The sequence below is a fragment of the Mobula birostris genome, chromosome 9 (genome assembly GCF_030028105.1).
Source record: "Mobula birostris isolate sMobBir1 chromosome 9, sMobBir1.hap1, whole genome shotgun sequence".
Taxonomy (NCBI): Eukaryota; Metazoa; Chordata; class Chondrichthyes; order Myliobatiformes; family Myliobatidae; genus Mobula; species Mobula birostris.
In genome coordinates this window covers 12,890,697-13,034,875 of record NC_092378.1, presented here as the reverse complement: position 1 = coordinate 13,034,875, position 144,179 = coordinate 12,890,697, and the positions used below count along the sequence as shown (strand labels likewise).

Sequence of the window (144,179 nt, the reverse complement as noted above, 5' to 3'; positions counted from 1 at the left end):
GTTAATAACTCATCTCCTTCTACCTTAGGCCACAAACTTATCAATCACCCCTGATGAGGGGAAACTTCTTCACTCAGAGGTTAGTGAGGGTGTGGTATGAGCTGCCAGCTCAAGTGATGCATGAGGGTTTGATTTCAAAGCAAGAAAAGTTTGGATTGGTACATGTATAATAGGGGTATGGAGGACTAAGGTCCCAATGCAGCTCGATGGGAGTAGGCAGTTTAAATGGCTCAGCACAGACTAGATGGGTCAAAGGGCCTGTTTCTGTGCTGTACTTCTCCAAGACTCTATGGCATTGGGTTCCCCAGGTGCTCTTATTTCTTTCCAGATGCCAAAGAAATGCTTGTAGGTTAACTGGTCCAGAACAAAAGTCTTCCTCGAAAACGGCGATTGTCCGTTTCCCTCGGTAGATGCTGCCTGACCTGCTGAGTTCCTCCAGCCTTCGTGTGTTGCTCCAGATTCCAGCATCTATAGGCTCTTGTGTCTCGATTTTGTCACATCTCAATCATTAAGACTAATCATTGGAGGTCTTCAAAAGAGAGCCCCCTCATTAACTTTAAATGACATGTCAACTCCATGACCAGGCAGCTTGTTGTGTGATGCTTTGTTGAGGAGTTTACTTCTTAAGCTAAGCTAGAAGTCTGAATTTCAGAACCCCACTCTGCCATTCTTGGCTGAGTTCTCCTAATTGCTTTCTTTACTGCTGATTCTTAAAGAATTCTGTGGTAAAATTAAAAATTTCTGCAGATTCTGATTCAAACTCAAAAAAGAATTTTAAAAGTACACAAAAACAAGTTTTGCTACATTTACTGTTTGGAAATCAAAATTGGATAGCAGTTAATTGAAAATGCTTTTATGCCTGGGTAACACATTGAAAATCAGTTCCAGAGTTACCTGCACAATCACTGCATGATATATAATGATTACATTGCATAGTCTTAATTACAAAGTTTTGTAGAACCAGTATAAGTATGGAACGAACTTTAAAAATAATATTTTTAAATTTAGCTTTATTTGGCATATGTACATCGAAACGTACAATGAAATGTGTTGCTTTGCATCAACAACAAACACAATATGAGGTTTGTGCTGGGGTCCGCCTGCAATTGTCACTATGCTTCTGGCGGTAACAAAGTATGCCCACTAACCCTTTGGCATTGGAATATGGGAGGAAACCAGAGCACCCGGAGGAAATCCTATGGTCACAGGAAGAACATACAAATGCTTTACAGACAGCAGCAGAATGGAAATTGAACCCCAGTTGGCAATCACTGGCGCTGTAAGGTGATCGTGATAACTGATATACTACAGTACTGCTCTCTGAGCTCTGGCCTGGAGTTAGTGAAGTAGCAACTGCTTCATTCCCCCCAGTATGAATGATTCGATTAAAGAGAAAATATGTCCCTATATGCTGTATGTCAATGCAGAATATGCAAGAGATTAACAATAACTTTCTTCACTTAAATCCTCAAGGAACACCACAAGATTGGTATGTTCATAGTGATCAAAATTTCAATGAGTCCGTCACTGTGCTTTTTTGGCACCTAGCCACACAATCACTTACTGGGGAATTTACAGGCTATTTCTAAACTATCCTTTCATTTGTGAGGCTGCTCGCTCATTTGTAAACAATGTACTTAAACAAATTGGACAAAAAATTAATTTTGCAACTTTAATAAAATGTTCATTCATTACTTTTGCAAGATCAGAACATTTTTCCCCTTGCTGAATCCCAATATTTTGTACCTCCGAAATGGAAGCAGCAGAAACACAAAGCCCAATCCTTCTTTGAGGAAGTGAATCGATTGATGATCGGTACTTAACGATGCTGAGTGGAGATCCTGGGATGGGAATCATAAACCGGACAATTGTCTGACACTGTCCACTGAAACCATAAAATTGTCTGCTGGGACAAAGTTTTGCATATTTTACCATTGAGAGCGTCCTGACAAGCTGCAGCTCCATCTGGTATGACAGCAGCAGACTATCAGACCCAAAGTCCCCACAAAGGACTGTGAGAACAGCTGAGAGGGTCACAGGGGTCTCCCTACCATCCATCAGGGACATTTATCAGGAGCGCTGCCTATGCAGGGCCCTTAGTATTATCAAGGATCCCCCTCCATACATCCAGCATCCTCTTTGACTTTCTACCATCAGGCAAAAGACTCCAATGCATAAAGACAAGAACAGTCACGATGAGAAACAGCTTCTTCCCTTGGGTCTTTTGGCTTTGAACTCCCTGCCACATCACATTCGAAGTGTGACCGGATAATTTCTACTTATTTTGTTTATCTATGCATAATTCACGTGTAGATTTCATTCTTACTTTCCTAAGTTATTGTGTGTTATGTGTACTACTGTGCTTCCCAACCTGGTCTGGAGAAACGTTGTCTCATTTGATGATATGCACGTATATGGTTAAATGACAATCGACTTGATATAAGCAATGCAAAATGCTCTTTTGTGAAGTTACTCATCCAAAACAAATTCCTTATATGAATGAGAGGATCACAGAATTTCCATTCTGTAAGTGTTATGTGTAATAAAAAAATTACAGGATATGAATGAATAAATATACCTGTAAGGCCATTGGTATGGAAACACCAATGCCATTGAACGGAAAGTCCTACAAAAGGTAGTGGATTCAGCCCAGACCATCGAAGGGTTAAGCCCTCCCAATTATTGAGCACATCTACATAACACACCGTCGCAGGAAAGCAGCATCCATCATCGGAGATCCTCATCATCCAGGTCATGTTCTCTTCTTGCTGCTGCCATCAGGTAGAAGGAACACGAGACTCAGGACTCGCACCACCAGGTTCTGCTGGGACAACCATCAGGCTCTTGAACAAAGGGGGATAACTACACTCACTTGCCCCATCATCGAAATGTTCATACAACCAATGACCTCACTTTTATTTCATGTTCTTGTTATTTATTGTTATTTATTTATATTTGTATATGCACAAGTTATTGTCTTCTGCACTCCGTTTGATCTTCTGTTGATCCTGTTACAATTACTATTCTGAGATTTGCTGACTACGCCACAGGAAAATGAATCTCAGGGTTGTATATGCACCTTGACAATAAAATTTACTTCTAATTTTGAAGTAATCAAAAAATAGTAAATAGCAATAGTTACAGGAGGCAAAACAGTAAAATGCTACTCTTGCGTTTGTAATCCATTACCTGGGTACAATAACTATCTCAAAGCGCTCAGTCATTTTCTTAGAAATAGTCTCCTGGGTCTGTTTTTGGACATCGGTCGCATGCTCACTCCAGTTCTGACAGAATGGCACATCATAAGAAGCATGAAGCTAGCTTAGCTCTGGAACAAATTTTCAGAGAGAAATTAACAAGTTCCCTGTGTCAATGCCCATGGACAGTCAGCACATATGTCATTTTGTGTCATATAAAGTGCAACATACTGGTGTTGAATTCCTTTCAAAAAAGTGCACAAATACTTGCAGTAAAATGCCAGAAAAAAAATTACTTTGTTTCCTGCTGTGTCTGGAAATCTGGTTGTAACTTTAACAGAACCTTTTTTTTCTGAGTGTAGTTATAGGAAATTCAACATAAATGTTAGGAGCAGGCTATTATTATGTCTGAACGTTTTATGAAAATTGGAAATCAGTGGTCTTGATCTTTAATTTATGACAATTCTAAAATATCCCGAGTTTTCTGCATTTCTTTAAAGGTCAGGGAAGACTGGAAACAATCAGTCCTGACGAAGGGTTCCGGCCCGAAACGTCGACTGATTGTTTCCACGGATGCTGCCTGACCTGCTGAGTTCCTCCAGCGTGTTGTGAGTGTTGCTTTGGCCCCAGCACCTGCAGATTATTTTGTGTTTACAATGAACGGGAGAGCAGGCAATATACATGTATATTTTGTGTGGTTGCTTTTTTTCTGATTGTCTATGTGGGCTTGTTGTCTTGTATATGAGAGGCCTGTGCCTCAAGCCACGGTGTTGCCTGGTGTATGTGTGTGGGGGTGGGGGCGTGGGGAAGTGTCGGTGCTGGTGTGCTCCACCAGGAGCGTCGTAGTCGACTGAAGTTTTCAATGGGCTGGGGGGATGGTGTCTGAATATATACAAGCATATTTTGTGTGGTTGCATTTTTACTGATATTCTATATGGGCTTATGGACTGGGCCTCAAGCTGCGGTGTTGACTGGGGGGAGGGGCGGTGGGGGCAATGTGGTGCGGCGTCCAGGCTGGAGGAGACCGTCTCTGTTGTGGTCGACTGTGGATTGATGGCATGAGTTTTTGACTCTTGCTAACTTGTGTGTGCTTTGTGCTGTGAGTGACTGTTGGTATTGTGTTTTGCACATTGGCCCCATTGCTCTTTCATTTGGCTGTATTCATGGGTATTCATGTATGGTTGAATGACAATTAACCTGGAATTGAATTGAATTGAATTGAAAGGCCCTTGGCTGCTTCTATTTTTCTATGTTTCATTATAAAATAAAGAATGTTTTTGAATCTGAGGAATGCTGAAGTTTTTAGTACGAGGGTGAAGTGGGAGTGAGATGCTGGTGTGTGGTTGCAACAGGAGGCTGGTGTTAATTTGTGGAATGATAGAAATTAGCAATTCTGGTGTGATGGAGAATCGCTTCTGAAGCAAAGTTATAATGAAACGCCTAGGTTGGTGGTGCTCTGTACATAAATGGAAATTGCTAGTTTTGTTGTTTTAAGAGAAAATCCTGTGGATGATAAGGATTTTGGGGGGTTGGAATCTAGGAACACAAGAAGCATTTTTTTGTGGCTTATGAAAATGGCACAGTTTGGGACCAGCTTTCATGGTTTAAAGGCAATTTGTTTTATTAATGAAGAATATGGCTCTTTTTAAGTGGATTGAACACTTACTGCCCATTATGCTACTGGTGTTTAGGACAGCAATGAAAGTCCTCCATCTTTGGCCATGTTCAGGACTTCCTTCATCGTGTCAGTAGCTTCCTCTCAGCTTTCGCTACTGTCAGTCATGCAAGTCCCGGGTGGAGACTCAGGAATACCGTCACACTCAGATGTAGAAGGATTCTTCATTGCTGTTTCCGTAACAATTTTATTGAACCCCTGACCCTGAAGGGCTGATTGACCACTCTCCGTCTGGCCTCTAGCCTTTGCCCTGTTTGGCATGGAGTGACCCTAATAGGAAGGGGTGGGATCTAGGAACACAAGAAGCAATTTTTTTGTGTGTGTGCGGCTTGTAAAAATGGCAAAGTTTGTGATCAGCTTTCATGGTTTGAAGGCCATTTGCTTTACTAATGAAGAGGATGGCTCTTTTTAAATGGATTTGATGCTTTGGGGAGAAAAGGATTCCTGGGCTCTGGAAACACTAGTGAGAGTTCAGAAAATGTAATGGTGGGACTGATTAAAATACATGGGAGATAGGAATCATGGTTCAGGTTCAAAAGTAGGACAGTTGAACCAAGATCTGGCAGGAGAGAATGGAGAGTGGGCAGCCAGTAATGAGGTTAAACATTAACAGAGGTAACTTTCTCAGATTAAAAGAAGTTGCTTTGTACAGTACAGCACTGGCCATCATGAAAACACATTTATGAACCCTGAAACCACAGACACAAAGCCAACCATCAGGAGGCACTAAAGTCATACTCAATGTATTAAAAGTGAGAGGGCTGAAACTCTATGGGCAGTTTTCCTGCAAAGAAAAGAGCTATCAGGACTGTCGCAGAGGCTGATGAGCGAGCTGTGGATCAGGAGGCATGACCCGTGGACCAGTGCTTCTGGGACACAAACCAACCTTGGCTGGGTCGCCTGTGCGAGGGTGTCTGATGTGGAAAGACCAGAAACATCTGATGGCCCCACGTTACATCGCTGATGATGTGTCACAGCACATCCTAGGATGTATCTCAGCATCAATAAGCCACAATAGCTTTGACTACAGACTTATAGAATAATCGGAGAAGCAGCCAGCAGCTGCTTATGGCCCTTCTCTGGTGTGGCCACAGATATTTCACCAAAGTTATCATGGGCTATAAAAAGATCCCCATGAGAAGTTGTCACTGATAAACATTACTGTACATGGCAAAAGGCAAAACAGACAAATGCCATGAAAAAGTAGCTAAGGAAAATGTTACTGGAAACATGTATTATAAGACAGACAATTTTCTTATCTACTTCATAGATCTTAAGTTCCAAACTTTGGTCGAGGGTGTTTTGCTACAGGACTGTTTAAACAATCCAGCACAAAACTTGCACAATCCAAATAATGAAGGCAATTACCTGTAAAATAATCCATGGTATTATCTTGAAGAAAAGATAAATTAGCCCAAGCCAATATTTATTTCTGTCTCAATGTTAGCTGGTCATTATCAAACTACTGTCATGAGAACGAACTGTGCACAAATTAACTGCCAGCTATTTTTATAACAATGGCTGTAATTCGTAGGTACTTCATCGATTGCAAATCACTTTTGCAGGAGATGTGAAAAGTGCTGCGGAAGTAGCAGAAGGTACATCATACCCATGGTATGCGAACAGTATAAGGTTTGTTCTCTGGTACTGTAAACGGAGAATTCAGTTACCATTCTTCGTCACTTCTAGCCGTTTCTCCAGGTCACTTTTTTGAGCGGACTGGTCTGGCTCCAGGTCTTCTACGGGAAAGGTTTTCAGTTGTGCAGCTAACATATTCGCTATATGTTGCAACTCTCTCTAACAAAAATGATAAAAGATAACACGTTCCAAAAGCAGCACACAAAGCAGTCCACTATCACGTGCACTCAGCTACGTTTTCCATTATTTAATTAAAAGAATCTTAATCTCTTTTTAAAGATGTTAAAGTTTCCACAAACACCAGAATATCTGCAGGTGCTGGAAATCCAAAACCACACACACAAAATCCTGGAGGAACCCAGCAGGTCAGGCAGCATCAATGGAAGAGAGTAAACAGAAGACATTTCAGGCCAAGACCGTTCATCAGGACTGGAAAGGAAGGGGGGAGGAGTCCAGTCCTGAAGAAGGGTCTTGACCTGAAACGTCGACTGTTTACTCTTTTCCAGAAATGCTGCCTGGCCTGCTCAGTTCCTCCAGCATTTTGTGTGTGTTGCTTTAAAAGTTTCCATCTGGCAACCAAATGCATAATCTAGGCATGTGTCTCCGTGTGTTGAGAAACTGTTGAAATTTACAGATTCTATCATATTGATAAAACTAACCCCATGTGTCAGTCATTACAGCTGAGTCTAGCGGTAAAAATTATCCATGGCAATTTTCTAAAATGAGTACGAAATTTTCCCTCTGCCCTGTGCGCAATGTTTAAAATGAGCATTGATTCTTGAATTTCTCCACACGCAAGCAGCACTGCATTTGAAGTGTTTCAAAACACTTTAATACAATTAGAGATTATTTATGTACTTTCTCATTTTTTAAACCTTTCTTAACCTGTATGAAACTTGCTTATTTATTTATCTATCTGTTGAGCTACTGCGTGGAACAGGCCCTTCTGCCTCTTCAAGCCACACCACCCAGCAGTCCCCTGATTTAACCCTAACCTAATCACAGGACTATTTACAATAACCAAAAAACCTACCAACCAGTACATCTTTGGACTGTGGGAGGAAACCAGAGCACCCGGAGGAAAGCCACATGACCATGGGGAGAACACACAAACTCCTTACAAGCAGCAGTGGGAATTGAACCCCAGTTGCCTGTACTGTAAAGCATTGTGCTAACCACGATGCTACCGGGTCACCCTAACCCTTACAGAGTTAAACAACGACAAAGGAAAGCAAGGAAATTTCTGTGGACGAATGTGTTGGGTTGAAAGGAGGAACACGGAATATAGACTCCATTGATGTGCTGTATCTGTCCAGTGTTACTGCTAAAGCGATTACAGGTGACCAGCGGAAGCTCAGAGAAAACTTCCCCCGAATAATTATGATGGGGGAAGTTCAAATCATTATGTCCATTTTGTTATCAAAATAAATAAGTGCCCACAAATTAGAAATTAGAGGAGTGACTTAAAGTGACCAAACTTGTCAGATACACACGGTGTAAAGGCAGCTAACTTGGCTGAACCGGAATTAGTGCTGCTTTACAATGCTAATCAGTATATTACAGTTGCTATAGGAACTTGGACCTTTTGTTTCAGGAGTACCATGTACCTACATTAGGTCTTGGGCAACCTAACTACCAATGCTTAAAGGGGAGAAAGACGTGAGTTTTCTGCTGCCTCCTTAAAAGTGGCAAGCACTGATACAAGTGTTAAAGAACCAAGCCCCGTTGTTCTTGTTTCTCCAGTTCTTCCCCCGCCCACCTCACCCCACACCCTCAGTTTCCTGGGATGTCTTAAAAGGCCATGTGAAGCTGCTGAGCTTATGCTTTAGATCACCTGTGGTTTATATTAGGTAGCAAAGGAATTTGGGATGTGACAATGATATTTTAAAACTGGAGTATATGCTGAAATGATCATTATAAGGCTAAGAAGATTGGTGACCTCATTGAAACCTACGGATGTCGAAAGGCCTCGATAGACAGGATGTTTTCTATGGTGTCTAAGCCCAGAGGACACAGCCTCAGAATAGACGGGTGTCCTTTCAGAACGGAGATGAGGGGGAATTTCTGTAGCCAGCGAGCGGTGAATCTGTGGAATTCATTGCCACAGGTGGTTGTGGAGGCCAAGTCATTGGGTATACTTAAGGCAGAGGTTGATAGATTCTCCATTAGTCGGGGCATGAAGGGATTATGGGGAGAACACAAGAGATTGGGACTGAGAGGGAAAATGGATCAGCCATGGTGAAATGCAGAGCAGACTCGATGGGCTAATTCTGCTCCTATACTTTATGGCCTTATGGTCTAAGAGATGCGATATGTATGCATTGAATATAAATTAAAGAAACACTTTGCACATGATAAACTATTGAACTAGAGACAAGTAATTGCATCCTAATATATCTAGAACATTACAGCTATTTAAAGTGTACAGTGACATTTTAGTTATGGGATTGCTATGATTGTGCGCTTACTATAATGAGGAAAAGCTCTAAAGTGATTCAATCAAGGTTTTAAAAATTTTGAAAAATGTTTGTGGGACAACATTAGAAGTTTGCACTATTTACAGGTGTTATGGTAACATAGTGGTTAGCATAACACTTTTCAATTTCAATTCCCACCGCTGCCTGTAAGGAGTTTATACGTTCTCCCTGTGGCCGCATGGGTTTCCTCCGGGTGCTCCAGTTTCCTCCCACAGTCCAGAGGCTTACCAGTTAGGAGGTTAATTGGTCAATGTAAATGGTCCCGCGATTAGGATAGGATTAAATCAGAGGCTTGCTGAGTGCTGCGGCCCTGTTCTGCGATGCATCTCAATAAATCCATAAATAAACTAGGGCCAGAGATGGTCATTATAGATGGTTGACTGAGAAATTTTCAAGAGATAATCATCATACTTTAGAACTTGGAACACTTTTGTTCTGAGTAGGGAAAGTGTGAATAAAAAAATACAAATAAAACCAAGAAAATTGTGATAGTCTAGTTCTCCCTTCAATTAAACCTACTATGCAATAAATTGAATGAATCCACTCACAATGCTGTTTATAACTGCTATGGACTGCCTGAACTTGTAGCCACACGTAAAGATAACACACATATAGGCACAGAGAGCCTTCGAGTGTGCCTTTAAAAAGAAAAATATTGGAAAGTAATTATAAACATTCATGAAAATACAACAAATCAGAAAGAAATTATATTTGCTTTCACTATTACATTTCATGGTATTACCTCAAGTAGATCACGTTAAGTAAAAGAAGTTGATGTAAATATAATTGCCTCCATTGTTCTTAAAGCAAGATTTGTAGTCCACCTGTAAAATTAATCAAACTTGTGGCAAAAAAAAACATCTTGGACACAGAGAGGTACTACGCCAAACTGTAAATGGTAGTGAAAAGTCTGACCTGTCAGCTGGAAGCAGTTCCATGATGAATGTGCCAGGCATGAAGGAATTCACCAAATAGCACCAGACATGACTATCTGCCAAGCCATTAAAATCTTTCACGTGCAATTTACAGCCTTTAGCTGCAATCTAATGACAGAATAGTGGATGTGAACTTCATTTCTTTTGACCCGACACTATACAATTACCTGCACAAAGGCAGGAGTGTTTCCTGTGCATCCACCTTGGTTCTGGCAAAATAAATATTAATAATGTTTTCCAATTGATCAAGGACAACTTTGTGCCAGTAGTTGACTTGTTTGGATCCGATGACTGCTTAAAATACAGTTGCTTCCACTTGCAGTACTGTGTTCAGTTCTGGTCACCTCACTACAGGAAGGATGTGGATACTACAGGGAGAGTGCAGAGGAGATTTACAAGGATGTTGCCTGGATTGGAGAGCGTGCCCTGTGACAATAGGTTGAGTGAACTTGGCCTTTTCTCCTTGGAGCGATGGAGGATGAGAGGTGACCTTAGAGGTGTATAAGATGATGAGAGGCATTGGTCCTGTGGATAGCTAGAGAAGCTCTTTCCCAGGCCAGGGCTGAAATGGCTAACACGAGGGGGCATAGTTTTAAGGTGCTTGGAAGTAGGTACAAAGGGGATGTCAAAGGTAAGTTTTTCACACAGAGAGTGGTGGGTGCGTGGAATGTACTGCCAATGATGGTGGTAGAAACAGGGTAGGGAAATTCTAGGCAGTTTCTAGAGTAGGTTACATGGTTGGTACAACATTGTGGGCCAAAGGGCCTGTAATGCGCTGCAGATTTTGATGTTCCATGTTCCACTTTCAAAAAAATTGTGTATGTTCAAAAATTCTCACTCATTTACTGTAGTAATTATTATTACTGTGTCAATACAAAACAAATTCTTAGATAGCATTCATCACCATGTAATAAAAGAAACGTATTGATTAGAAAACTACCTGCAAATGGGTATTAATGAGATCCACAATGCATTCAACAGCAGAAGGATAGTAATTCCAGCCTTTATTGGGAATTTTCCTGTTTAAGGCTTTAGCTATCTCTCGACCTTGGATAAATAAATTATATTAATCTACTTACATAATTAATATAAAATCAATATAAAATATCAAGTCCTGCACTCTAAGAGTAAGAGTTATGGCCATTTTTATTAGGTTGATTTCCTGGGGAAAAATCATTACTTTAAAATTAATCATATTAAATAAAAACAGAAAATGCTTGAAATACACAGCTGGTTAGGCAGTGGAAATGGAGGAAGAAACAGAATTAATGTTGGAAGTCAATGATCATTCATCAGAATTGGGAAGGGTTAAACCAATCTGAAAAAAAAGTGGAGGTGGTTTGGGGAGGAGAGGACAAAGGGAAAGATCTGTGATAGAATGAAAAGTGGGAGGGATTAAATGAGGTAAAGGATGGTGGTGCAATGCGCAATGGGGCAAGTAAAAAGAAAACAAAGGGTTGATCTGGAACTGGGTACCCAACCTGGGGTCCATGGATCCCTTGATTAATGGTATTGGTCCATGGTATAAAAAAGATTGGGAGTCCTTAGTATTGAAGAAGAATACATGGGAGAACTAGTATCACTAACTGAAACTACACAAGGAAAGTAGATAGAAAGTAGATAGGCAGGAGGAGAGAGAGCAGTGTGCCGCGCGTGCGCAGCCCTCCGGTGAAAAATGATATCGTATCCATTAAATAGAGGCCGTGGACAATTCTGATTTGATGGAGACGAGCGTGAAAGCACAGAGGAACATCTGGAGAAATTTCTGAAACGCCAGTTCACTGCTGTTGTTACTGCGTGATCGGGAATCTTTCGGAGGGAAGGCCTCAAAATCCCCAGCTTTGCCTGCTGTTGGCGACCGAGATTAAGGTCGAATCGTTCGGATAGAGATGGCGCTCAGTACTCGGGGTCGGAGAGCTGATCGGAGGCTCAAAGTTTTCGGATCACTGAGTCGGACTGTGGTCGGGCATGGCAGCGAGAGTTTTTCTTCCTTCTCCCATTTGCGTGAGATGTGGGACATTTGAGAGACTTTGAACTTTTTACTGTGCTCATGGACTTCTTCATCAAGTTATGGTATTGTTGCACTGTTGTAACTATATGTTATAATTATGTGGTTTTGTTAAGTTTTTTCTGTCTTGGTCTGTCCTGTGTTTTGTGATATCACACCGGAGGAAATATTGTATCATTTCTTAATGCAAGCATTACTAAATGACAATAAAAGAGGACTGCGTGTCTTCATAATCTAAATCTAAATAGTCAAAAACCACGTTGAATTTGGAAGGTAATTAAGGACCTGGTCAAAAGATGAAGTGATATTCTTGGGTTTAGTTGAGCTTCAGTGGAACAGTGATACCAAACAGATCAGGGTGGAAATGGTTTATAGAAATACACATGCGTGAATGTTTGTAATCAAATTGTCCATGGTACTATCAAAGGCGACATAGCAATGACTGACCTCATAAAGTTTAATTGTCACGTACAGTGAAAATAAAAACTAATTGTTGAGCAATCTGATTCACTAATTTAAGGGAAGGTAATCTGATGGCCCTGCTTAATCTGATCTATGTATGACTTCTGACCGAGCGGTGTGATTGTCTCTCAAAAGCAACATATGCAAAATCCTGGGAAACTCAGCAGGACAGGAAGCATCTCTGGAAATGAATAAACAGTCGACCTTTCAGGCCAAGACAAACATAGATGCTGCCTGACCTGCTGAGTTCCTCCAGCACTGTGTGTGCATGTTGCTTTGGATTTCCAGCATCTCCAGACTTCCTTGTGTTTATGGTTGTTTCTCAACTGTCAGTCAATTAAGACTGGAAGATAAATGTCAGCTTTGCAGGTTACAGAACTGTTTTAATAATGAAATATACAAAAAATATTCAAACAAATATCATTACACTTTAATCACACTGCACCCTTTTTTTTCCCTGATACGTTTCTTTCAGAGGCATAAAGAGTTATTGTATCTATTATGTCACATGATCACATGTGTGTCCTTAAAATACTGCAGGTAAAGCGCTGCTAATTTGTAAAAGCTGTCAGGCTGAACTTCTACTCATTAATAAATTATAAGGAACCAAAATTTGCTTCTAGTTATAACATAGACTAGATAGCATAAAAACAAGATTTGGACTGAAGAGAAACAGAACTACAATCAATATATAGATTTCTTTTATCAATATTTACTTTATGATTAATAACAATTTTGTAATGATTATCTATCAGTTCTTGCTCAGCTAATTTGCAATACAACATGCTAACAGGCAGATCCTTACTATTTGACTGATGGCATTGGATAACATTCAAAAATGTTACTCACTTAATACTATAGACAAGAAGTGCATAAAGAAACATGTTTGTTTATTGCCGATGTTCCTAAGATTATTTTATATTTTCTATTTTAACATGAAACACAACAAATTTACTGGAGTTATTACAAACACAAGAAATTCTGCAGATGCTGGAAATCGAAAGCAACACACTCAAAGTGCTGGAGGAACTCAGCAGGTCAGGCAGTATCTGTGGAAAAGAGCAAACAGTCAAAGTTTCAGGCCAAGACCATTCCTCGGGACTGAGAGGGAAGGGGCCAGATGCCTGAATTAATAGGTGGGGGGGGGAGAAAGAGGCTAGCTGGAAGGTGATGGGGAAGTCAGGTGGGTGAGAAAGATCAAGGGCTGGAGAGGAGAGCATCTGATAGGAGAGGAGAGTGGAGAACAGGAGAAAGGGAAGGGGGAGGGGACAGGACGCAGGAGTAAGTGATGGGCAGATGAGAAGAAGTGAAAGGTCAGAGTGGGGAATAAAGGAGATGGTGGGGGGGGGGGGAGTGGAATTTTTATTCACTGGAAGGAGAAATTGATGTTCATGCTGCCAGATGGATTACAAGGTGTTGCTCCTCCACCCTGAGGGTGGCCTCATCTTGGCACAAGAGGAAGGCATGGATCGACATGGCGGAAAGGGAATGGGAATCAGGATTAAAATGCTTGGCCGCTGCGAAGTCCTGCTTGTGGTGGATGGTGTGGAAGTGCTCAACGAAGCGGTCCCCCAACTGTTATGTACTTACCCATTAGATTAATACTTTCCCCTATGTCTGAATTCATTTAATGTGAAATAATCTTCCTAAAGAGAAAAAGAATCAAAAGGCTCACAGAAGTAAAACACTGTGGTAACTATGGAAACTCAGAAATAAAAAGAGGAAACGTTGGAAATACTCAGCAAGTCAGATAACATTTATGGAGCGAGAAACAGAGGTTCAGACTGAATATCCTTTCTGTGTCTAGTTTGTTTACTCCTTTCATCAGAAAAAGGCAGACTGGAGAGAATGGTATTGTGCAAAGGTCTTAGGCACAAATATAAAGCTAGGGTTCCTATGACTTTTGCACAGTACTGTATTGGTCAACGTGGAGAGCGAGTTTGTAAATCTGGCAGGAACAAAGGATGTTGGAAATTGTGAGGGTGGAGCGCCATGGGAGGGTTATGGGACAGGTGGCAGAGAAAGAGTGCCAGGGGCGGGGGTGGCACAGGTGCAGACACACCCAGTCCTGAGACACCAGGCAAGGTAATTTCATTCCAAACAATTGTTTATTGATCATTACAGAATGTCTCTCTGGTGCTTCCCACTCCCTCCCCTCTCACTTCCCCCTTTTCCCAACCATGATTCCCGTCTCCCTTCCTCTTTTCCACTCTCAGTCCACAAGAGAGACCTACAGTGGAATCAGGTTTGTCATCACTCACATATGTCATGAAATTTATTTTCTATTTGCGGCAGCTGTACAGTGCAATACATAAAATTACTACAGTACTGTGCTGAAGTCTTAGGCACCTTATCTATACTGTATATATGTGTTTAAGACTTTTGCACTGTACTGTATGTTCCCAATGGTGGGAGAGCCCAAAACCAGAGGTTACACTCATTGACTGGATGATTTTATTTACAGCTTACCTTATAGAAACCCTGTTCTCACTGTATCAGAGATATTTTTATTGTTACCTCCCCCTCCTATCCTGACACAATCTGCAACTTAAATCCAACTTGTTTTCACTTTCTCCCAGTTCGGTCAAAGGTCCTAACCCTGTATAAAATATTCTTTTTCTTGTTGACTTCAATACCAATGCTAAGACCCTGTACAATGCCACATTTTAACTCATCTTTCTTCAATAACAAAAAAAGATTGGTTAATGTTGATTTGGAAATAGTTGTTGAATCCCCAAAAGATCTGAAGAAACTACCCTAGCCAATGGTCAAAAATTTGGTGAAAATAATTTTTAATTTATAATGTCAGCAACAAGGATATTTACGGAATACTTAATATAGTATATTGTTATTAATTACCTGGAAGTAGTTCAACGTCTTGCAAAGGAAATGATTCAATCGGAGAAGAGACAGAAGATCTTTCTGCTTTGTTTAGTGTAGTTTCAAGACCAGCAAAAAAGGACAAAGGTGTTCTTGTTTGCTTTAGTACTGATTTAACCATTGGTGTTAAATCCAAAAATAAAAAATATTATTAGATGATTCTACATTTACCTTATTAATCAATGGCATAACTTCAGCAACTTGCTTCAAATGATTTTCCTTTTATTTTTTGTGGTTAAATATATGGAGTATGTTTTAAATATTTCTGCAATTGACTTGGTATATTCCGTACATCATTAGCAATGTTATTTCAGTACTGACAAGTATTTCATTCAAGTGAACAGTCATGTCTTTCCATTAAGGAGAAAGTGATGAGTTAGAAATGTTACAACACTATATCCCAAAGGACTTATTTTAAGCAAGAGCAAATCTGCAAATTCTGGAAATCCAAGCAACACACACAAAATGCTGGAGGAACTCAGCAGGCCGGGAAGCATCTACGGAAAAGAGTATAGTCGATGTTTTGGGCCGAGACCCTTCACCAGGACTTACTTTAACCAAGGATCTGCCTGGTAATGGATCCGCTCTCTTCACCCCACTACCTTCAGAATGAGAAGAGGTGGAATTCCCTGTAATCCTGTCTTTCTTACATGACACACAGGGACACAGGAGATATGTCTGATTCTCATTGAAACGTTTTCTCTTCCAGCAGGAAGTAGGAAACAATCACTACAGCAGCAGTGGAGTGTCCTCCAATTCCTCAGCCCACCGGAGAGCGGTGCTCTTTATATAGGAGGTGCTATCTGGTGACCCAGCCAATACCGAGGCTCTGAAAGACGATGGCATGATTGTGACTGACCTACGCTCTGCCTCCTCAACACTACCTTCCAATTTACAAGACATTAAGTATACCACTCTCCCACTCTTTCTCATACCCTAGCCTTGTACTTAAACCGGATCACAAGAATTAACTGTTTTGTCTCAGAGCCAGCTGTGAGTCAAGATTCAAGAGTCGGGATGGTTTAATGTTATTTCCAATGCAGAAGTGTAAAGGAGAGAAAATATCCTTTGAGATTTAAGGGGTAACTTCCTTTTCACATGGTAAGAATGCAATGGATGAACTGCTGTGAGCACTTGTCGAGCTTGCAGACTCTCCCCGTACCTTGAAACAAACAGAGCAGATCAGCCTGTCACTGTTGACCTGCAGTTGGCTTGAGCATTTCCAGGTGAACCGAATGTCATGTACGATCAACTTCCATAGCAGGTCATCTATCTGGTTAACAAATCAAAGTATACTGCTCACAGTTCAAATCATTGTGAAAGTTCAGCATGCATCATCAAAAATCAGTAAGAAATACTCTTTTCAATGATTTATTGAAGAAAGTAACACTATAAATACAATTTACTGGTTTACTAGTGTGGGCATGTGGCCAAGTGGTTAAGGCATTGGACTAGCGACCTGAAGGTCATGAGTTCGAGCCCCAGCCGAGGCAACGTGGTGTGTCCTTGAGCAAGGCACTTAATCACACATATTGCTCTGTGATGACACTGGTGCCAAGCCGTATGGGTCCTAATGCCCTTCCCTTGGACAACATCGGTGTCGTGGAGAGGGGAGACTTGCAGCATGGGCAACCGCTGGTCTTCCATACAACCTTGCCCAGGCCTGCACCTTGGAGAGTGAAGACTTTCCAGGCGCAGATCCATGGTCTCGCAAGACTAACGGATGCCTTTATTTATTTACTAGTTTACTAATTGGACATCAATAAACTAATAGTACTACACTATAACTTCTGAAGGACCATTTAACCTGACCACTCATATTTCCAGAGTTTAAGGACATAAAATCAATAAACTCTGAAATCCATTCATATGTTTCAGGACATATGAGTAATCCAAATCTTATTAAAATTATGACCTGAAGGACACATGTTGACAGTAGTAAAGTCCTTTGATTTTAAAGTGCAACAACATTTTGGAACTATTGTTTTATTTTCTGGAGCACTAATGGGTCAGGGGAGTCCTTGAACTGAACTATGTAAAGAATAACACAAACACGAGAAAGTCTGCAGATGCTGGAAATCCAAAGCGGCAGACACAAAATGCTGGAGGAACTCAGCAGGTCAGGCAGCAACTATGGAAATGAATAAACAGGCCAAGAACATTCATTAGGACTGCTGAAGGGTCTCAGCCGGAAACATTGACTGTTTACTATTTTCCACAGATGCTGCCTGGTCTGCTGAGTTCCTCCAGCATTTTGTGTGTTGTGATATAAAGAACATGTTATTTTGCACATATAATTTTGATTACTCAGTCAGGAAGGAAACTGTGATGTGTAAGTATAAACAATGTATTGTTTATACCAAAAATTCCTAACCTGGTGTCCATAGATCCCTTGGTTAATGGTAGGGGTCCATGGCGTAAAAAAGATTGGGAACCCCTAGCTTATATGCTTTACATGGACCTTTGTTTTAGATTATATTTTGACATTATAGCGGATTTCAAATATAGATTAATGCACATCAGAATTGTTTTAAATAGGAACTATTGTCTTTGCTTCATTATTCCCTTTACTTTTCTGTTTCAAAGGGCAGTCCTGAAAAGGAATAAAAAACAAAAAAAAAGATGAATATGCAAGAGTCAAGATTCTTTGGTTCAGAATTCTTGTAAGAAGGAAATGATTGTGTTCTACACATAGAAAATACCATAGTAATATGAAATGAGAAGATAATGGCTCTAAGCAATTGGAGGATAGTTCCTACAAATGTAAGTTAACATTGGAATGTAGTTTGATGGGAGGAAGTCACCTCCATGCTCGGACACTTGGTGTATCTACAGGAAGCAACTCAACTGGCAGACCATCAACAATAACTACATTTATACTCCACAAATTCACTGAATGACAAGCAAACCAATATCAATGTCCCTGGTACTGAAGCCCTTATTGCTCTTATTTGGCTATGTTGGACAAGTAATTTGTTCATTTGATACTAGCCTTTCAAGACAATTAGTCAATTCCAAGGAGTGACTTGGGAACACGTAACCAGGTGAACAGTGAGAAAGCTTCAATCAAGGACATAATCGAAATTTCCTTGAAGAAGTGCAATATATTCGCTGATTCTTGAGAAATTTTGGCGCATACTCTTTAAAGTCATGTAGGAGCAGTTGGGATGTTATGGAGAATCTCATGGTCATATATCAGGAGCACAGTGAGGCTCTGTATAAACAGAAGGAAATCACTTTACGAAATTCTCAATGACCAGCCCCGACCACTGTCGCCTGCCCCATCTGTGGAAGAGTCTCCGCTTGCCGTATTGCTTTCATTAATGACCGCCTCAAAATCCACAAGAAAGGAATAGAAGGAAGACATCCATAATCTTGAGGAATTGTCCAATAAGATTTGTGGAATATAATATGTAACTGGTGGACAATATAAACCACATTTTGCTCTGACTCACCAATGAGTCTCAAAATAAGATTTTGTGTGCGTGTTTCAATGCAAGTGTCGAATTCTGTTCTTGAGCAATGAATATTTCAAAGGCGGATGAGAACAAAGGAAGGGAAGGGATGAATATTCAGTTTCACTTAATATTAAATATATAAACTGCAAGAACTATCAGGTTCTAATGAAGCATGTTTTTGCATGGGGAGGGGTATAAACATAAAAATGTAGAAAACCTGCAGCACTGAAGGTAGGACCGATTAGAGATAAAGGTGGGAAGATGTGCCTGGAGGCTGTGGAAGTGAGCGAGGTGCTCAATGAATACTTCTCTTCGGTATTCACCAATGAGAGGGAACTTGATGACGGTGAGGACAATATGAGTGAGGTTGATGTTCTGGATCATGTTGATATTAAGGGAGAGGAGGTGTTGGAGTTGTTAAAATACATTAGGATGGATAAGTCCCCGGGGCCTGACGGAATATTCCCCAGGCTGCTCCGCGAGGCGAGGGAAGAGGTTGCTGAGCCTCTGGCTAGGATCTTTATGTCCTTGCTGTCTACGGGAATGGTACTGGAGGATTGGAGGGAGGCGAATGTTGTTCCCTTGTTCAAAAAAGGCAGTAGGGATGGCCCGAGTAATTATAGACCAGTGAGCCTTACGTCTGTGGTGGGAAAGCTGTTGGAAAAGATTCTTAGAGATAGGATCTATGGGCATTTAGAGAATCATGGTCTGATCAGGGACAGTCAGCATGGCTTTGTGAAGGGCAGATCGTGTCTGACAAGCCTGATAGAGTTCTTTGAGGAGGTGACCAGGCATATAGATGAGGGTAGTTCAGTGGATATGATCTATATGGATTTTAGTAAGGCATTTGATAAGGTTCCACACAGTAGGCTTATTCAGGAAGTCAGAAGGAATGGGATCCAGGGAAGTTTGGCCAGGTGGATTCAGAATTGGCTTGCCTGCAGAAGGCAGAGGGTGGTGGTGGAGGGAGTACATTCAGATTGGAGGATTGTGACTAGTGGTGTCCCACAAGGTTCTGGGACCTCTACTTTTTGTGATTTTTATTAACGACCTGGATGTGGGGGTAGGAGGGGGGGTTGGCAAGTTTGCAGACAACACAACGGTTGATGGTGTTGTAGATAGTGTAGAGGATTGTCGAAGATTGCAGAGAGACATTGATAGGATGCAGAAGTGGGCTGAGAAGTGGCAGATGGAGTTCAACCCGGAGAAGTGTGAGGTGGTACACTTTGGAAGGACAAACTCCAAGGCAGAGTATAAAGTAAATGGCAGGATGCTTGGTAGTGTGGAGGAGCAGAGGGATCTGGGGGTACATGTCCACAGATCCCTGAAAGTTGCCTCACAGGTAGATAGGGTAGTTAAGAGAGCTTATGGGGTGTTAGCTGTCATAAGTCGAGGGATAGAGTTTAAGAGTCGCGAGGTAATGATGCAGCTCTATAAAACTCTGGTTAGGCCACACTTGGAGTACTGTGTCCAGTTCTGGTCACCTCACTATAGGAAGGATGTGGAAGCATTGGAAAGGGTACAGAGGAGATCTACCAGGATGCTGCCTGGACAATCCCTTAGTCAAGCCATTGCCCCCAGATGCTTCAAAACCTCCACAATCATCCCTGTAGCAAAGAAATCAGTTGTAGTCTGTCTGAATGATTATCGTCCCGTTGCCCTGACCCCCATAGCGATGAAATGTTTTGAACAGCTTGTCAAGCCTCATACCACAGTCAGCCTCCCCTCATTGCTGGATCCTCTACAGTTTGCTTATCGTCCAAATCGCTCTATGGAGGATGCAATATCTACCACACTGCACACAATTCTCTCTCACTTGGACAACAAAGACACTTATGCCAGAATCCTGTACATTGATTTCAGTTCAGCATTCAATACCATCATCCCACAGAGACTAGTGGAGAAACTGTCGCTGCTTGGCCTTAGCACTGCCATGTGTCGCTGGATTCTGGATTTCTTGACGGAGACCACAGTCAGTCCGTGTTGGCAGGAACATCTCTGACTCCATCACACTGAGCACTGGATCCCCACAAGGCTGTGTGCTTAACCCATTGCTGTTTACACTGCTAACACATGACTGTGCAGCCAGATTCAAGGAGAACCTGATCATTAAATTTGCAGATGATACCACAGTGGTGAGGCTCATCAGCAAAAATGATGAAAGTATGTACAGTGAGGAGGTCAAACACCTAGAGAGCTGGTGCAGGGATAACAACTTGATGCTTAATGTCACCAAAACCAAGGAGATGATCGTCGATTTCAGACGGTCTCAGCCTGAGCACACACCCCTCAGCATCAGCGGCTCCACAGTGGAGAGAGTGCAAAATATCAAGTTCCATGGGGTGCAGATCTCGGACAATCTCACCTGGTCCAGGAACACCACTGGGATTGTGAAACGGGCCCAGCAGAGTCTGCACTTTCTGAGGAAGCTTAAACAAGCATCACTCCCCACTAACATCTTAACTACATTCTACAGAGGTGTGGTTGAGAGTGTGCTGATCTTTAGCATCACAACCTGGTACTCCAGCTGCAGTGCTGTTGACAAAAGAGCCTTGCAGAGGGTGGTTAGGGGAGCAGAGAAGGTTATTGGGGTCTCCCTACCTTCTGTCCAAGACCTCGCTCAGAGTCGATGCCTCCAGAAGACACGGTACATCATTAAAGACCCCTCACACCCTCTCCATGAACTGTTTGTTCTTCTGTCATCAGGCAAACATTACAGGAGCATCAAAACTAAAACCACAAGGCTACTAAACAGCTTCCTCCCACAGGCAGTCAGACTGCTAAATGGCTGCTCTACCTGACTCTGCTTTGGACACTTTTAACTTGCACTGGACACTTATAACTGATTTTAACTGACATGTGGCTGTTGTGTTTTACTATTTATTGTTATGTTTATTATTTAGTGTTGCGTTTGTTATGTTATGATTGCACTGCCCCTGAGAAACGCTGTCTCATTCTGCCCTGCAGAGCTGATGTATGGTTAGAACGACAATAAAGTGTTTTGAATCTTGAATCTTTGAATCTTGGTTTAGAGAGTATGGATTATGATCAGAGATTAAGGGAGCTAGGGCTTTACTCTTTGGAGAGAAGGAGGATGAGAGGAGACATGACAGAGGTGTACAAGATAATAAGAGAAATAGATACGAGTTGATAGCCAGCACCTCTTCCCCAGGGCACCACTGCTCAATACAAGAGGACATGGCTTTAAGGTAAGGGGTGGGAAGTTCAAGGGGGATATTAGAGGAAGGTTTTTCACTCAGAGAGTGGTTGGTGCGTGGAATGCACTGCCTGAGTCAGTGGTGGAGGCAGATACACTCGTGAAGTTTAAGAGACTACTAGACAGGTATATGGAGGAATTTGAGGTGGGGGGTTGTATGGGAGGCAGGGTTTGAGGGTCGGCACAACATTGTGGGCCGAAGGGCCTGTAATGTGCTGTACTGTTCTATGTTCTATGGTTAAAGATTTTCAAGGAGGCGGAGTGAAGTTAAGATGGCGCTAAACGGCAACTCCTTTGCTTGCATCTTCGGAAGCTCTACTTCCATCTTTAATATCTTTATTTTTCCCTTTCTGGGTTCTTTTAAAGACCCTGACCTGGAGTTACACGCTGACTTTGGTTCTTTGCGGGAAAAGAGAAAAGTGGTGCCCTGGGGAAGAGGTGCTGGCTATCCACTCTATCTATTCCTCTTTTTATCTTGTACACCTCTATCATGTCTCCTCTCATCCTCCTTCTCCCCAAAGAGTAAAGCCCTAGCTCCCTTAATCTCTGATCATAATGCATACTCTCTAAACCAGGCAGCATCCTGGTAATTCCAGGACTGGCCGTTGTTTGGCATGCCAAGGATTTGGCCTGAGACTCTGGCTCCTATTTGGAAGCCTAAGATCTCGGGGCTCCGGAGACAGGTGGATTGAGGGTCAGTGACATGGCAGGAGACCCATGTGTCGTCAGGGGAGTCGGGAAATCTACTGCTGTGGGCCCAAAGACCCGGGATCTTTGTGATCTTTGGGTACATTTAATGTAAATGTAAATTTACACCATTTATTATTATATTGTAATTTGTCCTTTACTTGGCCTATTGTCTTCTTTATTAATTATTGTACTGTCTTGCACTCTTTTGTGCACTTTATGTAGTCCCGTGTAGGTCTGAAGTCTAGTGTAGTTTTGTGTTGTTTCACATAGTCTAGTGTAGTTCTGTGTTGTTTCATGTAGTACCAGGGTCCTGGAGAATCGTTGTTTCATTTTTACTGTGTACTGTACCAGCAGTTATGGTTGAAATGACAATAAGAGTGACTTGACTTGACATAGAGCTAAAAAAAAAGTGATGTAACGGACTTTTAACATCATAAACCAGCGAGTTGTTTGTTATGTCTCTCCACTCGCTGGGAAAATGGAGACATCTCTTCCTCCCTTGTTAGGGAGAGAGAGAACCTGCGGTATGTCGAATGCCGGGTGAAGCGCCAAGTCTTTGGGGTAACTGCAAGTCTGTGTCTTTGCTCACGCTCGAGTGCTTGGTGGTGGTGGTGATGATGATTGCTGTTTTCTCACTCGTGGGTGGACGGGGATTGCTGCTCGCTGCCACTTATGGGGGAGTTGGGGAAGGGGACTTTGGGGTCCTTACGTTTAACTGTTGTTCATTCTTTGGGCACTTCTCCGTTTTCATGGATGTTTGCAAAGAAAAAGCATCTCAGGATGTACATTGTATACATTTCTCTGACAGTAAATTGTATCTTTGAACCTTTGAACCCTTTAAGTGAAAAAAAAGTGTAGAAAAAGCTTACGAGGTTGTTGCCAGGACTAGAGTGTCTGAGTTATAGAAATAATAAAGATTAGGTCTTTATTAGGAGAATGAGGGGTGACCTTATAGAAATCTTGCAGATAATGAGAGGCACAGATAAGGTGAATGGTAGCAGTCAGTCCAGGGTAGGGGAGACCAAAACTAAGGCGGCATAGATTTAGTATGAGTGCGGAAGATTTAAAAGGGTCCTGAGGGGTAAATTCTTCAGGCAAATGGTGGTGAGTGTATGGAAGTAGCTGTCAGAGGAACTGCATGAGACAGGTATAATATTACTATTTTAGATGCACTCGGAGAGGTACATGGTGGGACAGGACATCAAGGGATATGGACTGAACACAGGAACTTGGGACTAGCTGGATGGGGATCTTGGTTAGTTCAGACTCGTTGGTTTGAAGGGTCTGTATCCATGCTGGTTTGCTGCATGACTCTATAATGTTGTTAGAAGCAAGTTAGCTGGAGTCCCTGCCTTGATTTGCTGGAAGAAAGGAATTGAAGGATACACGAGAAGAATGCTAAATTATAAGGAGATTGCTGATGTTAATGATGCGGATAGGAAGACTGCAGCCATGAAAGGATTTGAAGACAGTGACAGTTTAAACAATGGGAAGATGTGATTTCCTTCAGGGGCTCTATGCGTCCTGATGTCAGTGCAGTCAAATGTCAGCAACACGTCTTATGTTCTCATATCAGCTTCACGTACAAAATAACAAAGGTATGAGCTATTTTTGTACCACTTCCCAGTCAGGGGAAGAGAAACTGCATGAATTTGAATTGGGAAGTACAGTTCCCATCATTGAATCCATATGCCAATATAATCCATGCTGTCAGATGAGAACCCATGGGGTACCCGACTGTGAAGCCTTATCGCAAGGCATCAAAATTAAATTTTACATTGCAGTGTTTACAATGATACTGCATACTGTGTAAGGACAATGATAAATCTGAAACATTCCTGCACTCTTTCTGAAATCAATTTGCAAAGATTACCAGAATTAAATATGAAATTCTAAATCCAAGTAAGAACAAATTAATGTAAAAAAAGAATCTGCTGGATAATTCTCCTTGAGGAGACCTGCATTCTCACTGTAATAGAACACTGTATCACTATCCTGCTTCCTTGATCCGCAGTCCCTGTAAACTCAGATCCTCACTGGAAATGCATGATGTTTAATGAACCTTCTCAGTTTTACCTTGCACAGTAATCAACTGTACAAATGTGGAAAGTATATCTGAATGCTTATTGAAATTGTCAAAAATAAGCTATTAAGGCAACCTTTCTTAAGTGTTTCCAAAGTAAAAGAGTTAAAGCTGAAAGAGCCCCCTCTACACACAGATCTGGTATTTTTCTTGGAAATCAGGCCACAGTCAACTTTACAATTCTGAGGTATGATGCCAGCTTTCTGCAGTTCTCCTAAAAACAACTTAAATTGTAGAATAAGTGGCCGCATTGTTTGATGTTGAGCCAAACTGCTCATTTTCTGGGGCGACCCTCCAGTAAAACCTAAATCAAAAAAGCACAGTGAAAAAAAAACTGAGTAACTCTCAAATCGGTAGAGAATAGAAAAAAAACAGTTAAAAATGAGCTTTTATTGTAAACAAAATAAACATATATATATATATATATATGTACTATAAATATAATGAAATACAATGCTGGAAAGAGTATGGTTATGCACTTTGGCAGAAGAAATAAATGGGCAGACTATTATTTAAATGGGAAAAGCATACAAAGTTCTGAGATGCAACGGGACTTGGGAGTTCTGGTACAGGATACCCTTAAGGTTAACCTCCAGGTTGAGTCGGTGGTGAAGAAGGCGAATGCAATGTTGGCATTCATTTCTAGAGGAATAGAGTATAGGAGCAGGGATGTGATGTTCAGGCTGTATAAGGCGCTGGTGAGACCTCACTTGGAGTACTGTGGGCAGTTTTGCTCTCCTTATTTAAGAAAGGATGTGTTGACGTTGGAGAGGGTACAGAGAAGATTCACTTGAATGATTCCGGGAATGAGAGGGTTAACATATGAGGAACGTTTGTCCGTTCTTGGATTGTATTCCTTGGAGTTTAGAAGAATGAGGGGAGACCTCATAGAAACATTTCGAATGTTGAAAGGCATGGACAGAGTGGATGTGGCAAAGTTGTTTCCCATGATGGGGGAGTCTAGTACAAGAGGGCATGACTTAAGGATAGAAGGGCGCCCATTCAGAACAGAAATGTGAAGAAATTTTTTTAGTCAGAGGGTGGTGAATCTGTGGAGTTTGTTGCCACGGGCAGCAGTGGAGGCCAAGTCATTGGGTGTATTTAAGGCAGAGATTGACAGGTATCTGAGTAGCCAGGGCATCAAAGGTTATGGTGAGAAGGCGAGGGAGTGGGACTAAATGGGAGAATGGATCAGCTCATGATAAAATGGCCCAGCAGACTTGATGGGCCGAATGGCCGACTTCTGCTCCTTTGTCTTATGGTCTTATATTTCAAAGGTATAAAATTCCTCACTTAATTGTAATAAAGTCCCCAGTTACAACTACAAAATAGTGCAACCATTACATTTCCCATTTACAGTTAAATTGTTATACTGTAAATACAGATTTGATATTTTTCTTGGAAATCAGGTAATTAAAGGACAATTCATTACAGATATTTATAACATTTCTCTACATAAAAATGCACATAATTATATGCATAATATTTTGATAACTATGGGGTTAACAATACATTTAAGTTTATAGGCTACTTTAGGTGATATAGAAATCTGCCATTTTGTTCATGAAAGTCACTTCATTCACTTATTCACAATATTATGATGGTTGCAGAAAAGCAAATTAAAATTAGATTTGATAATATTGTTAGGAAAAGAATTACTGCGTTGTATTAAAGACATTCCACACAAATGTTTGAGCAATGAGAGGGTGATGCCTGGTCAATCATTGAAAACCAAATGATGCGCCTCTACAACAATCACATATTTTAATATAAAAAAAACACGAGCTTACTTTCTAATAAGGATTTCAAATGAATGCCCGTGAACAGATCTGTAAAGACATTGTTAAGCTGATGGCTAAGTGATGAGCATCGTACATTAATTTTAGGCAAAGTGTCTTGAATTACAAATGGTATCTGAAAGTAAAGCAAAATATCTATTTGAAGAAATATGTTCGTATTCCAATTAAGCAAACTATTTGTCATACAAGGCAGTGTGGATGCTGTAAACCTGAAATTTAAACTGAAATCGTTGGTTGCAGCTGAAGCAGCGATTGTGATGAGGGGGAAAAAAAGTTAGTGTTTCAGTCATTCACCTTCTCTTTGTTATTCACTGGGGATAGATAACCCACTCCAGTCACAACACGAAATACTTGCACTTACACTGGCACTACAGTGAGGAGTGAATGGACAGAACAGTACTCAGGGATTCATCTTTGAGTTCCAATGAGTACACCACAGCTGTCACTGACTTCACTAAAACCTCTGCGGATGAGTGTGTGCCTACGAGAACGCACTGCACAGAGCCGTAGATGAACCAGGAGGTTTGTAGTCTGCTGATGGCTAGATCAGCAGCATTCAAGTCTGGCAACCCAGGTCTGTGCAAGGAAACCAGGTACGATTTGTGGAAGGGTCCTCAAGAGCAAAGGGACAATTCTGAGCGAGGTTAGAGGCAAAATCAGATGCATGTCAACTCTGGCAGCGTTTGCAGGCCGTTACTTCCTACAAAGCAAAACCTAACATCATGAATGGCAGTGATGAGCTCAACGACCTTTATGCAGGCTTTAAAAGGGCGAATAAAACTAGAGCTACGAGGATCCTGCAGCACTGGTCCTGGAGGCCAAAATCAGGCTGTCTTTCAGGAGGGCGAACCCTTGCAAGGTGACAGGCCCTGATGGAGGATCTATTAGGGCTCTGAAAACCTGTGCTAACTAACTGGTTCAAAGACATGTTCAGTCTCTCATTGCTGTAGTGAGAAGCTCCCACCTGCTTCAGAAGGGCAACAATTCTATCAGTGCCCAAGAACAGCAGAGTGAGTTATCTTAATGACTATCATCCAGTAGTGCTCACATCTACGGTGCTGAAGTGCTTTGAGAGGTTGGTCATGGCTAGAATTAACTCCTGTCTCAGGAAGGATCTGGACCCTCTGCAACTTGCCTACTGCCATAGTAGGTCTACAGCTCTTAATGCGGCCATAGATCACCTGGACAAGACAAATACTTATGTCAGGATGCTGCTTAATGACTACAGCTCAGCATTTAACACAATCATTCCTACAGTTCTAATCGAAAAGCTCCAGAAACTGGGCCTCTGTATCTCCCTCTGCAACTGGACCTTTGACTTCCTAAATGGAAGACCACAGTCTGTGCAAATTGGAAATAACATCTCCACCTCGCTGACAATCAACACTGGTGTACTTCAGGGATGTGTGCTTAGCCCACTGCTCTGCTCTCTATGCTCAATAAGACCAAAGAACACATAGTGAACTTCAGGATGGGTAAATTGAGGGAACACACACCATTCCTCACAGAGGAGTCAGAAGTGGAAGGAGTGAGCAATTTCAAGTTCCTGAGTGTCAACATCTCTTTGGATCTATCCTGGACTCAACATATCGATGCAGCTACAAAGAAGGCACAACAGCAGCTATATTTCATTAAGAGTTTGAGGAGATTTGGCATTTCACCAAAGGGCACTTGCAAATTTCTACAGATATACCATGGACAGCATTCTAATTGGTTGCATCACTGTCTGGTATGGGGGTTGGCCCTACTGCACAGGATTGAAGTAAGCTGCAGAGGGTTGATCCCATCACCCAGGCCATGCCTTGTTCTCATTGCTACAATCAGGGATGAAGTACAGAAGCCTGAAGGCATACACTCAACGATTCAGGAACAACTTCTTTTCCTCTGCCATCAGATTTCTGAATTGACATTGAACCCATGAACACTACCTCATTACTTTTTAGTTTCTATTTTTGCACAACTTATTTAGTTTAACTATTTTAGTAGACTACTCAGACCTTTTAGTAATAGCAATCATTGAATATTTACAAGACTCTTGGGCTTTGGAGCAGAGACATCTATAACACAGAAACAGGCCCTTCAGCCAACCTAGTCTATGCCTCACTGTTATTCTGCCTAGTCCTATCGGGCCACACCTGGACCATAGCCCTTCATTCTTCTCCTTTCAATGTGCTTATCCAAACTTCTCTTAATGCTGAAATCGAACCCACATCCGCCACTTCCTCTGGCAGTGAAGAAGATCCACCTCAGGTTCCGCTTAAATATTTCACGTTTTACCCTTAATTATGACCTCTAGTTTTAGTCTCAAAATAGTAAGAGCCTGCCTGCATTAACCCTATCTATACCACTCACAATTTATATCTCTCTATAAACTCTCCTCTCATTCTCCTACACACCAGGGAATAAAATCCTTACCTATTCAACTTTTCCCCAGAACACAGAATGTCAACTCCCAACAGCAAAATAAATTCTCTCTGTACTTTTTCCATCTTATTGATATCTTTCCTGTGACCAGAACTGCACATAGTGCTCCAAATTTGGTCTCTCCAAGTCATAGAAGACTGTTGGATTTGGCACTGACATTGACCAGCATAGTCTCAAAATTCAGCTGACACAGACAGCAAAATATGGTATCATATAAACCTCACTTAGACAAATGTATGTATGTATGTACAGTCCGTACAAATCTTAGACATAAATATGCCTAAGACATTTGCATAGTACTGTGGTAATTTTAAGTATTGCACTGCACTGCAAGGGTGGACCACCATGGGAGAGCTGAGAAGGAATGCGGCGGGGGAGGGGGGGGCGGGGATCATGGGTGCAGACACACCTAACCCTGAGAAACCAGGCAAGGTCATTTGATTACAAATAATTGTTTTGTTGACCATTTCAGCATGTCTCTCTGGTGCTTCCCACTCCCTCCCCTCCCCTTTTCCCAACCATGATTCCCCTCTCCCTGCCCCTTTCCCACTCTCAGTCCACAATAGTGACCCATATCAGAATGAGGTTTATCATCACTCACACGTCATGATTTTTTTGGTGCAGTAATAAAGTACAATAAATTACTACAGTACTGTGCAAAAGTCTGAGTGAACCTAGCTATAGACATGTGCCTAAGACTTTTGCACAGCACTGTATATTCCATATCTGTTTCACTTTGTCTTTTTGCAGCTTTTTTTTCACTCTCATAGCTTAGCTTTTTCTTTTAGCTTTGCTTCACCAGCAAAGTGAGATACATTGTACTCATTCCACTTATCTAACATATTAATATACACTCTGTGGCTACTCTATTAGGTATACCTGTACTCTTGCTTGTGAATGCAAAATCTAATCAGCCAATCATGTGGCAGAGCCTCAATGCAGAAAAGCATGCAGACATGATCAAGAGGTTAAGTTGCTGTTCAAACCAAACATCAGAATGGAGAAGAAATATGATCTAAGTGACTTTGATAGTGGAATGATTGTTGGTGCCAGATGGGGTAGTTTGAGTATCTCAGAAACTGCTGACCTGCTGGGATTTCACGCTCAACAGTCTCTGGTGGTTACAGAGGATGGCACGAGAAACAAAAAACATCCAGTGAACAGCATTTCTCTGGGAGAAGTGCCTTGTTGATGAGAGAGGTCAGAGGAGAATGCATTTGGAAGGCATAATTGACAACTAGTGTAAAAAAGAAGAAGGAATGAAGATACCAATGATCGCTAAGTAAGTTACAAATTATCAGATACATTACTTCTCATGGTAATGTAGAGTTACTTGAATTTTAAGAGACTAAAATAACACTGAAGTATGCCCTCCTTTAAAATAGACACTCAGTGGCCACTTTATTAGGTTCCCTTGCTCACTGATGCAAATATCGAATCAGCCAATCATGTGGCAGCAAATCTATGTATAAAAGCATGTAGACGTGGCCAAGAGATTCAGTCGTTGTTCAGACCAAACATCAGAATGGGGACAAAATATGACCTGAGTGATTTTGACTGTGGTGGAATGGTTATTGGTGCCAAATGAGGTGGATTGATTGTCTCAGAAACTCCTGATCTCCTGGGATTTTCATACACAACAGTCTCTGGAATTCACAGAGAATGGTGCGATAACCAAAAGATGTTCAGTGAGTGACAGTTCTGAAGGCGAAACTGCCTTGTTAATAAATTGGCCACTGAGTGTATGTTTGTGATCTTCTGCTGCTGGGGTCCATACAATTCAAGGTTCAACATGTTGTGCATTCCTGATGAAGGCTCTTTGGGCCAAAATGTTGACAGTTAACTCTTTTCCATAGATGCTGCCTGGCCTGCAGATTTCCTCCAGCATTTTGTGTGTGCTACTTTGTTAATGAGAGAGGTCAGAGGAGAATGGCCAGACTGGATCAAGCTGACAGGAACTCAAATAACTATGCATTACAACAGTATTGTGCAGAAGAGCATCTCTGAAGGCCCAACATGTCAAACCTTGAAGTGTATGGGCTACATCAACAGAAGACCACAAACACACACAGTGGCCACTTTATTAGCTATAGGAGGTGTCCAATTAAGTGGGCAGTGAGTGTACATTGCAAGTTGATGTCTGATCACTAATCCTTGAGGTGCCACCCAAAATTGACCCTTTTTATCTGCTCTATTTCCGGTTAATTAACGAATCTTTAATCTTGTAGTAGATTTATATGTGGCAAATACCTCACCTCCTAACACCCTAAGGCATTTCCAGAATCTACAAAGCACAAGATAGGAGCCTAATGAATTACTTCCAGCTTGAACACTAAAAAACTGCAGATGTTGCAAGTCTGAAATAAAAAAAAGTGCTGGAAACACTCAGCAATTCAGGCAGCATATGTGCAACGTTAACATTTTAGGTCAAAGATCCTTTGTCAAAATTGGGGAAAAGAGCAAAAAGTTAGATTCGAGTTGCAGAGGTGGTGGGACAGAGATAGAGAGGGGAAAATAAGGAACATTTGGGCGGGGTGCTTAACATGTGTTGGGGAGGTGGGAGGATAAGAAATTAAGATCACACCGGGAGAATGAATTAAAGTGGATTTATTGGGAAGGATGTATTTCTAAATTACGTGCGATTATTTGAACCGGTGTAATTTATTCGTGATCCATAGGGAGGGGATAGTGGGCTGCGTTTTCAGCGCCTTTCAATAAATTTGAGAATGTCCCATCCCAACTGCTTCTCATTCTGCGTTTCAGTAAAAGAAAACTTCAGTGAATTATCATGACAGTCGTTCTCCTTAACACAGCACTAACCTCAACATCCAACTAAGACAACTGTTACAATTCACGTAAATTCATACGACCTCGAACGAGGATATCTCCGAACACCGGGACCCTCTTGGCCCTTTCCGGAAAATACCAAGCTGCTGGTCTCCCAGCAACCGAGGAGGCTGTCCTTCCAATTTGCCCCATATCTCTATGATATAGCGTCGGAAAGACGGGTCTCGCATTGTTTGCAGTTTCCATGACAAGTACGCTATCTGGTCTGTTCCGGCGCATGTCTTTCCTTCTCCCAGCGTTGGTTGCATGCATCGTTTAATTTCCAGGCTGACGTCAGGGTGACTGACATCCTCTTGAATGAATTTGAGGCTGTATTATTTATAGAGAAGGCAAAAAGGCAAGGAAAAACACACTCAATAGTAGGATATTAGAAAATGTGGCTGAAGAGAGTGATCTTGCTCTGGGGTGTTGTCAGACGATAAGATAGCGTCAGGACTCTCACCACCGGATTCAGACAGTTACTACCCCTCCACCTCCTTGAGCAAAAGCGATAACAACACTCACTTTCCCATCTATTGAGATGCTCCCACAACCAATAAAATCACTTCAAGGACTTTTTATCTTGTATTTCATGTTCTCCTTATTTATTGCTATTTATTTATGTTTGCATTTGCACAGTTTGTTGTCTTCTGGTTGATCTTTAATTGATCCTGTTATAGTTACTAATCTATAAATTTGCTGAGTATGTCCTCAGGAAAATAAATCCCCGAGTTGTATGTGGTGAAATACTGTAAAAGTACTCTGATAATAAAATTTAGTTTGATTTTGACTTTGATCGTACTTATTGAATACTTTGATGGACACTTAATATGCCAGAAGAAACAAAAACTGAGGTTAGGAAGTAAAATTAGTAAGTGAAAATCAAAAATAAACTGCAGATGCTGGAAATCCAGATCTGAAACTTAAAATAAAATTAGCAGGTCAAGCTGCCTCTGCAGGCAGAGAAACTATCAGCTCCATTTTGTTTTCTAAGACGCAGTTGATGTGCAGAGTATTTCCAGTATTTACTGTTTTATTTAGTGTATTTGGTGACAACGCCCAATTTTATAGCTTGTGGGGTCACCATCAACTGAATGACCTCCCATTGTGTACAATAGTTACATTGCTGTTATAGTAGAGACACTATGGAGAATAATGATAACTTAGAAGTAACTGAAAAGAAGATATTTTTGGAGGATTAAGATAATATCACAGCACATCAAAGCCATTGACCTTACAATCATTGCGTTAGGCTCTTGAAAATACAGATCTTTAAAGCATAATGTTTAAGGGTCATGGTGTTACTTTATTCACAGTTTGTTCAATTTTCCTCTAAGAGGACCACAAATTTGTCATGGTTTGGAGGCTTGCGTGCCTCAATGACCCGGAGAGCTATGTTGGCTGGAGTCAGGGCTTTATGCTTTGGCTCTTGGTGGGGTCACCCATGTCAAATAGGTTAAAGGGTAGGGGCCAGACGAAGAGTGGTCCACTGGTCCTCCAGTTTTGGAGATTCAATTCATAGCGAACAACCCCGACTGGTAAAACAATTATTACGGAAGCAGCAATGAAGAATCCCTCTACATCTGAGTGTGATTCCTGATTCTCCATCTGGGACTTGCATGACTGACAGTTGTGAAAACCGAGAGGAAACCACTGGCATGATGAAGGAAGCCCTGAATACTGCCAGAGATGGAGGACTTTCACTGCTGCCCCAAACACCAGTGGCTTAATAGAGCTTCTATTTTCCAGGTCCAGAGCAATTTTCACATTGATGTCCAAATCTACCATTTGTACTTATTGTACTTCAGTGTTTGCAAATGATGAATGCAATCTATTATGCATTGTTTTCCATTTTGTTGACTCCAGGTACAAAGTACTATTGGAAGGTTTAAATTGGATTTTAATTGAGTGAATCGATATAGTTGTGACAAATGAATTTTAACATCAGCAACCGTGTGGTTATCTACTATAGAATAAAGAATAGAGCATAGCATACTCAAAATGATAGGCACTAAGCATACTGCTTAGTATTGAGGCCAAAACTTTCATCCCACCACAGGACATTATGCCACATCTTTACAGCATCCTCTAAGTGACGCTTTGCAAAAGCTTTACAGGCTTGAATATGCTTTTTTTTCTAACAGCATGTTTGCTGTAAATCAGCCAGGTAACACTGTGATGTGTGGTGGTGGTAGCATCATACTGTAGGGATGGTCTTCAACAGCAGAGGCTGGAAATCTGGTCGGAACTTATGGGAAGATGAAGGCTGCTAAATACAGAGAGATCCTGGATGAAAACCTGCTCGCCTCTTCCAGAAAGCTTAAACTGGGGCGAAAGTTAGTATTTCAGCAGGACAACAACCCAAAGCACACTGCCAGAGCAATCATGGAGTGGCTTTAAATGATGCAAGTTGATGTCCTTGAGCGGCCCTGTCAGATCCTGACCTTAGCCCAATTGAACATCACTACAGGAAGGATGTGGAACTATAGAAAGGGTGCAGAGGAGATTTCCAAGGATGTTGCCTGGATTGGGGAGCATGACTTATGAGAATAGGTTGAGTGAACTTGGCCTTTTCTCCTTGGAGCGGCAGACAATGAGAGGTGACCTGATAGAGGTGTATAAGATGATGAGAGGTATTGATCATGTGGATAGTCAGAAGCTTTTTCCCAGTGCTGAAATGGCTAACACAAAAGGGCACGGTTTTAAGGTACTTGGAAGGAGGTACAGAGGAGATGTCAGGGGTAAGTATTTTACACAGAGAGTGGTGAGTGCGTGGAATGGGCAGCCGGCAACAGTGGTGGAGGCAGATACAATAGGGTCTTTTAAGAGATTCTTGGATAGTTACATGGAGCTTAGAAAAATAGAGGGCTATGGATAACCCTAGGTAATTTCTAAGTAAGTACATGTTCGGCACAGCATTGTGGGCTGGAGGACGTGTACTGTGCTGTAGGTTTTCTAGGTTTCTATGGAACATCTCTGGCAGGATCTCAAGACTGCGATCCACCATTGCTCCCCAACTAACCTGGCACTGCTTGAGCAATTTTGCAAGGAAGAATGGGAAAATCTTGCTCCATCACTTTGTGCAAAGCTAAGAGAGACCTACCCAAGAAGATTACTGGCTGTAATAGCTGTGAGAGGTGGTTCAACTAAGAACTGAGCAAAGAGAGATGAATACTTTTGAACTGCTGACATTTCAGTTTTTGAAGTTTTAGTTTATCATGTTTTGTTTTCTACGGTGGGGGAATCTATAACCAGAGGACACAGCCTCAGAATAGAGGGGTGTCCTTTTAGAATGGAGATGAGGAGGAACTTCTTTAGCCAGAGAGTGGGGAATCTGTGGAATTCGTTGCCACAGATGAATATGTGTGGGTGGGGGAGGAGAGGAATGTCTTTATGTATATTTAAGGCAGAGGTTGATAGATTCTTGACTGGTCAGGGCATGAAGGGGTACAGGGAGAATGCGGGAGATTGGGGCTGAGAGGGAAAATGGATCAGCCATGATGAAATGTTGGAGCAGACTCAATGGGCCAAATAGCCTAATTCTACTCCTGTATCTTATGGTCTTTACAATTTTCCCTGGTTTTTGGGCTCTGCTGTATCATGATGGGAGAACGTCAAATTCCTTACAGGCAACAGCAGGAATTGAACCCTGATCTTGCTGACAAGTGATATGCTAACTGCTAGGGCAGGTATGTCAGGGAAAATGCTACCCTTGTCTTTAGAGTGATGCCAGATGAACTTTCCCTATTGGCTCAGAGTGGGCAGGGTCTGCCAAGCATCTCATCTGAGGAATGGCACTTTCAGTGTGGCACCCCTCTCTCAGAATGGTACTAAAGGATTGGTGGGACCTACCTCCTTACCATGGCAGCCAGTACCTCTGGCTGTGTTTATGCAGTCCTCACTAGTTATTAGGGGAGCTTTGGTTTAAAATAGATCAGTGCTAATCTATTTATATAAAGTGATGGCTGTAGTTTGCTGGTGTGGTTGCCTTCATTTGGGTAGATGCAGGGATAAAGAATTAATGACAATTGTTAAACTGTGTGGGACGATGTGATACTGGCCCGACAGGGAACAATGCAGTGTAGTGTTTTAGAGTGTCTTGTTCTTAAACCATAAGGCATTGGGGCAGCATTAGGCCATTCAACCCATTGGGGTTTGCTTCACCATTCCATTATGGCTGATTTATTATCTCTCTCAACCCCATTCTCCTGTCTTCCCCCTGTCACCTTTGATGCCCTGAATAATCAAGAACCTATCAGCCTTCAATTTAAATATACCCAATGACTTGGCCTCCACAGCTGTCTGTGGCAATGGATTCCACAGTTCAGTACCCTCAGGCTTACGAAATTACTCTTCATCTCCGTTCTAAACGGACATCCTTCTGTTCTGAGCCTGTGCCCTCTGGCCCAACTTATCATCACTCATTTTCGGAAACGTTCTCCACATACACTTTGTCTATGCTTTTCAATGTTCTATTGGTTTCAAAGATATCCCCACCCCCCCACCCCATTCTTCTAAACCCCAGCAAGAACAGGCCCAGAGCCATCAAATGCTCCTCACATATAAGCCCATTCATTCCAGGAATTATTCTGGACCCTCTCCAATGGCAGCACATCTTTTCTTAGATAAGAGGCCCAAAATTGCTCACAATACTCCAAGTGCGGTCTGACTAATTCCTTATAAGGGTTCAGCATAAAAAGCCACAACCTCAGCATCTTGCTTTGGGCTTACATGTGGCATTTGTAGAAATATTGGATTTCATGAATGCTCTGCTGCCTGATTACATATAATAAACATGTCAAAGTGGCTCCTTTTGCCTAAAGAGGTGGTCTCCATCAGGAGTGAAATGTTCAATTTTTGATCCTTCACGTCAAATAGGAACATAATCTTCAAAGATCTCAGATGATGAAACAGTGAGAGTTGGACAACGTTTAGGCATGGGGACAAAACGCACTGTAGCTGCTGGAATCTGGAGCTTACTTCCATCCACAGATGCTGCCTGACCCACTGAGTTCCTCCAGCATCTTGCATCTTTGCTCACTGTTCAGGCAGGGACTGATAACTGAGTGCCACTTTGTGGCTGTGGGCCATGCAGTGAAATTCTCTGAGAGATGTCTGACCATCTATGCCTGACATTCAATGCCATTACCATCCTTGGATCCCATCACCAAACATTAGACATAGGATCTATCATTCTAGCATAGCTGATTTATTTTCCCTCTCAGCCCCATAACCTTCAACCCCCTTACTAATCAAGAATCTATCAGCCTCCACTTTAAATATACACAATGAATTGTCCTCCATAACCATCTCTGCTAATGAATTCAATAGATTCATCACCATCTGGAAAGATATTCCTCAATTTTGTTTAAAAGGGACATACTTCTATTCTGAGGTTGTGCCCTCTGGTCCTAGACTCTCTTAATATTGGAAACATCTTCTCCACATCCACTCTATCTAGACCTTTCAAAACGTGGTAGGGCTCAATGAAATCCGCCTCCCCCCCCCATTCTTCTAAACTCCTGTGAGTACAGACTCAAAGGCATCAAAAGCTCCTTACACATTAACCTTTTCATTCCCGAGATCGTTCTCATAAACCTCCTCTGGACCAATGCCAGCACATTCTTTCTTAGATAAAGGCCGCAAAACTGCTCACAATACTCCAAGTGTAGTCTTACCAATGCCTTATAAAGCCTCTGCATTGCATTCTTGTTTTTATATTTTAGTCCTCTGGGAATCAATACTAACATTGCATTTGCCTTCCTTGATATTGACTCAACCTGCGTGTTAACCTTTATGGAATCCTGCATGAGGACTCCCGATATTAGACAGTACATCACAGGAACAGGCCCTTCAGCCCTCAGTGTCTGAGTTGACCGTGACACCAAATTAAACTGAATTTATTCTGCCAATACACCCACTGTGAAGAAGTACTTTGGTGATGAAACATCTCAGCTCCTGCCTGAGGAGCAACTTGGGTCCACTCCAATCAGCCTATCGTCACAACAGGTCGACTACAAATACCATTTCATTGGCTCTTCAGTCAGCTCTGGAACACCTGGACAGTGAAGATGCAGGCATCAGGATGCTCATTGATGACTACATCTCAGCATTCAATACCATCATCCCCTCAAAACTAATCAATAAGCTTCAAGTCCTTGCCTCAATACCTCCTGGTCCAGCTGGATCCTCACTTGCAGATCTCAGTTGGTTTGGACTGGCAACATCTCCTCCATGATCTCCATCAGCACAGGTGCAAAAGGATGCTATTAATAAATTATTTGATTATAATGAGGTATTTCCTACCCACCTTTCTCTATGTGTGAAGGGTTGTGGAGGGTGACTGTCAATTAGGGGACAGGTGTGGGAAGATACTGTGGTTACACAAGGAGGTAAGGGACATTTATAAAGATGAGATGGATGTTTGAGAATGTGTGCCAGGGATGTTTTAGTTTGAAAACACTTAAAGTCACTTGACACATCTATGATGTCATGACACATTACATGTGGGGCCAACCTTTTGATCCCCATCTCATTCAACAGCTTTTCAATGTCACTTTCAGAGAACTTCTTGTGAGCTCTCAGTATCCTCTCCAGCCCCTCTGTCCCAATGATAGCCATAATGTGTGCTGGTGCTTCCTGGCAAGCACACAAAATATACCTTTAAAGCAGGAGTTTCCAACCCTTTTTATGCCATGGATCCCCACCATTAATCGAGGGGTCCGTGGACTTCAGGTTGCGATTCCCTGCTTTAAAGAATCACCCTTCACTGACAACTGCCCAACTAAGTAGCAGCAACTTTGATATATATATATATATATATATATGTATATATATACACACACACACACACATATATATGTATATATATAGTCCTGTCACCTGAAAATGGGCAAATTTTCATTTAACACATCTTTTTGAATGGAGAACCCACTACTTTGATAGGTGAAAGAATCAAGAGGGACAACATCTTCACAGAAAGGGTGGTGTGCATGTGAAATGAGCTGCCACAGAACTACAGTAACAACAATCAAAAGACATTTGGATATGTACATGGATGGGAGGTGTTTAACAGAATATGGGCCAAGTGCAGGCAAATGGGACTAGCTTGGTGGGCACCATAGCTGGCATTTGGTGCCTATTATGGCCAAAGAGCCTGCTTCCATGCTAATCCACTCTATGACTAGACTGCAGTTACACTTTATTGCAGCCAAATGACTTAACTTCCTTAGTGATCCGTTTTGGCACCAGCACTAGAGAATCATTGTTCCAGCACTTCAAAAGACATTAAGTGTCTACGGAAGAATCTGCATATGCTTGATTAATCAGCAGAATAGATGATTGGATATTTCAGGAACAATAGCTCTCCAAGAAAACAGGCATCACTTAACCAATACCACTCAACAAAGGTTATTAATTTTATTGCTGTTTTGTGCTCTTGTATCCAAAGGGGTCTGATGCAAAGAGCAAGTTCCCTTGTTAACCAGGAAAATTACATTGGCGATACCCTTAAGTTTTACCACAAGGCCCATTCTGAACTGAAATCTAACTCAGTCAGATGGAGTTCTTTTTCCTTTAGCAGTTCCAAGCAAATTTAGTTTGGGCATTGAGTATAAAAGCTGCGAAATGATATTGCAGCTATATATAACTTTGGTTTGGTTACATTTGTACAGTCCTGGTTGCTACGTTACAGAAAGGATGTGGAGGCATTAGAAATATGCAGAAGAGGTTCATGAGAATATTGCCTGGATCAGAGAGTATTGGCATCAAGGAGAGGTTGGCCAAAAACCTGGATTTTTTCTGCCGCAGCGACAGAGACTGAGGGGTGACCCAATAGCAGGAAATAAGATTGAGAGGGGCATAGTTAGGGGAGACAGACCTTGTTGAATGGTGAAAATGTCAACTATTGGAGGACATAAATTTAAGGTAAGAGTAAAGTATGAGAGATTTACAAGACAAGTTTATTCTTACACAAAGACCGTAAGGTGCTTGCAACACGCCACTGGTAGAAGCAGACACAAAAGCAATATTTAGGAGGTACTTAGAAAGACACATGAACAAGGGTACAGACTATATGCAAGTAAATGGGATTAGTTTAAAAGGTCAGCAGTACTAATTGAAAGGCCTCTTCTTCTGATGTTAGGTTCCATGCTAAAAAGTGTAGTTGAGTTTCAAAAGGGCAGCCTCCCAGATTTAAGACCTGAATCAGTAGAGGTGAACAAAAGTCAGGCACATGCACTAGCATCAGTGGATCTAATTCACAATTATGGGTGCAGAAAAGAGGAATTGTACTCTGCATCCAGGTTTGTTAACTTTAAAGTGTACAACATTAACATTATGTGCAAATACGTTAGCCAATAGGTGACGTTAGCCAATGAAAATCATTACACAAGACTTTTTTGTGAATGAACCATTCAGTGGACGAGGGTTAATCAATGCACATTTTATTCATTCATTAACTTCTCTAAATACCCTTGAAAATACCATGGTAAGCCAGCTTTTGAACCACTACAGTCCACAAATGTTAGGCAGGTCATTCCTAGATCTTTTCACAGTGGCAACGAAGGGCCAGAGATATATTTTTACTTATCATGTACGAGATAGAAAGCAACATACATGTTTGTGACTGATGAGACAATATCGAGCCACAATGACTTGTATCTGCACTGAAATAGCTTGGCTAGAGCCATGGGCAATTCAGGAACTCATGCCTTCTGAAGTACCAGTGGGTGCTTGTCACTCCAGTGTTTCTTGATGAGGGAATGAATCAAATTGGCTGAAGATAGACTATGAATGTTTAATCCTTTTGCACTCATGCTGGACTACACCATCATTGAGAATAAGAACACTTTTTTTCCCTCTTATTAGCCACTTCACTGTCCATCACCATTTACATCACAGAATATTAGAACGGTAGAGCTTTGATCTAATGTGCTTGATAATGTCAAACTCATCACTACTTCCATTAGCATGCATGTAATCCTATACTGCAGATTCAATATTTGGTATCGAATTTTAGATATAACTACCACTGCTGTTGGCACACTACTGATATTGTCTTCAATATTTTAATATCTGTTAAATGAGGAATGTCACCAGATTCATCAATGTCACATTTTAAAAACAAAATCAGCAATATCTCCATATGGAAGGCCACTGGCCAAGGTATCATAGATCTAGATAAAATATTAAAACAATTAACCCAAATGATCCAAATATAAAAGTTATAAATAAGTCACATTTTGCATTTTTCAAAGTTAAACTGATTAAAGTTAAATCCAACTAATAAGCAGAGCAGAAATATTTTCCTAAGATCACTAAAGGTCCAAGGTACTGTAGTTTTCCAGCAGATTGTTTTTGTCTTTCCCTCGATTTGCTATTGATGCTTACAAATGAGCTATTTGCTCCCAGCATTAAAGATCTGAATGAAAAATTGTAAAACGTTCATCTTCATGGTCCAATGGCAATTGAATCAGAAAATTTTGAATAGGTAATGAGATCCATGAAGGAACAAGTGGTGCCACTTTCAAAGTCAGAAATGGATGATCTTATTTCATGTCCTTTCTTGAATTTTTTTAAGCAAGTATTCCATCTGCAGGTTCAGGTTTGGCTGCCCCGTTCTTGTCTTCTTACAGAGCATTCTATACCTCTCTAGTTTTTGTTCTTTGTATTTCATCTGTGCCTCTTCCTTTTCTTTTTGCCTTTTTTCTGCTGCCTTAAATTAAAAAAGAAAAAGAACTATCCTTAAAATACATAAACTCACAAAAATAATTTACTCAATAATATTAAAAGAAATGAAGAATAATCCTTTGCACCCTTACTCCAAGGTGCACAGTCAGGGTTAAACTAGATTGGCAGGGGGGCAGTCTCTCCACAGGTGCAAGTCATAGAATAAAGCAGTAGTCAGCCAGAACGAATCTGGTAATCACGATAGCCAGGGACACACTGAAGTCAGGGAAAGGAATATTCAAAATGGCATTTATTTCAATGCTCAGGATTTAACAGGCAAGGCAAATGAACTCAGGGTATAGATTTGCACTGAGGACTGGGGATTTATAACCATAATGGAAACATGTTTGAGAAGGGCAAGATTAGCAACTCAATATTCCAAGATGCAGATGTAAAATTGGAGATGATTCATGAAAGAATTCTACAAGAAACCCTGGATACAGACACAAGTGTGACAGAAATACAGGAAAGTGAGGTGATAAGGGAGTATGTAACAGCAACACCTAGAGATGACATTCTCAGGGGAAATTGCCCAGTGTGGCCATAAGGGGTTGAATTTAAAAATAAAAAGGGGAGGAGCACTCTAGTGGGGCTGTAGTTTAAAATCTTAAAGAAATTTCTCATAGTTTGAAGAATAATAACGTTGGAGTGAGAGATCTTAATTTCCCCAGTATCGCCTGAATCATCCACAATGTTAAGCATCTGGATGGGGTGGAATTTGAGAAATGCGTCCAGGAAAGCTTCCTGAGTCAACAGATAAAGGGCCCTGCTTTGTTGCCTCAGGGCCTGGACAGCTTGCAATCGTTGAGTACAATAAATTCAAAATTGTATCATGACATTTTACAGAAGAATGTCAAGGTTGCAGTCTGTCCCCTGAAGCTTAATAGAAGTTGGATGATTCAACAAGAAAATGATCTGAAATACAAGAGTAAATCAACAACATAATAGTTTAAAAAGAAAAGAATTTGTGTTTTGGAATGGCTAAATCAAAGTCCAGACCTTAACCCAATTGAGATGCTGTGGCATGACCTGAAAAGGGCTGTTCATGCAAGGTATCCCAGAAACACTGATGAGCTGAAATAGTTTAGTATGGAGGGATGGTCTAAAATTTCTCTTCGCTGTTGTGCAAGTTTGATCAGCAGCTACAGGAAACGTTTCGTGGAGGTTATTGCTGCTAAAGGAGGTTCTATCAGTTATTAAATACAAGGGTTCACATATTTTCCAGCCTGGACTGTGAATTATTGAACAGTGTGTTCAGTAAACACATGAAAAGTACACCTGTTTATGTGTTATTAGTATAGGCAGATTGTTTTTGTCTATTATTGTGACTTAGATCAAGATGAGACCACATTTATGAGTAATTAATGCAAAAAACCAGGTAATTGCAAAGAGTTCACAAACTTTTTCTTCAAACTCTACAAAATGCAGGAGGAACTCAGCAGGATGGGTAGGATCTACGGAAAGGAATAAACAGTCAATGTTTCAGAACATTGACTGTCTATTCTTGACCATAATTCTACTGGTTTTTAGAATGTGATAGAAAAGGGTAGGACAGGTACCAGGGTTATGGTCCTAGACTGGAGGAGGGCTCATGTTTGAAGGAAAAGGAATAAATGCCAAGTGGGAGGATTTTAAGAGTATCATGTCAAGTGTCCAGCAGCAGGATGTTTGTTAGGATCAACTGTACACCTGCTAAGTCCCAGTAATTATGGTTAACACGATATTGAGGCTCTGGTTAAGAAAAAGCATACTCTAGGTTTAGGAGGTCAGGAGCCAATTCCTTGATGAATATTAAGAGGACAATCAGGAGGATGAAGAGAGGGTATGAGAAGAATCTTTCAGGGAAGGTTAAGGAAAATGCCATGAGGTTCTTTTGCTATATTAAGAGTAAAAAGATGGCTTAAGATTGAGTAGAATCCCCCCCCCCGTCTTTGAGACCAGCAAGGCTGCCTGAACCACAGGAGGTGGGTGGGAATTTTCATGACTATTTCTCCTTGGTGTTTACTGAGAAAATCATGGTCGCTCAAAATATAAAGGAAACAAGTGGAGATGTTTGGAGTACATTTATATTACCAGGGATGAAGTATTTGCAGCCTTGGAGTGGAGCACAAGTTACTCACTCAAGACTTCTTTTGAAGCCCATATGAAATTGCTTCAAAAATGTACAATACCCCATGTGGGACAGAGTTGAACGGGGTGCAGTCCCTGTTGTCATTGCTTCTCCAATCATTACCTGGAGCCATTCCAGTGATCCACTAGTTTGTTGCATTTGACTTAGTAGCAGAGACACAAATAGAATCAAAACGGATATTAGTTTGCAAAATAGGAAGAAATTATTATAGCAACACACATCAAAGTTGCTGGTGAACGCAGCAGGCCAGGCAGCATCTCTAGGAAGAGGTACAGTCGACGTTTCAGGCCGAGACCCTTCATCAGGACTAACTATTATTATAAATTAAATTATTATAAATAGTTCCAACTTACACAGACAAGAAATTTTGAAATACTGAGTAAGTACCAATTTCAGGAGGAATAGATCAGGGAAACTGAGACATATACCAGATGGACCGCAGTGCAGAGAAATGAATTCTTGGGGAAACTAGATAACATCATTTATTAAATAGTGCAGTTCTGAAGATACAGCACAAATATCAATTATATGAAGATGACAGAACAAGTTGATAAGACTAATAAACAAAAATTAAGATCCATGTTTTAATGAGTATGAACACAGTAGTAAAGCAGAAGGGAATGTGAAAACTTTGTATTATACTGTTTTGGCTCTCAACTTAAGTACTGTGTTAACTCTTGGACAAAGTGGCCAGGATGTCAAGGTCTTTAAAGAGATATGGAGAAGATTTGCAAATATTGTAGTACCACAGCTATAAATTAAACAAGTATTCTGTTGGTCACATTAGTTAAGATTTTTTTTTACTTCTGATAGGTATTAACATTTTAATGCATTGTTTATATAAGGAAGTCTTAATGCTTATGTTAAAGAGTGCTTTTTGGAGATTTTACAATTTGAATTGTAAACATGTATTTTTGCACTGTTAAAACCATGGCCTGTACTTGTGAGAAATGGCAGCAGATCTGAGCCAAACTGACAGAATTCACCAGTGTAATGAGCTTCTACACCAGGAGTTTGTAATCTTTTTTAATGCCTTGAACCGATACCATTAAGCAAGGGGTCTGTGGACCCCAGGTTGGGCTCCCCCATCCTACACGGTCATGAGACAGTCTCTTGTTCCAATCTGGAGATCTCTGACCATTCTGATGTTGGGTTCTGCCGGCGATGTTGACCTTGCTCCAAAATCAGAGTCCATTCACTTTCAATCTTACCCCAAGTTCTAAATTTTTAACACTTAATTATTTAAAAAAATTGAAATGGTTCTAAATACAAAATATTTCACGTTTGATGGAAAAAACACACAAGTCTCAATATGCTGGCTATTGAAGAGTTTTCAACTATTTTGTGCACAGGATGTTTGTTCTGTCAACATGACATCACATTGTAAGGTCCTCCCTCATAACTTGGGACAGGGTGGCTGGCCCAAGGTAACAAAATAACAGCAGCTGATCTGGAAAATGTTCAATCTCTACTGACCTATTGGGTGAGCTCTAAGCTTCACTATTGGCATTAAGTTCAGGTGCCTGATTATAACACAATCAGAAACATTTAAAATTGCTAGCTAAAGGCAACACTATTGTGTCCAAAAACAGAAAACATGATACTTACTTCTTTCTTCCTTTTATATTCAGCTTGCCTTTTTTCATATTCCTCTTTAGTTTTTTGATAAGATGTCTTTTTCTTTTTCCTAAAATCAAAAAAGAATGGAAGGAGAGGAATTGCCTTTCTACTCAAGTAAGCCAAACCCCACTACTGAATCATGAGACAATTTGTAGGTTCCACGTTTCCTTAAAATGTAGGCCATTTGGCCCCATTGGGTTAATGATAGCCCACATTTCACCAATTGAATTGACAATAAACAATCCAACTCAATTCTACCATCCATCCACACACCTCAGATAATTTACAATGGCCAAGTAATCAGCCAGCCAGTATATCTATGGGATTTGGAGAAATGTACACATTCCACAAGGTCAAGATTGACCCCAGGTTACTTGATTCAGCAGCTCTACCAGCTTTTCCATAGTACCACATTGTTAAAGAAATGCTGACGGGCTGAATAATTCAGACTAAATCAATAAAACACAGCATTTTACATAAGCTCTGTCTATACGTCTCACTGCCTCAGTAAAGCAGCCAGGATAATCAATAACCCTACCCACCCCATTCTCTTTTCTGCCCTCTGAAAACATGTACCATCAGGCCCAAGGACAACTTCTGCTCCACTGTTATAGGCCTATTAAATGGTTCCCTAATACAATAAGATGAACTATTGACATAATCTACCTCATTATGATCTTGCATCTCGTTCCACCTCAATGCACTGTGAAATGGTATGGCCTAGCTTTTCAGTGTACTTCAGTACATGCAAGCAGCACGGTAGCTTACTGGTTAGCAAAATGCTGGACAGCACCAGCAATTTGGGTTCAACTCCCACTGCTGTCTAAGGAGTTTGTATGTTCTCCACGTGACTGTGTGGGTTTCTTCCACAGTCCAAAGACCTACTAGTTGGTAGTTAATTGGTCCTTGTAGATCGTACAGTGGTTAGGCCAGCTTTATATTGGGGGATCGCTAGGTGGTGTGGTTCGAAGGGCTGGATGGGCCTATTCTGCACTGCATTTCAATATAATAAAACAAAATGATGATTCCAATTCAAAATGGATCCACAATGGCAAACATGCAAATGGAAGTTGACTTCCAAACACAGAATTACCCATGCATCTTTAATTCAAACTTGAAGATATAATAGTTAGACATGAGTATGTTGTTACTTTCACCTGGAAAAGTATTTTAACTATCTTCATACTATTAATAAAGTCTAGATTTGGAGAAGGCAGCAAGTAAGTTAAAGACTGTTTTCCAAATCAAGTTTTCAAAGAGTGCCCAAAATCTCTTACTTTTTTGGTGTCTCTGGTTGATCTGTTACAGATTCCTCATGTTTGACTTTCTTTGATTGTTTCTTAAGTAGCTCTTCTTCAGCCAGATAGAGATGGCGCAAATGATCTGGGTAATTCTCTGCATACTCTACATCTTGAGGATGCTGCACTTGTTTTTCTTTTCTCAGTAATTTCTTGTACTGGTGCTTAATCTTCGCCTTCTGCTGGAAAGCAAATCCTTTCCCTGAAAGTGAACAGAATCAGAATTTTACCAAAGTCTAGGCACTGGATTTTTGTGGCATCAAAATGAATAACCAAATCACATATGTAATAAGCAGAATAGTTCATTTTTTCCCCAAAAGTTATTTTAAAATTTGTGACCACATCAGAAAAACAAGTATTACATAATTCTCAAGACAACAATCTAACAAGGATAACAAGTTAATTTATCACTTCTTAAATAACTATCTTAGTTGCAACCAACAATGACAATCTACATTGAAGGTCCTCGACAGCTCAAACTCTGCAAGTGGTTAGAACGGAGGTGAATTTGAAGGTAAACAAAAAGTAAGATGAGTGAAATGGAAACACAGCTGGTTAAAAGCCATTAAAAAAAAATGATTTATTTATTTAGAGATACAGCACGCTACAGGACCTTCTAGTCCAATGATTCATGCCACCCAGCAACCCACTTAACAATAACCTAATCATAGGACAATTTACAGCGAACCATCTGCTAATGATTATACATTCTTGGACTGTTGGAGGAAACTGAAGCACTTGGGGAAAACCCACATGCTCGCAGGAAAGACATACAAACTCTCTTCGACAACACCAGAAGCGAACTCAGAACTCCAGTGCCCTGAGCTGTAATAACTTTGTGCTAACCGCTGCATGACTGTAGTACCCCAGATACTGTAACATCTCTAAATGTGCACACAATTCAAGAATTCACCTTGACATTCAAATCCTTGCAGCAGCTCTGAGGTAAATACCAACATTACGTGGTGGGAAATTCACCCACTATAGGCAAAACTCCACTATGGCACCTCTTTTTATTTGAATGCAGGAACAGGTGAAAGGGAAGTAATTCATTTCTTTTACTTGGTTGATTTAAATATGTTACATTCTCTTTAAGTGTAGTTGTTTTAATTACAGTTTAAATATTGTGTAAATAAAGTCAAAGTGTTCAGAAAATTTTAAAAATTCTAGAAACAGAAATGATTTTTGTGAGATTTTGACCCACAGAAATTGATTCCACCTACTCTTTCCAGTTGCTGCTGTTCCTTCTTACCAACATGCACAACAGCTCTGTTGCTTCAAAATCGCCAGTCTACTGGTCAGACCCATTCTTCAAATCCTCTACATCTCCAGCCCACGAGAGCGGAGTCTTAGAACAGGTTTGACGAGTGGTTGACCCAACTAGTGTCGCTCCCCCTCCATTTTCACTCATCTGGCTGAACTGAACTCATTCTTTCACTGGATAACATCTCCCATAACTCCACTCACTTTCTCCAAATCAAAGGTGCAGCCAGCTACAGGAACTGGGATGGACAAAAGTTATGTCTCATTGTGGGATATTTGAAACTGCCCTTGTTTCACTTCCGTTGAGGAACTCACTCCTACCTCTTATTCTGTGTCACTGCTGACTATATGCACAATGGGCAGAATTCTGTACTGAACTTAAAAATAATTTTGGTGCTAATCACCTCAAAACTAATCAATAAGCTTCAAGAACTTGCCCTTAATGTCTCCTTACGCAACTAGTAATCGTCTGACTTGCAGACCCCATGCAGTATGGATTTGCAAAGACATCGCCTCCACAACCTCCATCAGCATAGGGCACCCCTGTGATTAGCCCCCGCTCTACTCACTTTATTTTTGTGACTGTGAGGCTAAGCACAGCTCCAATTCCATATTTAAATATGCTGACGATACTAGTCATTGGCCAAGTCAAGGGGGTGACAAATCAGCATATAGGAGGGAGATTGAAAATCTGACTGAGTGATGCCACAACAACAACCTTTCACTCAATGTCAGCAGGACTAAGGAGTTGATTATTGATTTTACAAAGAAGAAACCAGAGGTCCATGAGCACCCAGGCCACGCTTTTCTTGCTGCTGCCATCAAAAAGGAGGAACAGGAACCACAGACTCACGTCGCCAGGTTCAGGATCTGTTATTATGACTGAAACATCAGGTTCTTGAACTAGAGGGAATAACTTCACTGAACCGTTCCCACAACCCATGGACTCACTTTCAAGGACTCTTCATCTCATGTTATCGATATTTATTGCTTATTTATGCATTATGATTTTTTTCTTTTTATACTCAGACAGTTTGTTGTCTATTGCACATTGTTTGTCCACCCTGTTGGGGGTGTCTTTCATTGAATCTATTGCATTTCTTTTATTTACTGCAAATTCCTGCAAGAAAATGCATCTCAGGGTTATATATGGTGACATATTTGTAGTTTGATAATAAATTTACTTCAAACTTTGAATTTCCACTTAGTGTTTACTTTTACATGGTCACATCTGACTCTACCATCCCATTTCTACCTCCAGCTGAGGGACAGGATAGTGACTACTATCTGTGACAAATCCACAGACTTCAAAGCTACCTTGACTAAATCTTCACTCAACACCCACAAAGTGATGGAGGAGCTTAGCAGGTCAGCAGTAAGCGGGTGATGTTTTGGTCAGAGTCCTGATGATGGGCCTTGGCCAAAATGGTAACTGCTTGTTCCTCTCCACGGATGATGCCTGACCTGCTGAGCTCCTCCAGCATTTTGAGTGTCGCCCTGCATTTCCGGCATCTGTATGAAACACTCTGCTTCTGGTGGCTGCGTAGGTATAGGGAAGGAAATCTCTAGGCATTACATGTAGAATCCCTTGTGTTAAACTTCTCACTCTGCTTCCAGTAACAATTTCATTCCATTCTCCAAGGTTCAGATACTTTGATAAGATTTTCCAGGCCACTGCTTCTGGGTATCTTTATTTCTCTTTCAACTGTGACTTCTCTTCTGCTGTAGCTGATTGTTCTCTTAACCACAGCTCCTTTATTTCCCACACTTCTGCTCTGATTCTTTCTTCTCAGCAAGAGTACCGCTTGTTCCCTCATCCGCTCATTTGTCCTCATCTTCCACACCATGAGCCTTTTATTAAGTGTTATTGAATTTGAAATTTATGATGCCTCCAATATATAACAATTTGATCACCAGACAAAATTTTATTCTTTCCCTTTTTGACATCTAAAAAAGGACCAATTTCTTTATGAATCCCACTGTAATTGCTCATGAAATCCAAAAGATCTAATAACATCAGCCAATTCACGCAATTATTTTCCACAATCCAGGGGCTTGAACTTCTTCCATGGTAACACACATCAAAGTTGCTGGTGAACGCAGCAGGCCAGGCAGCATCTCTAGGAAGAGGTACAGTCGACGTTTCGGGCCGAGACCCTTCGTCAGGACTCTTTGCTAAATCCATTCACACAGTATACAAGGTTGACTCTGAGTTTCCAGTTCCCTTTAGTGCTAAACTCCCCCCGGCAGAATTTCTATAGATGCTGCGTGACCTGCTTCAGTTCCTCCAGCACTTTGAATGGCTTACTTTCGATTTACAGCATCTGAATAATCTCTTGTGTTTGTGGTCAGTATGTAGGGTGACAGGTGACACATATTATTCGTAATAGTACCTGTTCTACAGGAATTCACTCGCATCGTTATCGAGTTGTTGTGCTCACTTTAAGAAAATGTGCCTGACGCCATGACGTCAGTGTAAGGCGACTGTTTTTGGTTTGTTCGTAATGGAAGTAAAGGGCTGCGACTTCTGTTACAACACAGAAAATGATTCGCATGTTTTATTCACAAAATCCTGCAAGTGAACACTGCCTCTCTGCCCGGTCATGCGAGCTCTAGGGTGGTCGAAAACCGCGCTCTCGTATTCGAATCGGAAAAGTAGCGAAGTGCTCTCCCACGCCGTATACTCTCTTTCTCCCTTCCAGTGGGCTGAAAATACAGAAGTATGGAAACGCGCACCACCGGGTTCACGGACAGCTTCCGTCCTGCTGTTAAAGACTCTTGAACCAACTTCTCCTACGATCAAGATAACTTTTGCCCTCACAATCTCCCTTGTCGTGGCCCTTACGCCTTCTCGATATAGTTATTACTTTTCACCTCAATGTACTGATGTGATGAATTGATCTGTATAGATGCAAAACAACGTGTTTTCAATCGCCGTTGCACGTGACAATAATAAACCAATTTCAATCCAATCTGTTCAGGCCGGTTCTCACCTTCCTTAATGCTGCCCCAGCCCTTCTTAAAATACCGAGAATTCTTCTTCCCATTCGCCTTTGCAACCATTTCCCCGTCCACTCGACTGGAGCTTCGCTGCGACTTGCCAGCCGGCGCCATTCTCCACTGGACTGTGACGTCATCAGCCGCGCCGAAACTACGGCGGCCGAAAAGAAAAATCTCCGTCCCGGTTGCGCCGATAGTGTCGCGTGGAGTTTATTGGTGCTCCGGTGATGTCCGGAAAGTGGCCCCGACTCGAGATGCGCCTTAGTGGGAACATTCTGTCATTTCAGTGAGACAGGCCTGCTTGGGTTTGGGCTTCTTGGCTGTTGATTGTTGGAATCCGGGTCCGCAGGAGCCCCGAATCTTCACTCGCAATGTCTTTCTCCCGGGATGTGGACTTGGACTTGGACTTGGTGAAGAGTAAAATCAAACTTCTCACCGACTTCCTGGACATTTACATCAAAATAGCAAACGTGCACACAGTTGATTTCTATACCAAAGACATATGGAATGAGTTTGTGGCTGTGTCACCTGAAACCGTCATCTCGAGTCTCTTCTCTCAGCAGGGAGGAAGCACAAGTGGTAAGAACGTTTGGACTTGGAGTTACAGTTCCCAATAATGTTTGCCAAAGAAAGCTCCACAAGAAGCGGACTAAACATCTGGATCTTACAATGACACCATTGATAGGAAGGAGTAAACTTTCCTCTTGAGTAATAACTGAATTATGCATTGAATAAGCAAGAAATAAATTAAACTGCCTGCATTTCTGTAGAACTCTTCATGATCTTAGGAGGCCACACAGAGAATTACAAATAATTACTTTAAAGTTTCACTAGTAATGTAGAGTATACAACTGTTAATATGTATTTTTAAATGTTAAGGAAATGCTGGAAATAGCCAGCAGTTGAAGCAGCACATATATAGGCATAAAGAGACTTAACTTTTCAAATTGTTGACTTGATGAGGGGTTGTTGATTAAGTATGTTTCTCTTTTAGTTTTCCAGCATTTTTTTTTATACACAGTAGCTAATTTGCTCAAAGTAAGGTTCCACAGACAGTAGCGAACCAATGACATTTTATTGAAAGAAATCAGCATCTTTCTTTCCTAATGACCATGGACAATGTTACAGTTTTCACCTACACCAACAAACAGAATAGGCAGTCACTTGTGTGAGTGTTGCACCTTGTTCTACACAGCTTTGATACTGTGTGGTTTAAAATACAAGAACCATCAGAAACTGAATAATGAAGGGCAGAAAATGTGATCTGCTTAACCCTACAGTTTCAAATCAGTTAAGCACTATTGATTGCTTGTGTTTTACCCCTGAACCTTCACATTTCTGAAAAGGCAATAGCTGCCTGACTACCTGACAAAAAAGATTAATGTGAACACTTTCACCATAGTGTTGAATTCAGCATTATCCATCAGTGTGGGGGAAAAAGGCAATAGCAACATGTTGCATTGCAAAATAGCGCAGGAACAGGCCTTTGGTGCCGAACAAGCTAAAAAGTAAATCAAAAAATCCCTAAAACTAATCCCTTCTACCTACATAATGTCCATATCCCTCCATCTTCCTCATATTCATGTGCCTATCTAAATGACTCTTAAAAGCCTGTAATGTATTTGCCTCTCCCAGCATACAAGGCAGCTCATTCCAGGCATCCACCACTCTCTGTGTAAGAAGCTTACCTCTGACATCCCCCTTGAACCTACCCCCTCTCACTTTCAATGCATACATATTAACAAATGTATTAGACATTTGAAATCTGAGATGAACATCCCTGATGTACATCTCAGCCGTTTACCTTTCCCACCCATCTGGCTTTACGTGTCACCTTCAAGCTTTTCATCCTTCCCCTCACCCCACCTTTTTATTCTGGCATCTCGTCCCCTTCCTTTGCTGTCTTGATGCAGGGTCTTGGCCTGAAACGTTGACTGTTTATTCATTTGTATAGATGCTGCCTGATCTGCTGAGTTCTTCCAGTATTGTGTGTGTGTGTGTGTGTGTGTGTGTGTGTGTTGTCTTCAGATTTGGTTATTTTGTCATGCAATGGTTGATAGCCTCTGCCATGACATCACATTCCCAAATATTTCTACCTCCACTGCTTTTCTCCCCCCCCACCCCCTATTAAAGAAGGAAGGTTTGTTGATTGGTGAGTTGATGTTAGCTGCTTAAACTTCCTGAATGGGGCACTGAATAGTGGAAATAGCTCCAAAAAAATCAGTTACATTGAAAATAAAAACACTTTTGTCGTATTGATTTCAATAATTTTTTTAATTGCCAAGAAAATCACTGTCAAATCTAGAGAAATCAAATGTACAGTAGTGATATGTGGCACCACACATCGTAACTGTATCAGCTATTTGCGTAAGTCTGGAAAATATATTGGAGGTAATCTTTGAGGAGTGGCAGAAAATGTAAGAAAACATATAAGTGACATAAATGATCAAGGACATTGGCCTGGAGCCGTTTTTCAGTATGAGACCAATGTAATTCAGTTACATATGAATATATATGTTATCTAATATCACAGATGCATTGAAACCTCTGAGCAAATTCCAAGCTATAATAGGGTTGCCTCTTCCCTTCATGCTGTTTGGTTAAATATACTGTATGTAGTTTTTGCAGAAAGCGTGTATTTGTTTGAATCTTGGAGTACTTAGTAATTGTTTTAGCAAACAACACTTGAATTTTTCTCCATAATAGATTAAAATATCTGGTTGCTCCTTTTTTGTTGCTATTTTGGGCGATTTTGATCACGGCGGCCTGCAAATAACGAACAGTGCCGCACTAGATTTAATTAGAACTGAGCTGAACTGAGTTGCCTGGATTCTTTTGATTTTGTGTTCTATATTCTGTGTTTTTCACTTCTTCTTTACTGTTTGCGTGATTTTTTTTTGCACATAGGTGTTTGATGTTTTCTTTTGAGTGGGCTCCCTGTTTTTCTCTGTTTTGTGGCTGTCTGTGGGAAGACAGTTCTCAGGGTTGTAGACTGTACACATACTTTAATAATAAATATACCTCGAATCTTTGCAAACAGTCAATTATAAACACATTAGTCTTTGAAAAACAGATTAGAACTTCTGTTCACACTCCATTTGTTTTTAATGTTTACAATCTATGTTTGCACTATAATCACATTTTAAAAGTTAATTCCTTTCAAAGAGTGGAGCTGTGAAGTCATTAGAGTCGTTCAAAACAGAAACAGTCCCTTTTCATCCAGTACATCTGTTCCATCCATTATGCCTATCTAGACTAATCAAACTTCCCATATTAATTCCATTCTTGTCTGTGCCTTGCGTATTCAGAATATTAAATGTTGTTACTGTTCTTGCCTCTGCCAGTTCATCTGGCAGTACATTCCTGATGTCACCTACTTTTTGCCTAAAAAGTTTACTCATTAGAGCTCCTTTAAACTGAAGCTCCCTAGCTTTAGACAACACTATCATGAGAAACGGATTCTGACTATATTCCTTCTGTTTGACTCTCATAAGACCGTAAGACCATAAGATATAGGAGCAGAAGTAGGCCATTCGGCCCATCAAATCTGCTCTGCCATTCAATCATGGCTGATCCAATTCTCCCAGTCATCCCCACTCCTCTGCCTTCTCCCCATACCCTTTGATGCCCTGGCTAATCAAGAACCTATCTATGTCTGCCTTAAATGCACCCAATAATTTGGCCTCCACAGCTGCTCGTTGCAACAAATTCCACAGATTTTACCACCCTCTGAGTAAGGTAATTTCTCTGTTCTGAATGGACGCCCTTCAATCCTGAAGTCGTGCCCTTTTGTCCTGGACTCCCTACCATGGGAAATAACTTTGCCAATCGAATCTGTTCAGGCCTTTTAACATTTGGAATGTTTCTATGAGATCCCCGTTCATCTTCCTGAACTCCAGGGAATACGGCCCTGTCAGACGTTCCTCATACGATAACCCTTTCGTTCCTGGTATCATTTTTGTGAATCTTCTCTGAACCCTCTCCAATGTCAATGTATCCTTTCTAAAATAAGGAGCCCTAATAGTTTTATGTACCAGTGCCATTTCACCTCGTAGCCTCCTTTGCTCAAGTGTATCCAATCATTCCTTATAACACAAGCCTTCCAATCCAAGCAACATCCTTATTAATCTCATTTGCACCTTGTCTAGCTTAATGACCTACCTGTAGTGTGGTGATTAGAAAAGCATACAATACTCCTATCTCAGCCTCACCTGTGTTATGTACAGCTGTAATATGACGTTGTAACTTTTGTATACAATGCCTTGGCTAAATCTGGCAAACATGCCTAATATGTCTTCCTTGTAACCCTGTCCACCACTGTTGTCACTCTGAAGGAACTATGTACTTGTACCTCAAGGTTTCTCTGTTTAGCAACACTTTCCAGGACTCTTCACTGTGTCTCTCTTCCCCTGATGTAACTTCCAAAAATGTTTCATTTTGCACAAGTTTTAGTCAAATTCTATCTGCTATTCCCTTGCCCACTTCCACAGTTGAGCTATATCCTACTGTAACCTTAGACAATCTTCTTCAGTGTCCACTGTACCACCAGCTTGGTGTCATTTGCAAACTGTACTGTAATTAGTCCTCCACTGCACGTTGACCATAATAGAGTGCGGTGCAGAAGTCTTAGGCACATATATTTAGCTTGGATGCCCAAGGCTTTCGCACAGTACTCTATCATCAACATGGAGTGGAGAACGAGTTTGTAAATCTGGTGGGCGCAAAGGATATTGCGAGTGGTGAGGGTGGAGGGCCGTGAGAGGGGTGTAGGGCAGGCGGTAGAGAAGGAGTGCTGAGGTTGGCGGGGGGTGGCATGGGTGCAAACACACCCAGCCCTGAGAGACCAGGCAAGGTCATTCGATAACAAACCATTGGTCTATTGATATGGTTCTTCCCTCTCCCTTTCTCTTTTCCCAATCATGATTCCCCTCTCCCTGTCCCCTTTCCCACTCTCAGTCTGCAATAGAGACCCATATCAGGTTTATCATCACTCACGTATGTCGTGAAATCTGTTTTTTTTTTGCGGTAGCGGTACAATGCATTACATAAAATTACCACAGTACTGTGAAAATAGCACCCAGGCTATGTACACTATATGTGCATAAGACTTTTGCACAGTACAGGTCGATCTTCACTAATCTGACTACATATAATCCGGTTCCTTCGATAATCCGGCACTGATTATGCTTAATGTAATTCTGCATTTTCACTAATCTGGCACTCCTCAGGTCCCAATGGTGCCAGATTAGTGAAGGTCGACCTGTGGTATATGTCACCTACATTCTCATCCAGATCATTCAGATATAATAACAAACAGCAGAGGGCGCACCACTGATGCTTTCAGCACTCCACTGGTCAGCGGTCTCCAGTCTGGGAAACAACCCTCCTGCCACTCATAAATTTTCTATCCAGTTGGCAAGGGAGAGAATGTCGACTCAGACCATGGGAGGGGGAGGGCAAGCTCACCCTGAATGTCATATGTTCCACCCTCTTGGACCAGCCTAGCATCTGGTACTTTGTCAAAGGCCTTGCTAAACTCCATATAGACAGTGTCTGTCGCCCTCCCCTCATGAATCCACTTGCTCTGCTCTTCAACACTTTGTCAAATTCATGTATCTTGATTTCCCACACAGAAAACCTTGCTGATTCTCACTTTGGAAAGTACTTGCCTTTTCAAATCCAGACAAATCCTGTCAGACTCCCTCCAGTAATTTCCCCACCCCTTAACGTCAACCTCGCCAGCCTGTCGTTCCCCGGCTCATCCTGGAAAATCATTCAGTGCCACTGCTTCTTGTTGTTTTCCGACATGTTTACTACCTTCATTTCACTATTCATTTGTGTTTTGATTTTAGATAATTTCTAATCATCTTGAGAAATTCATTGCTTAATTCATGCCCCTCTGGTTTTTTTTTACCATTGGCTCAAAGATTGCAATGTGCAGTTAATTACTGACACTCAACACTGACTTCAGTGGGTAGCCCCAACCTGATGGCATGACTATCGATTTCTCCTTCCGGTAAAAAATTCCCACCCCCCCCCCCCACCTCGCTCTTCCTCTATTCCCTACTCTGAGCTTTGCCATCCTCTCGCTTGCCTATCACCTCCCTCTGCATCCTCTCCCCTTTCCCTTACTCCCATGGACCACTCTCCTCTCCGATCAGATTGCTTTTTCACCAGCACTGCACTTTTCCACCCACCTAGCTTCACCTTCTAGCTAGCCTCCTTCCCCTCCCCCCACCATTTTATTTTGGCATTTTCCCCCTTCCTTTTCAATCCTAACGAAGGGTCTGTGCCTGCAGTACTTGCGTAGATGCTGCTTGACCTGCTGAGTTCCTCCAGCATTTTGTGTGTGTTGCTTCAATGAAGCTGCCCACAAAGATCCTGTATAAAGATCTGTGGCGTGGATTTTACCTTTCAGAATGCTACTTACTGGCAGAAATCAACTCCAAGGGAGCCCTGACAACTAAGCAACAGTAACCAAAGCAAGAAGTGAAAACAATGATTTGCAACAGGGAATGAATTAAGACACAACACATGGGATTATGATAGACGCAGAAATATCCACCATTTTTAATAATGAAACAAAAATTGATCCTTGATATTTTATGAAGGCCAGAATCTTGAAACATTTGTCAATGGATGATAGTGCACACATAAAAGGGCAGTAAAATTGTTAAGCATTAAGTTAGACGTCTTACACCATTAAAAGATCAGTTGCACTGTACCTCATGCAGTAAAGCTTAATACTTTGAGGTATCACACACAAAATGCCGGAGGAACTCAGCAGGTCAGGTGGCATTGATGGAAATGAATAAACAAACGATGTTTTGGGCTGAGACCCTTTCTCAGGACTGAGTCTCAGTGCTGACAAAGCCTGAAACGCTGACTGTCCATTCATTTCCAGAGATGATGCCTGACCTGCTGAGTTCCTCCAGTATTTTCTGTTTGCTGCATTGGATTTCCAGCATCTGCAGACTCTCAGGTATGTGACGGTGAGAACAGTTGAAGAATGCTGTGTTCCTGAAACAGCATATAGTTTTCTGCAGACTGTGCTGGGGAAGTTCCCAGCAGGGTACCCTGTCAAAAAGCAGGGGATCACTGTCAGCAAAGTCAGGACTCCTGAGACTTAGTGTGCAGATCTGGAAGTCGATTTGCAGTGCTGTAATGGTGAGTGCTGCTAATGTCAGCATTATTTATTGTCACAGATTCCAGTCCAGTGATTTAGAAGAGGCAATTCACTGAAACTGGTATAATGTTTCCTTTAATAATTCAACATGTTAATCTGAGAACTAAAATTACTTTTTGAATTTCACTGCATATTAAATTTCTATTGATCTTATTTTGTAACATTGGATGGAGAAATAAATTTCATTTGCTGACTTTTATGTACCAGAAATGTGTATCTAATACTTTGAAATACACACTGGATTATTTTTTGTACTCAATTAAGAATCTTCCCTTTAACTACATTTTTTGAAAGCAAGAATTTCATGACACAGGCCACTCAGCTCATTTTGTCCACGAGCGATAAAAAGTGGTGACTCAGGTTAATCACAAACACAAGGAAGTCTGCAGATTCTGAAAATCCAAAGTAACGCACACAAACTGCTAGAGGAACTCAGCATGTCAGGCAGCCTCTATGGAAATGAATAGGCAGTCGATGTTTCGGGCCGAGACCCTCCGTCAGGACTGGAAAGGAAGGGGGAAGATGCCAGAATAAAAAGGTGGGGCGAGGGGAGGTGAAGGAGGACAGCTAGAAGGTGATATATGAAGTCATGGGTGGGAAAGGTAAAGGACTGGAGAGGAAGGAATTTGATAGGAGTGTGGGCCACAGGAGAAAGGGAAGGAGAAGGGGACCCAGGAGGAACTGATAGGTAGGTGAGAACAGGAAGGAAATAGAAGAAGAGGGGATGGGGAGAGAATTTGTTTTACTGGAAGGGGAAATCAATATTAATACCATCAGGTTGGAGGCTACCCAGATGGAATATAAGGTGTTGCTCCGCCACTCTGAGAGTGGCCTCATCTTGACCCATTTCCTAGTCATAGAAACATAGCCTTGTAACATATAAGGTTGAAGTACTTAACTAGGTATTTTTTTAATGAGATTATTGTTTTTGCACCAGCCATTCCCTGAGACCGGGGGTTCACAACCTTTTTTATGCCATGGACCATACCATTAAGGAAGATTTCCGTGGACCCCAGGTAGGGAACCCCTGCCTTAGGCAGTACATTCCAGATCTCACCGTGCTATCTTGTGGTTTTATTTTCTGCAAATGACCTTGAATCTGTATTCCCTGGTTGTTTACATCTCTGCTGAGAGTCCTGTCACCCCGAACAGATTTCTCATGATTCTATGTATCTCAATGAGAAGCATTAACATGAATGCTCTAAGTGACAATGGAAATTAAAGCCCATATTTTGTCCTTATTCCTGACCAGAAGGAAAAGATGGCTCCATATGGGACCAGTCCCAAAGACTTCACAATGTGGCTGCCTACAGGAGAATTACACGGGATCACTCTTTGTCAAACCTTGGCGTTTGCACACCACTGGATGACCTGCGGCAAGAACTGTGGGGAGATAAACAAAAAGGTATTTTTTCAGTGGAATGTGTTGAGGATTACAATTGAAATTGCACATAAAATTGGGAATTTATGTCACTTGGTCCATGTAGTCCTTTTGCTTCACAGAAACCTCTTCCTGTTCTACATCTCATCCCATCAACATTATCATTTGTTTCTTTGTCTCATGTATTCACCCAGCTTCATTCTAGACTTTGATATTCACTTTTGATTACTTCTTATTACAGTAAGTTCCATGTTCAAGCTACCTTTTAGATAAAGGAAGTTCTCCGACATTCAGTGCAGCAGGAAAACCAAACCAAACCAAAAAAAAAACTGCTGCTACTGGTGACCCTACGGATTTGTTAGGCTTGCACGATGCGCCCTCACTCCAATAGTGATTGCTCCAAAAGTCAAGGATATGTATTTGATCCTTTACTAGCAATGAGCAAACATACAATCTTGAAGTGATGAAATTTAAGAGTACCCAAGCATAAGCTAAGTGTAACTGAGCTGTCAGCAAAAGATATGACATCTGCCGGTCCCTGGCTGCTACAAACTGTGATGAACAAAGCATGAAGAAGAAAGGTATTCCCTTTGCTTTTTTATCATGGCCCCACTCATAACAAACATAACAAAAAGCATCATTTTCAACGATGATTTCATAGGACAAAATTACAACAAAAAAAATAGGTATTCTTTAAAACAGACCGAAAGCGTGTAGGCTGAAGCTACAGCTTATTACGCCTACCCATATATAACCATATAACCGTACAACAATTACAGCACGGAAACAGGCCATCTTGGCCCTTCTTGTCCATGCCGAACTCTTACCCTATCCTAGTCCCACCGACCTGCACTCTGCCCATAACCCTCCATTCCTTTCATGTCCATATATCTATCCAATTTAACTTTAAACGACAACATAGAACCTGCCTCAATCACTTCTGCTGGAAGCTCATTCCACGCTGCTACCACTCTCTGAGTAAAGAAGTTCCCCCTCATGTTACCCCTAAACTTTTGTCCTCTAACTCTCAACCCATGTCCTCTTGTTTGAATCTTCCCCACTCTCAACGGAAAAAGTCTAACCGCGTCAACCCTATCAATCCCCCTCATAATTTTAAACACCTTTATCAAGTCCCCCCTCAACCTTCTGCGCTCCAAAGAATAAAGACCTAACTTGTTCAACTTTCTCTGTAAATTAGGAGATGAAACCCAGGTAACATTTTAGTAAACATCCTCTGTACCCCTCTTACTTATGCAACAATATTTAATTTAATAATAACCACCTCATTCTTGTCCGTTGTTTTGATTTCCACCACACGTGATAACATCATTTATGTTCTCATAATTTTAAACACAACCACTAAATTAACCATCTATCACTACCCACCCACCAGCTTTCTAGTTATTTAATTAACACTAAATAACTAGCATCGGTTAAAATAAGTCTTTGCTATGGACTTGTTGTTTAGATTTGTTTCCTGTATGAATCCTGAAAATCCATAGTTCTCACTCTCTTCTATATGTTCAATGTGACCATTATTCTCTTTTGTTTCTAACCAAATTAACCTCTGGCCTAAACTGTCATTTTTCAGATTTGAAACCACTCTTATCTTTCTCAGAGTGTCTGATTTATTCAGTGTGTTGTTTATTTTATAAAATCTGCTTTTTTGGTGTCTTTCAACAGCAGCATATTTATTGTTCTAGTCATCATCCTCCCATTTCACATAACAAATAGGTTTGTGCAGAGGTAAAATGTCTTCTGTGAATCTAGAATGTTAAATTATATATTTTTCTGGATTTATAGAATGATTTCATCTATCTATCTTTGGAGAATAAGAAGCGTGGAATATTAAATGGTATCATAGTGAAGAACCAGTACTGTACATAGCATAGTTCAGGAGATTCAAACCAAATATATATAAAATGAAATATGCATAATACAAATATAACACTTAAAATAGTAATAACTTCATTAGTAAAACACCCTACTTTTATGAGTGCCCTTTCACTTCACTCCTCTATCTCAAGACCATTGCAGCACATTAATATTTTAGACACATCTGGCGAGGATATCTGGATGTAACGGTCAGGAGTTATAGTTGGAATGTTGATCCTATGCAAGGGTAAATTAATTTGCGTCCAGAACTGATACAGAGTGGGTGATTGGGCCAGCTTGGTGCCAGCTTTTACGTATATGAGCTATCTTTTTGTCATGATTTGTTTAATGTGCTGCATGTGGACTAAGGGCACCAGGTATAAGCACCTCATGGGAAGGACTTTTCGGAAAAGAATCACGGAGAAAAGGAGGAGATGAAGTGGTAAAGCAATGCCTTTCAGCCCTATTTAAATGTACTAATAGTAGGCTGAAGAATTTTTTTGTGGGTCCACAAATACAATGGTTCAATGATACAATTTAATATTAGAGAATGTATACAGAATACAACCTGAAATTCTTACTCTTTGCAGACATCCACAAAACAGAAAAAACTCCAAAGGATGAATGACAGAAACATTAGAACCCCAAAGAACCCCTCCCCCTCCCATACACACGCAGCAAAAACATCGACCCCTCACCTTCCCCCACTTGCAGTAGCAAAAGCACCGAACTCTCTTCCCCCAACCATGCAAGCAATAAGAAAGCTAGAGTCCATCAAAAACTACGGTCCATCCCAACACATTGGTATCTCAGACAGGCTCTTTTTCACTAGCGAGGGAGAGAGAGGTCACTTGTGCAACAACTAGAGCGGGAGACCAGCAGCTCACTGTTTTGATGTTACAATCTTCCTCGAGTCCACCGACTTGAGAACTGACAGGTTCTCATTCACGGAGAGGAAGAGGGAGAGAGAAAGAAAATGAATTGCCTATTTCCTTAAGAGACAGTGATTAGTCTGCTCAAGGCATATAACAGCTACACAAAAAGTGTGTGGGAAAAATCCCATGTACACCTGGATATCACACTTAGAGTTTCTCAACTAACATAAGAAACTGATTTTCATATTTAGGAAACCAACCCAAGTGTTGTTTCAAGAAATGCTTTGGATGACTAACTTTCACCTAAAGCTTTATGTTGTCTGTCCAGACAGGCACAACAAGTCACAGTGCATACTTTGGCACCCTATTTTCTATCTTTCTGGAAGATGAAATTGCTCTATTTTTCTATGAGGTTATGTTTGACATTGGTTGTATTTCTTTTTGTAATATTACAGCTTGTTTTTCTAAGAAAGCATTAGTGTTGAATGTCAGCCCTACATGTGTAAACATCAGACACTTCCTCAGCATATTTGTAAAGGAAAAGAGATCTCAACTTTTTTTAATTTTCTTCTTAGAAATGTTTCTGAAAACCAGCACATTTATGAATACAAAGAAGTCCCATGAGGTTGAGGTGATGTCTGAAATCATTGCATGTTTTGCCAAATATTGCAATATCAAACAGGTGAGAGAGAAACTTCCATAATTTAATTGAAAAATCCAAGTACTGTAGTAGCACAATTCCAAGTCTGTTTAAAACACTAATATTTTGTAGTGCAGTTACAAACTTAAATCCTTTTAATTCAGGATATGTTTTTCATGCCAAGAAAATGCTAGCCCTAATTCCTGGATTTATTCACTTTCATGGAGGATCTTTCCATATGTGGAACATGAGATGGTGTGAAAATAGTGCTGGTGGAATGCCAATACTTTCATCTTACGTAGAAATTAATCTGTCATGCATTTTGACAAAGGCAGATTCAGTTTCTTCAATGTTGTACCGCCTCCTTTCTATCTTGTAGGGACTTTTTTCAAAGAATCGCAAAAGGATTGTTCCAAAATCGGGACATTGGGACCATATTCTATTCAAGTAACAATCCAACATCGTCATATTCCACTTATACAGAGTGATTCTGTCATTGCCTCCATTTAATGTGTTCATTTGCAAGGTGAGCTCACCAGAGGAGACTCTATAGTGACAACTACCCAGAATTCTCAATTCTGACCAGAGCTATCAGGGGGCATTACATACCATGATAGCATTAAGTGAAATGAGGTATGGAATCCTCCTGCGGATAGCCACCTGAAACTCATGCACGCCTCATGAATCCATATTGAGCACCATTTAGAAGAAGCACCAAGGAGAGTAACAGAACAGAACAAACTCTGTGCTGCGCACCTCAGTGCCCGTCATCAAGAGTGGCTTAGTAGCTTCAACACTGGCAACTCATGAAGGCGGTAGATACCAGCCAACGTCTGCAGTGTTGTGAGAGAAACAATATGAGAGAGCAACTTACTTGACTACATCCTCACCATTCTACCTTTTGGACATGCATCAGTCCAGGACAGTGTTATATTGGTAGGAGTTAACTAAGTCTTGTAGAGATGATCTCAACCTTATTTTTAAATTAATCATTTAAAGTCCTGACAAGTTAGATCTCCATCTGGTATGGGAGCAACTGAGCATCAGACTGGAAATCCCTACAAAGGACTGTGAGAAAAGCTGAGAGGATCATCGGGGTCTTCCTGCCATCCATCGGGGACATTTATCAGGACCACTGTGTACGCAGGGCCCTTAGTATTATTAAGGATCCCATGCATCCATCTAGCATCCTCTTTAACTTTCGACCATCAAGCAGGAAACTCTGATGCATCAAAACAAGAATGGTTAGGATGGGAAACAGTTTCTTCCCTCAGGCCATTATGTTTCTGATCTTCCTGCCGCATCGCATTCGAAGTGTCGCAGTGTCACCGGTTAAGCTATTTTGTACTTTACAATATTTAATTTGTGCACTTTACTTTGTTTATCTATGTATAATTCATCTGTAGATTTTATTCTTACTTTCCTAAACTATTGTGTGTTACATGTGTGTTAGGTGCACCACTGTGCTTTACACCCTGGTCCGGAGAAACGTTGTTTCATTTGACGGTATATATGTATATAGTTAAATGACAATAAACTTGACTCCATTTGATTAAAGAATCTAGGCAGCACAGCAAAAACTAAATTGTAGCTGAGCACAATCATCAGACAGTTACATCAATGGGCGATGTAAATGTAAGTGAAATCATAGTCATAGTCATAGTCATACTTTATTGATCCCGGGGGAAACTGGTTTTCATTACAGTTGCACCATAAATAATTAAATAGTAATAAAACCGTAAATAGTTAAATAGTAATATGTAAATTATGCCAGGAAATAAGTCCAGGACCAGCTTATTGGCTCAGGGTGTCTGACCCTCCAAGGGAGGAGTTGTAAAGTTTGATGGCCACAGACAGGAATGACTTCCTATGACGCTCTGTGTTGCATCTCAGTGGAATGAGTCTCTGGCTGAATGTACTCCTGTGCCCACCCAGTACATTATGTAGTGGATGGGAGACGTTGTTCAAGATGGCATGGAACTTGGACAGCATCCTCTTTTCAGACACCACCGTCAGAGAGTCCAGTTCCATCCCCACAACATCACTGGCCTTACGAAAATGTTTTATTCCTAATGGCCTTTGAGAAGATAAGAGTGAGCCATCCCTTTGAACTACGGCTGTCCTTCTGTTGGTAGAACCCCCACCATTGGTAAATACTTGTTTTAGATAAATACCAGCCAATCATACTGGATAATGAAACATGAAGTGCAAAATTTAGTGAAAGTGAAGAAATTGGGTAGTATAATGTATATTGTAAACTAGAATTCTCTCATTGGGAGTGCTGTCCGTGTGTCAATGAATTTTATTATATAACTAATGTTTGGGATAAGCTAAATTTTAATTTAAAAAATTATCCAAGGATATCTAGTGGAAATGCCAGTGATGTTTTAAGTGTTTCATTTCAGTCTTTAGTTACGGCACACCTCTAATCAGGCAATATTGAATATCATTCTATCAGTGGGTGGGAAAATTAAAAGAAGTTTCTTTCCATACTGCACCATTAAGCACCATATTATGCTTTGAAAATAAATCATTACCAGAATAACCTGTAAGTCTAAGTTAGCTTTGAGATATATAGTAAAGTTTAATGTTTACAGAATTAAATATGATGCACAACTGTAACTTAAAAAATCAGCCTCAATTAAGTTGGTTTATCATGGCTCCTTTGCTTCCATGTTGGATATTTTTCAGAGCTCTCGGTTTCCAGATGTGACTTCATCAATGATATGACCATTTGCCCATATGCAGGGTGTAACATCTACTTAAGTAGATGATGTCTCTAATTTCATTTGACAGAAAGTCTTACAAGTTTGGCTGCAGCACCACTCATAATATTATTTTGTGTCCCCAAAGGAACTATAAGTGTACTGAGAAGCATTTGGGGATTAAAGTTTGACGTAGTTGTCTAAAGTATATGTCAAGCTTTCTATAAAAATACCGTTAACATATTTGATGTGTTTTTTTAAATCTCTATCCGATTTTTGAAATGATTCAGCACGTGGGTAGACAAAAATGAGTCAGTTTCTACACAGTTTTCTTATCTATAGTTTTAAAGTGACTGTTGATAAATGATGTGTTTTCTAATCTCTATCATATGTTAATCTATTTATTTTGTGTGGATAATGCCTGTTAAAGTAGCAGGGAGGAGCATTTGGTAAGAGCACAACAAACATACATATAATAGTTCGTTGGCTCATTATGTGCTACGTCTTATGATGTGGGTGATCATGGTCTTTCCATGACCCAGATTGTTCTTGGAAAAATTTTCTACAGAAGTGGTTTGCTAATGCCATCTTCTGGGCAGTGTCTCTACAAGAACCAGCCATTATTAATACTCTTCAGAAATGTGTCTAACCAGGACATATAATTTGCAGCAGCTGCTCATACGACCATCCACACCTGCTCCCATGGCTTTACATGCCCTGATCGGGTGGGGTGGGAGGTATTGGTGCTAAGCAGGTGCTGCTAGAGGGTGACCTGCAAGCTAGCAGAGGGAAGGAGCTCCTTACACTTCCTTTGGTAGAGATGTACCTCTATCCCGCCACACTCATATAATGTCAGTGACGATTTTTAATCTTTTACCAAAGATAATGTACATCGCCTACCTATGTCACCCACTTGTGCCACTTTTGTGTAGCTATTTGACGATTCTGCTCAGTTACTATTTAATTTAACTAATCTTTGAGTTGTCCCTGGTATGTCAGTCTCTCCAGTCATTGTTTGTTTACCTTGTATTCATTTCATCTGCATCTCCTGCTCTTTGCTCTTTTCACGAAGCCCACTTTCTTTCATGCCTCAGTCAATGTTATTCATCAAGCTTCAGTCGGTGCTGCTTGGCCTGCTGCGTTCACCAGCATTTTTTGTGTGTGTTGTTAGATGATATTCCTGTTTGCAGGAGCTTGGTGTGCTCTGATTGGTGGTGTTTTATTTGCTGTTCAGTGCTGTGGTATGTCCTGTAGGTATGAAGGATGCTATATTTAAGGAAGAAGGGAGGAGTAAAATGGGTGAACATCTGACTTCACAGTGGGTGTGGTGTATTCGATTTTTGGAAGGTGGTTGATAATTCCTGTACAGGAGGTTGATCCATGAATCTGGAGAACATGGAGTGGGGGAAATATACTGATATGGATATCACCTCCGGTTGGTGCCCTTCCCTCTTCCCTTTCTCCAGTAGTCCTCTCCTCTCCTTTCATCTCCAGCCCTTTGTCTTTTCCACCTATCAGTACCCGGTTTCTTACTTCATCCCTGCTCCTCCACCCACCTGAACTTCTAGCTTGCCTCCTTCCCCTCCCCCTACCTTCTTATTCAGGCATCTTCCCACTTATTTTCCAGACCTGATGAAGGGTCTCAGCCTGAAACATCGACATTTATTTATTTCCACAGATGCTGCCTCACCAGCTGAGCTCCTCCAGCATTTTGTGTGTTGCACTGGGTATTCAGGATATGGTGTCTATTTCCCTTCAATAGTCCAGTTTTCTCCTAAGTGCCAAAGCTGTGCTGAATGGCAGATTAATTGGTTGCTGTGAATTATTGCTAGTATAGGTAGTTGTCAGGAGAAATGGGGAAGGAGGGGAGTTGGTTGGAATACGAGGACAGAAATGGGATTAATAATTATAGATAGGTGCTTGGCAGTTGGTGTGGACATGGTGGCTCTAGGGTTTGTTTTTCTGTAGGATTCTGTATATGAGATGCTACGGGGAAAGACCTTTGGCTATGCTTTCTCAATTAAGCTGACTTCTAGCTTTCTGGCCATATGTGGACAGCAGTGCCCAATCCAGGCTATTTTTCTCAAGTTTTTTGTTTGCTGCAATATAAAATATACCACTCTACTCACGAGGCAGTGATTCAATGTTTTTTTCCACTTCACTGAGAAGTCGGTATCTTGAGCACTGTGATTGCCAGGGTTACTGGCTTTTCCATGACTGCAGGAAGTCAAGAAGTTGAAGAGCAGTCCAAAGGGGTCAAGGTCTCGATCAACATTTATATCTTTCGTGTGTGTTATCGCTCACCACTGAAAATATCTCACAGTATGCACTTGCTCAGGATAAAAGAGTCAGAGTGCTACCTGGCATTTCTCATAAGGGCCAAATTACTTACATGAATCTTCTCAGAGAGTCATAGAGAGCACAGAAACAATCCTTCAGCTCACTGAGTCTGCATTGACCACCAATCACCCACTGACACTAACCCTACATGCTTTCTCTCTACTTTGCCTACATTCTCATCCTTCCCTCAGATTCTACCATTCACCTACACACTAAAGGCAGCTTACTCTGCCAATCCCACATCTTTGGAATGTGGGGGTAGACTGGACCATGCACTCACCGTGAGAATGTGCAAACTCCCCACGGACAGTGCCCTAGGTCAGGTTTGAACCTGAGTCTCTGGCACTGTGTAGCTGCAGATCAACTCACTGTGCTACCCATTAACAAAAACAGTTTCCTCTCCCCAACTTTGATTATCAATGACCTGCGGTATTTCCCGAAAGCATCTATGACTCCTTCATTCTGTTGTTGATATTGCCAGACGTTCTCAGTGACCAACGCTGGCCCAGGAGATGGATCCTCTAACTGCTGTATATATTAAAATTCCCTTGGAGCAACTGCAGTGTGCGTAGGTAGTCTCTGATAACTAAAAAATACATATTGCTAGTAACATATTGTCAAAGAGCTACGCACTCTAGCTTGTAACAAAGACCAGATTTTTAATGCAGAAACATCTGAAATGTGTCATGTAGCGGCCTTCTGTGCCGCGATGACAGCTGTTACTGGGTCTGTTTGATGGGATTGTCACTGAACCCTTGTGAGGATTTGTATTTGGACTTCTGAGTGGAGGTCATGATCTCTTGGCTCTGCATAACCTGTAATCAATTCTGATTTAAGCTGGTATTACAGTATAAGGTTCAGATTCCTTAAGAGGATCAACTAACTCAACACAGAGTTTCAGCATAATTCCCTTTTGTTCCAGTCGCTCAAGTGCAGTCCTACTTTTGTGTAGTTATCAACATATTATATATACAAGTAGACAAAATCTAAATTTCCACACCTCAGATTCCTTCTCCTGTTTCTTTGCTCTTTTGCTTTCACAAACATCCGAAGCAATTTTTTCCCTTTTTCCCAGGGTTGAAATGCCTAATACCAGAAGGCATGTATTTAAGGTGGGGGGGGGGGAATTTTTAAAAGAGATGTGAGGGGCAAGTTTGTTACACAGAGAGTGGGTGCTTGGAATGCGCTGCCTTAGGTGGTAGAGGCAGATAAATTAGGAACTTTTAAGAGATGTTTAGGTGACATATGAGGGAAGTGGAAGAGTATGGATATTGTGTCGGCAGAGGGGATTAGTTTAGTTGGTCATCTGATTACTAATTTTAAGTACAAGAAATTCTGCAGAGGCTGGAAGTCTAAAGCAACACTCTCAAAATGCTGGAGGAACTCAGCAGGTCAGGCAGCATCTATGGAAATGAATAAACTGTCAACGTTTCGGGCTGAGACCCTTCTTCAGTACTGAAGTGGAAGGGGGAAGACACCAGAATAAAAAGATGGGAGGAGGGGAAGGAGGATTCCTAACTTAATTGGTCTGGCATAACACTGTGGGGCAAAGGGCCTATTTCTGTGTTCTACTGTTCTACGTTCTTTGTTTTTCTAGTGCAGAGGTTCCCAACCTGAGGTCCTCAGACCCCTCGGTTAATGGTAAGGCTCCATGGAATAAAAAAATGTTGGGAACCCCTGATCTAGTGAGTCCTCTCTGTCAATGCAATAAAACTGCGTGACTGCAATATCCTATTTTTGTAGTAAATGCTGTCTTAGGTGTGGGTGATGGGCTAACTCGCTCCATATGTGGATGGTGTTTATCAGCTCTTGTATTATTTTCCCATCATTGTTGGAGCTTATCTAGATGTGTATGTAAATCTGCATGTGTTTATTTTAATTGTATGGGAGGTTGGGTCCCAGAGCCAGGAAGGCGGGTGGTGTTATCATGTTACTTACCTGCCTAAGTCATTGATAAATTAATTGATAGATTAGTTTACTATTGTCACATATACAGTGAAAAACTTGTTTTGCATGCCATTCATACAGATCAATTCATTATAATGGTGCACTGAGGTAACACAAGGTAAAACAAAACAGAGAGCCGAATCCCAAGTGTTACAGAGAAAATTGGTTATGCGGGTTGCATTAGTGAGGAGTGAGAAGTGTAGACAGTGGAGTGCAGGAAGTGTGGGCACGTGGCCAAGTGGTTAAGGCATTGGACTAGCGACCTGAAGGTCGTGAGTTCGAGCCCCAGCCGAGGGAACGTGTTGTGTCCTTGAGCAAGGCACTTAATCACACGTTGCTCTGTGACGACTCTGGTGCCAAGCTGTATGAGTCCTAATGCCCTTCCCTGGGACAACATTGGTGTCATGGAGAGGGGAGACTTGCAACACGGGCAACTGCTGGTCTTCCATACAACATTGCCCAGGCCTGCGCCCTGGAGAGTGAAGACTCGCGAGACTAGCGGAGTGCAGGAAATATTCTATTGCCATCGCAAGGAAATATCTCCTTGGTTATTATAATACAAAAGGATCCTTGGTAGGGTTGGTGCTGAAGGGTTTTGCACTTTCTAAAGAGTTGGAAAAAGCATTTTGATCAAGCAAGGCCCTTTCAAAATGGTGGTTGAACAGTCTTTGTGAGGGCGGTGTTCACTGACGCACTAACTGGAAACCTCCTTAACAAGCTTTCTGTGAGGGGATGAAGTTGGACTTCTCCATGCTCCTTGTCTTCCGAAATCAGCCAGGCAGAGCTGACAGCATCTAGCCATCTCGTTCGTTTCTGCACCAGCTTTATGGTGAAATCATCTCAATTGCACTACTCATCCCCTGAGGTAGTATGGAGGCAGCAACTCACTCTCCTACCAACTTTTCCTGCTTCTCTCTTTCTTTATTAAGTTATCGAGATACAGTGCAGTGTGCGACTTTCTGGCCCTTCAAGCTGTGCTGCCAGCAACCCCTGATTTAACCCTAGCCTAACCACAGGGCGGTTTACAATGACCAATTAACCTACTAACTGGTACGTCTTTCCACTGTGTGAGGAAACCAGAGCACCTGGAGGAAACACACACAGTCACGGGGAGAACGTACAAACTCCTTACAGGTAGTGGCGGGAATTGAACTCGGGTCACCTGAACTGTAAAGCATTATGCTGACCACCATGCTGACCCCACTTTCCCATCTCTAGAGAGCCTGGGCACCATATTCTCTAGACTGCATACCAGTGTGCAGCTTTGAAATGACTATCATACCTCTCATCCCTCACAGTGAATATCTCAGGAATGATGTCATAGTCATAGTCATACTTTATTGATCCCGGGGGAAATTGGTTTTCGTTACAGTTGCACCATAAATAATAAATAGTAATAAAACCATAAATAGTTAAATAGTAATAAGTAAATTATGCCAGGAAATAAGTCCAGGACCAGCCTATTGGCTCAGGGTGTCTGACCCTCCAAGGGAGGAGTTGTAAAGTTTGGAATGACTTCCTATGACGCTCTGTGTTGCATCTCGGTGGAATGAGTCTCTGGCTGAATGTACTCCTGTGCCCAACCGGTACATTATGTAGTGGATGGGAGACATTGTCCAAGATGGCATGCAACTTGGACAGCATTCTCTTTTCAGACACCACCGTCAGAGAGTCCAGTTCCATCCCCACAACATCACTGGCCTTACGAATGAGCTTGTTGATTCTGTTGGTGTCTGCTAGCCTCAGCCTGCTGCCCCAGCACACAACAGCAAACATGATAACACTGGCCACCACAGACTCGTAGAACATCCTCAGCATCATCCGGCAGATGTTAAAGGACCTCAGTCTCCTCAGGAAATAGAGACGGCTCTGACCCTTTTTGTAGACAGCCTCATGCTGTAGCATATCAGGCACACTAACACAGTTTGGTCCCTATTATAATAATCAATGCCATCTCCAGTTTTTCTTCTATTCCACCATCACCCCATGCACCTTCTGAGGTATGCCTTGATGTTCTGGCATGGAGCTCCTCACATGCTACCCAAAGACAAAACTGGAGACAGTTGCACTGTCCTGGTCATCCCTGAGACATCTTCATGGTGATGTACCAGCATGCATTTAATGAGTGGTTTTACTGTCAGTCAATTTGTGGGGATGCAGCAATCATAATGAACATTAATAATGACTACACCTGCCAGATTTAGTTTTGTGCTTGTGCTCTGTCCTGCAATGCCTCTGAGATGGACTATCACTTCTGGCAGGTGAGGTGCTGAATACAATACGGCCCATTCCCAAGCAGGTGGCTTCTCTTCTATTTTACGCTGTTTTAACCTAAATTCAAAAAAAAACATGAGAAGAGGTTTTTATATGATGGGATATATATGTTCTCTCTTGAAGCATTGAGGGGATAGAATGACAATGCGGGTGAGGTTGAGGAGGTCAATGAAGGAGCAGTGATAGATGTCTGTGTGCTGTGAGTGGGTGCATATGTATGTGAGCTTGTGTGTGTGTCTGTGTTTGTGTTCTCCACTGAGGTTGGGTGTGACTACAACTAGAGATCATGGGTTAAAGGTGAAATGTGTAAACTTTTAAGGATAACGTGAGGGGAAACTTCTTCACTCAGAGGGTCGTGAGAATGTGGAATGAGCTGTCAGCACAAATGGTGCATACAAGCTCAATTTCAATGTTTAAGAGAAGTTTGGATAGGTACGTGAATGGTAGACGTCTGGAGAGCTATGGTCCCGGTGCAGGTCAATGGGAATAGGCAGTTTAAATGGTTCAGCACAGATTAATGGGCCGAAAGACCTCTATGTTGTACTTTTCTATGACTCTATATCAAAAAAGCGGTATTCTTAGTGGTGTATAGTTCCTCTCTTTATCTTGATTTTTTTTTACAACATTGCTAATTGCTTATGGACCTCATTCCTGGAAGATAACATTTAAGCCATCTGCTACCTGTCTCAATAATCATCAATTTCTTCTTTACAGATTAATTTTGGCTGTAGGAGATGGCGAAACTAGTAAATGGGAAATAGCTACCATTTAAAGAGATAGTACATGATTTACAGCAAATATATATAACTTTAGCATACAAGGAAATGAAAGATGAAGTGGTCAAATGTGAAATTAACAGTAGCATTAAATCTAAGGAAAAGGCTTATAAAGTTGTTGAAATAAAAAAGTGAGCCTGAACATTGGGGATGTTTTAGATTTCACCCAAAATGGCTAAAATATTGATGAGGAAAGGGAAAACAGAATATTGTAACCCAGGGTAATAAGAACCTGTATGAGTAGCCAAAAAGAGAAACATAAAGCTAGTGAGGGAAAATGTTAATCCGTCACAGAATGAAAAGGGATAATTTATATCGAGGAGTTAAGAAGTGGCCAAGCCAAATTCTATGAATGGCACTTCAAGTTTAACAACTTCTAATGAAAGTAGCTAGACTAAGGGGCAACTTTTTCATCCAAAGGTGGCCCATATGTGAAATGAGCTGCCAGAGAAAGTGGTCAAGGAAGTGACATTAACAACATTTAAAGGGCACTTGGACAGGAAAAGTTTACAGAGTTATGGGGAAATTGGGACTAGCTTAGGTGGGAATCTTGAGTCGACATGGACCATTTGGGCTGAAGGTCTGTCTCCGTGTTGTGACCTGAATGAGAATGATGGAATCTGTAATGAAGGGCATGATAAGAAAGCATGGCAGTGCCTCTCCTTCCTTAGGAGCTTGCAGAGATTTGGCGTGACATCTAAAACTGTGACAAACTTCTATAGATGTGTAATGGAGAGTATATTCACTGGTTGCATCACAGCCTGATATGGAAGCACCAATGCCCTTGAACGGAAACTCCTACAAAAAGTAGTGGATTTAGCCCAGTCCATCGGGGGTAAAGCCCTCCAAACCATTGAACACATCCACATGAAACACTGTCATAGGAAAGCAGCATCCATCATCAGAGACCCCCACCACCCAGGCCATGCTTCCTCCTCACTGCTGCCTTCAGGTACAAGGTATAAAAGCCTCAGAACTTGCACCATTAGGTTCAAGAACAGTTACTACCCCTTAACTGTCAAGCTCTTGAATAAAAGGGGATAACTACACTCAACTTCATTTGCCCCATCATTGAAATGTTCCCACAACCGATGATCTCACTAAGGACTCTATCTCATTATCTCATATTCTCATTATTTATTGCTATTTATTTATATTTGCATTTGCACAGTTTGTTGTCTCCTGCACTTTGACTGATCCTGTTATAGTGACTGTTCTGTAGATTTGTCGAGTATGCCTATAAGAAAATGAACCTCGGGATTGTATATGGTGACTTATATGTACTTTGATAATAAAATTTACTTCGAACTTTGATAACAGAAAACCTGGAAAAGAATAATAGGATTAAACAGAGGCAAAGTGGGTTTACGAGAGGGCAACACACACAAAGTGCTGGAGGAACTCAGCAGGCCAGGCAGCATCTGTAGAAAAAAGTACAGTCAATGTTTCAGACCGAGACCATTCAGCAGTCCTGTTTTGCGTGTGTTGCTTGCATTCCCAGCATCTGCAGATTTTCCCTTGTTTATGAAAGGTCAGTCATATTTAATCACTCCATTGGATTTCTTTGAGGATGTGACGAGTGAATATATCTGAAAGTGACAGTGGATATGGTATATTTAGATTATCAGAAGATGTTCACTAATATCACACACAAGTGAATGGTCAAAAAGGTTAGAGCATGTGAAATTGGGGTTAATGGTCATGCGCATATTGAGAATTGCTCAACAGGCAGAAAGTGAGGAGCGGGAATAAATGCTTCATTCTCAGATTGGCTGACTGTGACTAGTGCGATTGGTGCTGAGGCCGCAGATGTCAGTCATTTGGAAGTTTGTTGATGATACAAATTCATGATTGACTAAAGAGGAGGATGTAAAGAGACCTCCAGGGAAAATAGACTAGATCAGCAACATAGCAGATGGAATATTTGTGGAAGTCTTACTTTAGAACAGAAAAGCAGATTCTTTTTAATAATAGTTCTTGTACATATCACCTCAAGGTGATTTGTAGCTGGAGCAGGCAGTTGGGAAGGTAAATGTCACAATGGACTTTATGGCAAGAGGATTTGCATACAAGAGTACAGATGTACCACTGATATTAGATGGTGCTTGGTTTGACCACAGTTGGAGCATTGTATTCAGATAGGATCTCTTTACCTAAATAAAGATAATCTTGACGTAGGGACTACAATGATGATTTTTCAGATTGTCCCTGTGATGGAGGATTGGTTAAGGAGAGATTGAATAGGATAGGCCTGTATTCGTCAAAGCCAAAAACAAACACATGGAGGAACTTCAAAGTTCAAAGTACATTTATTATACAATCTTGAGACTTATCTCTTTACTGGCAGGCACAGAACAAAGAAACCCAAAAGAACCCATAAAAAAAGAAGACTGTCAAACACCCAATGTGCAGAGAGTGAGAGAGAAAAAAACAAATCATACAAACAATAAAAGGAAGAACAAAAGTGAGTCCATAGGCACAGCTGGAGCAGGCCACAGCCTCAGCCTCAGTTCAGTTAGTGGGTAAAGCAGCATCTGTGGAGGTAGGACTCATGTAGTGTCCTGACACAGCCATTTCTTTGCCTCTACAGATGCTGCTTGATCTCTGTAGGTGCCAACAGTGGTTTTTGTTTTGCTCCAGATTCCAGCATCCGTGGTCTCTTGTGTCTCAATTTTCTCTAATATTTATAAGAATGAGAGGTGATCTCATTGAAAGCATACAAAACCCTGAGGTGGCTTGACATGATAGAAGGGGGGAGGTGTTTGCTTTAGCTGAGGTGTACATTCTTAAAGTAAAGGTTAGGCCACTTAGGGCAAACGGAGAAAAACTTTGTCCCTCAGAGGATGATGAATGTTTGGAATTCTCCACCCTGGAGTACTGTGGAGGTTCAGTCATTGATTGTATTCAGAGGTGAGTAAGTTCTTGTGTGTTAGAGGAATCAAGGGATATGGGGATAGGGCAAGGAAATGGTTTTAAGGTGGAAGATCATTGTGATCTTGCTCAGCGGAGGAGTAGACTCAAAGAGCCAAATGACCTACCCCTGCTTACGTTCTTGTAATTATTTCCTCCAACATATACAGTAAACCACAATTGAAGGTACTGTTAATAGAAAAGATAAATCATTTGGCCTGTGTGTAGGGAGTGTGTGATATGAAAAGGATATTGTGTCAAGCATTATTCTTTTAAGGACCTTGTTAATGGTAAGAACTTTGCTTAAAGCCATTTCTTCTTAGCATTGCGCTAACTAGATCTGACCACTAACATAGGTTTGTTCCAAACTGAGTGCAGGAATCACCACAGCAGCAATAGTCTCACCACTAGGTTTAAGAATGGTGCTGAGGAGACGAGGGGAGTGATTGATAGAGGGAAAAGTATAATGAAAACAAAATGAATTAAGGGCAGGGAAAGGAATTATCTGGAACACGCTGCCAGAGAAGCCATAGAGTCGTAGAAAAATACAGCGTATAAGTAGGTCCTTCTAGTCAGTGCTGAACCATTTAATCTGCCTAAACCCATTGACCTGTACTGGGACCATAGCCCTCCATATCCTTATCTAGCATGTTCCTATGCAAAATTCTCTTAAATTTTGAAATTGAGCTTACAGTAGGGTCATAGGAAAGAATAGACTCATAGAAAAGTGGTGGAATCAGATACAGTTGCTATGTTTTACAGTTATTTAGATTGGTATAGGCAAGAAGGCATAGGAACAAACAGTCCTAATGTAGTCCAGTAGATTAGAGTGGATAGGCAAAGGGTTGACATGGACTGGTGGGCTGATGGGCCTGTTTCTGTGTTGTATGTCTCTATAACTTTAATGGAGAAAGAGAAGACATAGTAAAAGAAGTTGAAGAAGTCTGCCAATGTGCAGGTGATTTGTGATTGAACATTAATTTTCTTTTTGAGCACTTGCCTATTATGAATTCGACTGCTGGCCCACTGTCAGGGAAGGATTCCAAACCCCTTGCCAGCGCTGAGAGGCAATGTTTAAATATATTTCACTTCCTTGTCTGTACTATTTCTATTCCCTTCATGCTGCTGTCTGTTTGTGCCTTCATTGAGCCCAGTAAGTTTATATCCGGCTTCGCACAGGGTTCCATGTTATCCAGGGAGAGAGGCATTCCAAGTATGAGGTTGGGACACAATGTAGTACTTCACAATTCTCCGATGATAAAATAATCTGGAAGTCATTTAAGAATGGGGCCTTGGACATTTTGAGGATAATTCCTATTCATTCATTTTATTTTGAGAAAACTGTCTGCATGGCGTGTTGTTCTGCACATTCATTATCCAAAATACTGTACTTCTAAGGTGTTCTGACAGGTGCCTTGATTGAATTATGGTTAGACTGCCCTGACAGGAAAACTCTACTTCCTACTATTTAGTATTTAGCATTAATTTGGGACATTAAATTGGTACATGGAGCTTAGAAAAATAGAGCGCTATGCGGTAGAAAAATTCTAGGCAGTTTCTTGAGTAGGTTACATGGTCTACACAACATTGTGGGCTGAAGGGCCTGTAATGTGCTGTAAATTTCTATGTTTCTATGACAACAAATTGAAATTTATTTATATTTGTAGTCCAAACTTTGGTCTGATCATCCCTTAAGTATGACAGTAATGCTGAATCACTTCTTAATCAAAACTCTGAATCAGCTGAAGGAACTTCCCATTTGTCCAGGAATTAAGAGTCCACAAATTTTTGCTTTGTATGGAAACTGCCAAGTTTGGCAATCTTGATCATATATTTGACCACGTCTTTGTTGAAATTATTAACACTATGCACCCTTTTGATGTGTGTGGAGAAGCCAGGGCATCATTTAATTATGTACATTTTTCAACAGTATGCCATCTCAAAACTTCTGTTTTAAAAACACCTGCAGTTTTAAGAGTGTCAAATATTTTTCTTCTCGGTCTAATTATTTCAGATTCATGAAGATAAAATGCAGAATATACCATGCATGCAGTTTTCTCACAGTAATGGTTGGAAAATTTTCCCTAAAACATCCAAAGCCCCATTTTTAAATGACTTCAATATTGAGTGCTACAAACCTATATCTGAGCAGTCGTTTCCTGTATTACGAACATGAAATTTAGGCATGATAGGCATTTGACCTCTCATACCCACCTTGCCAGTCAGTTAGACCTTTTTTCCTCAGCACTCCCTTCCTCCACTAACACCATATCCCTTGAGTCTCTTAAGATCTATCAATCTCTGTCTAGAACACATTCAGCGACTGTGCTCCCACAGCACACTAGGGTCGAGAATTCCAAAGATTCGCTACCCTTCAAGTGGAGAAATTTCTTTTCATTTCTGTCCCAAATAATAATCCTTTATTTTCAGACTGTGGCTCCTCATTCCACATACTCCAACTAGGGGAAAGATCAACCCCATCAAGCCCCATATGAGTTCTGCATGTTTCAATATTCACTTCTAATTTTTCTAAACTCAGGAGACCACTGGTCCAATCCTTTCCACTCCACCTCATAGGAAAAGCCTGTCATCCGGTCAACCACTATTCACAAGTATACCCTTCATTAAGTAGGAAGAACAAGCCTTTACACAATATTCCAGATATGATCTCACCATTGCCTTTTATAATTAGAGCGAGACACCCTTACTTTTGTACTCAAATCTCTTGCAATAAACCTGCTGATGGCTGTTTTTAATTGCTTTAATTGTGTGTTAACTTTCAGTGAATCGCATTTAAGGAACTCTGACCCCTCAGAAAAACATCACAATTTGCATGATTTAAAAACATTTTGCCTTCCTACTTATTCTGGAATGAACACATTTTTTTAACCTCACTGGCAGTCCACGACCTAGCTTTTTCCTGCAATTTGCTCTCAGCTCCAGGATCACTGGATCGCTGCTTTGTCCTTCATTGCCGCCGCCGGAGCATGGCTTCCTTGCTGTTGCTGCAGATCTCCATTCTACACGGCTGATGCCCCACTCGTTCCTACTGCCAAGACCTGTGGGCCCCACTGCCAAGGCTGGGCCTTTGCTCTCGCCACTCCCATTGTCAGTACTGGGACTAGCTTCCCCTTGCTTGTCCCAGATGGTAAACCAGTCTCTTCTTTGCCAGTGTGGGGCACCAGTCCTTTCACTGCTGACATCTTGCTGCCCTAGTTCTGTTTCCTCCTTCTCCAGGGAGCCAGCCCCTTGGTATGAACATAGAATTCTCCAACCTCCAGTAATTCCCTCCCCCTCCCTTCCTCTATCCCTATGTCACTCTGCCCCCTCCCCCAGCTGCCTATCACCTCCCTCATGGTTCCGCCTCCTTCTACTACCCATTGTGTTTTCCTCTATTCCTTCTTCACCTTTCCTGCCTATCACCTCCCTGCCTCCCTTCCCCCACCCCTTTATCTTTCCCCTTACTGGTTTTTCACCTGGAACCTACCAGCCTTCTCCCTTGCACCCTCCCCCCACCTTCTTTATAGGGCCTCTGCCCCTTCCCCCTTCAGTCCTGACGAAGGGTTCCGGCCCGAAACGTTGACCAATCTTTTCCACGGATGCTGGCTGACCTGCTGAGTTCCTCCAGCGTGTTGTGAGAGCCACAATAGGGAAGTGCTGATTGAATCCTGGCGGCCAGCGGAATAAAGCTGTGGGCTACAAACTGATTTGACGTACTTTTTGTGTTTGATCAAAATTTTCTTTCTTTCTTTTATGTAGAATTTTATGTAGGTGTAGATCTGATGAGGTGATATTAGTATCTTTAACACATTGAAATGCATTAATTTAGATTTGAGGTGTGGTTTTAATCACCATGGATCAATGTAGTTCAGGCTAGCCAACAGCCAAATATTGGATGATTAAAAAGGCAGAAATTCTAATCTCTGGCAATTATATAAAGCATGCATATGCAGGTAGTTCATGGTATGGTATCAGACCCCTAATGTTTAGGTCTATAGTTGAATTTCACTCTATTTTCAATAGTCTATCTGGAGTCATTTGTGGTATCCTCATTAATTTTCTAATTGTGCTGTAACGCAGTAGTATTTTAGGAATGATAATTTTTTAGTTAACAGTGATTCAGTGGAGTTTTAAGTTTTTTATTGGGTATTTTATTGATACTTATGCTTCAATCAAGTCTAAATGTTGCTCTAGTATTTATTCTTGAACATGCAATTTGTGATGCTTATTTCCTCATAAGCTATAGAAGCCTGACAGACATGAGACTTTTAATTGCAAAGGTGAAAAAATCTTTTCTACAATTTTCACAAACCCTACAACCAGCTTAAGTGTTCCTGTAGTTCAATCTGTTCCCTTTCCCATTTACTTTGCTCCATCATTGTGATTTTGACTGCCATTGTCCCTAATCTCTCCACTTCTTCACATTTAAGATGCCTACAACTTCCCACTGGTGTGGTGGAGATATGTCTCTACCAAAGAAGGTGTAAGGTGTTCCTTCCCTCCACTAGCCTGCAGGTCACTCTTTGACAAGCTGTAGCACCTGCTTAGTCCCCCGACCAGGATCACGTAAAGATATGGGAGCAGGTATGGGTGGTTGTATGTGCAGCTGGTGCATATCACAAGTCCTGGTTATGTGACCACTGACGCCAGGCAGACAATCTCTGAAGAGTATCGATAATGGCTGGGGTCACCCGTCTTATAAAGACACTGCTCAGAAGAAGGCAATGACAAACCACTTCTGTGGAAAAAATTTGCCAAGAACAATCATGGTCTTGGAAAGACCATAATTCCCTCTGTCATTCAACATGGCACATAATGAACAAATGAACAACCTCCCTTTTTAATTAATCTTTCAGTACCTGTATCTCCTAATGACTCAAATTCACCGTTTTTCATACAGCCCTGTTTGAAGCATCTTGGGTTATTGTACAGCATATAACATTCAGTTCAGTTCAGTTTTCATTTCTTGTCATTTAGAAATGCATGCATTAAAAAATGATACAATGTTCCTCCAGAATGATATCACAAGAAAACACAGGACAAACCAAGTCTAAAGCTGACAAAACCACATAATTATAACATATAATTAGAACAATGCAAAGCAATACCATAATTTGATAAAAGAGCAGACCATGGGCATGGTAAAAAAAAAGGTCTCAAAGTCCCGATAGACTCATCATCTCACGCAGGCAGCAGAAGGGAGGAACTCTCCTCGCCATGAACCTCCAAGCGCCGCCAACTCGCTGATGCAGCACCATTGGAAGCACCCAACCGCAGTGAACTCTGAGTCCGCCCGAAAACTTCGAGCCTCCGACCAACCCCTCCGACACAGCCTCTGCCGAGCGCTTCGACCCCGCCCCGGCTGCCGAGCAACAAGCAAAGCCGAGGACTCGGGGCCTTCCCCTCCGGAGATTCTGGATCACACAGTAGCAGCGGCTGCGAAGCAGGCATTTCAGAAGTCTCACCAGATGTTCCTCTGTGCTCTCACGTCCGTCTCCATCAAATCAGGATTGTGCACGGCACTCTACTTGACAAATAACAGACATCACCACCAGAGTGGCTACTGCGAGTTGTGTCGCGCCGCCATCTTCCCCCTCACCATATTGACTTATTTACAGAGTCAAAGAGAACTACAGCACAGAAACAGGCCCTTCGGCCCATCTAGTCCATGCCGAAACCTTTTAAACTGCCTACTCCAATCGAGCTGCACTGGGACCATAACCCTCCATACCCCTACCATCCAGGTACCTATCGAAACTTCTCTTAAACGTTGAACTCGAGCTTGCAATCACCACTTGTGCTGGCATCTTAATCCGCACTCTCACAACCCTCTGAGTGCAGAAGTTTCCCCTCATGTTCCCCTTAAACCTCTCACCTTCTGCCCTTAACCCCTGACCTCCGGTTGTAGTCTTACCCAACCTCAGAGGAAAAAGCCTGCTTGCATTTATCTTCTATAGTTCTCATAATTTTGTATACCTCTATCAAATCTCGAATTATCTATAATTATCACATTATCAAAAGACTGGGAAAAGCTTTGTATGCATGCCATCCAGACGATCATGCTGTACATAACTACATTGAGGTAATAAAAATAAACAAGAATGCAGAAGACAGTGTTGCAGTTGCCTGTAAAGAGTTTGTACGTTCTCCCTGTTTACCCTTGGGTTTTTTCCATTTGCTCTGGTTTCCTCCCACAGTCCAAAGATGTACTGGTTGGCAGGTTAATTGGTCATTGTCAATTGTCCTGTGATTAGGCTAGGGTTAAGGGGTTTGCTGGGTGGCGCAGCTCGAAGGACTGGAAGGGCCTGTTCTGTGCCGTATCTCAATAGATAAATAAAATAAAGTTACAGGGTAAGTGTAGTACAGTTAGACAAATAAAATGCAAGAGCCATGATGAGGGAGATTAGAAGAGGAAAATTGCAAGAGTTCACCTTTTGGTGATTGAGAGGACCATTCAAAAGTCTGAAAGTCTTCCTCTATTTCTCATTCTGACCTTTTACCTCTTCTTACCTGCCTATCACTTCCCACCTGGGTCCCCTCTTCCTTCCCTTTCTCCTATGGTCCACTCTCCTCTCCTATCAGATTCCTCCTTCTCCTGCCCTTTACCTTTTCCCCCACCTGGCTTCACCTATCACCTTACAGCTAGCCTCCTTCCCCTCCCCTAGCTTTTTATTCTGGCATCTTCCTCTTTCCTTTTCAGTCCTCAAGAAGGGTCTTGAGCCCAAAATGTCAACTGTCTATTCATTTCTATAGATGCTGAGTTCCTCCAGAATTTCGTGGGTGTAACAGTGTGATAGAAGCTGCCTTTGAGTGTGGGGGGGTGGGGGGAAGTTATATTTCCTGCCCAACAAGAGAGAGGAGAGAAGAGAGAATGACTGACGGGAGACGGTCCTTGATTATGTTTGTTGCGTTTGTCAAAGAAGTTACAAATGCATTAATGTAATTCTTTTAACAACTTTAGTTCATATCTATTTCCACCTAGCATACAAAATTATTAATTGGCGGTGGTTATTCTGGAAACTGGTCTCTCTGAGAATGATTACATTCCTCTGATCCCTCTCCATTTTTAAGAAGTGTTTGCTCACTGTTTCTTGGCTTCAAGCATACTTTGATATAATATGCCAGTTTATTTTCAGTTACTTGGAACAAAATTTTATTTATTTGCTGAGATTAAAATTCCAGTTAAAGATTAAGTGAAATTTAATCATATAAAATGGGGGCAGTAGGAATTATTGGTTCTCTTTCTTTGTGGAATACTCATGTCAGCGCAGTGTTGCGGTTTTCAGTACTTAATATACCCTTTACTATTTAACCTTCAACTGCAGGAGATTATCACATATTCCTGGGAACTGCTTGCTTGTCATAAACCCCATATCACATATTAGTACCTTGTATTTGACAATTTGGTTGTCAGAGTCAATTTTTTATTAAACAGAATTGTAGTTGATTTCTTTCCGAATTGCCAAAGAGAAACCAAGTGTAGAAAGTTCCTGCTGTGAAGAGTTGTGAGAGAAGCTTTTTATGCTGCTGTTTGTTATATTTCTTTTGAGTTTGTAGGCTTTCGTCACATGAGAATAAAAACAGCTTTCCATAGCACTGTTTTATTACTTACATGTCACAGGCAATGTTTTATATCCCAGTAATTCATTGCCCTCTCTCTTTTCTCACCAGCACCCACAGTACTACAGTGTTCCCAATGGGGTGGCAACAATCTTCAAACTTAACATCCCAGATGATTTGATTACATTTCCTTACCATGCAGCTTCAGCCACTATCTGTGCTGCCTGAGGGAAATGAATACTCAGAATATTTTTGTCAAGGCTTCTCAACAAGTTCTATGAAAATGAACAGAATATAAGGCGGTATGTAATTTAATCTCAGCTGTTCCGCTGAGAATCTGAAGTGCTCAGGCTTTGCCCTTGAAGTTTATGATGTGATTAAAACTGGTTGATTGAATTACAACCATGCAACTGTAGTAAAATTAAACCTGATATTATGCCAGTGCAAGTCATACAGTATGATAGGACTCTACCTCAATTTCACCTTAACTGACTTTAGTTTTCAATTTTATTTTATCTGTATGTTCTACAGTTGTCTTCTCCAATAGTGAGTTTGTCACAAAATTTCTTAGCTTCAATATGAAGACTCATATGAATCATTATCTCATATGCTGTTTTAATGTGTAGGTATGAGCAGGAATCATATATTAATGATAGCGGGCTTACATGCTACCTCCAAGTGGACCACAGCCTTGTTGTAGGGTTTGGAGACTTGCATGCCTCAATGACCTGGAGATCTGTGTTGGCTGGAGTCTGAACCTTGTGCTTTGACTCTTGGTAGGGTCACCCATTCCAAACAGGTCAAAGGGTAGAGGCCAAAGTAAGAGTGGTCCTTCAGGAGTTAGGGTTTCCGCTCAGGGCTAACCATCCTGATTGGTCAAAAAAAATTGTTACTGGAACAGCAATGAAGAATCCTATATCTGTGTGCGACAGTATTCCTGAGTGTCTACCCCAGATTTGCATGAGTGACAGTAGTAAAAACCGAGAAGGCTACTGGCATGATGAAGGAAGCCCTGAATGCCATGAATATCAAGACCGCCAAGGACAGACAGAGGTGGAGGACTTTCATTGCTGCCTTGAACACCAGCTGCGTGACAGGCAGTAACTAATTAACTAACTTACATGCTAAGTTATTCTCTTATTATATACAATCAACATAAGTAGGCTAAAAATTAGCATAATTCACTACCTAATTATATGTAAAATGTCCTTCTGTCTTGTTTCAACATCACTTTCCTGCAGGCCTTTTTAGTTTCCTCTTCATCTTGTTCTCTCCTGCAGTGAAAATGAAATTCACCTAAACTGTGCGTTTAGTTTTTTAAGTACGTAATCTAGTTAATGTTACAGGCTAAGTCTATGCAACAGAGCCTAGCCTTGAGACATTTCTGACCTTCTTACTAGATGAAGACCTCTCTCTGTAGTCTGTATGGTTGTTGTGGTACAAAATCCACCTCATGTTAAAAGGATTCATGCAAAAGCACCTTCCTGTGCTCAGAAATGAAGTGGGCAGAAGTCATCCTCAGCTGTGATGGACAGCTGAAGCAGAAGGTTTTATGCAGCTTACCTGATGTGCTCTAATACATGTATTCACAGCTTTTTGTACTCTTTCTCTATGATTCTAAACTTTTAAGCAAAAAAAAAAGCTCATTCAGTGTTGCTCTGTAATTGCTTCATACGTTTAATTTGTTTATAGAGAAAAATATATAGTAATGCAATTTTTACAGATTAAATACTTTTTCAATTAGAAATTTACATTTTCTGCTTAACTCTGCGTCTGTTTCTAAGTTTATATGGGTTTAAAGGCAGAAGCAAATCTGATCTAAAGGTGATTTAGGTAGATATGTTCTGTTTATTCAAAAAGCTGCACATAATCACCTGGTCAATGTGTTTTGTTAACAGCTTATGTAAACAGTCCTGAGTTATTGTGCAAACATAACCAGGGATCTACTTAAAATCCACTTCGTCAAGCACCTCTGCACTATCCACCACAAGTGGGACTTCCCTGTAGCTAAACAGTGTAATGCCAATTCCCATTCCCGTTCTGACATGTCAATCCATGGCCTCCTCCTGTTCCAAAATGGTGAAGGAGCAACACCTTCTATTCCATCTGGGCAACCTCCAACCTGATGGCATGAATATCGATTTCTTCTTCCGGTGAACATATTTATCACCCCGCTTCCTCTGTTCCCCACTCTGACCTTTTACTTCTTCTCACCTGACTATTACTTCCCCCTGGGTCCCCTCCTCCTCTTACTCTCCTATTGTCCATTCTCCTCTCCTATCAGATTCTTTCTTCTTCTACCTTTGACCTTTCCTAACTCACCTGGCCTCACTTTTCACCTTCCAGCTAGCCTCCTTCCCTTCCTCCCACCTTTTTATTCTGTCATCTTCCCCCTTCCTTCTTAATCCTGAAGAAGGGTCTCGGTCCAAAATATCGATGGTTTATTGTTTTCCATAGATGCTGTCTGAGTTCTTCCAGCATCTCGTGTGTGTTGCTTTGGATTTCCAGTGTCTGTGGACTTTCTTGAGTTCATAATCCAACATATTGCAATCGTATGTTTTCAACTTTTCTTATGACACAATAGGAGTCCATTCATCTCAGATTCTATGCTGCTGTCACTGTTTCTGTCTACCTCATCGTCACATGTCCATTAACTTCCCTTCATTCCCATTTACTTACACAAAGTTGACTGGAAAACTGCAAGTGTCACTCCACTCTTTATGAAGGGGAGTTGGAAGAAGAAAAGAAAATTATAGGCCAATTAGACTGATTTCAGAGGTTGGTAAGATGTTGGAATTCGTTATTAAGGATGAGGTTTTGGGGTACTCGGAGGCACATGATAAAATAGGCCAAAGTCAGCACGGTTTTCTTAAGGGGAAATTTTGGCTGACAAGTCTGTTGGAATTCTTTAAGAATATAACAGGCAGAATAGACAAAGGAGAGTCAATGGTTGTTGTTTACTTTTATTTTAAGAAGGCCTTTGGAAAGTGCCACGCAGGAGGCTGCTAAACAAGATAAGTGCCCATGGTATGGCAGGAAAGGTACTAACATGAATATAAGATTGGCTGACTGGCAGGAGACAAAGAGTGGGAATAAAGGTAGCCTTTTCTGGTTGGCTGCCGGTGACTAGTGGTGCTCCGCAAGGTTCAGTATTCTGATTGTTTCTTTTCTTGTAGTATATCAATAATTTGGATGGTAGAATCGATGGCTTTGTGGCCAAGTTTGGAGCTGATATGAAGATAGATAGAGGGGCTGGTAGTGTTGAGGATGTAGTGGGTCTGCAGAAGGACTTAAACAAATTAGGAAAATGGGCAAAGAAGTGGCAGATGGGGTATTGTGTAGGGAATTATATGTTATTGCACTTTGGTAGAAGGAATAAAGGTATAGACTATTTTCTAAATAGGTAGAAAATTCATAAATCAGAGGTACAAAGTGACTTGGGAATCCACATGCAGGATTCACTAAAGGTTAACTTGTAGCTTGAGTTGTTGGTAAGGAAGGCAAATGCAATGTTAACATTCATTTTGAGAGGACTGGAAAGTAAAAACAAGGATGTAATGCTGAGGCTTTATAAGGAATTGGTTAGACCACACTTGGAATATTGTGAACAATTTTAGGCCCCTTACCTAAGAAACAATGTACTGGCATTGGAGAGAGTCCAGAGTTTCGTAAGAATGATTCTGGGACTAAAAGGGTTAACATATCAGGAACCCTGGACCTATACTTGGTGTAGAAGAATGAAGTCGGATCTTACTGTAACCTTTTGAATATCGAAAGGCCTATGTAGAGTGGATGTGGAGAGGATGTTTCTTGTAGTGTGGGGAATCTAGGACTAGAGGGCACAGCCTCAGAATAGAGGACCATCCATTTAGTACAGAGATGAGAAATTTCTTTAGCCAGAGAGTGGTGAATCTGTAGAATTCATTGTGACAGATGGCTGTGGAGGCCAAGTGGTTGGGTATATTTAAAGGGGTGGTTGATAGGTTCTTGATTAGTCTAAGTGTCATGATTACAGGGAGAAGGCAGGAAAATGGGGTTGAGAAGGATAGTAAAGGGCTGGCATGGTAGTGTAGTGGTTAGCACAACTCTTTACAGTACCAGTGATCCAGGTTCAATTCCTGCTGCTGCTTCTAAGGAGTTTGTACATTCTCCCTGTAACCACATGGGTTTCCTCCAGGTGCTCTGGTTTCCTCCCACAGTCCAAAGATGTAGTGGTTGATAGGTTAATTGATCATTGTAAATTGTCCTGTGATTAGGCTGGGATTAAATTGTGGGAACTGCTGGGCAGTGTAGCTCAAAACCCTGGAAGGGCCTATTCCACTCTGTATCTCAATCGATCAATCAATCAATAAATCAGCCATGATGGAATGGTGCAGCATATTCAATGGGCCAAATAGTCTAATTCTGTTCCTATGTCTGATGGTCTTATGGTCTAAAGGCAATTTACAGTAGCCAGTTAACCTATTGACTGTATGGATGTGGAAAGGATGTTTTCTGTGGTGGGGGGAGTCTAGGACCTGAGGGCACAGCCTCAGAATAGAGAGATGTCCATTTAGAATGGAGATGAGGAGGAATTTCTTTAGCCAGAATGTGGGGAATCTGTGGAATTTGTTGCCACAGGTGGCTGTGGAGGCCAAGTCATTGGGCATATTTAAGACAGGGGTTAGTAGATTCTTGATTAGCCAAAGCATGAAGGGGTACGGGGACCAGGCAGGAGGTTGGGAGTGAGAGGGGTAATAAATCAGCCTTGATGGAATGGTGGAGCAGATTCAATGGGCCAAATGGCCTAATTCTGTTCCTATGTCTTATGGTCTAAAGGCAGTTTACAGTAGCCAGTTAACCACCCCCTGTCATTGAGATATTTTGGAAAGTCATGGCAACTGGAGGAAACCCACACAGTTGCAAGGAATTATCACACAAATGGCAGCTGAGCTCAGGTTTGAACCTGAATTGTGGGACTGTGTGGCAGCAGGGACATTTGCTACCTCATATACAGGGAGAACAAATCAAATTGTATACATTACATTGATGTTTGCAGTAATATTTGGTGATATTTAGGACAAAGAAGGGAAATACTCTACCACAGGGGTTCCCAACCTGGGGTCTATGGACCCTTTGCTTAATAGCATTAGTCCACGGCATAAAAATGTTTGGGAATTCCCTGCTCTACCAATTGGGTGCTCCAAGTGTTTTAGTTCATATGATTCTCTCTGTAGCATTGTGATCGCCTTGATAAAAATTCTATTGGTTTTGTAAGAGTGTGCAGGCTCTGGTTGATTGTGCTGATTTTAGTATTCTTATAATCACGACACTGCTTAGATTTTCTTTGTCAAAGCACATTCGTTTAAATCAGCTCGGTGTTTGGGGAAGGTTAAGTATCACAGCTGTGTTGATAGTGCATACGTTTGCTGATACGGCTGTCCCAGAGCTAATAATAGTTTATCATACTTCAGTAGTATCTAAACTGCTGTTTTAGTATAATTCTTGTAGACATGAAAGGAAGGGCAGTTTTTACAACATTTTCTGTTTTGGATTTCCAGTTTTCACATTTGGAGTGTAATGATCTGTATTTAAAACACTGGTTATACTATTCCTTCGTGTGCAATATGGGCAATAAAAAAGGGAAATATTATTCATTTACGAATAGTGTTTAGACTACGTTCAAAATCAGTTTACCTTTGGGTGTTATAGATTTGAATTATTTTGCTGTAAATTATATTAATGTTTGGAATGTTTTCTTTTGATTCACTCTAGGTGATTGATATCGGATCAGGAAAGGGATATTTGAGTTCCTACTTGTCCATGCAATATGGGCTAAGTGTATACGGCATTGATTCATCCACTACCAACACAATTGGGGCAAATGAGAGGAACCGAAAATTAGAAAGATATTGGAAAGTTTATCAGCGTCAAACAAAGCCTAAAACCCAAGACTCTAAACTGGAACATCCAAAACAAAAGCATATGAATCATACGGAAAATTTTACCAAAATCAAGGAACCGGCTGGTTATATTGGGGAAGAGGAGGATACTACCGAACTTCAGCCTATGCATGAACAATCAATTGTACAGACTCCTGTTTCCACCACTTTGGCAGACTCTGAGATATATGAGAAAAACGTTGTAGAAACATCTGCGGAGACTGCCGGATCAGACGAATTTTATTACTCTGAGCATACTTTTCTGGGACTTCTTTCAACTGATGTTGTGGAACTGAGTCCACAAGTGAGGCAAAGGAAATGCCTGGATGAAAAAGAGAAAGAGAGACGTAAATCTGCAAGCTTGGAGGCTAAAGCAAAGCGAGTAAAACAGGCCAATCTGTATTCTCCAGTAACACTGCATGTTACTTCCACGACAGAGTTACATGACATCACTTCTGACATCAAGGTGAGGCAGACGTGAGGTGTATACTAAAGAGGAGATTGTCTGCATGACATAGTGGATTGTCCTTTCACACTTGGTGGCTTGAACCTTGACCCCCTAGTAAACGGGAAGAATCCCTTTTAGTAGTAAAAGGAGAAAAATAAGTGGATTTATCTATGTGATCCATTCCCTAGCACAAATATTGTGGTCCCTAAACAGTATAAAAGTCAAAAATATGGTTGTGGTATAATTTATTTTGAAACTTATTTTATGTGTTTCCCTGTTTTAAAGGGAAACATATTTGAAATTGGAGGCTTATTTTTTACTGCCACAAGGTGGCAGGTTGTCAGTTTGACTTAATTGATGCAAATTTGGAATTCCAAAATGAGTCCCACTAAAAGGTGATGATGAATGCTTTTTTATATGTTCAATGCTCCTCAGCATTGGAATAGATGGCATATAGTTTCATTCTCACGTATTGCAATATAAAAATTATATTCCTGTTGGATAAGCCTTGGCTGATTCCACTTCTGTGGCTCACATGGTGAATAATTTGTGTGCTGTGTTATGTTTTGCAACCACAAAACTAATCAAAAGAAAAACATGGGGATGCTGGGGATAAACGTAGCATCGGTTCTTTAGTGAGGCGAGGCATGCAACATATGACTAGTGACCTATGCCATTCACCTATTTCTTACATATAATCCATAATGTATTATGTAAACAAAGAATGCTTAAGCAAAAAATATATTTACAATATTACTCAAATATTAAATACAGAACATGCTGTATTGTTGATTTATACAATCCATGAAGTTTTATGATGAGCATTTATGAAATCAGTTACCCTGGTTTCACCTGACTGTATTCAAGCTTGAGAAGGAAAATGGCAAGGTTCCTATTACCTCAATGACACACATTAAGACAAGTGTTAACTATAGAACTATAAGGACCTATGGCCGAACTCCATCATCCGTGGTGATATGATATCTCAATTCACCAGTTTAACTGCCTGTAAAATAGGGGTTCCCAATCCGAGGTCCATGGCCCTCTTGCTTAATGGTGTATTGGTCCATGGCATAAAAAAGGTATAGAACTCTTGCTCTTTTAAAAAAAAAGAATCTTTACCTTATGAAAATTCTACATATAGAAAGTGACAAAGCAGAATCATCATTTGAATGCCATACCACAACATCAGCCTCTATTGAGCTCCATTCAGCACAAAAGGTTGTAGAAATAGCATTTTATGTATTTCATTTATGCTGTCAAACTTATTGGGTCTCTTGTGCTGATGGTCTTGTCTGTGATTTGTCACATAAATGTAACAAGGGCTCTGTTCCTTACTTTCCAGGATTCTATCGTTGTTGGTCTGCATACCTGTGGTGACCTTGCTTCAAATACTTTACGCATCTTTATTAGTAAACCAGAGCTCAAAGCTGTTTGCAGTGTTGGCTGCTGCTACCACCTGGTCTCAGAAGAGTTTGAATTTTCGGATCGCAGCCAAGGTAAACACAGTAATGTTAAGCAAAATTGACGATGTGATGAGTCACCAGAGTACTGGGACTGGAAACTGCTTTACACAATGAATGTGCATTGTATTGTGGAAGTTACTATGGGCCATATCTTGCAGAGAAAAGCATTAGATCTGCTCAGAACTGTTGGTATATATCTGTAACAGTGACACTAAGATGGAATTAAGGTACAATTTATGAAATTCTAAATGTTCCGGCTGCTTTTAAGACTCTTAAAACCATAAGAAATAGGAGAGAATTAGGTCATTTGGCTATCGAGTCTGCTCTGCCATACAATCAAGGCTACTGTATTTTTCATCTCAACTCCATTCTCCTGCCTTTTCCTCATAACCTTTGACTAATAATCTCTGCCTTAAATATACCCAATGACTTGGCCTCCACAGCTGTGTGTGGCAATAAGTTCAACAGATTCACCACCCTCTGGCTGAAGAAATTTCCCTCATCTCTATTCTAAAGGTATGTCCTTCTGTTCTGAGGCTGTGTCCTCTGGTCCTAGACTTTCCCACTAGTGGAATCATCCTCTCCATATCCACTCTGTCGAGACCTTTCAATATTTGGTAAGTTTCAAAGAGATCCTCTCCTCATTCTTCTAAGCTCCAGCAGATACAGGCCCAGTGATATCAAACACTCCTCATATGTTAACCCTTTCATTCCCAGAATCATCCTCATAAACTTCCTCTGAACCCTCTTCAATGCCAGCACCTCCTTTCTTGAAGAAGTGGCCCAAAACAGCTCACAGTGCTCCATATGTGGTCTGAAAAATGTCTTATCAGGCCTCAGCAATATATCCTTGCTTTTATATTTTAGTCCTCTGGAAATGAATGCTAACATTGCATTGCGTAATGGTATGGATCCATGGCATAAAAAAGGTTGGGAACCCCGGTCAAAAAAATAGAATCTTTGCCTTATGGCCCCTCTGCCAGGTGATTTCTAAATGGACGTTGAATCCATGAACAATACCTCCCTTTTCTATTATTTCTGTTTTTGTACTGCTATTTTTAAGTATTTAATATGCATATATATATATATATATATATATATATATACAGTGTTATATGTTTATTTTCCTATATTTATCATGTATTGCATTGTACTGCTGCCACTAAGTTAAAAAATTTCTTTTTTTTTTAATTTTATTTTTATTTGGATAAGGAATTCACAAATATCATGTACTTTTTTCACACATATAACCCTTTCCATTTTTTTATATGTATAAAACTATAATTATTTATACATTCTTAAGTACACATTGAGATGATATAAAAGGAAATTAGACACTTAAATAGATAATTATGTACTGTGGTAATTCTAATCTATTAGGCTAAGTAATGGTATTAGTTGTTGAGAAAAATAGTAATAATAGTTTCCATATAACTCTTCTGGACCATTTCCACTGGTCCAAAATGTTGTATGTAAGCCTATGTAACAACCATTGTAGGTGTTTATATCCTAATTTGTTCACGCTTGCTCCTGCCCGCAGACATAATTATCCAATCCCTATGTACTTATTTACTTAATTTTTTCATTTTTTATTCCTTTCCCTTTACTTGTGTTAACTCTCTATTTTCCAAAAGAAAACAAAAAAAAGGACATTTAGACTAGGGGTGCTTACGTTAGCAATATTACTGTGTTGATGAGAAGAGCAGTATAAATCATTAAGAGAGTCATCTAAAGTCTGCTCGCATTGGGGTTATATATTCAATCCATTTATTCCAGATTTGATAAAATTTTTCTTTTTGAATTCTCAGGGAGTAAGTCAACTTTTCCATTTTAAATATTTCCAAGATAATTTCGTGCCAATCTTCTAATGTAGGTGGTATTGAATTTGGCCACTTTCTAGTGATTGATTTCTTGCTTGCCGCTAAGAGGGCCTGCAGCAACTTTATATCTTCCTTCTGTTCAGGAAACAATACATGCCCCAAATAGAGCGTCTCAAAGTTCACAGGTATCTGGGACCTAAGTACCTTAACTAATGTTCTATGAATACCTTCCCAATATAGACTTAATTTAGGGCAATCCCAGAAAATATGAAAATGATTTGCCTCCTTGGAGGCGCACCTTCTCCAACACGTCACGTTTGTATCTTTATATTTTTCCTGATATGGGGTCTTGAAGTATCTTATAATGTTTTTCCAACAATGTTCTCTCCAAGTCAAAGAATTAGTCGAGGACCATTGAAAGCTGCAGATTTTCCCCCAAGTCTCCTCTGAAAGTACCAACCCCGCTTCTTTCTCCCACTTCTCTTTAATATACAGTGTATTTACATTTTTTGCATGGGAGGGTGCATTATATAATCGAGAAACTGATTTACTAGGTATTGAACTGCAAGCCGAATTCAGAATCTTGAAAAATTCTAATTCTACTGTTGATAGGTCTATATATCTACAGCTCTGGTTAACGTAGTTTCGTACTTGAAGGTACCTAAAAAAGTCATTGTGTTCTAGGCCATGTTTGTCCTGCAGGATTTGGAAACTTTGTAATACTCTTTTATCTATAAATGAGAGGTAGGTTGTAAGACCTTTCTTTATCCATAGCTCAAATCTTTTATCTCCTCTGTTGGGAAGGAATTCGGTATCATATGCACACCATCTAGAGAGTTTTAACATGTTATTAATTCCACATGAATTAACCACCTTCTGCCATACTTTTAATGTAAGATTTATCCAACTGTTTTTAAATTTTTCCAACTGGGCCATCAATCCTTTGTCAGCTATTGAGGACTGTAGAGGAAAACTGTCAACTAATCCAAATTCTATTTCCTTCCATCTAGCCTTATATTCTCTATTACACCAATATAACAGAGGGGTTATCTGTGAGGCATAAAAATAATTTCTCAGGCAAGGAAGAACCATACCTCCTCCTTCCTTTCCTAACTATAAGGTGTTATATCGAATTCTAGGTTTCTTTCCTTGCCAAATGAAGCGGGAAATCCATTTGTCCCATTCCCTAAATTGATTATCATCCACCTCCACCAGTAAAGTACGGAAAAGGTACAATAACCGAGGAAGAATATTCATTTTTATAGTATTTATCCTTGAATTTAAACTTAAAAAGGGGATAAGATTCCATCTATGCATATCTGCTTTTATCTTTGAGATTAATGGCCCATAATTTACCTGTGACAGTGTTGAAAGATCCTTCGTCAGGGTTATTCCTAAATATTTTAATGATTTAGCTTCCCACTTAAGATCATACGTATCCTGCAATTTTTTGGATGGTGTATAATTTAGGGACATAACCTGCGTTTTCTTTACATTTATTTTATAACCTGATATTTTCCCAAGGTCATCCAACAGTGTAAACAATCCTATAAATGATTTTTCTGGTTCACTCAGATAGACCAAAACATCATCTGCGAATAACGCCACTTTCTGTTCAATCCCTGCCACCTTGATACCTTTTACGATTTCACTCTGTCTTATTAGTTGGGCAAGCGGTTCAATATATAGCGCAAAAAGGAGAGGAGAAATTGGGCATCCCTGTCTAGTGCCTCTCTCTAAGATGAAGGAGTCAGAGAGGTCCCCATTTAACTTAATTCGGGCTGTAGGGCTGTCATATAGAGTCTGAATTACTTTAATAAACTTTTCTTGAAAGCCGAATCTTCCTAACACTCTGTATAGGAATGCCCAACTAACCGAATCAAAAGCTTTCTCAGCGTCCAATCCTACTACCATTGTCTCTGTCTCGTTCTTATTAACCTGTTCTAATATGTGCAGAGTTCTCCTTATGTTGTCCTGTGTTTGTCTTTGTTGAATAAATCCAGTCTGGTCTAAGTGGATTAGGCCAGGTAAAAGCTTTTCCAATCTGCGCGTTAATATAGATGTAAATAGTTGTAATCTAAATTAAGAACACTAATTGGCCGATAATTGCCACATTCTAGTTTATCTTTACCCTCTTTAGGAGTAACTGAAATAATCGCTTCTCTCCAGGAAGGTGGAGTTTCTCCTCTCTGCAAGATCCAATTAAAGGTGTTAAGTAGTAATGGGGCTAACTGTGTCTTCTGGGACTTATACCACTCTGAGGTAAACCCATCAGAACCTGGGGACTTTCCAGCCTTTATCCTAGAGATGGCCACGTTCAGTTCTTTGACAGTTACTGGTTCTAATAAACTTTCATTTTGTAAATCTGTAAATTTAGGTAGATTTAAAAAATTCAATACACTGTCTATATAGGGCTGATTGGGGGCCCGGGGTTGGGAGTACAGCTCTCGATAATATGTTTCAAAACTCTCTTGAATTTTCCCTATTGTACTCTCCACAAGCTTTGTCTTTGGATTCTTTATTTTATGAATTGTATTGTCTGCTTGTTGTTTTCGTAATTTATATGCTAATAATCTAGCTGATTTACCTCCTACTTCATAATTCTTTTGTCTCAGGTAAAGAAAATTTCTTTGAGTTTCCAACGTATAAATATCGTCAATTTCACTTTGCAATTTCCTAATTCCCTGTTTTCGATTTGAATTACTTTTGTTGCTATCTACAACTTGAAGTTGTTTTAATTTTCCTTGAAGGTCTGCTAATTTTTGTGCATTGATTTTTTTCATGTGAGTGGTAATGGAAATAATTTTCCCTCTCAGTACAGCTTTCAATGTATCCCATAAGATCACTGGTGATGTTTCTCCCGTGTCATTAAGGTCTAGATATTCTTTGATTTCTCCCTTAATCTCTCCATTACTTTTGGGTTATTGTGTATATGTGAGTTTAGCCTCCATAGTGTTTTCCTCATTTTCCTTTCCAGGATTAGAGACATAGAGACTGGGCTATGATCCGACAGATCAATTGTTGCAATATTACAGTTTTTTATCCTGAGTCTATCTGTATTAAAGATAAAGAAATAGTCTATCCTTGAATAGGCTGAATGAGGGAAAGAGTAATGTGTATAATCTTTACTAGTAGGGTGTAATTCCCTCCAGACATCTATAATTCCCAACTCCTCTATCAATGAATTCATTTTCCGAGTCAGAGGTTTATTCTGAGTAACTATTCTTGAAGAATCTAATACAGGATTTAATCTAATATTAAAATCTCCTCCACAAATTACTACCCCTTGAGAACTGACCATTAGGTCAAAAATGTGTCTATAAAATGACCATTCACAACCTGGAGGAGCATAAACATTCAGCAATGTTATTTCTGTACCTTCAATTCTTCCTGTGATTTTTACAAACCGTCCTTCTTTGTCTTTAGTCTCTGAAATATGTTCATAATTAAGAGTACTTGATATTAAAGTAGCTACCCCTCTTTTGTGACTCAATTTATATGATGAATAAAATACATGCTTAAAGCCCATTCTTTTTAATTTTCCATGTTCAGATTGGCTCATATGTGTTTCCTGGAGGAAAGCTATTTGTGCCCTGTCTTTTTTCAATTTAGACATAATCTTATTTCTTTTAATTGGATTCAAAACCCCATTAACATCATAGGAAATTATTTTTACCAATTCAGTTTGCATTTTTCTCTAGTAGAAAAAAAACACTCTCCTTTTCTAACCAAACAGTAAGCAATCCCTCCTCAACAGTAAACCAAGACATATAACCACACTCTAGACATTTTTGAACGTGTAACATTTGAAAATTTTTCCCGACTTCCCACAGTGAGGCCTGAGCACCGACCCGCCTCAGTTCAGAGGGATAACCTCTATCTTCACCCTGTGTTAGAGGGCCCTCAGCAGTTTGAATAATCATAGAGAATTTTCTCCTACTTATGTCTCGACCATATTGCTATCATTCAAGTTATTCCGTCTAGTTTATTTTCAGTTACCAGTTTTCATTTTACCTTTAAGTCCGATTTACTCTTTTCAGTCATTTCTCTTAATTAATCTGTATTCTCTGTACGTTCGCGTCTGAATATTTGCAGCTTTTCCTTGTAGTTTGACACTCTGGTTCGTGTGGAGCGTCCTCGCCCCACTAACTGCCACGACTTCTGCCGAATCCTCTCCAGTAGCGACTCCGGTTGGGTGATAACTTTAATAGGTAGTCCCCGGTCCGCCAGGTCCGATGTTGCCTCCTCCACCGTAGCGTAAGTTTTTGTCCCTTTGTCGTAAAAGACCCTCAGCTGAGCTGGTTACAGGGTCTGGAATCTGATGTTGTTTTCCTTCAGGACTCTCCGTGTTTCCGTATATTCCTTCCGTCTGGCAAGAATCCCCGGTGCGTAGTCGTGGTCTAAACTGATTTTACAGTTGTTCCACATGAAACCTTTATTTTGCCATGCCCTTTTAAGCACCTCTTCCTTTGTTCTGTAACTGAGAAATCTGACCAGAATCGATCTGGGCTGGGCGCCTGCCGGGGGCTGTGGTGCCAATGCGCGGTGAGTCCTTTCTATCTGTAGGTCTTTTGCGGCCGGTATAACAAGGTTCTCTCTAAGCAGCTTCTCTATGAAGGGAATCATCAATCCGGGTTTGCCTTCAGTTCCTTTGGGAACTCCGTAAATCCTCACTTTCTCCATTCTTGAACGGCCTTCTTGATCTATTAGTTTCCACTGGAGCTGGTCTTGCAGCTTCAGCATTTCTGCTATCACTTCCTTGGCGTTTTGTAGCTTCTCTTCAATTCCAACAATCCTCGCTTCGGCTTCATCTATCCGCGAGTTAGTTTTTACTATTTCTCCTTTAATATCTTCCAGCTGTTTGCTGTTACCTTGTCGGAACTCGCGAATCTCTCCGAGAATCAAAGACAGAGTCACCGATTCCTCCTCATTATCTCTGCCCTGGCTTGCCATGGGGGAGCTAGGCCCGTCGCCTTGCTGCGTCTCTTTATGTTTATCAGCCTTCGGAGCGGACTTTTTAATCTTGTTCTTGGACATCATCCTTGTCCCTTTTATTAATATAGTTATGCAATATTAAGTATTTGTCTAAATTCGATTTTGGTGCAGTTTACCTTCTTTTTTGTCGAGAGACCTTTTCCTTATGCCGCCATTCCCTTGATGACCTGGAAGTCGCCCCAAGTTAACAAATTTCACGACATATGTCAGTGATATTAAACTTGATTCTGATTCTGATTTACTACAGACTCAACCTGGAAGTTCTCCTTGAAGGAATCCTGCACTAGGACTCCTGAGTCCCTTGGCACCCCTGACTTCTGAAGTCGCTTCCTTCTACCAAAGTGGTAGATGGAATACATTGTAGGGAAGTGTGTATTCTATCTGCTACTTCTTTGCTCTTTCTCCTAATCTGTCCAAGTCCTTCTGCATACCCCATGCTTCCTCAACGCTACCTGCCTTTCTAGCCATCGTTATAGCATCCACAAAGCTATCAATCACAACTCGGAGCGTTGAGCTCAGCGTTCAATTCTAGCGCCATCTGTATAGAGTTTGTACGTTCTCTCTGAGACAAGTATGTGATTCCTCTGGGTGCTCTAGTTTCCGCCCAAAGTCCAGAGGCGTACCAGTTAGTAGGTTAATTGGTCATTGTAAATTGCCCTGTGATTAGGCTAGCATTAAGTAGATGTGTTGCTGGGCAGTGCAGCTTGTTGGGCCAGAAATGCCTGTTCCATGTTGTATCTCTAAAATAAATAAATAAACAAACAGATCCTGTCATCTAGATAATTAACATATAATATGAAAAGTAGTAGACCCAACAAACCAACCCCTGTGGAACACCACTAGTTGGCTTCTGTTGGCAATATATTGACAATGTTGCAGAATCCAGCATTACGCTGGGTAATCTGCCCAGAAAAATTACTGCAGGTTAGACCAGGTTCTGGAAGAACTCTATTGAATTTAATGGTAAAAACCTTGGTAAATGTTAAATAACTGGCATTCTTTTGACTTACGTGAGTTTACTGTTTTAACAGGTTAGTTATTAAATATTTTGAATGACAGAGAAATTGAGAAAGATTCATGGTTTTTAATATCTAGCGTAGACAAAGTGTGGCATAGGTTTTGAAGGTTTTTCTTAATTGTTAGACTGGGCAGGACTTGTCTTCAGACTCCATCCCTAATTTGTTTGCATTGAGTCATGCAAAGTCCTACCATCACGCTTCGTGCAGCTAATGGAGGATTGCTGCAGCTCAGACATGCAATTTCTAAATGGTTAGGTTTGCAAGGTTAAGTTTGAACTTATTCTGTAGGTCAATGGAGCACACAGATGGTTCACAGCTGATAGCAAACTCAGTGCCATTATCGATAATGCTAGTAGGAGCAAAAAATACAATGTGCTGTGTATGGAAGCAATATGAAGTTATTTTAACAAAAAAGATGAAAATGTTGATGATGTCTAAAAATTAATAGACTCATTCCATTTCCTTGGAATAAAAATATTCATTTAATTCATTTAATTGAAACCATATGCATTTATCTTTTAAAGAAAAATAAAACTAATCTTTAAGGCTTGAAAATTAATTGCTTTTTTTGATAAGTTGAATGATGATGAATTTCTCAGTCTACTGTTAATTCCATTTTAATTGACTTTCCTTGAGACAGTAGGTATTATTACAGTCGCACTACTTTGAAATTTAAAAATAAATTAGATTTCCTGACTATGAATTTTGCATTTGAATTTTTATGATTTTGCATGTCATTGGAATTCTCAAAGGTGTTGTATTATTTTTACAAGGTCCCCTGAATGATTTTTATATAAATAATTTCATTTAAGACTGGTAATGCATTATTACTTTTCAGCCACCTGAATTCATTGCCAGGTACACATCGTATGCATTCAGAATCATGCATACTTTTCATGTTTCAAACAATTTAAAGAAATTCAGTGCACATATAAGGGCTGCCAGACCTTTAAAATCAATTTTATTCAGAAGGCCACTCAGAACTGAAATCTGAAATACAAAAAATTCAATGAAGTAATCAGCTTAATAATATATTTAAAACCAAGCACCTCCTACTTGGTTTATATTTTGCATGTTGCCAAGTTGTATCAGTAATGGAGAATTGGATCTGACAGTAAGCTGGTATTTAACATGACAGTTGTTCATTTTGGTGTACGTTTCTGTCTGTTTGACGTGTCACTTTCAGAAATGAACATATATTGTGGTAACTGAATTTTACAATCTCTTGTTTGTGTTGCCTCAGGTATTAATTACACCTATTCTCTAATAATGATGTACTTATAGTCTAGTAATAACAGTATTGTCATAGAATAATCTTCTATGGGATCTCAAATAAATACCGATGCTATTCTTGGGAGTGTTTCTTTGCAATATAATCCAGCAAATTTTAAAGTATACTAAACAAGAAGTTGGGTGGCAGGGTGGCGATAAGTCTCTACAAATGAGATGTAATGAGCTCCTTCCCTCTGCTAGCCTACAGGTCACCTGCTTAGCACCCGCTTAGCCCCCCTCCCCTGATCAGGGTCATGTGAAGTCATTGGAGCAGCTGCTCCTGGTTATACGACCACTGACGGCAGACAGACAATCCCTGAAGTGTGTTGTTAATGACTGGGGTCACCCATCATGTAAAGTCACTGCCTAGAAGAAGGCAATGGCAAACCACTTCTGTAGAAAAATTTGCCAAAAGCAATCATGGTCCTGGGACCATGATCACCAATGCCATATGACATGGCACATAATGATAATGATGATGATGAAACAGGAAGAACAATGTGGCAATGAAATGGACAATTAGTGTTCTGATTCTAATAATGAAAAGAAGCTGATCCTTGAGTTAATGTGGGAAGATTATGATGATAATATAAAGTTGAAATTACTAAATGGAATTGCTTTAGAACAAAAACTGGAAAGGAAGCTGATCCTTGAGTGAATGTGGGACATCTATAATGATGTTATAAGTTTGGAATTACTAAGTGGAATTACTTTTGAACAAGAGAGAATGGTGAAGATTTCCTTTATTCGACATTTTCAACCTGTATCTAAATTAATCCACCCGCACACCAATTCATATTTTTCCAGACTCATTTTCTTCAGCTTATCTCTGCATATTAGTTTCCCTGTCCACAGACAGTAAGCCAGACAGGATAACATTTGAAGTTGTTCATAGATACAGTTTCTAGGCATTTTATCATCTGCCTCATAATAAAGATTCATCTGCTCTCCGCAGTTTCTTCATTCTTGCTTTGCATTCGAAGAAAGTAGAGATCGATTTCTTCATCAAAATCTTTTCACATAACACACCCGCCATCTCATTTATCCTTTCAGCCATGATTCCTCCAATTCCATTTTTGTTCAATTCCTGGAGATGGGGTTCCTTGCAGTGACATGTAACATCCTCACCACTTATGTCGAGCAGTCACCATCTTCAATAAGATAAAGTCTTATCATCTATCCTTGATATTCATGAAATTACCATTACTGAGTGCCTAGCATCAATATTTCATAGTTACCAGAGACCTGAAACTCAAATGAAATAATGAATGATATGCTCATAAGAGCAGTTAGAGGCTGCATGTTCTTCAGTCAGTGGTTCACGTTATCAAAATGGGTCACAAGTCAAAAGCACTCTTCACTTTCACATCCAGAACAAGTAGTTCTTGGAATGATAATGCACATTTTGCTTGTGCGCAAGGTTACTGTGTGGACTGTCTACCAGATGTCCCGCAGTTACTTACCTTTTGACAGCACCAAGTTATATAACCTTCACCAGAACGAGGGCAGCAGGTATTTCAGAATTAATGTGCATGATCTTCAAATCATCATGTTCCTTCCTTCCTTATGACTAGGGTGTCAAAACTTGGAATTTTCTCCCTCTGGAGAGTACCCCATCAGAAGTACAACAGCATTTAAAGAGGCAGCTCATGACCATCACTTCAAGGACATGAGCACTATAGTTTGTAAGATTTGTTGTTTTTTTCTCCCTCTGCACATTAGGTGTTTGGTGATCTTATTTTTTGTAATGGGTTCTTTTGGGTTTCTTTGTTTTGTGGCTGCCTGTAAGGAGACAGATCTCAAAATATGTATAATGCATGCATATTTTGATAATGAATGTACCTTGATCTTTGAAAGACAATTGGGGAAGGGAAATAAATACCGGCCTTGCAACCAGTGACCCCATGCGATGAATGAATTTTTAGAAGCCTTTGTATTTACTCCACAGTTACCAATTCTATCCTATAAAAAGATGCAGACTGTTGATTCTGCTGCACACTATCTCCATGGTCCTAAGCATATAGATTATTAGTTCCTAATTCTGAGAGTGTGTGTCTTCAGCTCCTGTCCCTGATGGTAGCACGGAGAAAGGGCATGTCATGGGTGATGAGTGTCCTTGATGCAGTCAGGAGGCTCACTAGAGTAGAAATTCACAAGTCTTTAGTGACGTACAAATTCTTCTCAAATTCCTGATGAAATATACTCGTTGTCGTGCTTTCTTTGAATTTGCCTCAATACGTTGGGCCCAGGAAGGATCTTTAGAGATGTTGATAACCAGGAAATACTGCTCACCCTTTTGACTTCATCAACATCTGATCATTGTTGTTCCTCAATCACATTACTACTATATTCCTCACTGTAATTAAGTTCCAGAAAATCTAAAATATCCTTTCATAAGAACTAGAACATAAGAAACAGGAGCAGGGGCCATTGAGGGGGCCTATCTGGCCCATCGAGCTTGCTTTCCTTTAATTCTAATTTTCCCTGTAATTTTTCTGCCATTTTTTCCTTCTTCCACGCAATGTGAGAAAATAAAATTAATCAACAATAGGGGCCCATGCAGCAATCGAGAGCTCAGGGGACAGGACAGGAATTAAGAAGTCTGGGTTCCAAGAATCAGGTACCTGACCTGATATCTGGGTCCTAAGATTAGAATTAGAGACCCTTGGTGGATCCTAACTCACCAATAGATGAGTCTGGGTAGGTCAGTTCAGCATGGACTAGATGGGCTGAAGGGCTTATTTCTGTGCTGTAGTGGTCTATGACTAAGTTTCTGCCATACATTTCCCCCCTTTCATTCTTATGTGGTTGTGTGGTTTCCTCCTTCCCTGAACAGAAATCATGCCCCTCCACCACACTCTGTTCCATGTTGTTGATATATGGAACGCTTATAAATATCATTTGTGAAGTTTAGAATTCTTACAAATTCATTAAGGTTGTAAAAGAAGTATTAGTCGTGTATTTTGCCTTCACACGAATATAGGTTATATTCATTTGTAGATGATGTGAGAGGTTTGACGCCTGTCATTTTGCTTCTGGTGTAAAAAGCAAGCTCAATAAGTATTTAAAAATGCAAACATGAGGAAATCTGTGTACCTCTTCCTAGAGATGCTGCCTGGCCTGCTGTGTTCACCAGCAACTTTTATGTGTGTTGCTCAATAAATATTTAATTATTTTATTCCACTCTGTCCTGTTTATACTGTGAAATAACTTAGATGATTTTGATGAGTCGTTCCTGACGACCAAAATGATGAAATCATGAAAAGACAAAGCTGTTTATTGCTAAGATTTATAGCTCTACGCTGGGATTACCTAACATCAACACTAAATTATGCAGCTGAATTCCACAGACTGGTGCATTTATGCGCTGAGCTATTATAACAGCTATCTATTCACCAGAAAATCCTTAAATCGCCATATTAAAGTAGGAAAACCTTTTGTTTAAGGCTACATGTACATTTTAGGCTCAGTTTGTCTCTAATCAAATAAAGATGAGATAACCAATTTAAAACAAATCTGTCACTCATATCTTCCATCAAGTCAGATAGTCAGTAAACACATCTGTTTCTTTCTTTTAAAAAAGGCACAATTACTAATTAACTTTAAATCAGCGGGGAGCTACAAAGAACAGAAGGTGACAGGCTGCAAACCAGCGGCGTCATAAACTTGAATAGCTCATGAAAGTTTTCCAAGAGGTAAATGAGAGCTGTTAATTCACTTTCCAGTAGCCTCTGGTGTATAAGTATAAATCATTAATGAACAGTCAATCAGATATTTCCCCACTTTTCTCTGCGGCCAGACTTGCCAACATCAGCCGGTACTGATTATCAGTTAAATGTGGTGCTTTATGAGCCTTGTTAAAGTTTGTTGTGATACTTAGTGGTATTATTACTGAAGAATTATATGTGACTCCCAGGTGGATGTTGCAAAATTGTATTTTTTCACAGTAATAGGCTGATTATTTCCTGAGAGTCCATGAAAAATGCTTATGAGCAGCTTTTATTTTTTAGAATAAATTACCTGACAAACTCAAGGAAGTGAAGATTGGAGAAAATAACTGCTTTGTTACTAGGTTGTGTTATTCGTAATTGTAGGCATAAAAGTTTGTGACAAGGTTGAGGGGAATTGAGTGATAATCTTGTTGAGGTAATTGATATTAAAATACGATCTCAATTTAAAGTTTTTAGATTGCAGTGTTTATGGATGTGGATCATAGATTGTGCAAAATGTCTGCCTAAATCTTCTCACACGATGGATTTTTATTAAAAATCATTGAAACAAATATTCATACCATGGAAATCAAGAGAGCCATAGATGCAACAAGAATTGCTGAAAGCACTCAGCATATTAAGGAAATATCTGTGGAAAGGGAAGCAGTAAACAGTTCAAGACTGTGAAATGGACTTTCAGGGTCCCTGACTTTAAATGTAACTGTTTTTCTGCCAACCTGTGTGCTTCTAGCATTTTCCATTTTTATTTTGTGTGATGGATTGTCAAATACTTGAGAGCTTTGTAAAAGCATCTCTCAAGGGTCTCAAACCTAGCTATGGGAAGTAGCTGATTTAATTACGTACCTGCCAATTCCGTGGAGAAAAGAAGCCATGAGTCAAATTTGACGCAAAATAATAAAGTCTCACATTTTTCAGGACATTTGGTAAGCCCTGTTGAGGAAAAGTTAAAAACTAGGCCAGCCAGTTTGAAAACTAGACCATGTCTTGGACTGTTTAAGACAAAGTGTTGTTCAAAGGTTTTTGTTGGTTTGACAATTAATGATTCAGGAACTTTTGTTATTTTTATTTTAAAGCAGTAGCCAATTTTTACTTAAGGTAACTCTTATAGTAACTGTTATATTGTATTTTCACCTGCTGACTAAAATATAGAGCCGTATAATTGGGACTTTAGATTGTGCCCTAATAAAATGCTGCCTTTTCTGCCATTCAGAAAGCGGGAGCTGTACACAAAAGAGCACATATGAATTATAACATCCGATTGTATGAGAAAGAATATATTATTATAGCCTCTCACCTTCTTATTCCCCTTCCACTTTGGATACAGTAAAGATTGGGTAGTAAAAGTAAGCAATAATTATAAGAGATTTAGGGCCACTCATGGGAGTTGCAAGTATCACTAAGTCTAAAAACTGACCAGAACAGACTCTAAATTTCTTAATGGGTCTCTTTCACCAAAAACAATGTTACAAATGATGTATTTTCTATTTTTGTTACACAATTTTTCAGGTCTAGTTTTCTTATGAAGTACATTAATAAAAATTTATTTGCTTATTTTGGCTCGTGTTATTTCTGCACACTAGCTCCCCTCTGTGATGTTTACTGTGTGTCATGGCTGGACTGCTGTTTCACTGCCTGAAGTGAACATTTGATGCAAATTCCAGCATTAGCTTACACTAGTGGCACAAGACACTAGTGGCAAACTACTGATAAATCTTCGCATTGTTAGATTATAGGTTAAAACAAGTCAAAATGAGTTCTGGGTCTCGAGCAAGGTTTATTCGATGTGCTTTGTGGATTGGACTCTGTAGTTCACGTTATGATGTGTTTCTGGTTTCAGGTTGCTCCTTTTTTGTTGCTATTTTGTGTGATTTTGATTGGGACAGATTGGCTCTGCAGCCTGAAGTTAATGTACGGCACAGTGCTAGATTGAACTGAACTGAGCTAAACTGAATGTAGCTGGACACTTTCGATGACTTTTTTGGGTTGATGTTTTATATTCTGCGTTTTTCTCTTTGTTTTGCTGTTTGCGTGATTTGTTGCATTTTTCGCACATTGGGGATTTGATGTTTTTGTTTGAATGGGTTCCATGGTTTTCTTTGTTTTGTGGTTGTCTGTGGGAAGATGAATCTCAGGGTTCTATACTGCATGTGCACCTTGAATCTTTGAAAATCACCGTTCTAGCTATTGCCTGAACCAGACCTTTATCTGTTTTGCAGACAGCCTGCAGAGAGGCTGTCACTTGATTGATCTAGTCTGTAGGTTTGGTATTCTGGAAGAGAAAATAACTGTTACAGTTAATACACTGAAACATCATTCAAATTACTCAGGCATATGACTTAATTAAAACCACCCCTAAAGCTCACTGATGCTGCAAATTCCTGCACGATTGATATGAGTGCATTTGTAATTTTAGAATAGAAGCCTTTTCTATAAAATGCTTACATTTTCACCATTTCTGATGATGACACAGAAATTCATTGTACTATGCTACACAAACATTTAATGTTGTGGCTTCAAGTTTCCTACTGGGGAATTAATCTAAAAGGTCGATTTTTAATATATTCCCGATATGTTGGATTGACATTTGAGTACTGGAGAAGAAATGCCTCACATAGAGCAGGAAGTTTTAAAAGTCCATTTCCTCCCCTGGTGTAGGTCCAGAAATAAAAATTGAAACAGGAACACTACTGGGAAACAACAATCCTCGGGGATAAGGATGTATTTTTTTCATATAAATGTATTAGCTTTGGCCTGGATTCTGCAGCTATAAAGACAGGGAAACTACTTACTTTTCACCATCTTACTCTGTGGAAGCAACAGCAATTTTATGATTTCCATACATTCATAGCTCAACATGAAAATTATGAAGTTGCAATCAGCGATTCACCTCAACCGTCTATCCTCTCTGCAGTATTTTCTAGCTGGATGAAAAGATTTTTTTTACTATTGACATACAGCATGGAATAGGCCTTGCCAGCCCTTTGAGCTGCGCCGCCTAGCAATCCCCCAATTTAATCCCAGCCTGATCACGGGACAGCTTACAATAACCAATTGCCTTACCAACTGGTATGTCTTTAGACTGTGAGAAGAAACCGGATCACCTGAAGGAAACCCACGTGGTTATGGGGAGAACATACAAACTCCTTATAGGCAGTAGTGGAAATTGAATCCCGGTCGCCTATTCTGTAAAGCATTGTGCTAGCTACTGTGGTACCGTGTCACCCATTTATTTGAGCTGACACAAATTTAAACTATTTGAATTCCTACTATAAAATGCTCTGATGACATAATGATTTTGTAATGAGGTAGATATGAGCTTTTCATGGTATAATTTCTACTAATCAACGAACTATCTAATCCAAAAAGAAACTAATTTTATTTATGAATATTGTGGTCCCTTCATGTGAATATTTTAACGTATATGCTTTTTGTCAACTTTTTAAGAAATTTGTGTTAAATACTTCAACTGCAATCATAATGTTCAATCTCTCATCTTTATTTGGAACCCTTCATAGTGTTAATTAAAAATTGTGCAGTTCGTTTCCTAGAATGCTGTCTGGGACATTTTTTTCATGGGCTAGGCTGCTGAGTTATTTTGATGACAACATAGATGCTGGGCACCAAAGATCCTTTTGAACAGATGCCTGATAGTGAAAACATCATTATTAATCAGTTGCTGTCTGGTATCGGAGTGGGGGAACTGCAGAGGATCGAAATAAGCTACAGTGAGTGTAAACTTAGTCAACTCCGTCATAGGCGCTAGCCTTCATAGTATCCAGGACATCTTCAAGGAGCAATGCCTCAAAAAGGCAGCATCCATTATTAAGGACCCCTATCCCCCAGGACCTAACTTGTTCTCATTGCTACCATCAGGAAGGAGGTATAGAAGCCTGAAGGCACACACTCAATGTTTCAGGAACAACTTCATCTCATTTATGAATGGACATTGAACTCATGAACTCTAACTCACTATTTTTTATTTGTATTTTTCTGCACTGCTTATCTAATTTAACATACACACACACACACACACAGACACACACACACACACACACACACATACACTTACTGTAATTCATATTTTTTCTGTTATTATGTATTGCATTGTACTGCTTCTGCAAAGACAACAGATTTCATGACCTATGCTGGTGATATTAAACCTGATCCTGATTCTGTTTCTGACATATTTGGTGCTTCTATATACTTTTCTAGCTGGAACCCTTCATGTCTGTCAGTGTTTTCTACTCAATGTCTTCTGTTTCTGACTTTTATCTGCATTCCAGGAACTGTCCTTATGAGACACCTGCAAAAATATAATGTGATTCATCAACTTTTCCTTCTCAACTCGTGCGAAGATGAATTACTGCTTGATGTGTCATCTCTCCTGAAAGAGCTTGCCTGACATATGAGTCAACCAGTTGGCTAACATCCTGCATGCTGCACTACAGTGACATTCCTGAGATCATATTTTTTAATAGACCTAGTTGACGATTTTGATGCATCACTGTTATATTGTCTCTAGGTAGAAAGGAAAGAAGGAACTGGTGGGACCTCGGGATAACTCAAATTGTTTTACAGCTAATAGTATATTATTGTAGTGATATAGGAAACACACCAGCCCATCTGTACACAGCTAAGTTCCACAAACACCAACATAGTACTAAATCATAATTGCCTTGAAACTCAATACCAGTTGGTGGTGCTAAACACATTATATAATAATTAGCAACACACACAAAATGCTGGAGGAACTCAGCAGGTCGCATCTATGGAAAGGAGTACAGTTGACGTTTGACTGCTCTTTTCCTTCGATGCTGCCTGGCCCACAGCATTTTGTGTGTGTTGCTTGGATTTCCAGCATTTGCAGATTTTCTCTTCTATATAATAATTAGCAATAACATTTGAGCCTATGCTTTCGAAATTAAATTCCATGTAAGGTACAAGTACTTCTCCCATGGTATCACCTTATCTTACTTCTTGGACAGTTTCTTGGGACTGGGCAGTAAAAGATTATTCTGCTTGAATTATTTTAATGTAGACTAACTTACATACACTACCAACAAGGGATAACATTTTAGGCAATATTCTAATCATTTATTTTTAATGATATTGCAACAAAAGTGCAAAGATATTCTTCAAGGGCTACCCAGGACATGCCCTCTTCTCAATATTACCATTAGGAAGGAGGTACAGGAGCCTGAAGGCACATGCTCAGTCATTCGGGAACAGCTTCTTCCCCTCTGCCATTAGATTTCTAACTAGACATAGAACCCGTGAATGCTGCATCAATCCTTTTTAAACTTTCTGTTTTTGCACCTACTTATTTTACCTTAACTATTTAATATACATATAATTACTGTAATTCAGTTTTTTCTTATATTTATCATGTATTTCATTGTACTATCGCTGCAAAGTTTACAAATTTCACAACATATGCTGGTGATATTAAACCTGATCTGATTTTATTTTTACTATTTTATTTCACGAAGCATGCTTAGTCGTTTTAGTAAGGGAAATGTGATTATCTAATGCAACATTTTACTAAGTCTATTGTCATGGTGATGATAAACTGCATCAGTTACCTGATTGTAGAAACAATTAAAAAAAAACCTAGCTGGCGCATTGATAACATTTCTGAGAAACATTTCCAAACCATTTTTATACATGGATTACTCTGAAGTTCACTGGTGTTTCCTGTCGACAACTGGCCACTAGATGACACAAACAGCGGAGAGATATGTGAGCAGTTGGAATTTGTATTGGTGCTCTAAGTTTAAAATTGTGGTCTTTATTTGAAACTGCTAATTGATAGTGAAGCAGTCTGAAGAAACTTGCCACATTACTTCCCATTTATTCAGCAAGTTTGGAGGGATTGTCATTGCAAGTTGACAATTTATCATCATCATTATGTGCTGTGTCATATGGCGTGAACGATCATGGTTTTTCCATAACTGTGATTGCATTGGTCTTGGCAAATTTTCTGCAGGAATGGTTTGCCATTGTCTTCTTCTGCACAGTGTCTTTTCAAGACGGTTGATCCCAGCCGTTATCAACACCCTTCAGAGATTGTCTGCCTGGTGTCAGCAGTCACATAAGCAGGACTTGTGACATGCACTGCCTGCTCCCATGGCTTCATATGACCCTGATTGAGAGGGGGATAAGCAGGTGTTACACCTTGCCCAAGGGTATTCCCTGCAGGTTAGCAGAGGGAACGAATACCTTACACCTCCTTTGCTAGAGTTTTTTCTCCACGTAGCTACCCAAAGTTGACATTGATTTGTTGTAAAGGAGCCAGTATCAATATCTTTTATCTTTCCCTCGTCTAGCTTTCATCAAAAAATGTTGTCAGACCAAAACTCACCAATGCAATACTAATGTGGCATTATTTCATGACAAGACCTGTATATTTTTGAGAGCATTTAGATTAATCCCTAATATTTATAACCATCTTTATTGCAATGATAATTACAGCCACATAATTTTGATTATTCTTATAGAATTTACAAATATATGAAAGATCATGTGCTGAAAGAAGTTAAATATTGTTCCATAACTAAGGATGCATTGATCATTTTCCGCACTGTACTATATCAGAGAGTCACCATTTTCACATTATCCCTATTACCTCCAAAGAATTCTTTGTTATAATTAAAGCACAGAGAAAACAACACGATTCTAGTCTTGTGGATTCAGCTGCATAAGTGCTTTCCTATCCTCTCATATTACTTCCCATAGTTTGAATTTGGCTTTTGTTCGAACCTAATCCCAGCTAGCAACTGGATTTAATGATATACTTGCATAAATCTTGGACTACTACCTCACTTGCAGCTGTGTATGATCCTTGGTCAGTTCTGGTTTGTATTCAACTTTGTTTGATTTCTCTGGCAACTGCTTGGCCAATTCCTTCTCCCTGTAGGTGTCTTTCTGCAAGTTTTTTTGGCCTCTATCATTTTTCTTTTCCTGTGAGAAGCCTTCAGAATATGCAGTATTTTGTCTTTGGTATCTGTTCTTTGAACGTTTTAATATACGTAAATGGCTGTTGTCTGCGCAATGAGCATTATCATTTCAACTTGTTGAAGTGTGCTTCTGTATTGACACACATTTGTTACAGGAAAGCGAAAGACTTTTAATATTCCTCATATATTCAAAGGAACTTGTGTTTCACAGCAAAATCATGCAATGCAGTTTAGAATATAAAGTGCAAACTAAAATTTATTATCACAGTACATACATGTCACCACGTACAACCCTGAGATTCTTTCTTTGTGGGCATATTCAGCAAATCTAGAGAATAGCAATTGTAAACAGGATCAATGAAAGATCAAGTAGAGTGCAGAAGGCAACTAACTGTGTAAATACAAATATAAATAAAATGCAATAAATTAGGAGTGCATGAAATAACAAAATAAAGAGTCCTTAAAGTGAAATCATTGGTTGTGGGACATCTCAACAGATGAGTGTGGTTATCCTCTTTTGTTCAAGGGCCTGATGGTTGAGTGGTAATAATTGTTTTTGAACCTGGTGGTGTGAGTCTTGAGACACTTGTACCTTCTACAGCAGCAGTGAGAAAAGAGCATGGCCTGGATGGTGATGATGTATGCTGCTTTCCTACATGTAGATGTGTTCAATGGTTGGGAGGGCTTTACCCATGATATACTGTACCAAATCCATCATCTTTTGCAGGATTTTACACTCAAAGGCAATGGTGTCCCCATTGGTGATGCAGCCAGTCAATACACTTTCCACCACACATCTGTAGAAGTTTGTCAAGGTTTTTGATGTCATGCGTAAGCTCCGCAGACTCCTAAGGAAGTAAAGGCATTGCCATGCTTTCTTTGCAAATACATTTATGTGACAGGTCCTCTGAGATAGTAACACCTCGGATATATGCATAATAGAGTATACAGTTATAAGTGACTTCACATTTTTCTTTTCCTGTAGAACTGCCATTTTGTGGAAGACATGGATTAAATATATAATCCCACTGGTCAAATGTGTTTATTTCCACTTTTCTTCCAAAATTATATTGTAAAATGAGTTGTTAGAATTTAAACCCAAGATGATGGGTTTATCTTTGATCACTAAAGTTCTGCAGATGCTAAAGATGTGACTAGATATTGGAATCCCCTGCTGCAGAGGAACGGGGGAGGACATTGTGTCCACAACGGCCAATGGAAGCAAATATCATGAAAATAATTAACAAGCAATGATCAATGCCATAGCACTTGTTTTACACTGGTAACCAATATCAGTTTAACCCTGAGTGATTGATCTATGTAGGCAATGCCACTGTACAGACCCTGAGTTCACATAGATGTATGTAGTTTCCAACTGATTGCATATTGATAAAAGGTTTATCTTTCTTAGACCAGGAACAGCAGGGGAATTGCAATGTCCTCGTAAAATAAGATAACAGAGGGAAAGCTTAGGGATAAACTTCAGGTTTTCTTAACCTTAACGTTTAATTACCCGCATGTTTTGTTCTTTTCCTTCCTAGGTCAACTCTAGAGCTGGAATGTGAGAGATTTAAAAGATAAATGAGATAGCAAGCTCCAGATTAAAAAAAGCACCAGTACATATTTCTTGATAATCCCTGAACGATTAATGTCAGTTTCCCTTTGAATAAAGGATTTTGTAGCTAATTTTGTCTTTTGTGCAGCACAGAAACAGAGTCTTTTGGCACACCTCATCTCTTCTGACTATGATGTGTACCTACACTAATCCCATTCACCCACATTAGGCCCTTAAACCTCTGTGCCTTTTCTATCGAAGTACCAAGTACTTCTAAATATAGTAGTCTTATCTGCCTCCACTAAATCCTCTGGGAACTTGTTCCAGATATTCTTTACCCACTGTGTGAGAACCTTACCTCTCAGATCTTTAAATTTCAACCTTCTCATCTTAAATATGTGCTCATTAGTTCTAGTAGTTCTAGACCTCCCTGCCCTCCAAAAGATCCTAACTATCTATCTTTATCTATATCCTCCATAGTTTTATAAACATCTATTTGGTCACCCCTTACTCTCAATTTAATTACCTTGCCAGAGAACCTTCCACAATTTAGTAGATGTTGCCAAAGTTTAAAGTACATTTATTATTAAAGTATATAGACATTATACTGTACAACCTTGAGATTCATCTCCTTACAGGCAGCCATAAAACAAAGAAACCTAAAAGAACCCATTAAAAAAAGACTTGTCAAACACCTGATGTGCAGGAAGAAAACAAATCGTGCAAACAATAAAAGCAAGCAAGTAGTGTTCAGAACTGTAGTCCATGAAAGAAAGTCCATCCACAGGCTTGAAGCCGCAGACCCTCAGTTCAGCACAGAGCTGAATAAACATCATGGAGCACCAAGCTGAGCCAACCTGTCCCTCATCCACTGAAGGAAGCTACAATCAAGGCTATTGTAGGAAAAATAAACCTGGTCCTCCACTGTGTTCTAAGGCTTGAATTAACATTAACACTTGATCACGGGAAACAAAAGTGCTTAATGCTGAGGTAATGAGCAAAGCTTATGGAGCTTTTTTTTTCCTCAGCTGTGACATATTTCATTCTGTGGAGAACAAGGGTAAATGCATATAAAACTACATCTGATACGAATGACATTGCAACAATCTTAATTGGGAAAAAGAAGCGCGAAATATTCTAAGAACCTTTATTTGAAGTACAGCTGCATGGTTAAGTGTTTATTTTCTTGATTTAATATATATTCCGATGTATTAGCAATTACTGTAACTTTATTTGTTACATTGAAACATCCATTCAAATGCAGTGAAGTCGTCCAAAGTGGTATTATAACAACATATCCCTAAAATATGAATGCAAAGATATGTGCTTCTGAAAGAATAGTCACGTTTTTCCTTCCTTCTGCAGAAAGCTGTCAAGGACCTTGGGGGTTTCCGATGAGCCAGTACTTGAGAAGCAGTGCTTGGCACTGTGGACGAAATGCTAGAATGTCTGCATGCCTGGTATGTTTGCACATCAACCTTTCAATCTGCTGTGCATGATGCATTTTAATTTCTGTAAATTATTGGATTTACTGTAAATTCACTCCATTCCTGAAAAGGTGTGTTCATTTTGCTTTGCAGCCATTTGAAAGAGTGACAATTGGCCACGGGGTAAGTGCATACATTTATATTCTAATTTCATAACTGTTTAAAATTTGACAATCATTTGATGGAAAATTGATTCCCTTCGCAAATGAATACTGATTATGTTATAGAAATTCTTCATTCTGATAGTAAATTGACTGCTTTGAGATTCTGCTCTACCAAAACTTTAATACTCCAGGATCAATCTGTAGAATAACAACAACTCCATTAAAAATAAGATAAAAGTTAACTTGATTTGTCATGTATATTGGGTGGTGGGGTGGAGATATGCCTCTATCAAAGGAGGTGTAAGCCTGTAGGTCACTCTCGGGCAAGGTGTAGTACCTGCTTAGCCCCTCCCGATCAGGGTCATGTGAAGCCTTAGGAATAGGTGATGGATGGTTGTATGAGCGGATGCTTATCACAAGTCCTGGTTACGCAACCACTGACGCTGAGCAGACAATTTCTGAAGAATATTGATAATGGCTGGGGTCACCTGTCTTGTAAAGACACTGACCAGAAGAAGGCAATGGCAAACCATTTCTGCAGAAAAATTTGCCAAGAGCATTCAAGGTCATGAGACCATGATCACTTACATCACATGACACAGCACATAATGATGGTCAGAGTCTGATCTCAACTCCAGTGAATTTGGAGAAAGTAAGTCTGCAGAAAGGATGCCATTTCTGTTAAGCTGCTGATTATTCACATCCCTTACTGTTCCATACAGACTGCAGTTGTGAATGGTTTTTCCTTTCAGGTGATATCCCGGTTTCTGTCTAAACTTCTTTAGAGTATTATTTTAGCAAATACATCTCAGAAAAGCATTAACTTAAAGATCCTTGGGATGTCCCAGGTCAGGAAGAGCATGGGACAAGAATTTCTTTCATTCAAATATCAATTATTTGATTGTTTGCAAAGTTTGCAAAATTGTTTCCAGGATCTCTGTGCTTATGATGCTCCACTATAAAGAAGAAACTGGTGTTTAGTACTGTAAGCAATGCATGTATAGTCACCACTTCTGGGAACATCAGTCACTAATTTGTGACTTGCAGATATTGTTAGAAGAAGCAACACATCTACTGTGAGTTCTGCTTCAGTACTTAATTAATAGGAATTTGGAACCCTTGTAATTAGCTGTGCTTTAAGTTACAAACTTGTTTTGCAATGTAGCTCACAAAGAATTCACTGAAACCTCAAAATGCCATCTCAATAGCAGAAAATGAATCTCGGGGTTGTATATGGTGGCATGTATGTACTTTAGTGGAGAGCATTCTAATTGGCTGCATCACCTTCTGCTATGGAGGAGGGAGTATGGGCTACTGCACAGGATCGAAATAAGCTGCAGAGAGTTGTAAACTTAACCAACTCCATGGGCACTAGCTTCTGTAGTATCCAGAACATCTTCAAGAAGCAATGCCTCAAGGAGACGACGTCCATCATTAAGAACCCCCACCACCCAGGACATGCTCTCTTCTCATTGTGTTGGTCCTCAATCCTCAGTCCTCTGTCCTCTTTCCCCCTCTGTCTGGTGAGGAAACAAGGCTGATTTGATGGGCAGGATCAGAGGAGAATTGATGCACATTTTGCACAAAACCACTGATGAGAATTTACTGTGGATATAATTTCTGTAGGTGTGGCGTGTAGCACACCAATTTCAGATTCAATGTTTTACTTCCTCCATTACAGCACGCCAGAATTTTAGGGGAAAAAATAAGTGGTCTGTGTGCTCCTTCATGGAAAATACTAGCAAAAAATAAACCAGAGAAGGAATAAAAACTCAAAAAAGAGGTTGGGATTTTGGCACAATGTAAAATTAAATCTAAAAATAAACTTTGCATTGTTGGCACTGATTATGCATTTTTGTAGTGTCTATACCAGCTGTTGAAATTACTGCTGATTGTTATTGTTAAAACCTTTACACTCTTAATGCCTTGATTATGTGCATATGCTAAATTACATTTATCCATTTGTTCTGAATTGTCAATGAGGTGCCTTTGTGTCTTGCTGTTTATCTTTTTGTTCATAGCAGCTTCCATTGGAATCCTTATTTTATCGTGCAGTTTTGCAAGTTATTATCAAAGAACACTTCGGAAATGGAAAGCCACCCGGTGCATTTCAACAAACCAAGTATGTTTTAGGCATTTGAATTTCAAAGACTGTTGTTATCTCTGGAAGGTGTTATGATGGAGAGTGAAGGAAAGACATGGAATTACGGGACTGCATGGTAGACCGTAGGATGGAGATGGGTGTGGTGCAACCAGGGTGGGCTTGGGGACGCAGTGAAAACCAAAGCGGTAAGATGTAAAAGCTCCACTTTTTGTCTGGTTATGTGTCTCCGATTCAGATTTTTAGACATCTGGCAGCAAAGTAGTTATCTGACTACGTCCCGTCATAAATTGGGGGACTGCTTTGTGGAGCACCTCCATTCCATCTGCCAAAAGTGGAACTTTCTGGTGGCCAAACATGTTAATTCTGATTCCCATTCCATTCTGACGTGTCAGTTCATGGCCTCCTCTTGTGCCAAGATGAGGCCACGCTCAGGGTGGAGAAGCAATACCTTATATTCCATCTGGGTAGGATCCTACCTGATGGCATGAATTTTGACTTCTCCTTTCTGTAATTTTTTTTCTCTCTTCCTCTCCTCTCGTCTTCATTTCTGCACTCTGGCCTCTTATCTCCTCTCACCTCCCTCTGGGTTTCCTCCTCTTTTCCTTTTTCCCATAGTCTGCCTTCCTCAGGTTCCTTTCTCTCTGGTCCTTTGTCTTTGCTAGCCACCTGCTTCACCTATCACCTAGCTAGCTTCCTTTCCCTCCCCCTACCTTGTTATTATGATAGCATCCCCCTTCCTTTCCAGCCCTGAAGAAGGATCCCCAGAGTGTTTATTCATTTCCATAGATGCTGCCTGACCCGCTGAGTTCCTCCAACATTTCCTGTGCATTGCTTTGGATTTCCAGCGTCTGCAGACTTTCTTGTGTTTGTGGTCTAACTACGTCACTGTGATCTTCTGCACTTGGCAGTAGTCTCAGTGGAGGAATCATTTGATTTTATGACCACACTAAAATGCCAATTTCACAGTCACTGAGTTATCCCAGAATTATAAGGAAATCGGCGAAGCAGTCAAATTAGCATATTGACACTATTCTATCATTCAATCGATTATCTTAAGTTCATTTAAATATATATATTCTTCAGTAATTTTCTACTCTAACAGAAATTCTCAATCTGACTTTTGAGTTCTAGGTTTTTATTTTAATTAAGTATTTGGTTACACAGCCTAATTGTTACATATTGACATCAACCTTAAATGATGTTGCTCTAGTTTTAAGTTAATTCTCTCTTACTTGCCGTTAGAATGTTAATTTCACTCCATCTACCTATTAGCTCCTTTAATCACCCTAAACACTTGGGTTAGATCACCTTTTAAATTGCCCTCCGCTGATGCTGAAAATGCTTATTGAAACATCCCCCCATTATGGTTCAGAGTCATCGATCTCATTCCGTGCTTAGAGAAGCTCCAATGTTACACTGGTGTATCATTTCCACTTTCCAGCTGCCCTCGTGGCCCCTTTTGGAGAGGTTGGTGTACGTTCAACTGGAGCCAAATTTAAAAGCAGTCTCTTTTCAATAAAGTCCACTGGGAGCCAGATTGAGACTGACTGAAATCCACTATAATACTTTGAAAGAGGACAAACCTTCATTGAATCTGTTTGGGCTGAGTTTCAACTTGATTCCTAGAGGAGGACATTGACACTATTTTAATTCTGTCAACCTATTGTGATTCTAACAATTGATACCACTTTTTTTCTGTAGTATGTAGCTTCTAATAAAACAGGGTGGAAAATTAAAACCACAGAGTTGAGAGTAGGAATTACTAAACACATTAATCTTAATAATAGTACTGCCGTAAAGCTGGGTCTGTGGGTTGGAAGCATTTCAGCTGGACGATTATGGCTCTGTTTTATGCATGCCTGTGTGTATGTGTGAGTGTATTGGAGGTTATGTAAAATGTAATGTTGTTTTAGGCATTGCTGAGTTTTTATTTATACCTTGAAAAAATAAAGACATTTCAAAAATGTCTTACGTACGAACAATCATAATGGATGACCAGTTATGGTCATTGTATGCTTCAATTCCAGATCTTCCACTGTTTTTGAAGAAACAGTGCTGACTGAGCACCAAGCTCCCATGGTCTTTACAGGGGAATTCCTTACAGTAGTCCATTGTCTGTGTTATCCCATTGCACTGTGTTAGACTCATAGAGGGATACAGCATGGAAGCAGGCCCTTCAGCCCATCTACTCCCTGTTTTCTATAAATGGCTTATATATTGATCACCTTCTCTATTCTTCCCACATTCCCATAAACTTCCCATAGATTCTAACACTCACCTACAGTACCTTAGGGGCAACTTACAGAGACCAATGTTGTAGTATGAACAAAGTCACTGGAGAAGCACTGAAGCTAGTGGATATTGAAGTGTTTTATTCAGCAAAAATGAGCACCAGCCATCATATTGAGACACTCTTGGAGGAAGGGGCTTCCCGACCCAGTATTACATGACATTTTTATATGCTACAGATCAAAGTTAACGAAGCAGACCAAGTTTATCGTTGCAATCTATCTACAATGCTTCCTTTGAATTACTTACAGCTTTCACACATCTCCTTCTTCGCACCCAAACTCCAGACATGCAAAATGAATGTTAATCCGTATTGTTTGGTTTGCAATTAACTCCAGTCCACAGCCCCAGGTAAACTATTGCTCAAAGCTGCGTTTTAAATTCAACCTACAATCCACATTCACATCTGAAGATTGGTTGTTGGTGAAGTTAGTATTTGCTATAAGCAACACCCTCCAGCATACACACTTTCACCAGTTAACCCACAAACCTGCATAACTTTGAAATGTAGGAGGAAACAGGAGCACCTGGGAAAATCACAAGGTCACAGAGAGAATATTCAAACTCTACACAGACAGCACTGAAGGTCAAAATTACACCCAGGTGTGATTCCTACTTCTCAGTAGTTTTACTGTGTTTGTGGACCTCTTGGGATCCTCAATGCGCCATTCTCCATTCTCACCTAAATTTAGAAAGGCTTGGTCATTCAAATAAATTGATTGCTAAAGTTATCAATATCAGTGAATGCCATAAAAATCTCTTCACATCTTTTGATAAATTGGTAACAATGAAATGATATTTGACAATTTACAGGGACAAACATGTTGGCAAGATGTATTTTAAATCTTCGTCTTTTGTGGATTACACAAGAAAAGCAACAGAAAAGCTGGGAATGGATAGTTCAAAGGTTAGTGCTATGTAATTATTTGAGTTATGAGAGCTACCACTGGCATTGAGAATGGTATGCTGTACCATTTTAATGGCAGGTTAAATAACAGGAATTGCATATACCACGCTGCTATTTAGCATTAAATGTTGCTAAAGTGTTTAAAAGGTTTGTTTCTGCTGCACAAATAATTAAGGTTTTGATCATAAGTTCTTTCATACAGTTTTACATGAGACAGCAACTTGTATAAAGTTATTTGAGTAATACTTGAATTCAAAGATTGCACAGAGAAATTTAGCACGCAAGATAAAGACAGGAAATGATGACATCTTTTAAGTCAGGCAGCATCTTTAGAAGCAGAAAAAAAGGGATCATTTTCAGGGGAAGATATTTAATGGAAGATCGTCGGCTTGAAAAATTAACTCAGTTTTTCTTATTACTGATGCCATCTAGTCTGCTGAGTGCTTAGGAAGTGTTCTTTACTAAGCTGTGATTTTGGCATCTGTGCTATTTGGTCAGGTTGGTTTGGAATTTGGATCTTTGCTGCCATTTCACTATGTGATGGCTGCTCAAGAAAGTAGGGCACCCCCTACAGTCGAGAGAAACTATGTTCTTTCTGCCTTGGTGATTGTACCAACCACCAGCCGTAAAATTAACAGGCCACACAAAGGAGGGAGGAGAAGATGGCAACGTGATGCAGCGTGCGCGGCTGTTCCGAATGAATATCGATTATGTGTAACTAGGCGCCATGCACAATCCGGATTTGATGGAGACAGCCATGAGAAGTGCAGAGGTACATCTGGAGTAACTTCTGAAACACCTGCTTCGGTGCCGCTGCTACTGTGCGATCGAGAATCTCCGGAGATGAAGGCCCCATATCCTAGGCTTTGCGTATCGCCTGTTGCTGGGGCCAGGGTCGAAGTGCTCGGCAGAGATGGTGCTCGGTGTTGAAGAGGTGGGTTGGAGGCTCGGAGTTTTTCGGACGGACTCGGAGTCGGACTGTGGTCGGATGCTTCCAGGATGCTGCACCAACAAGTTGGCGGTGCTGGAGGTTTACCGTCTGCGTTAGATGATGGAACTTTCGAGAGAATTTGAGACTTTTAGTGTGCCATGGTCTGTTCTTATCAAATTACGGTATTGCTTTGCACTGTTGTAAATATATGTTATAATTATGTGGTTTTTGTTAGTTTTTAAGTTGGTTTGTCATATGTTTTCGTGATATCATTCTGGAAAAACATTTTATCATTTCTTAATGCATGCATTACTAAATGACAATAAAAGGGGACTGCATGTCCTCATAATCATAATCATAAATTTTGAAATTTGTAAATTCCAGGACAGCTGGAGAAAGGTGACGGTAGCAAATAAGATGAGTGGCAGAAATACATAAGTTCCTTTTATTAATATATTTCAGCAGCGAAGTCCTGTAATAAAGTAGTAAGAAATATTGCTAGTTACTTTGGCTGTTATCCAAATGCAGCAATCAATCAAGTGTTGTCAATGAAAGATCAGACTGCAGGAGAAGTGTGCCTGCTGTTTCCTTCAACTGGATTCCAGGGTTTTTTCTGGAAACAATATATTTATAAGACCTTGTATTGCACTTTTATTAGTGGTTCAAACTTGGATTCATCAAGGAAGGGCCAACTTAGTTTGTATTTCCAGGAAAATCCATGATGTCTTTGCATATTTTGCAAAGAAACTTTTTTATTATTATTTAATTCTTTCTTAATGGAATGTACTGATTTCAATACACATTCAAATTCCTTCAGTTAAAATAGCCCTTTTATTCAGTGTTTTCCATGTGAGCTTTCAGATTTTTGGACATTGGGGAAGGTATAACTTGTACAAAAAGGACAGATTGCACCTGAACCCAAAGGGGATCAACATCCTTGTGGGCATCTTTGCTGGAGCTGTTGGGAAGGGTTTAAACTAATTTGGCAAGGGAATGGGAATTAGAGTGAGAGGACTGAGTATGGGGCAGTCAATGTAGTGTGAGGAAGGACAGGCAGATGAGAGGACAAAATTGCAGTCAGTGGGATGAGTTGAAGTGTAACATGGGAGAAAATTGAAAAGGGTGATGAATACAGGACTGAAAGTGTTATATTTGAATGCATGTAGTATATGGAGTAAGGTAGGTAACCTTGTAGAACAGTCAGAGATTGGCAAGTATAACGTTGTGGGCCTCAGTGACACATGGCTGAAAGAAGATCATAGTTAGGAGCTTAATATCCAAGGATATACCTTATATCGAAAGGACAGGCAGGTCGGCGGTGGGGGTGGGTTGGCTCTCTTGGTAAAAAAAATATGAAATTGAATCCTTAGAAAGATTATATTACCATAAGAGCAGAATTAGGCCATTTGGCCTGTAGAGTCTTCTCTGCCATTTCATCATGGCTGATCCATTTTCTCTCTGAACCCCATTTTCCCACCTCCTCCCTGTAGCCTTTCATGCCTTGACAAATCAAGAACCTATCAACCTCCACCTTAAATACACCCAATGGCTTAGTCTTCACAGCTGCCTGTAGCAATGAATTCCACAGAGTTGCCACCCTCAGACTAATGAAATTCCTCCTCATCACCGTACTACATGGATGACCCTCAATTCGGAGGCTGCGTCCTCTGGTCCTAGACTCCCCCTTTATAGGAAACATCCTCTGTACACCACTCTATCTAGGTTTTTCAACGTATGAGGAGCGTTTGATGTCTCTGGACTGGTACTTGCTGGAGTTTAGAAGAATTGTGGGCCGGGGGGAGATCTCATTGAAACCTATTGAATATTGAAAGGCCTAGATAGAGGGTGGTGAATCTGTGGAAGTTATTGCCATGGACGTCTCTGGAAACCAAGTCACTGTGTGTGTTTAAAACAGAGGTTGATAGGTTCTTGGTTAGTCTGGGCATCAAAGGTTACGGGGAGAAGGCAGGAGAATGGAATTGAGGGGGATAATAAATCCACCATGATGGGCTTATTGGACCGAGTGGCCTAATTTGCTCCTATGTCTTATGGTCTTGTGGTCTCTCTTCAGTTTATGGATTAAAAGCAAACTAAAGTCAAAAAGAAAAATGTATCAAACCACAGTGGCCAAGCCTGTAGTAGCACACACAAAATGCTGGAGAAATTCAGCAGGTCAAGTTTGTTTCAAGATCTAAGATGTCCTATGTTACAGGAATAAATATTTTAAAAATAATTGGGTGGATTTGTTCTGGAAGAGAAGGAGTTGTTGGTATGCTGTTTCTTACAGTTTTTATGAGTCCTCTGATGAAGTTGTGTGGACTGTCAGGAAAAAAACACTGGATTCCCTACTCCCTACTGAGACTTATCAAGGAACTAACAGTTTATAGGTTGTAAGATCATATGCAACTTTCAATATGAGTTAGTTAATGCAAGGGAAAGCACCAGCTGGAGATTTTGTTTTGAGTGCTGTTTAAGTTGAGGGGATTTCATGGAATCTCTGAGGGTTATAATTCATGAAGGATATGGATAAAATGTAATGAGTGTTCATGTACTTTTCTTCCCTACCCCACCTGTAGACTTTATTGTTACCCATTATTGTGCAAAGGATTGGATTGATGGTGGAGTAGGTTTATAAAGGTCATCACAACACCATGGCTCAAAGAGCCTATACTGTTTTGTACTATTCTATATTTCAGTCTCTGTCCACTGGTGATCACATCATCCTGCCTATTTCTGAGGCAGTTTTTGAGTCAGGCACGTGGCCAAGTGGTTAAGGCGTTCGTCTAGTGATCTAAAGGTCGCTAGTTCGAGCCTCAGCTGTGGCAGCGTGTTTGTGTCCTTGAGCAAGGCACTTAACCACACATTGCTCTAGTGTCTGTGCGAGGAGCGGCTCCCCACACAGACTTCCAATCTGCGCCTTGTAAGGCATGACAATGCCCGACGCAGGCCTCTCATGGTCTGAGTCGACGTTCCCTCCCCTTTTGAGTCAGGACATGTAAAAGGCACAATAATCTTTGACATATTGTTAGTGAGTAACCAACTGTACAATTTTATGAAACTGGTGAAAATGAAAAGTAGATCTCATGTTTGGATCTTTTGACTATCTTCCTCACAAAGAATTTTCGCATCCAGTTTTGTTTATATGTTTTGTGTCCATGGTGTCTTTCACCTTAAGTTTAAAGAGAGGTTTCTGGGATTATAAATCAGTAAAAAAACTTTTTACTTGGTTTGAAGATGTTTTCCTGTTGGCTTTAAATAATGAGTGACTTCTTCAACTGTCACTACAGTCAATAAATATCCCAATAAGGTATTGCCCGTTCAGGACTGTGGCCAAGTCCGATGAGTTCTTTATTATTGTAATCACAAAATAAAACCATTTAGGTGTAAACTTCTTTTAACACTGTGATACACATACACATTGCTGTATTTTAGGATCAGTAGTAGTGTCTGTGGCAGGGTGGAGATAAGTATCCACCAAATGAGGTGTAAGGCACTCCTTCGCTGGCCTGCAGGTCACCCTTGGGCAGGGTGTAGCACCTGCTTACTCCCCTCGCCCCTACCGCCCCTGAACAGGATCACGTGAACCATGGGAGCAAGTGTTGGATAGTCGTATGAGCGGCTGGTGCATATCACAAGTCGTGGTTATGCGGCCCGTGACTCCCAGCTGACAATCTCTGAAGAGTATTCATAATGGCTGGGGCCACCAGTCTTGTAAAGACACTGCCCAGAAGAAGGCAATGGCAAACCAGTTCTGTAGAAAAATTTGCAAAGAACAATGATGGTCATAAAAGCCACGATTGCTGACGTCAATACGACACGGCACATAGTGGTGATGCAGTCATTTTGAGAAAAGAGTACGTGTCTTCAATGCCCAGAGAGCTTACACCTGTAATTTCTCATCATTGGAGAAGATTCAAGTGCAGAGATATAGGGGTTAGAGTGGAGAATAGAGATAATTGGTGAAGCACTCTGGGGTGCAGGGTAAGGACCATGGCATAGAGATTGATGGGGAAAATTGAAAATGATGATGATTTCTGGGCAGAGGAGAGGAAAAAGGAAGTGAGATGGGAGAAGTTTGGGACCCAAGGAAGGGAGCTGGAACGTATTTGAGGAAAAGGTCAGTGGTCAGATATGAGGATAAGTCAATGGAATAGATGGAGAAACACCTAAAGGGGGGGGGAGTCAGAAAGCATCCTTAAGAGAAGGGTGGTTGTGATTGGGCAGAATTGGAGACTGTAGTGGAGGAACTGCTGGTGGCAATACTTAAAGATGAGACCAAACCAACGGATATGAACTTAGTTTAAGGAAGATCAAAAAGTTTTTTTAAAACTGCAACTGTTGGAAATCAGAAATAAATCTAATTCAGGAAAATTTGGCAGACTTTCAACAGCCACCGTATCAGAATGGGCCAGCTAACTAATGCTGGAACAAACCTCAGTCCTCTAATTAAGATCTCTGGTGCAAGCCCAATGCCTTTTGTGAATACATGGATAAAAATCACAGTTTGTTGGGAATAGAGTGGGATGAATGGGAGCTGGACAAGCATTAGCTGAGAAATTTCCTTGAAGCTTTAAAAATACAATTAAACCAAATTTTATGCCTGGAGTCTTTGGCACTTTGCCCCAGTTTTTTCTGTATTAAGTTATGCACTGGGAGATTTGAATTCTTGAATATCACAAGTTTAAGAGTGACTTCGTGATGATACAAATTCATGTTGAAAAGCTTTCAGAGCACTAAAGTGTTCTCACAAACTATGTTACAGATGTTTTCAATGCAGAAGGAAGCAAAGATGTTTCGAAAGCAAAACTAAAAAGTGCTTTATGCATACTGTTGCAGATTTATAAGTACATCAAAGTGGGTTTTCCAATACTATTTGTTCTAAAAAGGGAGATTTTATTGCCATAGGTGGAATCCAATAAAACTCAAATTAAAAGTCATTTATTATGCAATCTGTTGGTATAGGTAGGAAAAGAAACCGCTTTGAATTCTGGATAGACATGACCATTGTGTTGTCTGCGACTTTTCAATCTGCGTTCAAGATCTGTTTAAGTTCGAGGAATACCAGTCATCTAGTGACGAAGGGTTCCTGCTGATTTTCCTTTTCACCTAATGGCCCCCAGATGTAGGTTATGCTGGCAGAACTATATTTTTAGCTACTGTCAGTATATAATGATGAGTTGATTTCTTGAACTGGTGCTGTCTTTATGGCAATGACAATACCAAGATGATGTAATAAATACCAGATTCTAAGAGAAAACACAAGAGATTCTGCAGATGCTGGAAATCCAGAGAAACACACCCGAAGTGCTGGAGGAACTCAGCAGGTCAGGCAGCATTTATGGAAATGAATGAACAGTCGTGTTTTGTGCCAAAGCCTTCATCAGGACTGGAAAAGAAGCGGGGAAAACGTCAGAATAAAAAGATAGGGAAAGGGAAGGAGGTCAAGTTAGAAGGTGATAGGTGAAGCCAGATGGGTGGGAAAGGTAAAGAGCTGAAGAAGGAGGAAGAAGAGGAGAGTGGACCATGGGAGAAAGGGAACAAGGAGGGGCAGCGAGGGAGGTCATAGACAAGTGAGAAGAAGATGTAAGAGGCCAAAGTAGGGAAAAGAAGGAAGGGAAGGGGAAAAGATAAGATGAAATAATGCTGGAAGGAGAAATCGATGTTCATGCCATCAGGTTGGAGGTTACCTAGATGGAATATGAGGTGTTGTTCCTCCACCCTGAGGGTGGCCTCATTGTGGCATAAGACCATGGACCGACATGTCAGAATGGTGATGGGAATTGTAATTAAAATGTTTGGCCACCGGGACATTCTGCTTTAGCTGGCTGGAGCAGAGGTGCTTGACGAAGCAATCCCCCAATTTACAACAGGTCTCACCAATGTAAAGGATGTCAGATTGGGAGCACCAGATGCGATAGATGACCCCAGCAGATTCACAGGTGAAGTATTGCCTCACCTGGAAGGACTGTTTGGGGCTCTGAATGGAGGTGAGGGAGGAGGTGAATAGGCAGGTGTAGCATTTCTGCCGCTTGCAGAGACACATGCTAGGAAGGAGATTAGTGCAGAGGGATGAATGGACAAGGGAATCACAGACAGAACAATCACTGAGGATTGCGGTCAGTTGGCGGGGGGGGCGGGTGAAGATGTGTTTGATGATAAGATCCCATTGAAGATGGTGTAGATTGTGGAGAATGATGTGTTGGATGCTTAACTCATGGGGTGGTAGGAGAGGACAAGAGGAATTCTATTCCTGTTAAGGCTTTGGGAGGATGGGGTGAACGCAGATGTCTGGGAAATGGAGGAGGTGCTGTTGAGGGCAGCATCAATGGTGGAGGAAGGGAAACCCCATTCTTTGAAGAAGGAGGACATCTTTGATGTCCTGGAAAGGAAAGCCTCACCCTGGGAACAGATGCGGTGGAAACGAAGGAACTGGGAAAAGGGAACAGCATTTTTACTAGAGACAGTGTGGGAAGCAGTATAGTCAAGGCAGCCATGGGAATTGGTAGGTTTATAAAGGATGTCAGTAGACAGTTGGCTCCAGAGATGGAAACAGAGAGATCGAGACAGTGTGGAGGTGTCAGAAATGGATCAAGTAAATTTAAGGGCAGGGTGGAAGTTGGAGGCAAAAGTTGATGAAATTGATGAGCTCAGCATGGGTGCATGAAACAGCACTGGGTGCATGAAACAGCACCAGGAGCATCAGGAAGAGTTGGGGAGCATGACCTGAGAAGACTTGGAACATGGACTGTTCCATATACCCAACACAAGGGAAGGGAGGCATGGATGGGGCCCATGCAGCTGCACATGGCTACCCCTCGAGTCTGCAGAAAGTGGAAGAAGCTGTAAAAGAAATTGTTGAGGGTGAGGATCAGTTCTATCAAATGGAGGAAGGTGGTGGTGGATTAGAACTGTTTGGGTCTTTTGTCGAGAAAGAAGCGGAGAGCTTTAAGGACTTCTTGATGGGGATACAAGTGTATAGGGACTGGACATCCATGGTGAAAATGAGGCAGTCAGGAACAGGGAATTGAAAGTTGTTGAGGAGATTGGGTGGATGTGAAGTGTAGTGGACGTAGATGGGAAGGGACTGAAACAAGGGGGATAGAATGGAGTTAAGGTATGTGGATACAAGTTCAGTGGGGCAGGAGCAGGCAGAGACAATGAACCTACCTGGACAGTCAGTGATGAACAAATGAAGATAAAGTTTCATGCTGTGATGAAAGATGATTTAGAAATGAATGTCGCACTGATAAATTTTTCATTATGTGCCTGTCCTTGTGACAGAGCTATTGAAAAGGGAGGTACTGCCAAGGTTATTTTGGACAGGTTAGTAACACAGATGCACTTAACTCTGTCCAGGTTATAGCAGAATAAGAAAATTCCACACTGTCATCATCAGCTAGCATTGGTTATTTTCCTTGGGAGACAAATATTCTTGTTCTGAGTGTTTTGCTGTTGCATGAATGGATACGGTGGAAATTACAACCTATTACCAGAGTATATTTGTCACAGGTTAGCACTGAATTAGGAAATATCAACCTAGTCTCAGGTGTATCGCATAAGGAATGTGCTGAGTTCATTCCATTTGCCTCCTCATAGAAAAGGTAAAATGTGTCCATTCAAGCTACAATCAAGCACTGATTAAAAGTCTTGTTGAAGAAATTTCATGTAGGTAGGTTGGCCTTCTGATTTTCAGTGGGGCATATATTGAAGTGTTGGAAGCTAGTGAAAAACAGATGTAACGACATAAGTAAGAATTCCCCTTCCTCAAAACACTTAATCTACTGAATTCCATTAATATTTATGTTGTGTAAGTAGGTCTAATATGCCATAATCACTCATGCACCAGTAAATCCCCACCTCAAACTTGAATAGAAAACTAAAGGAAATATAGTTTATTCATTAATAATTTAATAACAAATTCTTACTTTATTAACAGCAAAATTTTAAAACCTTTTTAAATTTTATAAATCAACAAGTGGATGTTCCAATTTTGATCATTTGTATTTTTAAAACTATTGAGCTTACCCAAGTCCTCGTCGATTATACTGAAACAGTTATTTCCAAGAAAAAGTAAGAATATACAGTGGATTCCAGTTAATTGAGATGCATCAGGACCAATACACATTGGCCCAATAAAGTGGCTGCTCCAATTAGCTGAAGTTTCATGGAAATAGTTAAAAGGTAAACAAAAAACAAACTGCCATTTAACTGAGTAACAAATCATGTATTTAAATGAAATACAGAACAAATTAGAACACTACCAATGCTATTACAATTGTAGTAAAACTAAAAACTATAAAACTGTGTGTTAGTTCCTAATAGTTACCAGTAGAGGAATTCATCCAGTTTACGCTGCTGTGGATGGGGTGTCCAGGAAAGGGTAGGTCCTCTGGCAAAGGGGTTTGTGATATCCATTCTGGCGCAGCTCACTAGCTTTGGTCCACACCAGGCACTCAGCTCTCACCTGCGGCTCCAAGTAGCTGTTTGCACGTGACAGTGGCAACGCTGCTTTGACAGGTGGCCTAAATCAGACAAGGGCAGCCGGCGGGCCTTGTACCCCGGTGAAATAGAGGCATGCCTGTCCTAGCATGTGAAGTCAGCTTGAGTGGACTGGAAAGATGAGATCAATAGTGAGAAACAATGGCCGAGAAGGTGGTTCTGCAATGCTTCATGGAGAGTGAAGGACATGATAAGGCACAGAAGAAGTCATCGTTATCCTCGGAAGCCAAGGAAGACCCCACTCTCTGATATTTACTCATACTACTGGCTCCATACTCCTGAGGTTGAGAGAGTGTAACTGTCCCAGTGCATTGCTTTTTCCACTTTAAAAACTCTCCTGCTCAGGTTTCACTGTCATCGTCAGATGCAATGGACAACCATCATGCTGCTCTGTAAATGAACAAAATTGGTGCAGACACCAAGTGCAAATAATAGACTGCCTTCATACAACACTTTTGACGACTGCATTTTCCAATTCGTCATTTTCATTGTTATGTTCAAGAACCTAACTTGTTGAAGTAGTGAAATTGTTTCATTGTCACTCCTGCCCGTTGCTGGCATCTTCAAACCTGAATGCTTGAAACCGCAGTGAGCAATTCTGAATTTTCTTACTGCAATTTTCTCGCCAACTGTCAGTGACAGAAATCACTGCATTTTGAACACAAACACGCGCAGCTATTCAGAAATTGTTCACTCTAAGTACGGTGTAGCGTCTTAATGGCTATACAAGTTCATGTGACTGACACGAGTTAGAAGCTGTTCAGCAACAGTCTTCTGTCCCAATTAAGCGCTATTGTGTTCCAATTAAAGGGAATCCGAGCTATTTTCTTGATTCGTTTTTGTTCTTTAGGAGTTGTCCCAAATAAGTGATCAATCGATAACCAATTAATCAGATCCCATTGTAATTTCATTGTGTAAAGGTCTTGGTTCAGAAAAATAGTCATCTGGATTTTATTTCTTAAAATGTAGTACTTTCCTCTTTAATTCTCTTGTTACAAAACTCTAATGAAGCCACTGGCAAACATTATCTGCTGGATATGTACGTTTGTAGAATCAAGATATATATTTTGCTGCTTTTTTTAAAGAGGATATTTAAATTAGTTCCTTTTTTTTAGCCTTATGCCATTCAACAATGTTTACAGCAATGTGCTCTTATCTAGAAACATTATCATAGTAAAACATCCTAAGGTGCTTTACTGATCAAAATTCATTCACAAAGCTGATTAGTATGGCCCTTATTCATTTTTTTTTCTCTGGGAAAATGATGAACTGGAAAAATATATAAATAAATAGCTGAGCAAACTTTTCGAGAGCTTGGGAAGATAATTCAATAATTTAATTCCTTAATATTGCAATGGCAAATTCAAACCATATTGGTACTGTTTAGCAATAAATGACACTGTTCCAGTTGATGAAAAGATGTCTTTATTAAAGTAGACAGGAAATTTAGCTTTGTCAATAAACTTTCAAATTGAATTAAGCTATGGAAGAAACCTTCAACAGTTCAGTTAAAATTCTAGAAATGTAAAAGACCCCTTTTAAGATCTTTGTTCTCACACTGCAAGAGCAACTGTCAAATAATAGCGATTAATGATCACCAGACTGTTGAGGAAATGGGATTAAGGGAGAGGGAGAGAACAAAAATTGCCCTAAACATGGACAACACTCTGTTGTTTATATCATACATCATGTTTTCTTGATCATGTTTTACAAGATGTTTGGAGGAGTTATGAGATTACTGGTTACGGAATCAATGAACTTTAAGTTGGAGTTCCCCACTAATTCGCAATTTTTTCAACGGCATCCTTTTGAACCCCATTGGGATATATCTGCTTCTTTTATTATTGATGAGCCTATATTCTGTAGAAAGTAGTGAATCACAGTGAATAGGAAAGGCTAAAATAGATAAAATTCTCTTTCATTGTTCTAAATTTAACAATAAATTTCTGATACTTAAGATCCATTCAAACTAAATATTCTCTGTTTCTATGCCCCAAGTTATTATAAACACCCAGTGGTCACTTTATTATGTACAGGAATGGAACCCGGTGTGGTCTTCTACTGCTATAGCCCATCCACTCAAGGTTCGACGTGTTGTGCGTTCAGAGATGCTCTTCTGCATACTTCTTTGTAATGTATTTATTTGAGTTACTATCACCTTCTTATCAACTTGAACCAGTCTGGCCATTCTCCTCTGACGGCTCTCATTAACAATGCATTTTTACCCACAGAATTGCTGCTCACTGGATACTTTTTTTCAACCATTTTCCCAACCTGGGGTCCATGGATATCTTAATGATACTGGCCTATAGGAAGTTGGGATCCCCTGATCTGGAGACTGTTGTGCGTGAAAATCCCAGGACATCTGCAGTTCTGAGATACTCAAACCACCCAGTCTGGAGCCAACAATCATTCCATGGTCAAAGTCACTTAGACTACATTTCATCCCCGTTCTTATGTTCGGTCTGAACAACAACTGAACCTTTTGACCATGTCTGCATGCTTTTATGCATTGAGTTGCTCCCACATGATTGGCTGATTAAATATTTGCATTAATGAGCAGGTGTACCTAGTAAGGTGGTCACTGAGTGTATTTTATTGAGAACTTTTTTGTAACTTGCAGGGAATTATTGTTAATTTGCAGAAATTTATTGTTTACTGTGCTTGGTGGGATTTAATTAAGTCAAGAACTAAGCATGATAAAGTTACGATCCAGTAGAACAAAAGGGCACAGGCTTCCTATTCCAACAGTTAAGGTACATAGTTACTTTTCTACAGTACCTCCTTTCTGAAAATACAAGAGAGTCACTGATTATTTATAGTGTAAATTTGAAACTTAACTTCTCATACTATGCTGCTTCGTGTAGCAACAAGCATTGTTTAATCGTCCAATCCAGTCTTTGATTTTGAATACTGGAATTCTCTAAAAGTTAACAGGTGGACTGTTCACCTTATACAAACTACAGAGCGTTGTAAACTTAGTCAGCTCCATCATGGGCACTAGCCTCCATTGTATCCAGGATATCTTCAAGGAGCAGTGCCTCAAAAAGACAGCACCCAACATTGAGGAACCCCACCACCCAGTACATGCCCTCTTCTCATTATTACCATCAGGTAGGAGGTACGAGAGCCTGAACACACACACTCAGTGATTCAGGAACAGTTTCTTTCCCTTGGCCATCCAATTTCTGAATGGACATTGAACCCATGAGCACTACCTCACTACTTTTTATTTCTGTTGTTGCACTACATTTAATTTAACTATTTGATATACAAATATACTTACTGTAATTCTGTTGTTCATCCATCGTCATCGTTGATGAAGACCTCGACACCAGTATGATGATGATGGTGTCGAGACTAGCACTTGATTTGGATTTAAGTGAGGGAGAGTTGCGCAGTGTCAGCCTCACTCTCTCTTCCCAATTCCCATCTGGATCCAGTAGCAAGACAAGAGTCGAGACGACTGGAGATGGGACTAGGCGCAGTGGATGACCAGGACGTCTTCTGTGTCTTGTCCTGCTCTGCACGTTCCACGACGCTTGCAGAGACCGCCTTCTTGACCGTTGGACCTTCCATAGGTCTCGTCCACTCAATCCGCCACAGTCTGTCTTCACATGCTGGGATAGACAACTCCCTATCTCACCGAGGGTTTGAGACCCGTCGGCTACCCTCACCTGGCTTAGCCGGCTTGTCGAAGCCGTTGCCCGAGATGTGGCCACTGTCACATGCAAACAGGTGAGAGCTGAGTGCCAGGTGGGGACCAAAGGTGGGCTAACCGCCTTACAAAGGACGCGACATGTTCCCCCACCAGAGGTGCTACCCCTCCCTGACACCCTATACACCCCACTATATTTATATATAAATATAATTCTATATTTATCATGTATTACATTGTACTACTGCTGCAAAGTTAACAGATTTCACGACATATGCGGATCATATTAAACCTGATTCCGAAAATAACTCAAAATTGTTTAACTATTAAATAGCTTTAAGTCTGTTCTGTTTAAAGTATTGAGTAAACCCACGGTTTGCAGGAATTGGTTCCACAATTCAAAGCATAATTTGTGCAACAGAACTGATATCCCTGTATTTGATTGATCAAAGTATGAGCACATATTTATTTCTCAGGTGTTCTGAAATACAAACAGAAAGAGAATGTCACCCAATCAAAATCATTGAATGAAAAATAATGTAGGAGTCGCATGCTGCCATAATCAAGTCACTCAAACAATTTTTCAAACTTCCAGCAAGAGGTGAGGGAACTTTTTGCTGAGAGCAATGGCATCTGTCACTCAAAAAATCCCAGTTCCATAATTTTTGGCTGAGAATGAATGAAAGCATATGAGAATTCCTAGCCAGAACTTGCTTAATCTGGCCCAAGGAACACATCAGCTAAATGTACAGGCATCATTAAATGACTGAAGAAAATAGAGGGATGTGAACAAACACAGACTCCGAATATACTCATAAGCTGCATTTGTTGAGTGTATTTTTTTTTACCTTTGATAAGACTGAAGTAATTCACATTGTAATGCAATGGAGGGGGTGGGGTATTTCTGTAAATGTGTCCAATCAAGTTTTTGTTTATCTTGTAAGTCAAAATCTTAAACTTCTTAAAATTACACAAGGCTCATTTGCATGTTACTATGTTGCAATATGCAAATTTCCTTGCTTAATGACATCCAGAACTCGGTGCAACCCAGTACTGTCATCCCCCGCTTCAGCTCCACCTGCAATCTCTTCTATCACTTCAGAAAAGTGTAAATGAGGAGTTGAGGAACTGGAGTACACCAGTTGCAACCTTCCAAGAAACCATTTATTTTCTCCCTTTCCTACATGTCTAATTATTCACCCTCGTATTTTACCTTAATGCTGTCCTCATTTTGAAGTTTAAAAAGGGGGTCTTTGGAATCTTTGGCTTATTACACCAGTGGAATTACATTTAACTCCATTCTACTTTGAGCATTGGACATCTTTCCGTAGTTACATAATGAATAAAACCATTACTGAGGAGGTGTGCAGTACCCCTAGTATGTCTGAGCCAGGAAAATGAGGGTAGTCAACGGAGGATAGCCACGCACCAGATTAACCACTCCTCTGCTCATGCACTGTAGCAATTCTGCAATAAATATTTCCAAGGAGCAGTGTGTCTGCTAAATTATCACAAAGATTTCCAAATCAGAAGCAAAATCAGAATCAGGTTTATTATCATTAATGTCCTAATTCTGCTCCTATGTCTTATGGTATATCATGAAATGTATTGTTTTACAGCAACAGTACAGTGCAATACATTCCCCTTTCTCCTATGGTCCACTTTCTTCCCCGATCATATTCCTTCTTCTCCAGCCCTTGATCTTTCCCACGCACCTGGCTTCAACTGTCACCTTCCAGCTTGCCTGTTACCCATCCACCCACATTTTTACTCTGGCATCTTCCCCTTCCTTTTCCGTCTCAGCCTGAAATGGCAACTGTTTATTCATTTCCATAGATGCTGCCTGATCTGCTGAGTTTCTCCAGCATTTTGTGTGTGTATTGCTTTAGTTTTCCAGCATCTGCAGACTTTATCGTGTTTGTATATATACAGTATTTAAATTAGTAGTGTAAAAAGAGAGCAAAAACAAAAGAATATTGAGGTAGTTTTCATGGGTTCATTGTCTGTTCAAAAATCTGATGGTGGAGAGGAAGGAGCTACTGAGTATACATCTTCCAGCTTCTGCACCTTCTCTCTGATGGTTGTAATGAGAACAGGACGTGTCTTGACTGATGGTAGTCCTTAGTGATGGATGCATCATTTAAAAATGTCCTCGATTCGATGGTGGGGAGACCTGTGCCCATGACAGCTGGCTGAGTTTCCGACTATTACAACTGCCGTGTTCTTCTAATTTGAAGTTTTCTGCCCTTCCACACTTCTGTAAAGCATCTGTAGAATGTTATTCAGGTATATGCAAGAATCAAACACCACCATTCCATAGAGCAGCCTGATTTCTACTCTTGGCCATTACCTCAGACAGCATGACTTTATAATTTCAATGATCTGGACAGATGGTGGCTTTCAGCAAGATGTATAATGGTGTGAGCTCTCCTCACATATTTCCTTATTAGAATGTGAATGTGTTTTGCCCTTTTGGCAGCCACTTACAGTATACTGTACAAAGCAACACACAAAATGCTGGAAGAGCTCAGCAAGTCAAGCAGCATCTATGGAAATGCAACATTTTGGACTGCGACCCTTCTTCAGGTCTGAGAAGGAAGGGGGAAAATGCCAGAATAAAAAGGTGGGAGGAGGGGAAAGAGGCTAGGGGAAGGTGGTAGGTGAAGCCAGGTGGGTGGGAGAGGTCCAAGGGCTGGAGAAGAAGAAATCTGATAGGAGAGGAGAGTGGTCCATAGGAGAAAGGAAAGGAGGAGGGGACCCAAGGGGAAGTAATAGAAAGGTGCGAAGAAGGAAAAGGTCAGAGTGTGGAATAAAGGGAGGGGGGAGAATTTTTTTACCAGAAGGAGAAACTGATATTCGTGCAATCAGGTTGGAGGGTACCCAGGCAGAATATGAAGTATTGCTCCTTCACCCTGAGGGTCACCTCACCTTGGCACTAGAGGAGGTCATGGACCAACATGTTGGAATGGGAATGGAATTATACCACCTGATTTGCACAGAGGCTTTGAAAACAACAGGTAGTATATCATTAGCCTTAAAGAAGTCTAAAGGCAATTTAATTCACTAATGCTGAATCACATTTGTTATTGTCATGATTGTTGTTTCATGCTGCTTATCATTATTCCGGCCAGTTCGACTATGTCCACATTGAAGCATCTTAGTGAAAATAGAGAGATGTTATGGATGTAATAGGAGCTGATGATCTTGATACAACTGTTGTCTTCTAACGAAGTGTGATGAGTAAACCAGTGGGCCTAAAGGTAGACACATCCCTTGGTCCTGAAGGGATGGTACTGAAAGTATTGTGATAATTTACCAAAATTCCCTGGACACTGGGCAGGTTCCAGCAGATTGGAAGAAAGCTAAATGTCACACTACTGTTTAAAAAAGGATGTAGGCAAAAGGTGGGTAACTATGGGAGAGTTCGCTTAACAATGTAGTTGCAAAAATTCTTGAAACTATCATTAAGGAAGAGATGGCGAGACATCTGGATGGAAGTGGTTCCATCAGGTAGATAAAGCACAGATTCATGAAGGGCAGTTCCTGTTTGACAAACTTCCTGGAGTTCTTTGAGGATATAATGAGCGTAGTGGGTAGAGGGAACAGGTAGATGTTATATACTTGGATTTCCAGAAGGTGCTCAATAACGTGCTGCACAAAAGACACATACATAAGATACCAATGCATGGTATTGGGGGTAATCTATTAGCATGGACAGAGGATTGGTTAACTAACATAAATCAGAGAGTTGGGATAAATGGGTGTTTCTCTAGCTGGCAGTTAATAGTGAATAGGGTGACTGCAGGGGTCAGCACATGGTCTACAACTGTTCATGATATACATTAGCAATTTGGAGAGTGGGGCTGCGTGCAGCATAACTAAGTGCTGATAACACTAAATTAAGTGGAAAGGCAAAGTGTACACGCAGAGAGTCTGCAAGGAGATATAGGTAGGTTAAGTGAATAGGTAAGGGTCTAGCAGATAGAGTTCAACGTTGGTAAATGCGAGGTCATCCATCTTGGAAAGAAAGATAGAAGATAAGAATATTATTTAAATGGTGAAAGATTGCAGCATGCTGGTGTCCAGAATGATTTGGGAGTGTGTTTGCATGAATAGCAATAAGCTAGTTTACATCATGTCATCAAGAAGACAAATGGAATGTTGGCCTTCATTGCCAGAGGGATTGAATTTAAGAGCAGGGAGGTTATGCTGCAACTGTACAGGGTACTAACGAGGCTGCATCTGAAGTAGTGCATGCAGTTCTGGTCTCCTTTCTTAAGGAAAGACCACTTTGAAAACAGTGCAGAGGAGGTTCATGAGGTTGATTGTGGAGATGAGGGAATTAATCTTTGAGGAGAGATGAGTCACCTGGGATGAGACTCACTGGAATTCAGAAAAATAAGAGGGGATCTTACAGAAATATAAAACTATGAAAGGGACAGATAAGGTAGAGGCAGGAAAGTTGTTTCCACTGGTAAGAGAGATGAGAACAAGGGGACTTAGCCTCAAGATTCATGGGAGTCGACTTAGGATAGAGCTGGGGAGAAACTGCTTTTCTCAGAGTAGTGAATCTGCATAAATTTCTGCTCAAGGAAGCAGTGGAGGTTACCTCATTAAATATATTTAAGATAGAGTTAGATTGTTGCATAGCAGGGGAAATAAAGGTATAGTATATCACAGGTAAAGCCCTCCAAACCATTGAGCTCATCTCATGAAACACTGTCACAGGAAAGCAGCATCCATTAATGTGAGATGGTAGAGATCTCCACCATCCAGGCCATGCTCTCTTCTCACTGCTGCCATCAGGTAGAAGGTACAAGAACCTTAGGACTCACACCACCAGATTCAAGAACAGTTACTACCCTCAACCATCAGGCTGTTGAATAAAAGGGGATAACTTCACTCAACTTACCCATTATTGAGACGTTTCCCACAACCAATTATCTCACTTTAAGGATTTTTAGAAGCATAGAAAATAGTTGCAGGAGTAGGCCATTCGGCCCTTCGAGCCTGCACCGCCATTCATTATGATCATGGCTGTACACTAAATTAAGTGGAAAGGCAAAGTTTACATGCAGAGAGTCTGCAAGGAGATATAGGTAGGTTAAGTGAGTAGGTAAGGGTCTAGCAGAACCCTGTACCAGCCTTCCCTCCATACCCCCGATCCCTTTAGCCACAAGGGCCATATCTAACTCCCTCTTAAATATAGCCAATGAACTGGCCTCAACTGTTTCCACAGATTCACCACTCTCTGTGTGAAGAAGTTTTTCCTAATCTCAGTCCTAAAAGGCTTCCCCTTTATCCTCAAACTGTGACCCCTCGTTCTGGACATCCCCAGCATCGGGAACAATCTTCCTGCATCTAGCCTGTCCAATCCCTTTAGGATTTTATACGTTGCAATAAGATCCCCCCTCAATCTTCTAAATTCCAATGAGTATCAGCCTAGTTGATCCAGTCTTTCGTCATATGAAAGTCCTGCCATCCCAGGAATCAATCTGGTGAACCTTCTTTGTACTCCCTCTATGGCAAGGATGTCTTTCCTCAGATTAGGAGACCAAAACTGCACACAGTACTCCAGGTGTGGTCTCACCAAGGCCTTGTACAACTGCAGTAGTACCTCCCTGCTCCTGTACTCGAATCCTCTTGCTATGAATGCCAGCATACCATTCGCCTTTTTCACCGCCTGCTGTACCTGCATGTCCACTTTCAATGACTGGTGTATAATGAGACCCAGGTCTCGTTGCACCTCCCCTTTTCCTAATCGTCCACCATTCAGATAATAATCTGTTTTCAATAATCTGTTTTCCTGTTTTTGCCACCAAAGTGGATAACCTCACATTTATCCACATTAAATTGCATCTGCCATGAATTTGCCCACTCACCTAACCTATCCAAGTCGCCCTGCATCCTCTTAGCATCCTCCTCACAGCTAACACTGCCGCCCAGCTTTGTGTCATCTGCAAACTTGGAGATGCTGCATTTAATTCCCTCATCTAAGTCATTAATATATGTTGTAAACAACTGGGGTCCCAGCACTGAGCCTTGTGGTACCCCACTAGTCACTGCCTGCCATTCTGAAAAGGTCCCATTTATTCCCACTCTTCCCACCTGTCTGCCAACCAATTCTCTATCCACATCAATTCCTTACCCCCAATGCGGTGTGCTTTAAGTTTGCACACTAACCTCCTGTGTGGGACCTTGTCAAAAGCCTTTTGAAAATCCAAGTATACCACATCCATTGGTTCTCCCCTATCCACTCTACTAGTTACATCCTCAAAAAATTCTGTGAGATTCGTCAGACATGATTTTCCTTTCACAAATCCATGCTGACTTTGTCCGATGATTTCACCGCTTTCCAAATGTGCTGTCATCACATCTTTCATAACTGACTCTGGAATTTTCCCCACCACCGATGTTAGGCTTACCGGTCTATCATTCCCCGGTATCTCTCTCCCTACTTTTTTAAAAAGTGGGGTTACATTAGCCACCCTCCAATCCTCAGGAACTAGTCCAGAATCTAAAGAGTTTTGAAAAATTATCACTAATGCATCCACTATTTCTTGGGCTACTTCCTTAAGCACTCTGGGATGCAGACCATCTGGCCCTGGGGATTTATCTGCCTTTAATCCCTTCAATTTACCTAACACCACTTCCCTACTAACATGTATTTCCCTCAGTTCCTCCATCTCACTGGACCCTCTGTCCCCTACTAATTCTGGAAGATTATTTATGTCCTCCTTAGTGAAGACAGAACCAAAGTAGTTATTCAATCGGTCTGCCATGTCCTTGCTCCCCATAATCAATTCACATGTTTCTGTCTTTTTTTTACCTCATTATCTCATGATCTTGTTATTTATTGCTATTTATTTATATTTGCATGTACATAGTTTGTTGTCTTCTGGGCTCTGAATTTGCTGAGTATGCCCACAGGAAAATGAGTCTCAGGGTTGTATATGGTGACATATATGTACTTTGTTAGTAAGTCTACTTGACTTTTGACGTTGAATTAATGGTAGACGGAACTGAGTCCACGGGTTGATCAACTCTGATATTAATGAGTGGCGGAGCAATCTCAAAGGATTGATCTACTCCTGCTTCTATTTCTTATGTCTATCTCCTAAATGCAGAGGCTCCCGATGAAATTCTCACATCAGTTCTCACTTCAATAAAATGCTGATTTTAAAATACATGTGCTTATCTCCTTAATAGTTTAAGGAATGAAAAATTAATGCCTTACAAAAAAAAAACTTATTTTTCAGTTGGCACTACAGCATCTGTAATCAGTAACCTATGGAGACTCATCCATGTTAATAACTGTTTCTTTTTTATACTATAGTCTTGTTTAGGATTGAGTCTTTATAAGTGCAGTCAATGGGCAAAATGGCCTAATTCTGCTCCTATATCTTATGGTCTTTATAAGTGCACTTTAATTTGTGTTGGTCTACAATAAAAAAGAACTTTAGGATGTTTTAGTTTAAATGGTTTTGACATGTTTAAATATTCACTCAGTTATTCTTTATTGCTGGCAAGAATATGTTTAAAGGTTTGTACTAGCTGTGCTGAAGCAAGATGATGTTCCACATTATTAGTCAAAGTAAAGATACTGAAAACCAGCACTTTTGTGTGATATGTCTTTCATGAGTGCATTCACAAACACTGACTGCTGCAAAATAAATGCCATCTAAACTATGAATCTAAGTGAAATTACTTGACAAAGTTAAAGGAAACTGTCAGTTTGTTACCTACCCGAGCAATAATTAAAGATTGTTCAAGGAAGTAATGTCTCTCTCAGTATAAGTTGATGTTAACCGTTGTCTGTTATGTCTTGCATGACTCAGTGTGGCAGATCTGGCACCACAGAAAGGAAGGCTTGTCTGCAAGGGCTTATTTGACCTCAACCAAATCAAATTGCTTAAGTAGCAAGCTTTTAGCCAATGTTTTGTATCATTTTCTGTATGGGGTATGCCAACTCCATATTGTAACAATTGTACTTTGACAGGTATGTTTATGACATTAACTGGAACAATTCCAGTTGATCACATGGTTATAATTGTGCTTAGATGTGTGCCTTTTTCCCATTTTTCAGATGTCGGACAGTTTAATACAAGGTTATTATGACAGATTCATACCCCGGATTAAAGAGTTGGAAGCATTTAACCTGGTAAGCTTTGGGGAATAAATATTTATAGGCTTTGCATACATGGAATAAAGGAGATCTGCTCTCTCCCTACAGAATACACTGCTATCACAGTTAACCTGACAGTGCACAGAACAGATTTTTTTACTGATAGCAATATTTTATAACCCTGTATAAAATCTAATGACCAAATTGACAATAATGTGAACTTAGTAAATGAAAAGTGTAACGGTCAAAACAGGTGGTTGGGTGGAGATACGTCTCTACCAAAGGAGATGTAGGTGTTCCTTCCCTCCACCAGCCTGCAGATCACCCTTGGGCAAGGTGTAGCACCTGTTTAGCCCCCAATCAGGGTCACGTGAAGCGAAGGGAACAGGTGCTGGATTGTCGCTGAGCAGCTGGTGTATATCACAAGTCATGGTTATGTGACCACTGATACCAGGCAGACAATCTCTGAAGAGTATTGATGACGACTGGGGTCACCCGTCTTGTAAAAACACTGCCCAGAAGAAGGCAATGGCAAGCCATTTCTGTAGAAAACTTTGCCAAGAACAATCAAAGACCGTGATCACCCATGGCTTATGACACAGCACATAGTGATGACGATGAATGCTTTAAAATGAGACATGGGCTAGAATAATAGTTTAGATTCATTGAATAGTTCAGTGCCAATATGGATTTTCTTCAACAAAGAATTTCAGCTATTAATTCAAAAGAGACTTTGCATTTTCATGACTAATTTCTTACTTGAATCAGTTTATACTTTTCGATTGAAAGTTGCAGAGGTTGAATGCCAAGTTAATTTTGAACAAACAAAAATTAAGCATGGGTCCAAGATAAAGATGCTGTAGTTTGACTAATAATTGAAAGAGGCTTTGCAGTTGTGTCTGCATAATAAAGAAAAATCATATTGGCTATCCAAGACATATCTGCATTGAGAATGCTGATATTGGGTGCCGTAAGTCAGAAAATCAAGGAAGCATTTTAATCTCTGATGCAGATGTTTGTCATCGTAATCAGAACAAAAACAAAATTCAACCAGAAAATGTATTCCTTTAGTTCAGTAGATAGTGGATGTCTTCATAACTGCCGCGTTGTTGGTGGATGAATTTGTAATTAAAGGAATTGAAGAGAGATTCAGTTTGGCTTACCTTAAATTTCTTAAAGTACAATCCAGATTCATTGCATAATTCAAGTGTAAATTTACTTTTACCTTCAATATTGTTTTGTTGTGTTGTTAACTTTTCAGGACTGAGAACATCTCAATCTTTATTTTTCTAAATGCCTATAGCAATATAAATTCAAAAGTGCAAAGCAAAAATTCAAGAAAATATATTAGGAGAGGGAGTAGCCACTGTTATCTTCTGAACTACTTGGCCATTCATTAAAATCATGTTCCATTTTCCAGCGTGATCCACATATTATCAGATTCCCTTAATATCAGAAATCTACCAGTTTCTGTTTGGGATGAACAAAATGACTGTGCTTCCATGGCTGTTAAGGGTAGAGAATTCCAAAGGTTAACTGCACTCTGATTAAAGACATCTTTGCTTATCTGAGGCTTCCACTTCTTCTGAAATTGTGCCTCTTGTTCATGATTCCACAGTTGGGGGAACAGCCTCGCTATTTCTAATCTGTCAAGCCATTTAGGAATTTTGTAGGTTTCCAAGAGATTTCCTCTCATTCGTCCATATATTCCCAGTCCACTCATTGACCTCTTTTACAACAAAAGCATCATCTCTGGAACAACTCTCGTGAATCTTTGCTATGGCAAATAAACCCCTTCATATGGCTGCTACTTAATTGCCCATGCTCAATACAGTTGCAACATTGCTTTTGAAATACTAGTTTATAAATTACTTCTGATGCTCAGTTACAGAATTTTTTTTATCTCAATGTGTCTTAATACAGCAAGCAATATGTTAGATGTCATCACAGAACAGTGCTGAGATCCATACTGGTGCCTTAGAGTTCTATAACTACTTTCTAGAGAGCATTTAAACAGCTATGCTTCAATGCTTGACTGCAAGATTGTGTTTGCAATTTCGTTGGCAGTCAGTCTGAAGTGTCCCACAAAAAGCATGCTGTGTCTTCTGGTAAAACATATTGTGTCCTATATTTTCTAAAACTATGTGTTAATTAGAGCAAGAAAAAGGAAGAAGTTATTTTCTCATAATGTGTTGGCATATTTATGTATAGTATACTTAATTAACTTTTGCTGAGGTCTGCTTGATGCTAGAATACCTTGGAATTCCAAAATATTATATTGACATAAGAATCTATGCCATATGAGTGGAAGTTATGGATCTCATTAAAAATACATTCTATAAGTGCAATTAAGTACAGCTGTTAAAATAGATTAATAATTAAAATTATTAAATATATTATTCAACTGAGGTATCTAAGGACTACTTACTTAAAATCTACTTAAACATATAATTAGAACTGTTTTCTGCATCTTTCTTTCAGCTGAAGGTAGCCTTAGCCCCTTGCATAGAAGGTTTAATACTTTTGGATCGACTTTGCTATCTCAAGGAACAGGTAATTTTCTCTCACTGGGTGGTTAATATGAGTAATTTATTTGCCAAAGATGCCATGGCCATAATGCAATTTTAGAAGATGCAGTATTGTATTCCTTTCAATTGATCTGCATAACTTTTCACCCTTTAAAATGTATGGTTAACAGATGTTCTTTATACTTGAAATGTTTACATTGTTTATCCCACTTAAATAAAAACTGCCACTTAAAATACAAATTTTAGACGGAAGACAGCGTGTAATCCTTTTGAAAGATATATTTAAAACGTCAAGGTTTAAACAGAACAAAATCATGAATTATCTTAATCAAACAAATTATTTACACATGGCAAATTCTGTAATTATAATATGACTTTATAATTACAGAGGTGATTATAAATCGGGAAGCACACATGTATTCAATGAAACCAGCAATTCTTTTGCTGAAACTTTTGTAATGATTCTAACTGATTTCTAATACTATCTTTTTCAGGAAAATGTGGCATGGTCATCGCTAGTCCAGCTCTTTGATCCTGTAAAGTCCCCGAGATGTTACGCAGTAATTGGTGTGAAAAAGCAGTACCATTCCAAAATTTAATTGTATTATTGATGTGTTTTATACTGTGCTTTTTCATTTTTCCATTTAAATTCATGCTTTTAAGAGTTACTAATTTTATCTGATGTTCTTCAGACTGCTGATTAAACTTTTATTTTTACTGGTACATTTTTGACAATTTAATAAACAGATGAAACACATTTGAATGAATAAGCCATTATATCATGTTATATTTCTTGGCAAGATTTCCACACCCAGTGGAGAAAATGTATTAAAAAATAAATAAGTTTAGGGTGAAAATGAAGTTTTTCAATTGTACAGTTGTCCATAATTCTGTGTAACTAGAAATGGATAATTATACTTTCTTGATGGAAAATGAAATCAGATCTAATTGCACGCACATTTATTTTCAGCGAACATGGAATGATGAAGACTGAAGATCTGTTAAAATGATCCTCTGATATATTTGAAGGTTGGAGTAACATTATAGAATTTATAGGTTTTACTGGCAGTGGCATGGCTGGGTGA

At 40.3% G+C, this 144,179-nt stretch overlaps 2 protein-coding genes and 1 long non-coding RNA gene across 5 annotated transcripts; 1 reads left to right on the top strand and 2 right to left on the bottom strand.

The window, feature by feature from the left end:
- Positions 1-6,514: 6,514 nt before the first annotated feature.
- On the bottom strand, positions 6,515-10,024 carry LOC140203316 (uncharacterized). Its single transcript, XR_011887340.1, has 4 exons — positions 9,903-10,024; positions 9,730-9,811; positions 9,536-9,625; positions 6,515-6,669 (listed from the first exon to the last, which is right to left on the bottom strand). It is a non-coding gene; the product is annotated as an uncharacterized lncRNA (long non-coding RNA).
- Positions 10,025-39,202: 29,178 nt separating this feature from the next.
- On the bottom strand, positions 39,203-50,953 carry ccdc59 (coiled-coil domain containing 59). The gene is made up of 4 exons (XM_072267493.1): positions 50,804-50,953; positions 46,527-46,749; positions 45,238-45,316; positions 39,203-41,484 (listed from the first exon to the last, which is right to left on the bottom strand). Exons 1-4 carry the CDS (start codon positions 50,922-50,924, stop codon positions 41,323-41,325), a joined length of 585 nt encoding a protein of 194 aa, XP_072123594.1. The 5' UTR covers positions 50,925-50,953; the 3' UTR covers positions 39,203-41,322.
- Positions 50,702-143,927, top strand: mettl25 (methyltransferase like 25). Of its 3 annotated transcripts, none has more exons than XM_072267491.1 (12): positions 50,706-51,389; positions 59,249-59,401; positions 62,703-62,809; positions 89,034-89,666; positions 90,994-91,147; positions 113,828-113,922; positions 114,043-114,072; positions 116,078-116,175; positions 119,260-119,353; positions 140,528-140,602; positions 143,048-143,119; positions 143,589-143,927. In XM_072267491.1, exons 1-12 carry the CDS (start codon positions 51,182-51,184, stop codon positions 143,691-143,693), a joined length of 1,824 nt encoding a protein of 607 aa, XP_072123592.1. In that variant the 5' UTR covers positions 50,706-51,181; the 3' UTR covers positions 143,694-143,927. The 3 variants fall into 3 exon arrangements, 2 of the variants coding, with proteins under 2 accessions (XP_072123592.1, XP_072123591.1); XM_072267490.1 differs by having other exon boundaries at positions 116,075-116,175; XR_011887117.1 differs by lacking the exons at positions 119,260-119,353; positions 143,589-143,927 and having other exon boundaries at positions 50,702-51,389; positions 116,075-116,175.
- Positions 143,928-144,179: the final 252 nt, after the last annotated feature.

Coding starts and splice junctions, on each gene's coding strand:
- ccdc59 (XM_072267493.1), bottom strand. CDS start 50,924: ATGGCGCCGGCTGGCAAGTCGCAGCGAAGCTCCAGTCGAGTGGACGGG. Junction 46,750..50,803: donor CTGGGGCAGCATTAAGGAAG/GTGAGAACCGGC, acceptor GTTCACTTTCAG/GGAAAGGATTTGCTTTCCAG. Junction 45,317..46,526: donor CAACCAGAGACACCAAAAAA/GTAAGAGATTTT, acceptor TTTTGATTTTAG/GAAAAAGAAAAAGACATCTT.
- mettl25 (XM_072267490.1), top strand. CDS start 51,182: ATGTCTTTCTCCCGGGATGTGGACTTGGACTTGGACTTGGTGAAGAGT. Junction 51,390..59,248: donor GCAGGGAGGAAGCACAAGTG/GTAAGAACGTTT, acceptor ATTCCTGACCAG/AAGGAAAAGATGGCTCCATA. Junction 114,073..116,074: donor GAGTGACAATTGGCCACGGG/GTAAGTGCATAC, acceptor TTTTGTTCATAG/CAGCTTCCATTGGAATCCTT.